The 144,179-nt window shown below is 44.0% G+C and overlaps 1 protein-coding gene across 1 annotated transcript; it reads left to right on the top strand.

Moving 5' to 3' along the window:
* The first annotated feature begins 31,794 nt into the window (after positions 1-31,794).
* WLS (Wnt ligand secretion mediator) lies at positions 31,795-130,152 on the top strand. Its single transcript, XM_030205751.1, has 12 exons — positions 31,795-32,187; positions 54,150-54,422; positions 89,453-89,577; positions 89,898-90,059; positions 90,364-90,500; positions 93,663-93,831; positions 95,962-96,059; positions 99,017-99,080; positions 112,085-112,228; positions 114,052-114,135; positions 116,845-116,998; positions 129,946-130,152. Exons 1-12 carry the CDS (start codon positions 32,082-32,084, stop codon positions 130,053-130,055), a joined length of 1,626 nt encoding a protein of 541 aa, XP_030061611.1. The 5' UTR covers positions 31,795-32,081; the 3' UTR covers positions 130,056-130,152.
* The last annotated feature ends 14,027 nt before the right edge of the window (positions 130,153-144,179 follow it).

The raw sequence follows: 144,179 nt of genomic DNA, 5'->3' as shown, positions 1-144,179 counted from the left end.
AACAATTTCAGCAAAGAAAACAAATATTCCACCTGTTTGTTGACTTTGTTTTTTGTCATCTAAAGTACCAGTGCTATTAACCTTGAATCATCTAGATAGAGTCCTTGTTGGCAAGGTGCCCTGCTCCTGTCATTGAACTAATGCAGTGGGACTCTTCTGAAATTAGATTAAAATTGCCTCTTTGATGCAATAATACTTACACAGATTGCAATACTGAACGTGTTCAGATTACTACTTTGCAAAATGACCAAGATCTCTCTAAACTGCTTTAATTTGAGCTGTACTGTCTTCACACAGCATTCAGTGGGAGATGAAGTGACTGGAATTTTTACTTTATGTTCTCAAGTTTGGGCTCTGTAGTAATGGTGCACATCAGGTTAGGTCTTCCATGCCCTGGGTCAACCAGAGCTGAAAATGCTTAAGAGGCAGCACTCAGAGGCCCTGGGCAGGGCCTCCGAAAGACTGGGCCAGGCCCGGGGCAAGGCTGCCCCGCCTCTGCCCCCCCCCCCCCCCGCCGCTGCCACCCCCGTCTCACCTGCCTGTCTTCATGGCTCCGGGCCCCCTTCATTCAAAGCGGCAGTCGCAGATCGCGCCTCTTCTGGCCTTCCCTCCCTGTGTCCCGCCCTCGTCTGATGTAACTTCCGGTTTCCGAAAGGGTGGAACACAGCTGGAGGGAAGGCCAGAAGAGGCGCGATCTGTGACTGCCGCTTTGAACGAAGGGGGCCCGGAGCCATGGAGGCAAGCAGGTGAGACCAGGGACTGCAGCGCCGGCGGCCTGACCCCGGCGCCGGGCCCCCCTTGGAGGCCCGGGCCCGGGGAATTTTGCCCCCCTGGCCCTGGGGAAAGGAAGGACAATCTTAACCCTCAAGCAACGGTGACACCTTGTGGCTGGACTTACAACTCATGATTGCAGGGTTCTAGAAGGAACTGTGGTGCAGTCTCCCATTTTGGGGGTGCTCTTTTTACTCATACTGCCCCAATTTGGCACATGGTCGGTTTTTCAGGGTACGTCCCCCTTGAGTTTTATTCTCTTATGTGATTTTATTTTCCTCATAAGTCCTTTTTCTTTATTCCTTAGATATCCATTTGCCCTAGTTGTTGACCCTTCCTGCTCAGCATCAGCCTTCATATGTCAAAGTTCCCTGAAGCAGGTGCTATTCCAAAACATGTCTGGCAGTTGATCCATTTATTTTATCTTTATTTATTTATTAGGATTTATGAACATGCCAGGGCTGCCGAGAGACAGAGCTGGGCCTGGGGCAGGGCCACCACAGCCACTGTCCCCCCCCCTCCCCACTCGAGCTGCCATCTTGTAATGTATCAACCTGCGGGATAGGGATTTAATACCTTTATCAAACATAATGAATTGCAGCCTGCTCGACTCCCAGCACCACTCCTGAGCGCCGGGAAGCCTTGCCAACGCAGCAGCAGCAGCACCAGGTCCCCCTTGGAGGCCCGGCCTGGGGAATATTGCTCCTCCCCTGACCCTTCTCAGTAGCCCTGATGCATGCTAAGTTCAAATTCTATAACGGCAATTGTGCATGCAATTACCATTATAGAATGCTAGCATACGTCCAGAGTTGTGCACCTAACTTTAGGAGCAAACACCTTTGCCAGCTCAATGGCTGGTCTAAATGCCAACTCCTAACTGCAGGCAATTAGGCACATAAGAGCTAGTATTCTATGACCCACACATGCTCCTCCCAGGTCCACGCGCTATAGAATTTGCAGGCATAATTTGTAGAATCCCAACTATAAGTAGTTTTGTGCATAACTGCTAATTAGTGCCAATTAATACCAATTACAACCATAATTGATAGTGCTGATTAGCAGCTAATTATTACAGTAGGTTACACATGCAACTGACAGTATTCTATAACTTGTGTGCAGAAACTTTGCATGTTAAGCATAAAATTAGATGCGCAGTTTTATAGAATTAGTGAATAGTACATAGTAAATTATGACAGATAAAGACCTGCATAGTCCATTCAGTCTGCCCAACATGATAAACTCATTGCATATGATATGATGCGATATAACTTAAGCATACTTGATCTTAATCTGTCCTAGCCATTTTCAGGACACAAACTGTAGAAGTCTGTCCCGACAATTCTTACTCCTCAACCATGGGTGTTGCCATCAAAGCGCACTCCAGCCCATCCAGATCTGTCTAGCATAATCTGGCCTTACTTTCCTACCACTGGAATTGCTGTCTAAGCACTGACAAGTTTTGTTTTGATTCCATCCTTTTTGCATTTAAGGATTCTTTGTGTTTACCCCACACATTCTTGAATTCCATTACCATTTTCATCTCTACCACCTTCCCCGGGAAGGCATTTCAGCCCCCACCATCCTGTCCATGAAAAAGTACTTGCTGACATTACTCATAAGTCAACCTCCCTGAAACCTCAATTTGTGTCCTCTAGTTCTACCGCTTCCCTGTCTCTGGAAAATATTTGTTTGTACATAAATACCTTTCAAATATTTATATGTCTGTATCATATCACCCCATCCATCTTTTCCTCTAGGGTATACACATTCAGGTCATCAAGTCATACATCTTGTTGCGCAGACCCCAAACCATTTTTGTCACTTTTCTCTGAACTGCTTCAAGTCTTTTCATGTTCTTAGACATGGCCTCCAAAACTGAACACAAAGGGACTTCCAGTTTGCAGCCATGGCGGTCACATATCTGAGTGAACTCCAAGGCTTTCCCCCCACACTGATGGTTCTTTTCTCTCCCTGAGGAGTTTCTTTGTTATGGAGCAGACTCGGTTGGTGTTAGAACAGATTTACAAGTATTCTGGTGGGATGCCGAAGCAGTTAAAACCATGCATGGGGCCATTGATTAAAGATATGTACGATGCACAACCTTCCAAGCAAACTCAAGATGGTGCGAAAGGAGATAGTGCAAACCCAGTAGTGAATGAATCCCCGATGCTCACACAAATAACATCTACAAATTCGAGAATGGAAGAGGGCCCAATGTATATGTGGCTTTTGAAAGAATTATATGAAGCTAAAACAGAAATAGCAGACTTGGTCATATCACAGTTGAAGGATAAGCTAGAGGCCTTCTTAGCCCACCTAGATATGGTGGAAGCCAAGATGCTGAAAATGGAGGAGGATTGGGAAAGGTGAAGAACAAGACAGAGTGCGTATTCTGAAGAGGTTGGAGGACTTGCAGGACAAACTTGAAGTTCCAACCTGTGCATAATTGGCCTGCCAGAGGGATATGAGGGAAATAACCCTAAGGCCTATGCTCAAAAATGTATGCAGACCTGCTTTCCATCAATGGTGGCAACCCCGCCTTATGAAGTTGAAATGGACGCACAGGGAACTTCGGCCCAAGACCAATCCTACAATGCCACCGAGGACTCTGGTGGTTAAGTTACTCAGGTACCAGGAGACTGAACTGGTTTTAAAGCAGGCTTGGCAGGACAAAATCTGTAAATTTAAAAATGCTGAACTACACATATTTCTGGGCATGAGCTTGCTCACGGTAAGGAAGAGAAAGGAGCTGTGGCCTTATATATTAAAAAACTATTCAGGAAAAAGGGATCCAAGTGGGCATGTGGTTTCCTACATGATTGCTGGTGACACGCGGCAATAAAAGACTTTTTCTTAACAACCCGGAGGCCAAAGTCTTTCTCAAGTCTCTCACTGCCAACGCCCATTCAACATCAGTATCGAGTAGTGTAGAATCCAGAGGCTGAGATCTGGCAAGCAAGTCGGTACTCAAGAAAAAGGGTCCAGTCGGCATGCAATGGCATAGGGCCACAGAGAAGCAGATGACAAAGGATGTAAAATTGGCCTTCCAAGAAATATTCTCCCACAATAGGCAAGGAGAACTTCAGAGGCTTGGTTCTGACTCCACTAGTGACAGTGATTCGTCAGAAGAGGAGGAAACTGGTCCTGTAAACATACCATTGGCATTGGGCAGTGTGGATTCCAAAGACACCTAATTCCTGCTGTTAATGAGAACTGGGACCATCACCTATTGGTCTGTTAAAGCTAGGGGGATGCTCCAGAAGGGATTAATTATGGGAGGAGGAAATTAATTAATGGAAAATGCTCTGTGTTTATATATGTAGATGAGATTGCAGGTAAATTTCCGTTATCTTAAGAGATGTGTAGGATATATGATGTATGGGGGGGAGGCAGGGAGAATGCTGGACTAGAGAATGACACGGGGACAAAATTTGTCCCCATCCATCCCCGTCCCCGCTCCATCCCTGCAAACTCTGTCTCTGTTCCTGCCATGCCCCCGTGAGCGCTGTCCCCATTCCCACAAGCTCTGTCTGATCCCATCTGCACAAGCCTCAAACAGTTGTGATTTTAAATTTAAATCATTTATTAAAATTTAAAAAGAAACAATATTCTATACAACTGTCATTTTATAAATCACAAATAATACAGAGCAAGGATCAACAAAACCCCTGTCTTCCTTTCCTCTCACAAATATCCCCTCCACTATTGGGAAAACTGAACAAGACCAATTACTACAGAATTCTACATAGAAAATTCATGCTGGCTCCTGCCTTCTGATGTAACTTCCTGTTTTGCAGTACAGGAAGTTACATGATCAGAAGGCGGGAGCTGGCAGAGGAGGGAAGGCCCTGGAGCAGACCTGTGGAGGGTCCCTCCTTTTGGCTCCATAAGGTTCTGTAGAGAGATGCGGCGGGGAGGGGGAGGGAGGAAGAAGGAAGAAGGAAGAGAGGAAGAGATGTCGGACCCATGGTAACCGTGGATTTTTTGTTTTTGTTATTTTTACCATGGGAGCAAGGCTTTTTACCACTCCAGCAGGGCGGTAAAAGGTTTTGCTCCCACACCTGCAGTTAAATGCAGTAATTTTTTTTTGTTTTGTTACTGCAGGTCCCCATTCCCATGTCATTCTCTATGCTGGACGTCATGACTCTTTTGCAGGGCACTGTAGGGGGTGGGGTGGGGGGAAGAAGACAAAGATCCTGACAACTGGTAAAATCAATCATTTTATCCTTGATGGAGAATTAATAGAAATAGTAGACAACCAACATTCACATCCCAATTGATAAAAAGCTTGATGCCAGAAAACAGAATATAGTGGTAAAAGAGAAAAATACTAGAACAGCACTGATTGACAATGTTTACAAAACTATGTAAGCCACATTGAGCCTGCAAATAGGTGGGATAATGTGGGATACAAATGCAATAAATAATAATTATAGAGGTTTTGATCCCAAATGATTACTCAGTGAATTGCATGGAGAAAGGGAGGATCCTCAAGTACCAAGAAATGCTGTCTGATACCCAGTGGCGTTCCTAGCCTGGATGGCACCTGGGGCGGATCGCCGATGCGCCCTCCCCCGGGTGCAGGCCGCTGGGGGGGGATGCTGCGGCGCGCGCCTGTCGGCTCCGAAATGTTCGCTAACTTCGCTCGTTCGCTGCAGCTCCCTCTGCCCCGGAACAGGAAGTAACCTGTTCCGGGGCAGATGGAGCTGCAGTGAACGAGCGAAGATAGTGAACTCGGAGCCAGGCGCGCGCCGCGGCACCCCCCAGCAGCGTGCACCCGGGGCGGACCGCCCCCACCGCCCCCCCCTTAGTACGCCACTGCTGATACCATGAAAATGTGGCAGAAAGATAAAGAAATATTTCCCATTGTTTTGGGTTCCACACGTTACATCTTATGAACTCCAGAAAGAAGCTCTCTTTTTGGCACAATGCAAATACTACAGTGAGCATTAGCAGTAAATTTGAGAGACTGAGATCATACTCTACATAGCCTGGCTTAGTAGTGAAGTTCATTCCTGTCATGGTATGCACAAAACTTTATTTTGTGTACACCAAGTTTAGCTACAGCGACGTTGTCCAATGTTTCCTTTTCAGTAATTACCAAGTGGAGACTTTTTCCGATGATCTTGCTGGGAATATATAAGATATGACAAATTCCTAGACCCCTGATGCAGGCCAGTAGGGCCGAAACACGAGTCGTGTCGGGACTCCTTTATTGATCTTGAAGTTTACTGAAATAAAGAAGGTTTTTGGACACCATCTGTGAGAGGTTTTCCTTTCTGGTCCTCCATTGTTTTTCACCATGTGCAAAACTAACCCATTTGGAGAAATTGCCACCCAGATCTACAATGGTCTGCTAAGGATCAATGAGGTAACAGTCCTTGAGTAGCCCAGACAGAACCCCAAGCACAATCCAATCAAAAATCTGTGGCATGACTTAAAGATTACCATCTGTCAACACTCAAGGAACTTAATCAAACTTGAACAGTTTTGTAAATAATAGTCTAATTTTGACACTTCCAGGAGTGCAAACTTCATGGAGACCTTCATGGAAACTTCATGGCTGCCAATAGTGCTTCCACCAAGTTCTGACTTGGGGAGAGGTGAAGACTTATTCAGTTGTGGCATTTTAGGTTTTTGTTTCTTTTTGATAGGGGGTATATGCTTTGTCCCCAGTAAAACATGTTTTCCATGAAGGATGTGGAAAATGGTGTATTGATGAATAAGGGAAAAAAAATTAAGGGGTCCTTTTACTAAGGCGCTAATGGATTTAGCTCACACTAATGATTAGCATGTGCTAAATGATAAGATGCTATTTATTCCTATGGGTGTCTTACCATTTAGCGTGCGTTAACTCTGTTAGCGCACCTTAGTAAAAGGACCCCTAAATGTATGCATGCAAGTCTGATGGGGACTTTTAATACCATGCAATAACACTTCTTAATGCATTAATGCGATTTAGTTAATCTAACCCTTAAATGGTAAGCTCCCTAGGAACTAGGAAATACCTGTGGTACATGAATGGAACTTGCCTTGAGCTATCAATAGAAAGGCATGAGCTAAATCCAGAAAATAATACAAACCAACTTGTAGGTAACACCCCTTTGTTAGACCAACTCTTTTGAGAGCTATTCTCCCCTCATCTGATCACTGATGCTTCCATAAGAAGTCCCAGCCAGGCTGTTCAAACAAAGGTTCTTGAGAACAGTGATTAATGGTCCAAAGTATAATGAGAAATGAGAGAGGAATATGTGTGCCTGTGTGTTTGGAGCTGGTTAGCAAAATACTTTCCAGGACCACTTGGGTAGTGCAGATTTTTTTCAATGGCTTCTGTAGTCTGTTTGATAGCTCAAGTGCTTCAGGCACTTACACAGATCTACTTTCTTTTCTTCCAAGAGTAAGCTTAAGGAGATTTTCCTGGGACTGTGGCCCTTCATTTTCACCTAAAGTCTTTTTATATACTTGGATTTATTTCATTTTAGCATATAAATGATGAGAAATTGGGATATTGCACAGGAAATGGGTGTGGTGCATTATTTTCACTTACCCAGGAGCAGAAAAATTCTGGCTGGCTGGGGAAGAGTTCAGCCCAACTAAAAAAAACTGTTTACTTCTATCCACATTAAACACATGAATTTAAGCTTCCAATTCACAGCAGGCATGGATCATTACTACAGAATTTATCCTGTTTCCAACAATGGCCAACCCAGGTCACAAGCACCTGGCAGAAACCTAAATTGTGACAACATTCCACGATAACAATCTAATACAAAATAGGGAGCCACAAAAGAAAAAAAAAACAACAACAAAAATTGAAATAGAGACCCCCTCCTCTCTGCCCAAGGAAGCCAGACTCTATAAACAGTGCAATACTGGTAAAAAAAGAAACAGAAATGCATTTTCTCCTGTACTTTGCAAAATAAAAATTGAAAAAATGTACTTTTTACAAAACAGGTATTTGTATTTTCAAATGTAAGCGATATTTAATCCGACTTTGCTTGGGATAATACATAGTAACATAGAGGGGAATAATCGAACATTGCCGGCGAAATAGGTCGCCGGCGATCTATTTTGGCGGCAGTGCAACAGCTGGCCGGAACCATATTTTCAAAAAAGATGGCCGGCCATCTTTTTTTTCTATAATACGGTGTGGTCCGGCGAAATGCCTTGGATTTCGCCAAGTTTGAGATCGCCAGTTTTTCCGCGATAATGGATAATGGAAAAAACTGCCGGCAATCTCAAACCCGGCAAAATCCAAGGCATTTGGCCGTGGGAGGAGCCAGCATTTGTAGTGCAATGGTCCCCCTCACATGCCAGGACACCAACCGGGCACCCTAGGGGGCACTTCAAACATCTTTTATAAACAACCAAATTAGCTTCCAGGTGCATAGCACCCTTCCCTTGTGTGCTGAGTCCCCCAAATCCCCCCCAAAACCCACTGCCCACAAGTGTGCACCATTACCCTAGCCCTAAGGGCTGAAGGGGGGCACCTACATGTGGGTACAGTGGGTTTTGGGGGGTTTGGGAGGGCTCAACATTACCCACCACAAATGGAACAGGTAGGGGGGATGGGCCTGGCTCTGCCTTTCTGCAGTCCACTGCAACCAACAACAACTGTTCCAGGGACCTGCATACTGCTGTCAGGGCTGGCAAAAAAGGTTTGTATTTTAATAATTTTAGTGTGGGAGGGGGTTGGCGACCACTGGGGGAGTAAGGGGAGGTCATCCCCCATTCCCTCCGGTGGTCATCTGGTCAGTTGGGGCACCTTTTTGAGGCTTGGTCGTGAAAATAAAAGGACCAAGTAAACCCGGCGAAATACTGCTTATCGCCGGGTTTTATTTTTCCATTATCCGCGAAAGCCGGCCATCTGGTAGCCACTCCCAAGCCTGCCCATGTTCCGCCTTCGCTTTGCCGCCAACACGCCCCTTTGAACTTTCGCTGGTGAGGCGAAGGAAAAGCGGCAAAGCTATCACAAATGTAGCTTTCGATTATACGCTTTTCGCCGCTTTTGCGAAATCGCCGGCCATATCCCGATTTGTGTCGGGAAATAGCCGGCGATTACTTTCGATTATAAGCTGATAGTAACATAGTAGATGACGGCAGAAAAAGACCTGCATGGTCCATCCAGTCTGCCCAACAAGATAAACTCATATGTGCTACTTTTTGTGTATACCTTACCTTGATTTGTACCTGTCCTTTTTAGGGCACAGACCGTGTAAGTCTGCCCAGCACTATCCCCGCCACCCAACCACCAGCCCCGCTTCCCACCACCAGTTCTGGCACAGACCGTATAAGTCTGCCCAGCACTATCCCCGCCTCCCGCCACCGGCTCTGCCACCCAATCTCGGCTAAGCTCCTTAGGATCCATTCCTTCTGAACAGGATTCCTTTATGTTTATCCCACGCGTGCTTGAATTCTGTTACCGTTTTCATTTCCACCACCTCCCGCGGGAAGGCATTCCAAGCATCCACCACTCTCTCCGTGAAAAAATACTTCCTGACATTTTTCTTGAGTCTGCCCCCCTTCAATCTCATTTCATGTCCTCTCGTTCTACCTCCTTCGCATCTCTGGAAAAGGTTCGTTTGCGGATTAATACTTTTCAAATATTTGAATGTCTGTATCATATCACCCGTTTCTCCTTTCTTCCAGAGTATACATGTTCAGGTCATTAAGTCTCTCCTCATACGTCTTGTAATGTGTGATATAAATGTGTAAAAAAAATCCTTTATCTTCCACTTTTTAAGACACTGCCTATCCTGCTGGATAGTGATGGCACAAGGAAGGCAAATTTGGTCCAGTGAAGACTAACTCAAAATAACCTGTTCCTTAGATGGGCCCTAGTATTGCCATTATTAAAAACACGACCATACCATGCCTCTGTGGCTTTGTTCCACTAATGTTAAATGATAAACTGGATTTCTTGAAAGGATTATATAAACGTAGGATGCAAGACTAGGGACACAAATATACATTTATTTATTCACTATCACAATTCCTCATGCATAGCCACAAAACAACTTTTTAGGGTGGATAGTGTTCCTTTTATTATCGACCAGATAGCGATAAGAGTTTTCAGTTTTGGCACGGTCATCACAAGCAAAAAATATAAGAAAACCAATGGACTGCCTTAGGGGCTTATAGCCCATTTATGTTTAAACAAAAGAGATCTGATGAAACAAAATATTTCTTTTTATTTTGACTTATAAAACCACTTGCCCCTGAAACATGTTCAAAACAGAATAATCCATTTGTGTATCTAAAAGAAAGTTCTACAAAATAGATGATGTGATTCCATGTGCCCCAATGAAAGAAGAGTTTAATTCTACTTTCATTTAATTTCAATATATTCTACCACCTTTAAAACACCAGCAGGCTTCCCAAGGCAGATTACAACAACAGTTAAGATGAACCCATCAGGAAACAGGATATCCTCACTGAAATCTGGACATCTGTGTTGTATAGAACAAGAACAGTGGGGGAAAAATGAGCTCAACCTATAGAGTTTATAATTGCGGTTTCTACCGGCTACAATATTTTTTGAAGCTGTTTTAGTGATATTCAATTGTTATTTCTTTTCTCCTCCCGCTTTTAAGGCACTGCCTATCTAACTGAAACAGCTTTAGACTTGCTACAGATAGACCAACAATAAAAAATGACAAGGTGGAGGCAGCAGCTCATAAGTTTGCTTGCTTTGTTTCGAGTGAACGGCAATGACGGCTGCGCGGGGGAGTGGAAACAGATTAACCAAACTGGCTTCCTTGCTTACAACGGACTAGATAGGTTCACTTCCACTCCTATTAAAACCTCCTTGGGCAGCTCTTTCTCCCTTCTCCACCCCCTCCCCAAGTCTTACATCTTTCGCATTTCGCCCACAGCCTCTCTACAGTCCGCGTGGTCATATTCAGTGCCCTGAAGCGTTCAGATAGTCAACCTTCTTACCAGTGTTGGGGCCTCTCCTCAGGAGCGTCCCACCTATTGTAATGCAATGTCTTGTTTTCCGCAGAGGTGGGACGCGCCTGAGAGGCCCCGATGCTGGCAAGAAGGCTGACTATCTGAATCGCCGGTGCTGGACGGAGAACGCTTCAGGGCTGTAAAAACAGCCACGCGGATGGGAGAGGCAGAAGAGACAGGAGAAGCTCGCAAGGGAGGGAAGAGGACAGAGGTAGAGAACGATATTGGCATGTGGCGGCGGCGGCGCATAGGTGCCATGTTTAGCTATGCCACTGGTTTAGATATAGATTCTTGCTGATCTCAAAATTGATACTTATCTGATAGGTTCCTATTGTGTTCAGAACTGTTATGGTTTGGTAGCCAATGAAGGAAAGAAATACATTGTCAAATATAGTAGAAATTTTATGTTAAATTAATAGTTTTAAATAAATTTATTTAACTTTAAAGATAAAACACCTGCCTGGGTGACTGAGTTACTTATTTTAGATTTATTCCCCTCCTATTTTAGAAATAGGAAGGCGAGGCTAGTGACAATATTTGGACCTTTTTACCTCCGTTTTGATGGAGTATATCTCAGTGGCGTAGCTCAGGCCCAACCAGTAGCAGCACACCCATGATGTGTCTGGCAGGGCTCCCCAAGCCCCACCAGCCAAAAACTCACAACTGTCTCTCCTGCATACCTTGTAAATAGCAGATCTTCGCCTGCAGCAAGCAGTGACTATTCACATCGTCCCCACAGCCTTCCCTCTGATGCATTCCCATCTATGCAGAAACAGGAAGTTGCCTCAGAGCCTCTGAGGCAACTTCCTGTTTCTGCATAGGTGGGAAATGGGAATACATCAGAGGCAGGTTTTCCGTGACCCGCCGTGGGAAATTTTTGCCTGCGGCGGGTTGCGGTTTTTTGGGCTTGTTTTGGGGTCTTTCGGCGGTTTTTTTGCGGTTTTTTGGGCCGCGGGGGCGGGGTTTGTGACATTTTGGGCGGGGTTAGTGATGTTTTGGGCGGGGCCGATGATGGGGAGGCGGGGCCAGTGACGGAAGAGGCGGGGCCGGTGATGGCGGGGGTGGGGGGTCAGGGGCGGGGTTTGACTTTGGGCGGGTTTTGGGCTGGTTTTGGGCGGGGAAAAAATTTTCCACCTGGCAACAGTGTTGCCAGGTGGGCGGTTTTACCGCCCAATTGGGCGGTTTTCCGCGACCCGCCGCGGGAAATTTTTGCCCGCGGCGGGTTGCGGTTTTTTGGGCTGGTTTTTGTGCTTCGGGCGGTTTTTTCGGCCGCGGGGGGGCGGGGTTAGTGACGTTTTTGGGTGGGGTTAATGACGTTTTGGGCGGGGTTAGTGACGTGGGAGGCGGGGCCGATGACGTGGGAGGCGGGGGCCGATGACGGGGAGGCGGGGCCGATGACGGGGAGGCGGGGCCGATGACGTGAGAGGCGGGGCCGATGACGGGGAGGCGGGACCGGTGACGTGGGAGGCGGGGCCGGTGACGGCGGGGGCGGGGTTGTTGACGGCGGGGGCGGGGGTGATGACGCGGGGGTGGGGGTGTCAGGGGCGGGGTTTGTGTTTGGGCGGTTTTTGGGCTGTTTTTTGGGCTCCAGTGGGCTGGAAAAAAATTTTCCACCTGGCAACCCTGCCTGGCAACCATGATCAGAGGGAAGGCTGTGGGGCCAGCATGAGCAGTGTGTATTAGTTGCTGCTCACTGCCAGTGAAAATCAGCTATTTAAAAGGTATGCGGGGGGGGGGGGGGGGGGAGGAGGATGTTTGAGAGACCATATGGCATGCAGGCCAGAGAGGGAGAGACCAAATCACTTGTGGGACAGGGCGGAGTTCTGTCCACCCATCTTGGGCCCAGGCCCACCCAAAATTGGGTGTGTGGCTACACCCCTGGTATATCTGAGGTAAACACCTGGGTACAGTAGGATATACTTTTATCCTTGAAGGTGAGGTCACATTAATAAACTTGGAAACAAAGTGGAGTGGAGTGAAGTGAAGTGAAGTGAAGTGAAGCACCAACCTTAACCAACTGAAAGGAAGGGGGAATGAAAACTGAGAACCAAACAGTAAAAGCCCAGGAGTTCTGTGGTGGTGGTGGTGGGGGTGTCTCTCTCTGCACAACAGCTTAAGGTGGAGAGAGAAGCAGGAGAGTAACAGAGAAAAATCCTCTTTCTCCTTTAAAAAAAGAAGAAATAAGTTGTGTTTTCAGCCTTCCAGCAGTAGCTGAGATTGGATGTGGTTGTCTGTTAGCCTCTGGGAGGATACACTCTGTGTAGATGGAGAAGTGGGGAGCAGCAGAGGCGGTTTTGCTGTGTCTCCTTTAAATCGCGAGGTCGCTGCAGCAGGAGGCAGGGTTTGTGCTGTCTGCGTTCCCCGCTCAGTAGTCCCAGAGAGCCGGCGGTCGCCCACCACTGGCACAGTCCTGCCGGCTCCTCCTCGCCATCTCTGCAGCCCGAGAGCCAGCTAGAAACATGGCTGGAGCAATTATCGAGAACATGAGCACCATGAAGCTCTGCATTGTCGGAGGCATTTTGTTCGTCTTCCAGATCGTGGCCTTTCTGGTTGGAGGTTTGATCGGTGAGTGTTTGTGAGCAAACTTTTGCTCTCTTCCTCTCGCCTTCTTCACTCTTTTTGTTCGGCCTCTTCTCCTTCCAGTATCGGTGACTGTCTGGCTTCTATGATCTAATTAGTCCTGCTCTTGTGTTCCAGAAAAGCAGAGCACCGCGGGGCTCTTTGTGCAGATTTTGGTCTAGTGGCTGAAAGAAAAGAAACAAAAGTTTTGGGTTTTTTCCCCCCTCTGGCCTCCTTTCAGTATGTACTTAGGAATAATTTTAAGCATGGCGACTAATTGTGCAAGGAAGCGTTTGATGACTGACTAACATGCTTTTCTTCTCTTATCTGCTTAGAAAAATGTCGTGCAATCTGTGCTTCGGACTTGACGGGGGGGGTGTGTGTGTGTGTGTGTGGGGGGGGGGGGGGGGGGGTTGTTCTGGGGCTAGCAGGGGGATCGGAAGATTGCTGATGGAAAATCTTGCGAGCTGCAGGGAATTGTGCTGTAGAAAGGGAAGCTTCAGCTCTGGGCAGACCCTGGTTGAGAAACTACCAAATTGGTGCAAAAAGTGGGCGGTGGAGGTATCCGAACACGTTCACGATCGATTTCATCCTGGGAAAAAAAGCCGTTTTGGTTTTCACTTCCGACAGGGTATAGGAAAGTTCAGTGCCCTGCATGTACAGTGAGTTCCTCATTCCCCCGCTTCCGAAAAGTTTCCCAGCTTCACTCGGATTGAAGTTCCTTTTGATTAAAAAGTAAAGAGAGAAGAGGATGGGATTTATCAAGCAACGAGATCTGATTAATGAGGTCGTTTTTTTTTTTTTTTTGGTGCATTCGTTGTCGCCTGAGATAACTAATACGCCTGGATAAACTTGTCTTTCTTTGCTTCTAGTTCCCTGCTGGGGTATTATATCGAGCTTTCTCTTCCTGCTGATCTGAACTCCCACGGAACTGTGAGATTTAACTCTTACCTGAGCGGTTGGGACCGCAGTAGATTAAACATCCAGCACAATCCAGGTTACTAGAAACCCCAGAGACTCTCTGCGGTGGGGAAAAAGCCAGATAAAGCCCAACCTTTTTTTCCTCTAGATGAACTTTCGATTTCAACCTTGTATAGTTTCCACTTCCACATTCTTTTGGATTTACTTTCCACCCCAGTGTCTTATTCTTTGCAAGTCAGAAACGGCTATAAGGTGAGGACATGTCTTTGTGGTCGATGCAGAAAGCTTCCCGCTTGATTACTGCGGGGTTAACTGAGTTTGACTGTGGAATAAAGGTACAGAAAGGGCTTCAGTGCTGGTATTAACTCGTACAGAAACCCTTATCGCAATGGCATTTAAATGCATGTTGCAGTGCGTTTGCTATCCTGCAGTATGCAAAATAAAAAAAGCTTTTGCCTGTGTAACTACCCTGAGAAGAATGAAGCCAGGTTTTAGGGCAAAGTAAAAGGGTTGTTTGAGAGGAGTGTGTATCCATTGGCACCCCCTCTTCCCCCACAACCCAACCACCCTGCCTCAGATGCCTTAAGCCTCCTCCTCAACAACTCTACCTGAACTGACCCCTGCCCCCCACAGTTCAAATGATTTTCCTGGTAGTCCAGTGCCCCCCCCCCCTAAAAAAATCATGTTCCTCCAATAAAAAATAAAATCCCTAGTGTCTACTGGCACCTTTTCACCCCCCCCCCCCCAAAGCCCACCTGATGTACTTGACAGGAGATGCAGGAACGATGCCATCTTCAAAAATGGCGGCGCTTTGCCCTGCTCAGTGCATCCTGGCGATGCTACTACTACTACTACTACTATTTAGCATTTCTATAGCGCTACAAGGCATACGCAGCGCTGTACAAACATAGAAGAAAGACAGTCCCTGCTCAAAGAGCTTACAATCTAATAGGCGATGCACCACACTGGGCCTGCCATATAAGGGACAATTCCTTATTTCAGAAAAGATATAGCTGAATTAGAAAAGGTACAGAAAAGGGTGATGAAAATGAGAAAGGGGCTGGGATGACTTTCCTTTGAGAAAAGGCTAAAGAAGCTGGGGCTCTTCAGTTTGGAGAAGAGATGGCTAAGGGGAGATGTGATAAAGGTCTATAATATACTGAATGGAATGGGTAGACTATCGGTTGTTTACTCTTTCCAAAAGTACTAGGGGGCACGCAATGAAGCTACTAAAAAGTAACTTTAAAACAAAGCAGAGAATATATTTCTTTACTCTGCATAGCTAAACTCTGGAATTCATTGCTAGAGAATGTGGTAAAAGCAGTTAGCTTAGCAGGGTTTAAAAAAAGGTATGGACAAGTTCCTAAACATGGGTCTTGGCCAGTGTTCTGAGTCTAGATGACCAGAATGGCTTGGTACCTGCAAAGAGCAGGGTGTATTTTTATGTAACTTTCCTTCATTAATGATAGCCACATGGGGAAGCAACTGCTTGCCCTGAGATTGGTAGCATGGAATGTTGCTGCTAATTGGGTTTCTGCCAGTACTTGTGACCTGGCTTGGCCAATGTTTGAAAAACAGGATACCGGGCTAGATAGACCATTGGTCTGACCCAGTATGGCTACTCTTATGTTCTAACCACTGTTTCATGTATATGGCCTGTTCATATTCATTTTAATTTATACATCACTTCTCTTTAGTGTTGTGAAGTGATTAAAACACTGTTGATAGTACAGCTGCATAAGCCACATGCTAAGGAGCAATATGGCTATTCTAGATCTCCTTCCTTCCCTCCCCCCAGGCAGTTTACACAATCCTTTCTCTTGGGATGTATGACACAAGTGCAGTGTTATCTTTTCATTTCTACTATTTCAGTGAGTAACTTTCTCTTTTCCTTTTTGTTACACTTTTCAATTTTGATTTTGTATTGAATTTGATTTTATGTAAACCGTTTAGATATTTGATATATCGGCTGTTAGAAACCTGTGAAACTTGATAACATCTTACGCCTAGATGTCACCTGAGTAATCCTGTCCAGTTTTTACAGCCCTTTGCACTGTTCCATTGTCTATTATCCGACGTAAACGGGACCCAGCCAGTGTCAGATAAGTGAAAAGTCGAATAATACAGAAAACAATGGTAACCCCTTTTAAAATGCATGGAAAATATACTTTATGCATGAAGAACAGGCATAAGGTATCTGTATTTAAAATACAGTATTGTTTATTAACACTAAACAGCAGTGTGTGAAGCCGGAAAACAGGAAGAGAAACTGTACATTTCTTAATGGCAACACAATGATGTCACAGGGGGCATCTGTCAAATACACCAGATGATTGGATAATTGAGACTGTGCTGTAATCGGTGGAAGGTGTCGGTTGCTGAGGCAATAAATTCCAGCATACTGGACCATGACTAAAAAGACCCTCCCTGTGGCCCATTCTAGTCAGATCCCACTTTCCCTGGGATTACTACTAGCCCTCTCCCCTCTGAGTGGAGTGTGTGTGTGTGGGGGGGGGGGGTCTCAAGGCATAAATCTCGTGTTCATTTTGTAAATAACTGGAGGCTGTACAGTTTAAATTAACTGGGGAGTGCTGTGGGTGATTAATTTAATTCCAGTTCTGATAGCCCGCTTCACCTAAACATTCAAAGCGGGTCACAGGAAGTGGAAATGCAATAATAACAAAAAAAAATAAACATCATAATAAATATATAATGTAATAATAAGTCAATGTTTAAGTCGACAAATGTTTTCGGAACAACCAAATTCTTTAGAGCTCGCTAAAATTCCATATAAGATGGTAAGTTATTTCAGAGTTCAGGACCTTTATGAAATAGTCTTTATTTCTTGTACTCGCTATTATTATTATTATTTATTACATTTGTACCCCGCGCTTTCCCACACATGGCAGGCTCAATGCGGCTTACATAGTAACAATATAAAGAATTACAAAGTCGTAAGAAGAATATACAGTTTGTAGTAAATGCAATATTAATGGGGTTAACAGCTAAGTAAATTGAACATAGGAGGAATTGGGTGCAGAAGGAAATGAGCGTTGGGAGGTAGGCGTAGGATGATGGAGAGGAATGGAAGACAGATGCGTGTAGAGAGCCTTGCCAGTTGCAATTTTTATGAAAATCTCAAACAGATATCTCAGTTAAGTAACTGGGGCATAGAATATTAAAAAGAAAACTAATCCTTGCATGGACAGGGAGCCAGTGTAATTTACAAACCAGTAGCGTGGTATGATCGAATTTCCCTCATTCCAAAATCAGTTTTGCAGCAGCATTTTGTAGTACCTGCAATCTTTGTAATTGTTTAATTGGTAAACCCAATAAGCGATATTACAGTTATCAAGTAGCGAGATAATAGATGATTGGATGATAAGCTGTAAACGGTGAACATCCAAAAAGTATTTTAATCTTTTTGTAACAATTTCAACTTGGAAAAATAACCTTCGTAATGAGGTTGTTTATATGAGGTTCCATTGTCAAACCTGCATCCAACCAGATACCTAATAATTTTATCTCTGTTCTAATAAGCACTTCTACGCCTTGTAAATTACGTTGTCATTGGCACATTCATCATGTTGGACTTTATCCAAAGTATATTTGTTTATCTGGGTTTTAGTTTTAATGAAGCGATTTTGTAATGTTTTGCAGGAGTTGTAGCCACATGAATATCTTTCTGCCTTAGGAACTTCTGAATTAGCTTATCTGACAGAAGCCCCCCCCCCCCCTCCCCATCCTTAATTAATATTTGGACCCTAGACACATGCCTGATTTGTCCAACCTCAGCTCTAGATAAAGATGAGAAGGCACTATAGCCCCCCCTGCCCAGTACCCTTTTCCTGGCCAAACAGTATCCTAGGTAACGGAGATTCTGGCATCTGTGTCCAGCAGCACTGGCACATTTGATTTTGATGCCCAGAGTACAAGGCCCTCCAGCCACCACCCAACCTCCTTTCCCTCCCCAGCACTAGAAGTGCAGGGACCTCAAGCTTACAGAGCCCCTCAAGGGGGGTAGGGATGCACTGATCTGAGGAACCAGCATTCTTTAGTGGAGTAGAGAACACAGAGAGGCATATTTTCAAAGCACTTTGGGAGGCTAAGTTCCATAGGTTTCTATGGAACTTTGGGAGGCTAAGTGCTTTGAAAATGAGCCTGATAGTGTGAGGGGTATCCGGGCCCATGTGTTAGGTCAGCTTCCAGCCCTGCACATATGTGGCCATATCTGGGGGGAAAAATGACTAAACTAGCAAATCCAAAATGTTGAGGATTTGCTGAATTTTTTTTTCCATAAGCAGTCTGATAAAATTACATGTTTGAACCTTTGTAACTTTTTTTTTTTTCATATAAAAGGATTGGGTTTGGGCTGTTGCATTGCAAATTGTTTCCTCTCACAGAATTCATTAAAGCCTCATTTTATGTTTATGGAGACTTTTAGTCACCTTTTCCCAGAGATGGTCACATATGTTTCTAGATGACAAAAGCACAGCGCCATGGGAGACTCTCAACTAGAGAGGTATGTATGCACGGGGATAACCGGAAATCTGCAGTATCGGTGATAAAAGATCCATTTAGGGTGGGAATGGATCAAAACTGGTGGGGTACAGGTTGGAATGGGGAACAGATTATATCCCTGTTCCCACCTCTACTTCCAACATCCACAGTCAACCAAAAAGGAAATGGGAATGATACTTTGCTTTTCTGTGGTTACAATCAAAGCGGTTTGAATATTATGTACAAGTACATTATTTTGTACTTGGGGCATTGGAGGGTAAAGTGATTTGCCCAGAGTAACATGGAGTTGCAGTGGGAATCGAACCTGGTTCCCCAGATTTTCAGGCTGTTGGACTAACCAGAACGGAGACTCCAACAGGAAGTCTACCCTGTAAGTGGCACCAAAATTCAGCCTGTAGATCTGACTCAGTATGGAGGGTGTCCGTCTTCCCCTCGGGGTTCTGTCGTCTTGTTTGCTGGTTCTAGTCGCCACCACAGCATTAGGGAAGAAGCCTCTGAACAGCTCCAAGCTGATTAATTCTTAGCAATAAAGTCAGATTCAACTTTAATGTTGAGAAAAAATAAATGCAGTGTTTCTGGGCAAGGTAAGCTTGACTGGGGCTGAGCAAAGTAGCACAGGATCCTGAGCTGCTGGCAACGCATAAGGAAAAGCCAGAGATCCTCCATAGACCTGACTTTAAGGTGGTATAGACTGGATCCAGTGCTTCTTCCGGCCCTCCCTGCAGAGCTACATCTGGGTTTCCAATCTCTAGCAGTTGCGTAGCCAAGGGTGGGCCCAGGCCCATCCACTTTGGGCTCAGGCACACCCAGTAGCAGCACACCTATGATGTGACTGGCAGAGATCCCCAAGCCCCACCATCCGAAAACTCCCAGCAACTGTCCCTCCTGCATACTTTGTAAATAGCAGATCTTTGCCTGCAGTGAGTAGTGACTCTTTGCATACTGCTCGAACCGGCCCCACAGCCTTCCCTCTGATGTATTTCCGCCTATGCGGAAACAGGAATTTGCATCAGAGGGAAGGCTTTGGGGCCAACATGAGCAGGTGTATTAGTTACTGCTCACTGCTGGTGAAAATCTATTTAAAAGGTATCCCGGGGGGGGGGGGGGGGGGGATGTTTGAGAGATCATATGGCATACAGACGAGAGAGGGAGAGACCAATCACTTTTGGGACAAGGCAGAGTTCTTCTGCCCACCCATCTTGGGCCCAGGCCCACCCAAAATTGGGTGTTTGGCTACGCCCCTGATCTCTAGTTTCGGCTAGGGGGAATAAAAGGAAACAAAAAAAAATCCTAGAGAGCAGAAGTGGGAGGAGCAGAGAGGCATAGCTCTAAAAAGCATAAACTAAAATCAGGAATAAACAAGGTCAGTTGCTTCTTGGGCTGCGTAGCCAATGCAATGCCACTTCAATGATTAACGGGTGGCTTTGAGATTGTTCATCACTAGTCTCTTGGTCATATCTCCAATGTAGAGGTGGTAATGGGAAGGATAAAAACTAAACGCAACTTAAACCCTAGCAAAATTACTGCGGTAATTTTAAATTAAATCGTCTTATAGTTTAAACAACTAAAATTTCTTTAGTCTCATGACTGACTGGGGGACAGAATGAGCATGATTAGGTAAAACATGCACACTTCTACCTCTACAATCCTATTCTCTTATCCGTTTATTGGCAGTAAGGGAAGACTTTGGATTCATTCCCAGATTCTGTAACAATATTTAGCTTTATTATGGACTGACAGGCAAATAATAACAAATTCAGCAGCAGCAGCAGAATGGATATTCCTAAATAGATTGTAACCAAATCCTATATTATCATTAGTAAAATTCCCCTAAAAAGCCAGACTGACATGCTGATTAACCTCCCAAGAACATCTGACTGACTAGCCCAGAAAAACAAACAAGCAAGTAGGGTGATGTTGGGCACCAGTCCAAGGAAAATCGTTGGTCCACCTCTGGTTTTATTCCCTATATCAGCTCTAGCCCAACTGGTCAGCCATTGTAGTTCCAGTGTTCAGGGCTGGTCAGCTAGCTTGATGTCCTGCCAGAGAAAGTAGGACAGACCCAGGCTGTCATGCCTGCGTGTTAGGGACTTACGGACAGAGATTGAAATAAAGTTTTGTTTTTTGTTCTTTTTTTCAAGGGAATAGGGCTATAATTATTCAGGAAGGACGAGGTAGGGGAAAATGGTGGAGGACTGGTATTATATGTTAAGAATATTAAAGTGAGGGAAGATCCACCAAAAGGTGGAGAACTCAAGCACCCCACGATAAAAACAACAATATACAAAAAGTGGGAGTACGACCAAGGAAACCAGACGCTGGAAGACGTACTTAAATAAAAATTTATTAAAGATTTGAAGACACGACACGTCGTGTTTCGGCCGTCAGGCCTGCATCAGGAGTCTGCTGTTTGGCATAGTAAGTAAGAGTGTTATGCCATAAGGTCGTGAGATTGCTGAAAAGCTTTCAGTGTACATCCATCGCCATTGCTCCGCAGTACTCTGTACAGCAGACTCGAGCATAAGAATATTAAAGTGACAGAACTGCAGGACATATGGGGTAAGGAAGAAGCACTGTGGGTTAAACTGGCAAGAGGAAATGGAAAATGTAACTACATTGGTGTAATATACAGGTCACCTTCATAGAAGAAACGGACAGAGAATTGAAGACATCCACAAGATAGCTAGGAAAAGGGAAGTATTACTGATAGGTGATTTTAACGTGCCAGATGTCAATTGGGGCGTCCCTGCTGTGGGGTTGTCTAGAACAGGGGCGTAGCCAGACAACAGATTTTGGATGGGCCTGGGCAAGAAGTGGGTGGGCACCAAGTATTCTCCCTCCCACCACTACCACCACAAAAAAAAATATCTCAGCTGGCGGGAAAACACTTCTTTCTACCTTGGCAGTCTGCAGCAGGCTTACGCTGAAAACTGAGCCTGTGCAGGTGCCAGTATCATGGAGAGTAGTGTTTTCGTTACCATCAGGGGGAAGTCTTCAGCTGGCAGAGCTTGGGATCCCCACCAACTACTGCTAAACATGTGCTACTGACGGGTCTGTAATTCCCAACCTCCTCCTTACTTCAGCTCTTGTGCTGATGACTAGATGCCAAATGATCTCCCACCTGTCAGTCTGACCTCAGTGGTGAGTAAACTAGTAGAAATGCTTCTAAAGCGTAGGATTGTGAGGTTTCTTGAATCATATGGACTGCAGGACCCAAAACAGCATGGTTTCACTAGAGGCAGGTCATGTCAAGCAAATTTCTTTGACTGGGTGACGAAACAGTTGGATGTGGGAGAGGTGCTAGATGTGATGTATTTGGATTTTACCAAAGCCATTGACACAGTTCCGTACAGACAGCTGATAAATAAACTGAGTGCCCTCGGTATGGGACCTAAAGTGACTGACTGGGTTAAAAACTGGTTAAATGGAAGGAGACAGAGGAAAGGGATGTTATCAGTGGTGTACCACAGGGATCGGTCCCTGGGCCTTCTCTTTAACATCTTTGTGAGTGATATTGTAGAAGGACTGTCTGGTAAGGTTTGTCTCTTTGCAGATGATACAAAACTCTGTAATAGGGTGAATATCCCAGAAAGTGTGGATAGCTTGAGGAAGGATCTACCAAAGCTTGAAGAATGGTCCAATAATTGGCAACTAAGATTTAACTCTTAAGAAATGCAGGGTCATGCATTTGGGTTACAAAACTCCAAGAGAACAGTACAGTGCAGGGGGTGAAGTGCTTTGGTGTATGAAAGAAGAGTGGGACTTGGGAGTGATTGTGTCTGATGACCTTAAGGTGGCCAAACAGGTAGAAAAGGCGATGGTCAAAGCCAGAAGGATGCTCAGGTGCTTAAGAAGAGGGATGACCAACAGGAAAAAAGATCTGATAGTGCCTTTGTATAAGTCTCTGTTGAGGCCCCATTTAGAGTACTGTGTGCAGTTCTGGAGACCGCACCTACAGAAATATATAAACAGAATGGAGTTGTTCCAAAGGTCTGCTACAAAATTGTTAAGTGACCTCTGTCGTAAAACATATAGGGACAGGCTTATGAACCTGAATATGTGTACTACTAGAAGAGAGGCGAGAAAGAGGGGGATATGATAAAGATCTTTAAATACCTAAGAACATAAGAGTAGCCATACTGGGTCAGACCAATGGTTCATCTAGCCCAGTATCGTTTTCCAAACAGTGGCCAAGCCAGGTCACAAGTACCTGGCAGAAACCTAATTAGCAGCAACATTCCATGCTACCAAACCTGGGGCAAGCAATCATGTCTGTCTCAATAGCAGCCTATGGACTTTTCCTCCAGGAATTTGTCCAAACCTTTTTTTAACCCGAGATACGCTAACCGCTGTTACCACCTCCTCTGGCAAAGAGTTCCAGAGCTTAACTATTCGTTGAATTTTTGTTGAATGAAAAAATATTTCCTCCTATTTGTTTTAAAAGTATTTCCATGTAATTTCCTCGAGTGTCCCCAGTCTTTGTACTTTTGGAATAAGAAAAAAAATCGATTTACTACTTCTTGTTCTACACCAGCCAGGATTTTGTGGACCCCAATCATATCTCCCCTCATATCTCTTTTCTCTTTTCCAATCTGGAGATCCCTAACCTCTTTAGTCTTTCCTTATATAATGGGAGTTCCATATTTTTTGAGCCTTTTCTAATTCCGCTATATCTTTATTGAGATACGGTGTCCAGAACTGAATGCAATACTCAAGGTGCAGTCACACCTTGGAGCGATACAAAACCATTATAGTATTTTCGGTCTTATTCAACATCTCTTTCCTAATAATTCCTAGTATTCTGTTTGCTTTTTTGGCCACCACCACACACCGAGCAGAAAATTTCTGCGTATTATCTGCAACGACACCTAGATCTTTTTCTTGAGTGCTGACGTCCCAAGGTGGACCCTAACATCAGGTAATTATAATTCGGATTATTCTTTCCAATGTGCATCACTTTGCATTTGTCCACATTAAATTTTATCTGCCATTTGGATGCCCACTCTTCCAATTTCCTAGGGTCTTCCTGCAATATTTCACAGTCCGCACGTGTTTTAACAACCTCGAATAGTTTTGTAAGATCTGCAAATTTAATCATATTGCTTATTATTCTGATTTCCATATCATATATAAATATGTTAAATAGCACCGGTCCTAATACAGATCCCTGTGGCACTCCACTGTTCACCCTCCTCCATTGGGAGAAATGACCATTTAACCCTACCTTCAATTTTCTGTCCAATAACCAATTCCTAATCCACACCAGAACCTTGCCTGTTATCCCATGACTCTTTAATTTTCTTAGGAGTCTCTCATGAGGAACTTTATCAAAAGCTTTCTAAAAATCTAAATACAGTACATCAACTGGCTCACCTTTATCCACGTTTATTCACACCTTCAAAGAAATGAGGTAAATTGGTGAGGCAGGACAGCCCAGACCTTTCAAAACTAGTGCGGGAGGATTGTGCTTGAGCGTGCTTATATTTGCATGCTATTAGCTCTGATCATAGGGGCGGTATAGCCCTGCGCTGTTCCAGCACTATTTTTAGAGCGCTGTTTGGAACTGCGCGGGGCTTCTGATCATCTTGACCAAAGCTTGGGCACAGGCAAACAGAGCAGAAACCTGGGTAGTCTCCATTCCTTTGTGAAGCATTACAGACTGGATGTGCTAGCCAGAACCATCATTTAGGGGGGGGGGGGGGGGGGGGCTTATCTTCCCCTGCCCAGTGAGTCTGCTTGGGTACAGCCCGCTTGTTTAGGATGGTACAGCCTCGATGCTAAAAAAAAAAGTGAAATTTAGTCATACCTGTTAATTTCCTTTCCTTTAGTCAGGCTACATGATTCTGAAATAATTTCTCAGAAAACTGATGTTTACCGGGACTCTTGGGGATCTCTGTCTTTCTCTCTCCAGTGTTTTTTTTTTGTTTGTTTTTTAAATAGAAAAGAATGGGACCGTAATTCCTTATATATCTTTTTATATCTGCAGTGGCTGATAGAGCATGGCAGAGCTGTGAGACAGAAAGCCAGGTCTGGGGCAAATAATGTACCCGCATGCCCGCTGCTGCCCCCTCACCTGGTTCAATATCTCTCTTGTTTTTCACTCCTCCCCACCCTCGCCAGTGTTCCTGTGGGATGCCGGCAGCATGAGCAACTTGCCTCTGTGTGGCCTCAGAAGTGTTTCCTCTGCTGTATTCCGCCTGTGCAGACACAGGAAGTTGTGTTAGAGGAGGTCAGCTGGAGGCAGACTGCTTTCATTTTAGATGCTGCCAATAGCCTTCAGGAACACTGCTGATGGGAGGAGGGAAAGACAAGAAAGACACTGAACCAGGTGGAGGGGGTGGGGGTGGAGAAATGCTGGTTTGCATGTAAAACTGGGGTGGCATAGCCATTTGTGCCACCCTATAGCAATGCTTATGGCTGGGATCCCCTTGGAGGCTGGGCCCAGGGAAATGCCCTCTCCCACTCGGTGGCCCTGGAGCAAGGGTGTGCTTTCTGGGACCTTCTGCAACTTTGAGCCCTCCACCTTTATCTGCTGGAGGGAAGGGATAACACTTGCTTGTCCGGGATAGTGTAGCCCAACTAAAGGAAAGGAAGTTAACAGTTAAGGGTAAATGTCATCTTTATTGCTCAGAATCCCCTCATAGTGGCTGTGTTCTGTTCTGGCAGTATAGGCACACAAGACTGTGTCCTACAACCCAGATCCTCTTGCCTGGAGCAGGCAGGTTTAGACCACTGGCTCACTGCAGGGCTGCCGAGAGATTGGGCCGGGGCAAGGCCGCCCCCCCCCCCCCCCCCCCCGAGGTAGCTGCCTCCGGGCCAGGCCCCCTGCATTGAAAACATAGCACCTCTCACCTCCGTGTGAAAGTGCAGCAGGGCAGCAGATCACCTCCCTTCGGGCCTCCTTCCCTCCTTGTGTCCCGCCCTCGCGGAAGTTACGTTAGACGAGGGCGGGACACAGGGAGGGAAGGAGACTTGAAGGGAGGTGATCTGCTGCCTACAGCGCTTTCACACGGAGGTGAGATGCACTGTGATTTCAATGCAGGGCGCCCGGCCCGGTGGCAGACGGAAGGCGGGTGGGACTGCGGCGCCGGGCCCCCCTTGGAGACCCGGGGAATTTTCTCCCCCCTGCTCCCCCCTCTTGGCGGCTATGGCTCATTGTGCTTGGGTGAGGGACAGGTCAGGGATGGACAACTCTTCCTTTACCCCCTAGGAAAGGAAAGAAAGACACATCCAATGATAGTGACCTGGCGCTAGGGATAACAATTAAATGCCAAACATCACGAAGGAAGGAATTGAGAACCAAACAGTAAAGGTGGAGGTTCTGCCCAGCTGCTTAAGTTGGAGAGGAAAGAAGAAAAATCCTTTTCCTTTAGAAAGAAGTAAGATTGTCTGATAGTAAGTGTTGTATGTGCAATTTTTCTATGAAATGAGGTCAATTTCAGTACATTCAGATCATCCTGAATGCCAAACTCTTGTTTTGATATGTTATTGTTAAAAAAAAAAAGAAAAAAACTTAAAAAATTTGCTATTATTGATGATCCATAAACTTCATTTCTCATTTTCTTGGTTTTGCATCAAGCCCGCATGTAGCAATTTTGCTTTAAGATAAGCATAACAGACCTGCCAAGTCTCCCACTTTGGCGGGTCATCTCCCGCACTCCTGCCAAAATCAGGGAGTCTCCCGCTGAGCGGCTCCAATCAGCAGCACGATTCTCACTGTGCGGGTTCATAACACATGTGCCAGCAATGTGGTGCATGGTTTCTGTGGATAACACTCTCATCCTTCCTGTCTCATCAGCTCGTAACCTTGGGGTCATCTTTGACTCCTCCCTCTCCTTCTCTTCACATATTCAGCAGACTGCTAAAACCTGTCGTTTCTTTCTCTATAATATCACCAAAATTCGCCCTTTCCTTTCTGAGCACACTACCAGAACCCTCATCCACACTCTTATCACCTCTCGCTTAGACTATTGCAACCAGCTTCTCACAGGTCTCCCACTTAGCCATCTCTCTCCTCTTCAGTCTGTTCAAAATTCTGCTGCACGACTAATATTCCGCCAGTGTCGTTATGCTCATATTAGCCCTTTCCTCAAGTCACTTCACTGGCTTCCTATCCGTTTCCGCATACAGTTCAAACTCCTGTTATTGACCTATAAGTGCATTCACTCTGCAGCTCCTCAGTACCTCTCCACTCTCATCTCTCCCTATATTCCTTCCCGGGAACTCCGTTCACTGGGTAAATCTCTCTTATCCGCACCCTTCTCCTCCACTGCTAACCCCAGACTCCGTTCCTGTTATCTTGCTGCACCATATGCCTGGAATAGACTTCCTGAGCCGGTACGTCAAGCTCCATCTCTGGTCGTCTTCAAATCTAAATTAAAAGACCACCTTTTTGATGCTGCTTTTAACTCCTAACCCTTATTCACTTGTTCAGAACCCTTATTTTATCATCCTCACTTTAATATTCCCTTATCTCTTGTTTGTCCTGTTTGTCCTAATTAGATTGTAAGCTCTGTGGAGCAGGGACTGTCTCTTCATGTTCAAGTGTACAGCGCTGTGTATGTCTTGTAGCGCTATAGAAATAAGTAGTAGTAGAATGCTGCCTCGTGCACTGCACACTGAGCATCAGACAAAGGAAGAGAGAGGAGGTATTCAGCTAGCTGAGAACTGCCTTACACACACCTAATGCTAAGTCTGACTCCAAAGGGGAACTACCGGTACCTCTCCCCCTCTCTCTGTACTGCTGAGTCATGAATGGGAGCTACCCCTCTACCTCTCCTCCCCCCCCCCCCCCTTGTCTCTCCGTCTGGCTCCAAATCACAGCTCTCTGTTCCTCCCCCCCCCCCCCCCCTCCCAAGCACAGAAACATGGTGGTTGTTTTTGAACAAGCAGCTGCAGTGCTAACACTTGTTTGAGACCTCACTGCTGCTCCAATTGAACTCTGGCTCGGAACTAACTTGTGGCAGCTCAGGGCAAGAAGGAAAGCCCGGAGGAGGCCCCAACACAGGCACTCACTGTGCTTGGCTAAGCTCAGGAGCTCACTGCAGACTAGCAGCACCAGCATACTATTTTCTGCAGCCACCCCACCTCCCCACCCCTGCAACACATTGGGATTCAGTGAAACCAGGAGCTGGAATCCAGCCCAGAGAGGACAGGACTGAGGAGGGCATGGAAGGTACAGCACACAGAGCCTGGACCCTTTTGTCAGAGACTGCTGATTAGTGCTGCACCTGACCCTTCCCCCTTTCCCCCCCCCCCCCCAACACAGCAACTCACACAGAACAGCAGGGGTAGGATGGAGCAAGCTAACTGGAGCCTGGCTCCTGCTGAGAGAGCAGGAGAGGCCCCCTCTCCCCCTGTGATACCTGATACAAGCACAAGGCACAGACAGTGTCAGGCCAGCCCTTGACAGAGAGTGCACTGTGACTGCATTTGCAAGGTAAGAAGAATTTAATTGGGACACTTTTTTGTTACTGGGTGGGGGGGAGGGATGGGAATGGATGAGGGGATGAATGGGAGTGAGGGGGCCTGGGGAGGGATGGGAATGGATGAGGGGATGAATGGGAGTGAGGGGGGGATGAGGGGTTGAATGCAGACCTGCCAACTCCTGTTGAGATGGAATCGTTTTTTTTTTACTGCTGCTGCTGCTCCGGCTCCCTATGCAACAGCGGAAAAACAACAAAAAAATAAGCAAGTGCGGAGCCGCAGCACTGCTTTCAGGCATGCACTGTCAGTTCTGCTGGTCCTTGGCCCCCGCCGGAACTCAAAGTTGACGTCAGCAGGGGCTGAGGACCAGCAGAGCCGACAGAGCATGTCTGAAGGCTGCTGTGGCCCCGTGTTTGCTTTTTTTTTGTTGTTGCGTTGTTGCAGAGGCTGTATCATGGAGGGAGACAGGATGAAAAGTTGAACCAGTGGTTAGTCTCTGTTTCTCGTTCAACAAAGTAAGCAAACGGTAACCTCTGAGCTGCTGCATCCACGTTGTCATTCTTATATTGTTGGTATCATTTTTTTTTTTAATCTCACTTATATTTTCACACATCGCTGGCTTGTGCAGTATACAAACGTACACAGAGGAAGTGTAATAAGGGAATAACTTTTCATAGGTAGAGTAGTCAACACTTAACCCTCCATTGCCCCAGGTACAAATAAGTACATGTATAGTCTATGTAAACCGCTTTCAGTGTAGTTGCAAAAACCACAGAAAGGCAGTATATCAAGTCCCATTCCCTTTCCCCCATACAAGAGACATAGATAGTGTAGTATATGGGATATCCCAGGATACTGAAGGAGCTCAGAGAGGTCCTGGCGGGACCTCTTAAAGATTTATTTAATAGATCTTTAGATCCGGGAGAGGTTCCGCGAGATTGGAGACAAGCGGATGTGGTCCCTCTTCACAAAAGTGGAGACAGGGAAGAAGTGGGAAACTACAGACCGGTAAGTCTCACGTCGGTGGTAGGAAAAATAATGGAGTTGCTGCTGAAAGAAAGGATAGTTAACGTTCTAGAAGCTGATGGGTTACAGGACCCAAGGCAACCTGGCTTTTACCAAAAGAAAATCCTGCCAAACAAATCTTATTGACTTTGACTTTGGGTGCCCAAAGAACTGGATGAGGGACGTGTGCTAGATGTAATCTACTTGGACTTCAGCAAAGCCTTTGATACGGTCCCCCACAGAAGACTCATGAACAAGCTGAAAGGGTTGAACGTAGGACCGAAAGTGGTGAACTGGATAAAAACTGGTTGACCGACAGGTGGCAGAGGTTGGTGGTAAATGGAATCCGCTTGGAGGAAAGGAAGGTGAGCAGTGGAGTTCCTCAGGAGTCGGTGCTGGGGCCTATTCTGTGTAATATATTTGTGGGAGATATTGCTGAAGGGTTGGTAGGAAAGGTGTGCCTTTTTGCGGATGACACGAAAATAGCCAATAGAGTGGATACCCTGGAGGGAGTAGAAACGATGAAAAGGGATCTCTGAATGTTAGAAGAATGGTCGAGGGTCTGGCAGTTAAAATTTAATTGTATATTACAAAGTACTCCACCACAGAATTCAAACAAACAAATTGAATTCTGTGGTGGAGTACTTTGTAATATACAATTAACACTGATTGTGCTCTTATAATAAGCTACATCCCCCTGTTTGACAAGGAGTTAAAATTTAATGCCAAGAAGTGTAGAGTGATGCACTTGGAATGCAGAAACCCAAAAGAGAGATACCGGATAGGAGGGAAGAGATTAGTAAGCTCGACTCAGGAGAGAGACCTTGGGGTGTTGGTGTCTGAGGATCTGAAGGTGAAGAAACAATGCGACAAGGCGACGGCCTTGGCCAGAAGTATGCTAGGCTGCGTAGAGAGGGGCATAACCAGCAGAAGAAAGGAGGAGTTGATGCCCCTCTACAAGTCTTTGGTGAGACCCCACTTGGCGTATTGTGTTCAGTTTTGGAGGCCGTATCTTGCTAAAGATGTAACAAGACTGGAAGCAGTGCAAACAAAAGCTACAAAAATGGTATGGGATTTGTGTTGCAAACCGTACGAGGAGAGACTTGCTGACCTGAACATGTACAGTATACCTTGGAGGAAAGGAGAAACAGGGGTGACATTATACAGATGTTCAAATATTTGAAAGGTACTAATCCGCAAATTAACCTTTTTTGGAGACGGGAAGGCGGTAGAACTCGAGGACATTGAATTGATGTTGAAGGGGGGCAGACTCAGGACTAATGTCAGGAAGTATTTTTTCACTGAGAGGGTGGTGGATATGAAAACGGTAATGGAATTCAAACATGAGTGGGATAAACACAAAGCAGTGGTGTAGCCAAGGGTCGGCTTGGGTGGGCCCAGGCCGACCCACTTTGGGCTTAGGCCCACCCAGTAGCAGCACACCTATGATGTGGCTGGCAGAGATCCCCAAGCCCCACCAGTCGAAAACTCCCAACAACTGTCTCTCCTGCATACCTTGTAAATAACAGATCTTTGTCTGTAGCAAGCAGCGACTCATACATACTGCTCGCACCAGCCCCACAGTCTTCCCTCTGATGCTTTCCCACCTATGCAGAAACAGGAAGTTGCATCAGAGGGAAAGCTGTGGGGCCAACATGAGCAGTGTGTATTAGTTGCTGCTCGCTGCCAGTGAAAATCTGCTATTTAAGTGGGTATGCGATGGAGGGGGGATGTTTGAGAGACCATATGGCATGCAGGCGAGAGTGGGAGAGACCAAATCACTTGTGGGACAAGGCAGAGTTCTTCTGCCCACCCATCTTGGGCCCAGGCCCACCCACAGTTGGGTGTCTGGCTACGCCCCTGACACAAAGGAATCCGGTTTAGAAGGAATGGTTCCATCGAATCTTAGCGGAGATTGGTTGGCGACGCTGGTAATTGGGGAAACAAAACGGGAGCTGGACAGATTTGTACGGTCTATGCCCTGATCGTGACTGAATAGATAGGGATGGGCTGGAGTGTAAATTTTAAGGGGCTTCGATGTTAGCTTCAGAACTTAGTACAAGAACAGTACTGGGCAGACTTCAACGGTCTGTGCCCTGAGAAAGGCAAGGACAAATCAAACTGGGGTATGCATATAAAGTAAGTTTTATCTTGTTGGATGGACTGTACAGGTCTTTATCTGCGGTCATTTACTATGTTACTTTGAGGCTCATTTTCAAAGCACTTAGCCTCCCAAAGTTCCATAGAAACCTATGGAACTTAGCCTCCCAAAGTGCTTTGAAAATATGCCTCTTTGTATCATTTGGAGGGGCTGGTTATAGGGACACCCTAGCACTGCTATATTTTTGTCAGATTTTTTTTTTCTCTCAAGATGAACAGCCTTTAAAACAGACATCAGAGAATCAGGTGTTCAACAGTCAGAGTTTCTATTTATTTACTTATTTATATAATTTATACCCCACATTAAACATGAATCGGGTTGAAACCTGGGAGCCTAGATCTAAAGAAATTCAAGATGATATAAAGTATAGTGGGTGGGGCCAAGCCACAGTAGGCGGAGCCAGGGCATAGTGGGCGGGACTGGGGCGTGTTCTAAAATCTCCCTCTCAAAAATCGGGACCCCTGGCAGCTTTGGGATAAGCTATTAAGCTCTCTGCCCTTTCCGCGTTTCGGCAGTAGCTGAGATTGGATGTGGTTGTCTCTTAGCTTCTGGGAGGATACACTCTGTGTAGATGGAGAAGTGGGGAGCAGCAGAGGCGGTTTTGCTGTGTCTCCTTTAAATCGCGAGGTCGCTGCAGCAGGAGGCAGGGTTTGTGCTGTCTGCGTTCCCCGCTCAGTAGTCCCAGAGAGCCGGCGGTCGCCCACCACTGGCACAGTCCTGCCGGCTCCTCCTCGCCATCTCTGCAGCCCGAGAGCCAGCTAGAAACATGGCTGGAGCAATTATCGAGAACATGAGCACCATGAAGCTCTGCATTGTCGGAGGCATTTTGTTCGTCTTCCAGATCGTGGCCTTTCTGGTTGGAGGTTTGATCGGTGAGTGTTTGTGAGCAAACTTTTGATCTCTTCCTCTCGCCTTCTTCACTCTTTTTGTTCGGCCTCTTCTCCTTCCAGTATCGGTGACTGTCTGGCTTCTATGATCTAATTAGTCCTGCTCTTGTGTTCCAGAAAAGCAGAGCACCGCGGGGCTCTTTGTGCAGATTTTGGTGTAGTGGCTAAAGGAAAAGTGTGTTTTGATTGCTTCCCTCCCTCCCCTTTCCAAGGTCTGAACCTGGCAGCTGATTTTTGCAAGGAAACTTTTGTTTCTAAACTCCCCCCCCCCCCCCCCCCCCCCGACTTAAGTGAAATGAGAAACCTAGTTTGATTTTTGAGAAAACATTCCCTCTAATCTGTGCTTCGGACAAGTAGCTTTACTTAAATTTGCCCCCCCCCCCCCCCCCCCTTAACTTAAACTACTTTGTCTAGGCTTGGGGCGGTTAAGGAATGTGTACTTGAGGTCCCCCTGGCTGTGCCAGAGAAAAGTTTCCAAACTTGCCTGAACGACTCTGATCTCTGTGAACCTTTTTTAAGAGGGGAGGAAGATGTTGACTCCGGTATTTCAGGTATTTTAAAACGGAGGCAGCTCTTTCTACGTTTGTTTTCTTTGCTAATGATACTGGATTAGCAGAGAACTAATTTTTAAAATGAACTTTCTCTAGCTATTAGTTGAAATACATTTAAACATTCCACTCCAGTGAAAATGTATGCATTCTCCTAAAGGTGGCTATAGTGAAGAGCAAATGTCTATTATTTATTTGTGTGAATTATCCTAAACCATTGCCCGTGCTTATTAATTTTTTTTAAACTTGATTTGTCATAGGTCAGCTGAAGTTGGAAACTACCATAGTGTGAGGAAAAGAGTTAAGCATATAAATCCTTGCTACTGTTTTTATGGCGCACAGGAGACTTCTTTGCCATGTCCAGACATACACCTTTTGTTTTCAGAGCCCTGACAGAGATTTGAAAAGCTTCCATCTTTCAGAACTGTTAATACAAGTTTAGGACTGAATGTGGTATATAAGAATAAACATAGGAAGGATATCCTTTCTTCTTGGGCCCATGACTAGGTCTCTTTCTTTCCTAGGGAAACTTCTCATTCTGATCTAAAAGCAGTGTTTGGTCATGTCAAGTTGGCTGGTCTTGTGGCTTTGTTTTAAAAATATTTTTTAATTATGCAAACTTGTTACAGCTGGCAACTGCTTGGGTGAGGCCCCTGACAGCGATTAGATATGTTATACACTTTCATACTCTTAAGTATCCATGTGAGTATTTGGCATTAGATTTAAAATAGGTCTATAAATAAATACATTCGAGAGTATATTGATTTGCACTTTCAAATCAAAAATTATGTTTTTGTAATAGTAGTAGTAGTACTGATTGACTTGTCAGTATGTTGTAAGTGTTCTCCAAGCTGGGAAAATAAATTAATAGTAGATGACGGCAGAAAAAGACCTGCGCAGTCCATCCAGTCTGCCCAACAAGATAAACTCACATGTGCTACTTTTTGTGTATACCTTACCTTGATTTGTACCTGTCCTTTTCCGGGCACAGACTGTATAAGTCTGCCCAGCACTATCCCCGCCTCCAAACCACCAGTCCTGCCTCCCACCATCGGCTCTGGCACAGACCGTATAAATCTGCCCAGCACCATCTCCATCTCCCGCTACCGGCTTTGCCATCCAATCTCGTCTAAGCTCCTTAGGATCCATTCCTTCTGTGCAGAATTCCTTTATGTTTATCCCACGCATGTTTGAATTCCATTACCGTTTTCGTTTCCACCACCTCCCGCGGGAGGGCATTCCAAGCATCCACCACTCTCTCCGTGAAAAAATACTTCCTGACATTTTTCTTGAGTCTGCCCCCCTTAAATCTCATTTCATGTCCTCTTGTTCTACTGCCTTCGCATCTCCGGAAAAGGTTCGTTTGCAGATTAATACCTTTCAAATATTTGAACGTCTGTATCATATGACTCCTGTTTCTCCTTTCCTCCAGAGTGTACATGTTCAGGTCCGCAAGTCTCTCCTCATACGTCTTGTAACGCAAATCCCATACCATCCTCGTAGTTTTCTTTGCACCGCTTCAATTCTGTTTACATCCTTAAGCTATGGCCTCCAGAATTGAACACAGTACTCTAGGTGGGGCCTCACCAACGACTTATACAGGGGCATCAACACCCCCTTTCTTCTGCTTGTCACACCTCTCTCTATACAGCCTAACAACCTTCTAGCTAGGGCCACCGCCTTGTCACACTGTTTCGTCGCCTTCAAATCCTCAGATACTATCACCCCAAGATCCCTCTCCCCATCTGTACCTATCGGACTCTCCCCGCCTAACACATACATCTCCCATGGATTTCTACTCCCTAAGTGCATCACTTTGCATTTCTTCGCATTGAATTTTAATTGCCAAACCTTAGACCATTCTTCTAGCTTCCGTAGGTCCTTTTTCATGTTTTCCACTCCCTCCGGGGTGTCCACTCTTTTACAGATCTTAGTATCATCCGCAAATAGGCAAACTTTACCTTCTAACTCTTCGGCAATATCACTCACAAATATATTGAACAGAATCGGCCCCAGCACCGATCCTTGAGGCACTCCACTACTCACCTTTCGCTCCTTCGAGCGAATTCCATTCACCACCACCCTCTGGCGTCTGTCCGTCAACCAGTTCCTAATCCAGTTCACCACTTCGGGTCCTATCTTCAGCCCATCCAGTTTATTTAAGAGCCTCCTGTGGGGAACCGTGTCAAAAGCTTTGCTGAAATCTAAGTAGATTACGTCCATAGCTCGTCCCTGATTCAATTCTCCTGTCTCCCAATCAAAGAATTCAATGAGGTTCGTTTGGCATGTTAAACCAGTGCAAATATTTCCTGAATTAGTTGTGCAGTACCCTAAACCAGAGGTTCTCACCTTTGGGTAAAGGTGTATGTGAGACCTCTGCAGGGGAGGTATGCTCCTCCCTCCCACCTCTGCCGCTTCTCCAGACCAGCAGTGGCAAAACAACTTGAAGCAGTCTTGGGGCTGCAGTCTCCATGCAAGTGATGTTGGCTCCTTTGATCCCCTGCCCTATGTCAACTTCCTGTTTGAACATTGTTGGATCATTTTTCTGAACCATAAGTGAATGCCTCCAAGACATAAATTTGTTCCTAACCATCTCATCCCTAAAACTTTCATCATACTCGAGCCAAACTCAAGCTTTGTAATCTTTGAGCCCCTGACACTGTCCGTGTAAGCGAGCAAAGAGCTGTACTAGTACGGATCATTGTGTCTGCATTTGCCAAATGTAAGTTCTGATCCATTTAGTAATTAGAACATAATAGCCATACTGGGTCAGACCGATGGTCCATCTAGCCCAGTATCCTGCTTCCAACAGTGGTCAATTCAGGTCATGCGTATGGCAGAAACCCAATTAGTAGCACCATTCCATGCTACCATTCCCGGGTCAAGCAGTGGCTTCCCCATGTCCGTCTCAACAGCAGACTATTTGGTGCGACATCACTTTGAGTATTGCATTCAATTCTGGTCGCTGTATCTCAAAGGTATAGCGGAATTAGAAAAGATTCAAAGAAGAGCGACCGTAATGATAAAGGGGATGGAATTCCTGTCACATGAGGAAAAGCTAAAGAGGTTAGGGCTCATCAGCTTGGAAAAGAGACGGCTGAGAGGGATATGATTGAGGTCTATAAAATCCTGAGTGGTGTAGAATGGGTTGAAGTGAATAGATTTTTCACTTTTTCAAAAAGTACAAAGACCAGGGGACACTCAATGAAATTACATCCAGTTCTTTTACAGCAAATAGGAGGAAATATTTGTTCACTCAAAGAATAGTTAAGCTGTGGAACTCATTGCTGGAGGATGTGGTAACATATCTGGGTTTAAAAAAAGGTTTGGACAAGTTCCTGGAGGAAAAGTTATTGAGATGGACATTGGGGGGGGGGGGGGTCCACTGCTTCCCTCGGGATTGGTAGCATGGAATGTTGCTATTGCTTGGGATTCCGGAATCTTGTTACTCTTTGATGTTCTGGAATGTTGCTGCTAATTGGGTTTCTGCCAGGTGTCTCATGTTCAGCGCTGCGTACGCCTGGTAGCGCTTTACAATTGTTAGTAGTAGTAGGTACTTGTGACCTGGGTTGGCCACTGTTGGAAGCAGGATACTGGGCTAAATGGACCATTGGTCTGATCCAGTATGGTTATTCGTATGTTCTTGTTTAAACGTTTTTTAAAAACCCAGATAAGCTAACCGCTATTACTCCAGACTCTTAGGGGTTCTCTGCCCCACTCCCCCACACCACTCTTCTTCTTTTTGCTCTTCCCTTTCCTCCTCAGTCCATGACCACCTAACTGTGGCGTATCTAGACAGCCAACTTTTGGGTGGACCTGAGCCCAAAGTAGTGCCTGATGGATATCCCCAAACCCTGCCAGCTGAAGAACTCCCTTTTACCAAGCTCGTGGGGGGGGGGGGGGGGGGGGAGATTTTGTTGAGCTGCAGAGAGAAAAAGGCAGTGGCTGTCCAAGGAGTAGCAAGCAAAGGCACAGGAACAAAGGCTGTGGATGAGGAGGAGGGAGCTTAATGGGAAAAGGGAATAGGACTTATATACTGCCTTTCTGTGGTTTTTCCAACTACATTCAAAACGGTTTACATATTATATACAGGTACTTATTTGTACCTGGGACAATGGAGGGTGAAGTGATTTGCCCAGAGTCACAAGGAGCTGCAGTGGTAATCAAACCCAGTCCCCCAGGATCAGAGTCCGCTGCACTAACCACTAGGCTAGAGTAGAGGATGAGTCTGGCTAGGCCGTGGGGCCAAGTGAGAACACTGGGATAGTGGTCTTCGGACCATGTGCCAAAATTTACAGTAGGCTCTGGAGCACATGGAGCCTTCAAGAGTCAGGGCATCTCTAGAAAATCAACTCTCAGCAGTCACATCAAAGTGTTTTGAGGTGAGTGCTTCAGAACCCTATGGAAACTGGGAAGAATTTTCTTAGACAATCAATTTGGCTGCTAGTACAAACACTGATAATGTTCCAACTAGATTACTGCACTGCAGCATACGTAAGGTGCAAAGAAAACGCTCTAAAATCGCTTCAGACTGTTCAAAACACAGCGGCAAGACTGATGATCAAAAAGTCGAAATATGAAAGAGTAACCCCATTACTCACAAAGCTACACTGGCTGCCAATCAAGGCTAGACTATTTTTCAAAGCTAGCACATTTATTTTCAAAATACTGTTTGGCATGTCTCCTGATTACATGCTAGACTTGATTGAACTCAAGTCTATCATCAAGAAATGCAAGCCCAGGTACCAGAAGCTACTTACTGCTTCACCTACCCAATTACAGAAACTTAATCTACAAATTCATCTATAGGGCCGGATTTAGCTGTCTGGGTTCCAAATGGGAATGCCAGAGCCGGTGGTTGGGAGGCGGGGATAGTGCTGGGCAGACTTGTACGGTCTCTGCCCTGAAGAGCACAGGTACAAATCAAAGTAGGGTATACACAAAAAGTAGCACATATGAGTTGTCTTGTTGGGCAGACTGGATGGACCATGCAGGTCTTTTTCTGCCGTCATCTACTATGTTATTATGTTATAAGAAGCATCACAAACTACTTCCAATTCAGAGAAGAACTAAAAACGTACCTGTTCAAGAAATGGTATGACTAATCACACAAATTACTACTCTGCAAATGTAATGCTTATTTACTATCTTTCTAATTTCAATTTGTAAACCACATTGAACCAAAACTTGTTTTTGGATAACTGGGATACAAGAACAAATAAATAAAATAAATTATTGTGTTGATGCCCCCACTCTTGAAGGCTCCTTGTGCTTGTGTATTGAAAAATCAGCCACTTTTTTTTTTTGTTTGTTTAAGGAAGTGATTCACCAATACTGTGTGTAAACGTTTTTGTGCAGGTTACTAAAAGTTTTTTTTTAATTTTTTTTTTAAATGTTTGAATGGAAAGTTGAGTTTCTGGTGACTAATTCTGTAACCACTTCGGCTTTAATATCCTAACGTGGTAAGAAGAAATATTTACTGTCTTAGTGTTATGCCTCTGAGTGGGTATAGAAACAGCACTTTTATAGAGCAGATAAAGACTTGCCAGCTCATCTTGTCACCCTAGTACCACCCACCTGTCTGAACTGCCATGTTCCCCTTCTAATGAGTTTGCTACTTCCAGTGGCAGAGATGGTTTCAAACTTCCACTACCATTTCTGTGGATTACACAGTAAAAATGGCTGCAGATACTGGGTACATAACTGCAACCCGAAAGGTTGAATTACCACCAGGGGGTCGCTATTCAAATGGCTTCGGGACTAACCGCTTATTTTCAGTGGCATTTAACCAGATGGTGCTGATGGGGCGGAGTCAGCACTTAAGCAGCCAAGGTAAACGCATAAATAGGACTGCATAAAAGTTAAGCCTATCTTTATATGGTTCCCCATAGCTAAGTGCTAAATATCATACTTAACCGGCTATGTTTTCGCTGACTCCGTATACCTGGAAATTCAATGTTGGAGCCCGGACATGGTCCAGCATTGAATTTCCAGGGAGAACGTTGGTAGCGGTTAGCAAAACGCTGATTGCCACCGGCTGAATATCGGACCCCAGGTTTTTTATTCTTGTGATTTGATATTTGCGGTCTCGCACAGCGCTACCCAGCATAATACACAAAAGTGTCTGATACATAAAACAGATTTGCATAACCCACATCACATCTCCCTCCAAACAGCACCCATCCCAGCCCCTACCACCAATCTCGTTTTCATCCCATCACTCGCACAGCAGTAGCGTTTAGAAGTATTCACAGGTTTGAACATGCTTGCTACAGATCTCAGCCGAGGATTAGTAAGATAGTAGAAAAAGCTGTGTATGTACAGCTGAATGAGTATTTGTGTGTGTGAAAATGCTATGTTTGATCCACATTAGTATGACTTCTGCAGGGCCCATAGTAATGAATTATTGATTGCTGCCATGGTGGGTGAATTGTGGGGTGATCTAGATGAGCATTTGGAGTACTTGGTAATCTACCTTGATATATTTGCAGTGTTCAATAGCGATTGAAGGAATATGGCCTTGTAATTGCAGTGGTATCAAGCATTTCTGCCTGATAGAACATATCAGGTACAAATTGGGGATACAGCATCAAAAACTCATTTGCAAAAAACTGGGGTTCTTCAAGGCTCAGCACTTTTCTGCTGTATTTGAAACCTTTATGTTAACTGCAGACAATATTCGGAATTATCATCCATGGTGACTGTAATATTACAGACACAAAAGATGTTTGACAGAATTCTGTGATGGATGACTGTTAACCGTTTGCGGTTAAATGCGGGGAAAAATAGAGATTTTGTTTCTCTTCTGTAACTTCTACAGTTTCCCTCAACCATTCTGTTGGCTGGTGTTCCCATCACAATATCTGATATGGTGAAAAATGTAGGTGTCTTCTGGATACTCGCTGGCATCTAAACCTCAAATTCAGGGGGTGGTTAGGAATTGCTACTATCGATTTTACGATTGTTTAGCAAAGCTTAAACCTTTGCTACCTAGGATTGACTTTTGGAAGATCGTACAGGCCATGATCTTTAGTGTTCTGCACTACTGCAATATTGTATTTCTAGACCTGTCAAAGTATTGCTTTCAGGTGTTGCAGATGGTCTAGAACTTGACGGCTTGTTTGGTGACTGGCCTTGCACAGTTTGATCATATATCACCTACGTTGTGACAACTGTGTTGGCTGCCTTAGCAAATTCAATTTAAATTGTTGTTGCTTGTCCATCAGGGCTTATATCATGACCCCCCCCCCCCCTACTTTTTGCTTGCAGCTCTTCAGCATTATGTACCATCGGGGGCGTTGCATTCTGCTAATGCGGGGTTACTTGTTATACCAGATTTAAGGTGTCTGCGATTGCAGCCAAGAACTGGTGCTTTTTTTTTCTGTGGCTGGACCTCAAGCGTGGAATAAATTGCCTTGTTCTTTGAAAATTCAACAGAACATTGCCTCATTTTAAGCAAATGCTGAAATGTTATCTGCTGAACCTTCATGCTGATCGATGATGCTTTCAGGTGTTTTCTTGCTCCTGTACTTATGCTGATTTGTTCTTGTTGTACTGACTTGTGATTTGTATTGTTGTCTTTTTGCTGTTATGTATGCTTATTTATATCCTGCCTTGGGTATAAGGTGGGATATAAATAAACTTAAACATAACAAACCTCACTTGTAAACCAGTGTGTGCTGGGTTATAAGTTTGATCTCTCAAGTGTTGGTCTCACTTGCATTGCACCAACCTGGAGCTGATAGGCAGCATATCAAGGTGGGATTGGAATTCCTTCTCTGCATACATACTGCAGCTGGAGATGCCCTGGGATTGGTAGCATGGAATCTTGCTGCCACTTGGAAATCTTCCAGTTACTTGTGACCTGGATTGGCCACTGTTGGAAACAGGCTACTGAACTAAGGACCATTGGTCTGACCCAATATGGCTATTCTTATTAGTGCTGTTCTAGTGTTTTTCTTTTTTCACATTATTTGTTTCTGTTAGTATCTGAGGGGATAAAAAAAAGTGCATGCTGTATTCTTTTGTGCATACGAAACACTCTGTATCTGTGAGCTTCTCTACAGTATAGTCGTGGTTAAAGAGTACATGATTACTTAACAGAAGAAAATCTGCCCTATGAGGTTCCTCTTTTTTTTCAGAACAGATCGACCTATCCTGGATTTACATCACTGCATGCAGGAATCTAGTTCGAAAAGTAAGAACTGGAGCTGGCTTAATCGGGCCTGACAGAATGGAGCCGCTTAGCATAAGCAATGGAACAGGGGGTGGGAAGGGAGCCACAGATGTCATGGCACCACCAAAAATTTCACACTGCAGCCATTGTGCCCTCCTTGGCTTTAACAATCTGCAGATGGCTGGAACTTATATGATACAGTATATAACTTATAAACACTTGTTGATTGCCATGCGTCCTGTCTGCTGCCCCTGTGCTTGGAATCAGTGCTCTCTACTGACCTCCATAAGTTCATTCTTGACCCTTTGAATTGCACCACTGCTGCTGTAGTTTAACTCCACTATTGGGACCTCCCATTTCCATTGCAGTGGGGGAGCAGGAAGGGCTGGAGAAGGGATGGTGGTGGGGAGGCCTGCAGGCAGTGGGATGGAGAAGGTAAAGGAGAACATGATGGTGGGGCCAGGGTCTGGGGTGGAATTTGAAATAGGGTTGGGGGTGGAGCCTGGGCCCTCCAAACAAAAAGGCCTCCTGGTGCCCCTGCCTCTTGATAATCTTAGGTCCTGTTTTAATTCTATTTTTATGATCCTCATTTGGGGAGCTGACTTCTGTGTGGGCTTTTTAAAAAAAAAATGTTTGTGACATATTTATGACTAAAGGCCTTTTCCCTTTGCCATAAAAAGTGACTTAAGTTAGTAATCAGCAGCATCCTGTGGGTTTAGAGAAGTTTCTTGGGCACCTTTCCAGATGAAGGAAAATCTGTCATGGTTTTCAGAAGAAAACAGAAGGTTCTGTAATATGAAGGATAATGTACATTTTTAGCCTTGTATGTATCGCGCAGGAGAGTTGAGCAGTGGAGAAAGCTTAATTCTCCCATGTTTGTACTATATGTGAGGCTAAGACTTGGGCCCATAATCGTTATGTATGCTCTTACAATAGACTGAATTGTCTGTGCTTTAAAGCACTTTATACTGTGCAATTGACTGTCTCAAGCATACTCTAATTTGAAAACTAGTAATAATTTCAAGTCCGTGTCTTTGCATGGAAGTTGTTGCGGTCTGAATATTGGTCCAAATATGTTCCGATGAGTCGCGATGAATTTTGATGACACTTTGAGTCAACTTGTTTGACTGGATTTTGTATCCATAATGTTAAAATGTATTTCATCGGAATTAGCATCAAAAACTGTACAGGATTTGAATTTTTTAGCCATTCTTATAAATGTGTTTGGATTTTATTAGACCCCAAAAATGGCATTTTGGTAAATGTCGCGTGCTCATGGACTGACAACCTTTCAGAAAAGGGGGTCTAGATCTGCAACTATTGCAGTTAAGAGACCTCAGATTTTGGGAAACTTGGTTTAACACCTGACTCGCGCAACAGATAAAATTTGAACAAAATTGGAGACATGATGGTGGGAAGGTTTAGACCACTTGGCATGGAATGACCCCTCTACCCTTTTGGTACTTCTCTTTTCCCAGAACAAAGGGTGTCTTCAGCATCTCATAAGTTTCTCAAGTCATACAGGCTGGGTAACTGTTTATTCCTTTAGGCTCATGGCTGTGCCCATATTCTACACTTACCACCTATCCCCTTACCTCTACTCTCCAAGGAGTGAAACATGGAGTGTTTGCAATCCTGCACCTTCCCGGTCTTGTCCTCTACCTGTCTCAAGCATCCCTTAATTCTGCCACAATGTTTTTGTTTCTACCTTCTCCTCTAAGTTATTCCAGGTATCAACCATCCTGCTCGGTTAAAAAAGGTCAGAGGAAATGTGAACGACTTGTCTTCCTCTTGAACTTTATATCATGAACCCCAGTCCTTGAAATTACTTTTCAGTGGAAGCTTTTCACCATCTTATAATTTTTGTCTCCTACTTGAATATGGGCTAAACAGGGGCTTCAATTGTACTTTCAGGTTAACTACGTTAACAGTACCTGTTGTAGCCAGTGGTAATTTTCTACCAGGTCAACAACTAGGACCCCTTCTTGAACTTGTTTCCTTTTCCTTATTACAGCTACAAGAACATGGAGGTCACCCTGTCCCAAACCTGGTAACTTCTGTTTCAGAGACTCCACTGTCTACTATGCAAATCAAGCTTGGGTCTTCACAGGTCTGTTCTGAACCTCAGAATCGGTCTCCCTTCCAGAACAGATCTAACCAGGCAGCATAACATCAATGTGTAAAATGGTATCATTTGACCCCCATCTGGGTTTGTCCAATTGTAACATGCAAAAAGTAGTCCTTGGAAGACTTCAGATTAATGTGGCTACTTTATTGTGTAGATATTTAAAAAAAAAAAAAAATTATATAAAAGTTTATGGAAAGAAATGTAAATGTTAGTGTTGAGTACAAGGTGTGAATGATAAGCAGATAGTATGGTTTTGTGTTCTTGCGCCTGTACAAGTTCAAACATTATAAGAAGTCTGTTTTGTCTGGAGTATATAATTACACACACACACACATCCTAGGAACAGATGGTTCGGACTTATGAGTCAGTTTAACTGCCTGGTTTTTGTCCATTTTCCTTCCTGTTGTTGTGGTTTGGCCTGTTTTGTGCATTAAATCTTATTCCATGAATCTTAACTTCTGGCTCTCGGCTATTCTTAACCTGAAGAGCAAATCTGAAGAAACTGGGTCCAGTGTTCTCTGCAGAAATTTGTTGCTGGCCAGATGGCATCAAGAAATAGCCAGGTGTGAGTGGGCTTGTGAGTTATTAATCCATTAACAACTGCACTAGAAGAAAGTGGATTGTTCAGTCTGATTAAAAAAAAAAAATTTCCTTCAAATCGGGACCAGTTGCAATATTACTGATGTCTTCTGACTGGGTTTGTAGGTATTGATCGAGGGAATCTGCCTGAAACACTTCTGTATAGCAAAGAATACTTTGGGGATCATTTTCAAAAGAGAAAAATGTATAGAAAGTGATATAATGCAGCATTTGGATGTTTTTCTCACAAAAACGTCCAAATCAGTATTTTCAAAACCTTTTTTCAGATATTTTTCTATGCAATTCGTTAGCAGTGCATCCAAATCACAAAGGGGTGTGTGTTGGGGTACTTGAAAGGCAGGATTAGGGCATGCCTAACACTTGGGAAGTTTTACAGCCATAATGGACAAAACAAAAAACTGTCCAGGACTAAAACTAAGACGTTTTGGTCTAGACCTGTTTTTAAAAGGAGTAAGGCACAAAAAGGTGCCCTAAATGACCAGATGCCCACTGGAGGGAATTGGTGGTAACCCCCAATACCCTCCAGTGGTCACTGAACCCCTCCCACCACCAAAGAAATGTGAATAAAAATATGAATTTTCCACCCTGTATTACGGCCACAGATGTTAAAGTCAGGTCTATTAGAGCAGCATGCAGGTCCCTGGTTGGTGCAGTGCACTATGGATTGGGGGACTCTATTTCCCTCTACCTGTCACACTTGTGGTGGAAACTGTGCCCCCTTTACCCATAAGGGCTATTGTAGTGGGGGACAATGTGCCTTGGGTAGGTTTTGGAGGGCTCAGGGGTCAAGGTAAGGGAGCAAAGGTGAGATGTACCTTGGGAGCATTTTTATGAAGTGCACAAAGTGCCCCCTAGAGTGCCCCATTGCTCTCCTGGGATATTTGGGGAATCAAAACCAGTCTGCTAAAAATGCTGGCTCCCCCTACATCCCAATGGTATGAATCTCTACATTTTGCATTTATTTGGGTTAAAAATAAAAAAAAATTCACAAAAATGGACCACAAAACTCCCAAAGCACAAAACCTTGTTCAAAACAGTATTTTTGGAAAACAAATAGGCGCTTTTTCTTTTTTGAAAATGACCTTCTTTCCTGTTTTGGATTTTGGATTTTTTTCTGCAAAATGTCCAAAGTCAGACTTAGTTGTCATATCGAAAATTACTCTCTGTCTCTGATTCACCACTTTATTTTTATCATCGTCGTGCTGTCCAATTACAGAGAAGGCTTTCTCAACGTTGGAATCGTCGTCTGTGTTCTAACAATTTTTTTGTCTGGTGGCAAAGTCTGAATATCTTCGAAAACTGATACAAGAAACTTCAAATGTATGGGGTACCCTTCAATCTTAAGGCCATACAAGCAGACTTCCTTTCTAAAGACTCAATCCAGTGGACAATCACCCAAATGTAAAATTTTCCGTGGGATGACCAGCAGCCTGTTGAGGTAACTCGCCTTTAGCTACTACTGAAAAAGGTGCAATTTTACCTGTCTCAACCCATCTGTCTCCCTCCAACCAGTCTCCTCTGCAGTCTCTCTTAAGCTGCTGCTGTTCCTCCTAGGTCATGTGGACTGATGCAGGTCCTAGCACTCCTGCCTCTGGTAGCTTTTATTTATTTGTTACGTTTGTATCCCACATTTTCCCACCTATTTGCAGGCTCAGTGTGGCTTACAATAGTACCGTAGGGGCGTTCGCCAATTCCGGTATAAACAGTGATGTTATGGTAGAATAGGGGTCATGTGGAACAAACAAACATATTAGGGAATCAGAGGAAAAGTTACGTTATGTCCATTACGTTCTTTGGTTTCATCTTGTTGCTGGGTTCAGGTATTGTAAGTAGGGTCGGTAGGGTATGCCTGTTTGAACAGGTAAGTTTTTAGTGATTTCTGGAAGTTTAGGTGGTTATACGTTGTTTTTACGGCTTTTGGTAGTGTGTTCCAAAGTTGTGTGCTTATGTAGGAAAGGCTGGATGCATAGGTTGATTTGTATGTTGCTTTTGACTCCCAAGGTTTATAGCCACATAAGGCTGTTCAGGTTTTTGTCTGTTTTGTTTTTCCCCTGCATTCTGCAAACCCCCTGTAATGGTCTCCTGGATTACACAGAGACCATCCACCCAGTCTCTATATGCAAAAAATATTTAATTAAAATTTTTAAAAACTTGTATATATCTATATCCTATATATATATCTATATATATATATAAATATCACCCTCAAGGGTTGTGTTTTTCCCCTCAAACTAGAAAAATACCTTTACTGCAATTTAAAAAAACAAGCAGTAACAATAAAAATCTAGAGAGGTGCTTTCTTATAATCTTTTTGCCAGTTTGAGAGCAGAAAGCCAAAAAAAATATCAACTTCTCCACCTACCAGCTTTTTGAATTGAAGTATCAGGAAACAGACTACAAGTGTTCTCAGTGGAGCTCCTCCTCCATTATTCTTTTTTTCCCACTCTTAACAAGCAGGGTAAGATTAACCCTTTGCTGGGTTCTAGGCCAACAAGCATATTTGAGGCTTCCAAAGTCATATATTTGAAAATCCCCTCATAGCCCCCCCCCCCCACACACACACAGCATAAATTGCCTTCATCTTCCTCCCCTTTCCTCACCCCGCATGATCCCATTAGTAGACTAGAGTCACTGAGCAGCGCTTCTTACCTGCTGCTGCTCTTCCTCTGCCATTGGAACGACACATGGTCCGTGAGTCTCACAAGACCACAGAGCCCTGCGTAGTTCCAGGGAAGGTCAGCCAAGGAGAAGGCAGCAGGAAAGAAGTTGTGCTTGCCAACTGGGGGGGTAATGCATAGTGATTGGGGAAGATAGGTAGACTTTTACACCCATTCATGCTGTTACTTTTTCTTCTTTTTCCTAGGGGGCAATTGACTTACCAGAGAAAAATCTACCAGAGCATGCCTAAAAGGGCATATCTGACCAGCATCCCCCTCCCCCTCCCATGGCACACCTAGGGATGTTTACTAGGCACTGCTCAGAAGAGTTCATCCTGGAATCACTTCAGCTAGTGGAAGGAGAGAAACCCACTCACTGAATGGGAAAGAAAAAGACATTATTTTTCTCCTCCCTAAGGCCTGGGAGAGTACAGACCCCTGCTGCCTCACTCTTCCTCTGGATGGTGTGAACTTTCCAGGATTTGAGTCCCCCCCCCCCCTTTTTTTTTTAATAGCTTATGCCTCCCGTGGGTGATGGGCTGCACTTCCTTTTATTACCTCACACCATAAACCTCCCTACCCTGGGAATTCCACTGTTTCTACAGGGATAGATCCCTAGGGCTCTGCTATGGTATTTGTATATTATGCATTTACTGTTTATCTTGTGGATGATATATATTGTAAGGGCTCCACCACCAGGAGACTCTTGGAAAAGTCTCCTGCACCGGGAGACTCTTGAGTCCTTCGGCCCTTTAGCTGAGCTGTATGCTGCAATCCACAAGGGCAGATTATACCCTGTTTCCCCGAAAATAAGACATCCCCTGAAAATAAGACCTAGTAGAGGTTTTGCTGAATTGCTAAATATAAGGCCTCCCCCGAAAGTAAGACCTAGCAAAGTTTTTGTTTGGCCCCGATGGGCAGGGCCATGCCAACACGGTAAGCGGGGTAAGCACCGCAGGGGGGGCGCCACCCGCCATGCTTACCCTCGCCGCTTACCTGGACAAAAACAGCGCCTATTTTTGCTGCGAACCCATTCCCTTCTCTGGCCTGTCTTCCTCCTTCATCTTTTACAGCTTTCAAGTTCAGCGGAAGAGCAGGCCCGCCCACCCAACATCCCTCGGTGTTGGTGCTCCTGCCATGACAGTTCCGTTCCGGCATCCCTCCAACTACTGTGTGATCACTGCGATGTATCGCTCTCCCTCCTTGCCGCCCGCCCTGCATGCCTTTAAACTTCCAGACCTCCAGCAGCGTGCATCAGCGACATGAGCGCTGCCTTTGGCCAGCCCTGGAAGCCTCCTCTGTACAACGTCCCGCCTACGCAGGAAGCTGTACAGAGAAAGCTTCCGGGGCAGGCTAAAGGCAGCTCTTACATACCGTAGCTGATGCTGCGTGCCAGTGGAGCTGGAAAGCTTGGAGGCCTGCGGGATAGGGGTGAAGAGAGCTGAACAACCCCCCCCCCCCCCCCCCCGCATTGTCCAGAGCCAAGTCAGTGCACAGAGACCCTCCCTACCAAAAGAAAAGACGGAAAATGAGCACAATCCTTCCTCACCGCTTCCCACGAAAGGGGTATATAAAACCCGGGAGAGAAGAAACCAGAGACCCCTGAGAAACTCGACAATAGGATTCACAGTTTGTCTGGTTATGCTGGTTTGTGATGACAACTACTGTACAGTATATAATGTTCATTTTTTTTGTTCAACAATAAATGTGAATTCTTCATGAAAAAATGACATCCCCTGAAAATAAGACCTAGCGCATCTTTGGGAGCAAAAATTAATATAAGACACTGTCTTATTTTTGGGGAAACAGGGTACTTTATTGTATACCCTTTGTGTCAACTGCTCCTCCAAAAGTAGTTCCCACCACAGCATTTCTCAAGAAGCATAGTATTCAAAACAAACAAACAAAAACCCAAAAGGTTCCAAAATCTCAGCAGTTCATATAGAGCAGTTATGCAAAGCAATTCTTCAAACAAAGTAGCTCAAAACGGGCTCAAACTCCCAGCAATTCATGTATAGCAGGTATGCAAAGTAATTCTCCAAACACGGTAGCTCCAGAAAGAGTTCAAACCCTCCCCAGTAGTTCATGTCAGCAGTTAGTCAAAACAATTCCCCAAACACAGCAGTTCAGAAAGGGTTCAAACTCCCAGAAGTTCATGTATAGCAGTTATGCCCAAAACCACCACTCCTCCTCCTCTCTCCCTTTCAAAAGAAATCAACCTAGGGAGAGTGGCAAGGGGCCTTCCCCAACCAGGCCAGCATTATACCCTGATCACTACCCGCATGACCCTTCCATGGTAAACCTGCTCTCTCAGCTCCTCTCGTGGGATAGCCACCTTTTCCCTTCTTCTACCAGGCTCGCCTCCCGAGCAGCCCTCTCCTGTTTCACCTCCTTTCCTTCCAGTTTAGTCAGAGCAGCAATCTCCATCGGCTCCTCTTGCTCTAGTTCCTCCCCACACCCATTGCTCACCCGCTCTCCGTTTGCTTGATTGGGCAGGTTCAGAACTCCTTCCCTCATCCTGGCTCTCTGGGACAGGTTTTTCCAACTCCCTTCTCTTGCCCTTTTCCTGACCTCCTCTGGGGGCTGTTGGGGATTGAAGTCCCTGTTTCTACCATGGGACCTACTCGGGGGCTGCTGGGACTTGTAGTCTTTTCCTTTTCTCCAATCCCCCAGGGGAAAAGACTCCTTCCTTTCTCTACCCAGTCTCCCTCTCGAGCCTTGTTCCTCCATGTGCCTTCATTCTCCCTCTCACCCTCATATTCCTCACTCTATCTATTCTAATTGGTATCCATTTATTGTAGTAATGTATATTGATTTTTTTTCCCCTTCCCACCCCCACCCCCCAGTCATACACATAGCTATGTATTTTATCAACTATTCTTCTCTCTCTCCCCCCCCCCCCCCCCCTCCAAGGTATGTACTTACTGGAGATAAATCTCTACTTGTACATGTAATGATTGACTGTCAACAAACTAGTGGAAATTTGTTTCTCATGTAAAACACAAATCTTGAAATGGAATGGTTAAAGGGCAGCTCTGTCTTCACATTGCTTGTTCCAGCCCAGCTGTTGCTTGGTGTAATGAAGTGGAAGCCCATTGTGCAATGAGGGCTGTGCAGAGAAAGGAATAATTGAGCAGAAAAGCAGGAGGCTCTTGGTGTATGGGAAGAAGGTGACACCACATGAGGTTGGATTCAGATTCTCGTCAACATGGCACAGTGTGGTAGAAGTTTTTTTTCTAGACAGTTTGTTTATAGTACAGTATCCACGGTCAGTGGTTTTAGTTTTTAAATGCTGTGGGTATATTTTCCCTTAATAAGAATTACACATGCCACTAACTGGAGATATACTTCTGCTGCATTTCATTGCTAACTGTACCAGTGGGTAGAGGGCCACCTGCTAGAGTGACACCAGCAGCATTTTCAGGACACTTGCTCCTCTCACCTTTCAGCAGCAGTCCTATTTCTGAGATGCAGAGAGAAGCAGATTTTTTTTCTGTGCATGCCTCTAAAGCACACGCTACCTCCTTTCTACTGAATTGTTCTGGCCATGGCTGTGGAGTAGACTTATACGGTCTGTACCAGAGCCGGTGATGGGAGGCGGGACTGTTGGTTGGGAGGCGGGAAATACTGCTGGGCAGACTTATATGGTCTGTGCCCTGAAAAGGACAGGTACAAATTCAAGGTAAGGTATACACATATGAGTTTGTCTTGGGCAGACTGGATGGACCATGCAGGTCTTTTTCTGCCGTCATCTACTATGTTACCATGTTATGAGTCAAGAGTCAATTGGAAGCAGTTTTGGGTGGAGTCAGTGTTTAGTAAAAATGTACCGACTCTTAGCTTCAAAATAAAAACTTACAACATTACAATATATGGTAAATTTATCATTTTATACTTTCTTTGTCAAAGCACTGGTAAATATGTTATATTTGCCAGTACTTTAGATTCAGAACAAAAAATATAAAGCCTAATATCAGTAAGAGTCAGTCTGACAGTAGAGAAATTGAGAGGTCAGAGTCGAAGGTCCCTGTTCTGGCTACCTTGCTACGTGTAATGGCTTTGGCTATTTTTTAAGGCCCAATAAACAGAACTCCCAATCTTGTGCAACAAGTGGAGGTTTTCAGCCATGGATCTCATGGAGTCAGGGTTCAATAGGAATGTGTCACGAAACTTAGCATGATTTAAGAACATTTGAGTAGAGGTTTTGGACATGCTCAGGTGGTGTCACGTCTGTGGTCGTGACCCGTCTGAGGCTGACCTTATTTCTGGCGGTCAGCTTCTAAGCTGGCTTCTGTCTGGTCTTTCTGAGTTAGTTCTGTCTCTGTGTGCTGGCTGCTTCCAGCATAGCTCTGATTTCTCCACTGTACTGCACCTGGTTTGTGTTCCTCTTGCCCTCTGGTGGCCAGACCTGGTGGCTGCATTGGATTGTCTGTGTGCTGATTCCCGTTCCAGACTTCAGCCCAGTCCAGTCCAGATCTTCCGGCCTGCCAGACTTGCTTGTCTTGTTTGAGCCTGCACAGCACCCGTAGCTGCCTGGTGATTGTTGCAGTGGATCTCAGCTGCTGCTGGGCTTATTAGCCATTTGGGAACTCTCTGCTTTGCCTTTGCACCGCCTAAGGCCCTGGTATGTTGGGGTGCTGCTGCACTTCTGCCTAGTCCATATTATAGTCTGTATTCTTGCCTGATTCTAGTTTAGTCTTTGTGTAGCTTCGTGTACTGTATTGCTTGTTTCCCAGTGTTGTTTCTTGTTGTATGTCTTTGTCTAGTTCTTGGTTGCCTGTGTGTCTTGTTCAGTGGCTGCCTGGCTTCTTTCAGTTCTGTCTTTTGTCTACCAGTGTTTGTTCCCTGTTTCAGTGGCTGCTTGCAGCTTTCAGTTCTGGCCCTTGTCTGTCTGAGAGTCCTAGTCTAGTATTCTGCCTAGCTTCCCTGTGTGTTCTAGTCCCTGTGTGTATCCTGCTGGTATCCAGTTCCGGCCCTGTCCGGTAAGTCCTGCCGGCCACCTGCACTCAGGGGCTCAACTCCTGAGGGACGGTGGTCAAGTGCAGGTGAAGTCTAGCTGGCCCTGTCAGAGTTCTGCCTTATCCCTGTGTGGGGTGGTTTTGCCTGCCACTGCTGCTCCTTGGCAGTGGCCCAAGGGCTCACGATCCTAGTTCCTGCTTTTGGAAAGCCTGACAGGTGGAAACTGAACTCACAATCTTGGTGGTGGTAGACTCCTTTTCAAAGAGGATCCACTTTATTGTAGTAGTAGACTACTTTATTGTAGCAGTAGATTTTTTCCTCTTTGCATGGGGAAACTGTAGCCATATTAATAAAAGAGATGGTCTGACTCATGGGTTTACCATCACAGTTGTCTGAGGTACCCAACTTACAACACAGTTTTGATGAAGATTAACCAGGCAATTGAACATTCAGGTCTATCATGAGCATGTCTTTCACATGCAAATGGTTATACTGAACAAGTAGAGCATAGGCAGGGTGTTTTTATAACTCATCAGAACAGTTGCCCCTGACTGTAGAATTTGCATATCATGCAGACCACATTTTGACAAGTACTTTGCCATTGGTGTGTTTTACCCACAGCTGTACTCATGAGAAATATGACAGTTGAAAGGTCCCAGTTGTAGCAGAGTGGACCAAGAAGCTGAAGAAAATTTGTGCCCAGATACAACGAGCTTTGGAAAACGTGACCTCTGTCACCTTCAAATAATACAAAACATTGCTGTTAAATTGATCTCTGTTAGTCAGAAATATGATCACGTTACTCCTCTCCTTTGGCAGGAGCATTGGCTCCCAGTGAGCATACAAATCTCATATAAGATTCTGACTCTGATTCATAAAACACGAGCTAAAAACACTAGCATACCTTAGTAAAAGACCCCCTTAGATCCTTCCATCTGTTTTTTGCCGACTCCTTCAGGTTCACAGACGTATGTATTTGATTCTTCAAATTTGTTCTCTCTCAAAACCCCTACATGTATTTGTAAATTTTAGATTTTCCAGATATTCAGTCTAAGAATTGAAGCCTTTCCACTAATGGTGAATGGTCAACGGAAGTTCATTATCGAATATGTTCTCAGCTCAAGATTCAGCTGGAAGTTGTTTAATCCAGAAAATCATGACTGGGGAGAGTGACAATGTTGGCATAAGGACAGCATAGAAAAAAAATGGTAAAAGAGTGGAGCAGAGTATATAGCACAGACCTAGAAATGGTTACACTTCAGATAAAGACCTGAACAGTCCAGACTGGCTGGACCGTTCAGGTCTCTATCTGCCCTCATTTACTTTTTCCATAGCTTTTTGCTAGGTATGATACGCTGATGTGAGAAGGCAAAAAAAGTTTGCACTACTCAACTACTGGAAACTTAAGTATTATTAAAAATTACTGGGATCATGACCCTGACATAACTGGAAAATGAAGACATGATCACCTGGGGAATTCCTGTTCCAGCTACTTAAAAAAAATAAAATAAAAACCTTACTGTAAGAGAGCCAAATAGTAGTGCAGGTGTAAAATACAAGAACCACATTACTCATAGATATGTCAGTACCAAGTGACACTTGTAGAGAGAGAGCCTCAACTGTTAAGAAATGCAGAGACTGAAAAATTGGCAAAGGTAGAGATTTTATTCCAACATCATGATGAAGAGAACTTCCAGGTGCACTTTGGTATGTATACTGTTGGAAGTCAAAGGATACTGAACACAGTTCGGAGTAATTGGAACATAGATTAACTTCAATTTCATTAATAAATGTTGTTTGTTCGCTTAAAGGCCATGCCAGGCCCAAGTACCTCAGTAGATCAGATCCAGTACAGAATTCTGTCGATCCAATCTAGGCCAGAATGTCAAATTAGTTTTATAAACGTACTTGGGCTCAGACCGTAGAGAACCAACCAAGGATTCTCAGCATGGTGCTCGCCACTGTTGGACATAGGTCACATTGGAAATGAGGAGTGCAGCCCTGTTTTCTGTGACCCCACCCAGTGATGTGACCTCATCCCGACCAATAATTTAGGAGCCACTAGTTGAAGCTGCTGCTTCTTTGCTTCCCTCCCCCCACCCCCAACATAAGGTCAGAAGAGCTGGGGAGTAGTATTGGTAATATGGACATGGACAACCATTGCACCTGTAGCTCCCCTGCAAAAATTGTTGCAGGGTTGGACATTGGTCATGGTGGCAGTGCCAACGTGAATTTTCACTGATCTCATGATGAATGATTTGTGTGGCAGCACACCTTTTTGCATATGAACGGATGGAAACCGATGTGTGTATACTGTTGTTGCTTGTCCTCCAGTCCTTATTCAGTAACTTCCCCTGATTTGTGATATTTTAGCCACTTAGATTTTCTCTAAATGATTCACAGTATATCACATACATAGTAACATAGTAGATGATGGCAGGTCTAAAGACTGCACAGTGCTGTTCTCCAGCTCTGCGGTCAAGCCAACCTCTTCTTTACCCTTGGACTCCTCATGGAAGAAAGATCTGGGCACTGGCTCACCAAACCTTTCCCCCCAAATCGATGAAGGTGATGCCTCCTGTCTTGTGAGTGGCAAAGAAGACTATTCCCCATTACATCACATCAGATTAGGCATTAGTTTAGGAAGGGACTTCAGAATGTTTCTCAGTTATATAGAGGGCATATTGCTGAGGCTTCTACTACACAGTTTAACTCTTAATTTTGGAAAGTTTGTGTCAACATTTTAAAGCAGTGGTCTTTGTTTTTCTTCTTTTCATGTGTATATCATGTATTTATAAAGAAATGTCATGTTCTATGACTAATGATTTAATGTTTCCTGGCTCTTCTAATTTAACTGTTTTTTTGTTTTTCTTTTAAAGCTCCAGATCCTACCTCAGTTCTTCATTCCACAGCAACAAAATGTATTGATGTGCAGAAGAATCATCATAAAACCAAATGGTTTATGCCCTGGGGACCAAACCAATGCGAGAAGATTAGCTCCTTTGATGAGGCTTTGAAAAGACAAATAGAAGCCAATGACATCGTGTTTGCTGTCCACATTCCCTTTATTTCCAAGGAGATGAGCCCCTGGTTCCAATTCATGCTCTCAATCATGCAACTTGACATTGCCTTCAAGAGTAATAACTTCATACGTAAGTCTTGTATTTATTGCTCTGATTTCTTTCTAGCAACATTGCCTTGTATTCTCTTTTGTTTATGCATGCTTCCAGATTGACTTTCTGTGCTTTAGATCATCCAAGAGAGTTTTCAGGATTAACATAAAACTAGGGTTACCATTTTGTGTCCTCTGAAAAAGAGGACACATGTCACGCCCCCTTTGGGTCCTCGTTCCGCCCCTATTCCCCTCCCCCCGTCACATACCCCCCCCCCCCACCCCCCACTTACTATCTAGCCCTGGTGGTCTAGTAGCGTCTTCTCTTCAGGGCCTTGCCTTGCCCTTGCCTGCTGCATCCTCCTCGGTCTGGCTGGGGATTCAAAATGGCCACCGAGAGTTGAAGTGGCCTCGTGAGAGTTCAACTCTCGGCGGCCATTTTGAATCCCCAGCCAGACCGAGAAGGATGATAGACAGGGGAGGCAGTGCTCCGGGCAGGAAGGAGGGGGCTCTTTCCTGCCCCGAAGATGTCACTAGACCACCAGGGAACATGGTAAGGAAGGGGAGGGGATGGGAGACCAGACCCACGGCGCCGATTGCCCGCCCACCGCACGCAAGAGCCCGCCCGCGCCCACGTTTGTCCAGAAATCCGGACAAACGTGGGCGCGGGCAAAATCCGCCGGACGCCCCGGACATGCCCTCAAAAAGAGGACATGTCCGGGGAAATCCGGACGAATGGTAACCCTACATAAAACATTATTTTAGCCTCTTGTTTTCATTTTGATGTAAACATTTAACATATGCAACACAGCAGCCCTGCTGTAAGTAGCTAACTTTCTAGAAGTTCAAACCAAATTCCAGACACATCCTGCAAAATAATTATAGGCATTATTGGTTTGTGGCATGGTAGCGAAGGTCCCAGATTTTATCCCCTCTTTCTGAAGGCCAGTTGGCCCATTTCTTTAAATGGGGAAAACTTCACAAAATTGTGGGAAGCTACAAACGGGGATTCTTTCACAGTTTTCAGCTATTCTGTGTTCATTCTTCTGGATTGGCTCAAAAAGGGGTCATTATCTCGAGTTTGAAACTTGTAATAATTGGCACTAGACCTTCAACCCAATATGTTGTCTGTTTTATTTCATATTTGCCCACTTGGGATCAGAAACAATTTGGTACCTCTAGCTGCAAGTTCTTAAGGCAACTCTTTAGGAAATGTAGGGATAAAGATGGAAATGAGTTTGCAGAAGGGGTATGATTGTTTTTGTGAGAAGGAGAGGGCTAAAACTACACATCCTTAACCTCTGGCTTGTACCATCTTGAACAAGTGAGTGTTATCCCTAGGGCTGTGGAGCTGGAGTTGGAAGTGATTTTGGATAGAGTTGGAGTCTGTAAAAATATACTGACACTGACCAGCTTCATAAAAACTTACACATGTCATTTTATACTTTTATGGTAAATATAAGTTATATTTTCCAGTACTTTAGATCCAGTAGAAATAATTTAAAGCCTAATACCAGTAGGAGTCGGAGATGGACAGTAGAAAAATAGAGGAGCCGAAGTTGAAGGTTTGGTGTACGGACTCCACAGCCCTGGTTATCCCTTCCCAGCCAATAGAAGGTGGTAGAGAAACTGATCTTTTCCAGTGACATCGCCAATAAAAGAAGGGCTGGTGCTCATTGGAAAATTTCATTCTCTGCTGCCAGAGCCTACTTAACCAGAAGGGTGAGATTCTGGAGCCCGTGGCTGAGCCAGGGCTGGTGTGAAAGATACCACACCCTCCAAGACCTGATGGGGGGCTATATAACCTCTTGCTGTAGGAAGAGAAAAACTTTCAGCAGAGAACCTCAAAACAAGTCTGAGCACCCCCCCCCCCCCCCCCCCCAGGAGCATTTCCCTTGCAGCAACTAGTGAGGTAATTAAATTTGCTGTATCTGGATTTTCAAAAGATGTTTGACAAAGTACCTGATAAAAGACTCCAGGGGAAATTGGAGAGTCATGGGATAGGAGGTAGTGTTCTGTTGTGGATTAAAAACTGGTTCAAAGATAGAAAACAGAGTAGGGTTACATGGCCAGTATTCTCAATGGAGAAGGGTGGATAGTGGGGTTCCCCAGGGGTCTATACTGGGACCGCTGCTTTTTGACATATTTATAAATGATCTAGAGATGGGAGTAACTAGTGAGGTAATTAAATTTGCTGATGACAAAGTTATTCAAAGCTGATAAATCGCATGAGGATGACAAATTACAAGAGGACCTTACTAGACTGGGAGACTGGGCATCCAAATAGCAAGTGACGTTTACTGTGAGCAAGTGCCAAGTGATACATGTGGGAAAGAGGAACCTGAACTATAGCTACGTAATGCCAGGTTCCACATTAGGAGTCACCGACCGGGAAAGGGATCTAGGTGTCATCATTGATGATACATTGAAAACCTGTGCTCTCACTGTGCGGCGGTGGCAGCAGCAGCGACGGCTAAGAAAGCAAATAGAATGTTAGGTATTATTAGGAAAGGAATGGAAAACAAAAATGAGCACATTATAATGCCTTTGTATTGCTCCATGATGCGACCACACCTTGAATATTACATGCAGTTCTGGTCACCACATCTCAAAAAAGATATAGTGGAATTAGGAAAGGTACAGAGAAGGTCGACGAAAATGATAAAGGGGCTGGGACGACTTCCCTATGAAGAAAGGCTAAAGCGTCTAGGGCTCTTCAACTTGGAGAAAAGACAGCTGAGGAGAGATATGAGAGAAGTCTATAAAATAATGAGTGGAGTGGAACGAGTAGATGTGAATCACTTGTTTACTCTCTCCAAAATTACTAGGACTAGGGGGCACGCAATGAAGCTACAAAGTAGTAAATTTAAAATGAATTGGAGAAAATATTTCTTCACTCAACGTGTAATTAAACTCTGGAATTTGTTGCCAGAGAATGTGGTAAAAGCAGTTAGCTTAGCCAAACCTTTTTTTAAACTCTATCTTCCTAAAAGAAAAGTCCATAAGCCAAAATTAAAATGGACTTACTACTACTACTAGACGTACACAGCGCTGTACACTTGAACATGAAGAGACAGTCCCTGCTCCACAGAGCTTACAATCTAATTAGGACAGACAAACAGGACAAACATGAGTTAAGGGAATATTAAAGGGTTAGGGTTGTTAGGGTTCTGAACAAGTGAATAAGGGATAGGAGTTAAAAGCAGCATCAAAAAGGTGGGCTTTTAGCCTAGATTTGAAGACAGCCAGAGATGGAGCTTGACGTACCGGCACAGGAAGTCTATTCCAGGCATATGTTGCAGCAAGATAAAAGGAACGGAGTCTGGAGATGGCGGTGGAGAAGGGTGCAGATAAAAGAGATTTACCCAGTGAACGGAGTTCCCGGGGAGGAATGTAAGGAGAGATGAGAGTGGAGAGGTACTGAGGAGCTGCAAAGTGAATGCACTTATAACTCGGGTGACCCCAATGGTCGGGCCGCCATTGGGTCCAGTATTCCGCTGGCTGCAGTCAATGTTTTGCTGACTGCCAGCAGTGTTATGCCCAGAAATTCAGTTCCAGGTCGTGTCTGGTCTCTGAAATTGAATTTCCAGGTTTATGGATGAGGGAAAGGTGAGTAGTGGAGTGCCTCAGGGATCGGTACTGGGGCGATTTTGTTCAATATATTTGTGAGTGACATTGCCGAAGGGTTAGAAGGTAAAGTTTGCCTTTTTGTGGATGATACTAAGATTTGTAGCAGAGTGGACTCCCAGGAGGAGGAGTGGAAAACATGACAAAGGATCTGCGGAAGCTAGAAGAATGGTCTAAGGTTTGGCAATTAAAATTCAATGCGAAGAAATGCAAAGTGATGCACTTAGGGTGTAGAAATCCACAGGAGACGTACGTGTTAGGCGGTGAGAGTCTGATATGTACGGACGGGGAGAGGGATCTTTGGGTGATAGTATCTGAGGATCTGAAGGTGACTAAACAGTGTGACAAGGCGGGGGCCATAGCTAGAAGGTTGCTAGGCTATATAGAGAGAGGTGTGACAAGCAGATGAAGAGGTTTTAATACCCCTGTATAAGTCGTTGGTGAGGCACCACCTGGAGTATTGTGTTCAGTTTTGGAGGCCGTATCTTGTTAAGGATGTAAAAAGAATTGAAGCGGTGCAAAGAAAAGTTATGAGAATGGTATGGTATTTGCGTTACAAGACGTATGAGGAGAGACTTGCTGACCTGAACAAGTATACCCTGGAGGAAAGGAGAAACAGGGGTGATATGATACAGATGTTCAGATATTTGAAAGGTATTAATCGGCAAACAAACCTTTTCCGTAGATGGGAAGGTGGTAGAACTAGAGGACATTAAATTAGATTGAAGGGGGGCAGACTCAAGAAAAATGTCAAGAAGTATTTTTTCACGGAGAAAGTGGTGGATACTTGGAATGCCCTCCCGCGGGAGGTGGAGATGAAAACGGTAACATAGTAGATGACGGCAGAAAAAGACCTGCACGGTCCGGTCCATCTAGTCTGACCAACAAGATAAACTCATATGTGCTACTTCTTGTATATACCTTACCTTGGTGTGTATCTGCCATTTTCAGGACACAGACAGTAGAAGTCTTGCCCAGAACTAGCCCCGCCTCCCAATCTCGGCTAAGCTTCTGAGGATCTATTCCTTCTGCACATGATTCCTTTGTTTATTCCACGGTAACGGAATTCAAAAATGCGTGGGATAAACATAAAGGAATCCTGTTCAGAAGGAATGGATCCTCAGAAGCTTAGCCAAGATTGGGTGGCAGAGCTGGTGGTGGGAGGTGGGGTTAGTGCTGGGCAGACTTGTATGGTCTGTGCCCTGAAAATGGCAGAAACAAATGATGGTCAGGTATACACAAAGTAGCACATATGAGTTTATCTTGTTGGGCAGACTGGATGGACCGTGCAGGTCTTTTTCTGCAGTCATCTACTATGTTACTACTATCCAGCTTATTTTCGAAGGAGATTGCCGGCCAGCTTCCGACACAAGTTGGGAGATGGCCGGCGATCTCCTAAAGCCGGCCAAATCGGTATAATCGAAAGCCGAACAGTTCAGGGAGAGCAGCAAGGAAGGCGAGAAGCAGTTGCAGGCTGAAAACCCTTGGGCAGGGAGGTCCCTAAAGTACTGAAGTCTTGGAAGTATTTGCAGGCTGAAAATCCTTGGACCCCTGAGGAAGGCCTGTCGGCCGAAACACAGACCGTGTAGGGTCCCATTAAACTTTTCTGGTGCTCTTACTCCCTTGTTCTTTGGATTTTTTTTTTTTGGTCTGTTTTGGTTTATCTTCCGCCATTTTTTGTGTTTTGCAGTTCACTTCAGGCAGGTGGACCCAGGCCCCCTCCCCCCCCCCATGTGTTACACTTGTGGTGGTAAATGGGAGCCCTCCAAAACCCCCCCAAAACCACTGTACCCACATGTAGGTGCCCCACTTCAACCATAAGGGCTATGGTAATGGTGTACAATTGTGGTGAGTGGGATTTGGGGGGTTCAGCACCCAAGGTAAGGAGGTATGCACCTGTGAGCTATTTTTGAAGTTCACTGCAGTGCCCCCTTGGGTGCTCGGTTGGTGTCCTGGCATGTGAGGTGGACCAGTGCACTACAAATGCTGGCTCCTCCCACGACCAAATGCCTTGGATTTGGCCGGGTTTGAGATCGCCGGCCTCAGTTTCCATTATCGGCGAAAACCCGGCCATCTCTGACATTTGGCTGGCCTCAACCGTATTATTGAAACGAAAAATGGCCGGCCATCTTTTGCGATAATACGGTTTGGGACTGCTCTTTGCGGCGCCATCTATTTGGCCGGTGCCGTTTGATTATGCCCCTCCACGTAAGTCAATAAGAGGAGTTTGAACTGTATGTAGAAAATGATAGGAAGCCAGTGAAGTGACTTGAGAGGGCTAATATGAGCATAACGACACTGGCGGAATATTAGTCGTGCAGCAGAATTTTGAACAGATTGAAGAGGAGAGAGATGGCTAAGTGGGAGACCTGTGAGAAGCAAGTTGCAGTAGTCTAAGCGAGAGGTGATAAGAGTGAGGATGAGGGTTCTGGTAGTGTGCTCAGAAAGGAAAGGGCAAATTTTGGTGATATTCTAGAGAAAGAAACGACAGGTTTTAGCAGTCTGCTGAATATGTGCAGAGAAGGAGAGGGAGGAGTCGAAGATGACCCCAAGGTTATGAGCTGATGAGACAGGAAGGATGAGAGTGTTATTCACAGAAATAGAGAATGGGGGAGGAGGAGAAGAGGTTGGTTTAGGGGGAAAGATAAGCTCAGTCTTGGTCATGTTTAGTATCAGATGGCGCTGAGACATCCAGGCAGCAATGTGAGACAGGCAGGCTGTTATTTTGGCCTGGATTTTGGCTGAGATTTCTGGTGTCGAGAGAGAGATCTGGGAGTCATCAGTGTAAAGATGATAGTGAAAACCAGTAGGATAAGCAGCATAAAATGTATTGTACTGTTTTGGGATCTTGCGAGGTACTTGTAACCTGGATTGGCCACTGTTGGAAACAGGATGCTGGGCTTGATGGACCTTCGCTCTGTCCCAGTATGGCAATACTTATGAGCTGGCTCATTCTGTGCTAGATGCCTTCATGGTCTTGCCATGAGGCTGGGAGGTAAAGCGACAGGCTTTGACACTTATGCCGTCAAACGGTGGAAAATAGGAGTGGTGATCAACAATATGACATGGTACAGAAAGTCTAGGATGATCCAACAACAAAGATGAACACGATGTAACACCAGTATGGCACAATGAGGATATGCTGCATTGGGTCTCTGTTTGTTTCAATAAGCTATATTGGTGTTACATCGTGTTTATCCTTTTCAAGCTTATACTATGGCACCTCCTGAAGCTGGGGGCAGTGGAGCCTGTCCTGCTGAGGAACAGGGGACTGGGGCATTACTTCATTTGTTTCATGGTCCCGTAGAAAAGAGGATCCCTTTGGCTTATTCTGGAACTCAAAATGAGTAAATGCCTTCCTCAGGATTCAACACTTTTGGATGGAAACACTCCACTTGGTGATCGTCTCCGTTCAGCCGGGCGAGTTTTTGACCTTCCTGGTGAGAAGAAAAGAGGCTGTGCAATTCATTATAGCTGCAGTGGTTGGTGGGGCATGGGTGTGCTTTGTGGGACCACCTGCTGCTTTGGCAGACTCATACTGGAATCTTCTAATGATCAGCCCTCCTTACAATGGTGATGTTGCTAGAAAAGCTCAGCGTACCTACCTCCATGTGCTGGCAGGAAGGGATAACGCCCGCTTGCCTGACTAAAGGAAACAAACTAAACAGGTATGACTAAGTTTCACTTTTTTTAAAGTAGCTAGGAGACTGATGGTCAGTGAGACTAAAATAATTTAAATTGTAGAAATGTTTGTATTTTAGTCTCAGCTAGTGTTCCAACCACATGAAAACAAACAAAAAAAGTGTCTTTCCAACCTCCACCCACTCTTTTGTTTTCCCCTGGACAATCACTTCCTCCTACAAACCAGTCTGTCTGATTGTAAATTTCCGTGGGAAACTTTTTTTTTTGTAGTCTGTGTGCTGCTTCTCCAGGCATCAGGTGAACAAATGTAAGAGAGACTTTCAATGTTAGATGGCCTGCTTTTAAGGATAATTCAGTTATGAGTATATGTGAAAGATATGCAAATGAACAGCTAGAAGGGTGGGTAAAACTTGGTGATTCAAAAAATAAAAATACATATATAAAATTTTAAATTGGGTTTTAAATTATCTGAAAACATTTTATGTTAAAAGAAAAACCTAGCTGAGAGATAATCATGAATAGTAATAGCTTCTGATTTTAGTCTATGAGCATGTCTGATCAGTCCTTGCAGGTAGTGTTAATGAGCAAACAAGTTAAAGCTAGTACCTTTCTAGAAGCAAAGAAGGATGAAGGTTAGATAGATCTGAGAATGAAGGAATCAAGTGGTTATAAATAGAAGGGACAAAGGAGAAGAACAGAAAGCAAATCTGAATGAGAGCAGAATAACTTTTTCCTGCAGTCCAGAGGAATAAGTTCACCATTTTGAATGCATCTTCTTCCATTGATTTGAATTTTTTTTTTTTTTTTTTTTTTTTTTGGGGGGGGGGGGGTTAGATCTGTTGAGAGAATTGTAGAACACAAAATCTATGGTAAAATAGCAAGTCATAAGAGACCCCATGTGTAAATATTTCAATAAGGAGAACATTGCTGAGTACTTAGACTCAAGCCCATAAGGCAGAGGTCCTCAAATCCAGCCCTCGAGGTCCACAACCCAGCCTGGTTTTCAGGATTTCCATAATGAATATATATGAGATCTATTTGCATGCAGTAGAAACAGTGAATGTAAATAGATCTTATGCATATTTATTGTGGAAATCTTGAAAACCAGGCTAGGTTGTGGACCTCAAGGACTGGATTTGAGGACCCTTGCCATAGTCATTGCTGAGATAGGTATCAGTCTCCTTCCATCCCCAGAATGATCCTGTTGCCCCCCCCCCCCCCCCCCCCCCCCCCCCGATAAGGGCAGGTCAAGAAATTGATACCAGCCTGACTGAACAGGAGATACATCATACTGGTTGATTCTGATTAGAGAGTGGCACGGGGACAGAAGTTTCTCCCGTCCCCACTGGAATGTAACCCATCCCATGTACTGAACCCGACTTGTGTTAAAATAACCCAACTTAACAGTAGCCAATGTTGATAACTTCCCCTCTGTGCTTATGGGGATTTCAGTAACATTTCTCTTAAAAACATAATTGCTATTAGAGGCCAACCTTGCTAGCGCCCGTTTCATTTCTTTCAGAAACGGGCCTTTTTTACTAGTCTTATATATATTTTTTTGTGCTATTATAATTGCTGAGCTAGCTTAGAGACACAAGGAATGGATAACTTCCTAACTATTCAACAAATAAAGGTCAACTAGATAAGCTTTCACCAGTTAACAATTTCAGTACACAATGAGGCATATTTTCAAAGCACTTAGAAGCTCATTTTCAAAGCACTTAGACTTACAAAGTTCCATAGGTTACTATGGAACTTGGTAAGTCAAAGTAATTTGAAAATATGCCTCATAGTAACCTATGGAAGTTTGTAAGTCTTAAGTGCTTTGAAAATGAGCCTCAATATTACAGACATGCAGTTCCACTGTAATAAAATTTCCAACTTCTCATTTAAAATACAGTTGAAACAACCAAGTTTTTAAAAGTGCCTGTATTTATCTGCACACTGCTGGGATAACTTTGCTATTAAACTAGTCACATGTACTGATGCCCTCTCCATTGTATACCTCAAAGACCATTTTAACTCTGCTACAGGAAAGCCTTTAAGTGTTTTCTGTTTAGTATTGCACCCTCAGGGCAAATGTGTAGTTTGCATATTCTCTCAACTAGACAAATTGGATTTGGATGAATCTAGGAAGCAGATTTTTTTTTTTTTCTGTGGTGAGTCTTGTTGAGTAGAGCAGGCTACCTCTAGAATTGAGGCTGGTCACCTGCTATACCACGTTTAGGAAAAAGATGAAAGCTTTTGTTTTTGGTCAGACATTTGATCTATGGGTATCCTAATGGTTAGAGCAGCAAGGTGAGGCCTGGTTCAAATTCCACTGCAGCAACTTGGGCAAACACTTTTAACCACACTCTTTTGCCTCAGGTACAAACTTAGATTATTAACCCTCTAGGGGCAGCAAAGTTCCTGTTGTACCTGAATGTAACTTGCCTTGAGCTATAACTCAGCCAAATCCTAGTCAGTAGTAATAGTGAATCATGGTATGATGTTTTGTTTGTTACTGCTGTATTTGTTTTACTGGTTAATTGTAATTTTATGTATGTGTTAGATAATCTGCTCAGAACCATCCATGGGCAGAATATGAGCAGTTTAAAATAACCAGACACCCTCTATTGTGTAACACAAAGTCCATATTCATGTGAAATCATTCAGTGCTAAATGTTATGAAGTAAATGAGCAAACTTTCCTTAAGTGATGTTCTTATGTCCTGTCTGGTGAATACTACTTTTTGTCATATTAGGGTGCTACACAAAGTGTTCTCTTCGATACATCCTACATCTTTCATGATGAAAACTCAAGCTTGATGAGGAGTTAAATTTCTTGGGTCATCTTAACATTAAAAAAAAAATAGCAGCATTGAATCACCTGGAAGGCTCTCAAATGTATTGCTCCATTTTATTTCAATCTGTTAACATTGGCAAATAATGGTAATTACCCATTAAAAGTTGCATAAAAGTCATGTTTTTGCTGCACATCTACCAAAGTCCCTGAAGCAGTTGTGTAAGTAGACAAAGCCTGTATGGAGTCTGGTGTTTGAGAGGATGTCCACTGCTCCTTGCAGCCAGATGGAGCAGCTATGAAGATTTTAACAAGACAGAATATCAAATACAAGAGGGGAACCAAACTCAACTGCTTTCTGAAAGAAAATGTCCAAACATGCACTCCAAAAATCCCACAGAGAACAACCATAAGTCAATTTCAAATGATGTAAAGAAATATATTAATAATACCAAGTGTGCTCATAGTTGAAACTGGACCATCACAGTCCAACAATATATAATCAAAAGACAAAAAGAATTTGAAAAACTTATTTTAGTTGTATCAGTTTGTTAGCTAGGGCTTCCTTACATGGGTCCCAACATGGACCATGTTTCGCATTGGCTGCTTCAAGGAACCCACACAGACAATAAGCATGAACTGTGTGACTCAACTCTGAAAATAAAAACAGCTATAATAAACAGTCTAAAAAGTTGATAAATGAATAAAATAAAATTGCAAGTCATATAACAGACAAAGGCAAATGGAATTTTTATTTATTTTATTTATCACATTTGTATCCCACCTTTTCCCACTGATAGCAGGCTCAAAGTGGCTTACAAAAGTATTGTAGTAAGTTACAATGCAAGAAGCACAATTTTTCAAATTTATCAGAATAAAAAAAATAACAGTTAAACAACGATGGGTATTGAAGTAGGATATAAATAACAATCAGAAGTAAATATGAAAGATGAGATGTAATTAGAGTCTATTGGATCTTATAATAGTAAGGGATAATTCTGATTAGTGGAGGAGTGGCCTAGTGGTTAGGGTGGTGGACTTTGGTCCTGGGGAACTGAGGAACTGAGTTTGATTCCCGGCACAGGCAGCTCCTTGTGACTCTGGGCAAGTCACTTAACCCTCCATTGCCCCATGTAAGCCGCATTGAGCCTGCCATGAGTGGGAAAGCGCGGGGTACAAATGTAACAAAAAAAAAAATTTATGTTGAACCTGGGGAATAAGCCTTCTTGAACAATACTGTTTTCAATGATTTCCTAAAGTTTAGGTAATTTTTGGTAAGGCGTTCCACGGTTGAGTGCCAATGTAAGTGACGTTGAGGCGATTTATACTTTAAGCCATTGCAGTGTAAGTTCAGATAAGATCGCTATGAACTGGTTCTGTTTCTAGGTGGTAAATCAACCAGTTTAAGCATGTATTCTGGTACCTCACCGTAGATTATTCTGTGGATTAATGTACATATTTTAAAGGCTATTCGTTCTTTTATAGGGAGCCAATACAGAATTTCTCTGAGTGGTTTTGCAGTTTCAAATTTAGATTTTCCAAATATCAGTCTTGCCGCAGTATTTTGGGCCGTTTGTAATTTCTTGAGCAGTTGTTCTTTGCATCCCGCATATACAGTGGGGGAAATAAGTATTTGATCCCTTGCTGATTTTGTAAGTTTGCCCACTGACAAAGACATGAGCAGCCCATAATTGAAGGGTAGGTTATTGGTAACAGTGAGAGATAGCACATCACAAATTAAATCCGGAAAATCACATTGTGGAAAGTATATGAATTTATTTGCATTCTGCAGAGGGAAATAAGTATTTGATCCCCCACCAACCAGTAAGAGATCTGGCCCCTACAGACCAGGTAGATGCTCCAAATCAACTCGTTACCTGCATGACAGACAGCTGTCGGCAATGGTCACCTGTATGAAAGACACCTGTCCACAGACTCAGTGAATCAGTCAGACTCTAACCTCTACAAAATGGCCAAGAGCAAGGAGCTGTCTAAGGATGTCAGGGACAAGATCATACACCTGCACAAGGCTGGAATGGGCTACAAAACCATCAGTAAGACGCTGGGCAAGAAGGAGACAACTGTTGGTGTCATAGTAAGAAAATGGAAGAAGTACAAAATGACTGTCAATCGACAAAGATCTGGGGCTCCACGCAAAATCTCACCTTGTGTGGTATCCTTGATCATGAGGAAGGTTAGAAATCAGCCTACAACTACAAGGGGGGAACTTGTCAATGATCTCAAGGCAGCTGGGACCACTGTCACCACGAAAACCATTGGTAACACATTACGACATAACGGATTGCAATCCTGCAGTGCCCGCAAGGTCCCCTGCTCCGGAAGGCACATGTGACGGCCCGTCTGAAGTTTGCCAGTGAACACCTGGATGATGCCGAGAGTGATTGGGAGAAGGTGCTGTGGTCAGATGAGACAAAAATTGAGCTCTTTGGCATGAACTCAACTCGCCGTGTTTGGAGGAAGAGAAATGCTGCCTATGACCCAAAGAACACCATCCCCACTGTCAAGCATGGAGGCGGAAATGTTATGTTTTGGGGGTGTTTCTCTGCTAAGGGCACAGGACTACTTCACCGCATCAATGGGAGAATGGATGGGGCCATGTACCGTACAATTCTGAGTGACAACCTCCTTCCCTCCGCCAGGGCCTTAAAAATGGGTCGTGGCTGGGTCTTCCAGCACGACAATGACCCAAAACATACAGCCAAGGCAACAAAGGAGTGGCTCAGGAAGAAGCACATTAGGGTCATGGAGTGGCCTAGCCAGTCACCAGACCTTAATCCCATTGAAAACTTATGGAGGGAGCTGAAGCTGCGAGTTGCCAAGCGACAGCCCAGAACTCTTAATGATTTAGAGATGATCTGCAAAGAGGAGTGGACCAAAATTCCTCCTGACATGTGTGCAAACCTCATCATCAACTACAGAAGACGTATGACCGCTGTGCTTGCCAACAAGGGTTTTGCCACCAAGTATTAGGTCTTGTTTGCCAGAGGGATCAAATACTTATTTCCCTCTGCAGAATGCAAATAAATTCATATACTTTCCACAATGTGATTTTCCGGATTTAATTTGTGATGTGCTATCTCTCACTGTTACCAATAACCTACCCTTCAATTATGGGCTGCTCATGTCTTTGTCAGTGGGCAAACTTACAAAATCAGCAAGGGATCAAATACTTATTTCCCCCACTGTATATGAAAGTCAAAGGACAGAACACCTCTTGTACAGTCTCTCTCACACTTCTTCAAAAAATGCCGTAAAGCCGGAAGTGGGCACAGTCCTATTTAAAATATAAAAACACATGCCCCCCCCCCCCCCCCCCCCCCCAAAAAAAAAAAAAAAACTGGCAAATTGCAGCGTGGGATAAGGCACATGGGTGTTTACACTTAAAGCCATGTGTGCAATGATGATAAGAGATTGTGGATGAGCAGTTGACCTGTTTATTCTATGATGGTCCAGTTTCAACTATGAGTACACTTGGTGTTAATTTCAATTTATTCCTTCTTATATCCCACATTATCTGAACAAATTTGGTTTAGTGTGGCTTACATTAGGCAGAGGTTACAAATTAGTGTTACATGGAGATAGTTGCTTATCAGGACCTTTATTGGAGGATTATATCAGGGCATGGGTTGGACACATTTATGTATTATATTTTGGAGTATCACATAATAGTGTTACAGTGAAGTGTTATACTGTTTTGTTGAATTGGAGGGATACCTTTTGATTCATTGTAGTGTTGCTTTGGCGATATATATATTATAGTGTTATTTAGAGAGATGCAGTGTATGGATTGATGTTTTTCTGATGATGTATTGCTAATTGGAGCGCTGTCTCATTTAGTCATCGGTTGTTCTGGTAGCTACATCTTAAATAAATATGCTTTGACTTGCTTGTGAAAGGACAGGTAATCTGAGGTCTGGAAGCTGGTTCCATATTTTTGCTGCTTGGTATAAGAATCCAGCAGCATATGATGACAATTTTTGACCAGAGATGACTAAACCTTTGCATACAACTGTACATCTTCTGTTCACTCACCCCTCTTTCTCCTTCAGTCCTCTTATGCTTCACCATATTTCGCCTTCCATTGCCCCTCTCAGTTCTCCATTTTTACCTCCAGAGTGTTATCTCCCCTCCCCCGTCACACACACTCTCCCCCATATTCAGTCTGCTATTATCCTGTTTCTCTTCTTCCCCAGTAGCTGTATTTTTCTCTTGCCACTTCCCATGATCCCACGTGGACATTGGCGCCCCCTTCTCAATCTTTTCATTTCACTTCCCTCCACTTTTAACTCCTTTACTCCAGTTACCCCTGGCACTTCTCATGTGTCCTCAGTCAATGTTTCTGTGATTTCCTCTTGCCTCCAGTTATCTCTTTGCATACTCTTTCCCCCTTTCAATAATCCTATCTGGTTGTCTATTATCCACCTGTCCCTCTTCATCTCTCTCGAACTCCCTCTTCCCTATCTCTGATTTCAGGAAAGTTAGGCCCCTTCTTATGCTGTTCCCAGTATTCACCCACCCTTCACCCCATTTCCTTTCAACCTTTCCCTACTTTCTCTCCCATAAGAATTCCAGGCTTGTTTCAGGATCTCTCTTCCCCCCCCCCCCCCCCCCCCCCCCCCCCCCCCCCCCCTTGTTCTTAGCTGAATCCAAAATCTTTGGATGATTGACTTTGGCTTTTTTTTCTACTCCAGCTCCTCCCTTCCTGTTCTGTCCCATGAGATACTTGTTGAAACAAGGAACAGGAAGAAGGGGATGGTACTGGAGCAGCCACCTGTAGAGAAGAAAGCAAATTGCTCTGCTCTCTTCTTTAGTCCCTTCTCGGCATGTTCCCTGGTTGCTGACTGGAGAGCAGACCTGGAGCAGTAAACAGAACCAACTGTCTGGCAGCCTACAGTTCACTGGGCACTCAAGCCCTAAGGAGAAAACAAGCAGGCAGGCATGTATGCATCATGCAAATGGTACAACAGAGAATTGCAAGGTCTGGTAGGCTGAATGAAACAGTATCATAAGAGTTGTATCTGCTAGTCAAATTCTTCACACACTGGTAGCCAAATCATCTCTGCTGCTCTGGGGATGTGTTCCTTGGTATGTATGGTCACAAAGGCTCCATACGTTTTAAACTTGTGCTAACCCTTGTCATGTCTCTCCATTACCGTGCGTGTCCAATATAGGAACATAAGAATAGCCATACTGGGTCAGACCAATGATCATCTAGCCCAGTATCCTGCTTCCAACAGTGACCAGTCCCGTTCGCAAGTACCTGGCAGAAATCCAAATGACAACATTCCATGCTACCAATCCCAGGGCAAGCAGTAGCTTCCCCATGTCTGTCTCAATAGCAGACAATGGAATTTTCCTCCAGGAACTTCTCCAAACTTTTTTTTTTAACTCAGGTACTCCAACTGCTGTTTCCACATCCTCCAGCAACAAATTCCAGAGCTTAACACTTTGTTGAGTGAAAAAATATCTCCTCCTATTTGCTTTAAAAGTATTTCCTGTAACTTCATTGATATCCCCTAGTTTTTGTACATTTTGAAAGAGTAAAAAATCAATTCACTTCTACTCATTTTACACCACGTATGACTGAGATCTACAAAATCCTATCTCCCTTTAGCCATTTCTGAAAATCATGGAGTAGCCTTGCTTTTTAACAAGAATCTTTGCTTGCAGATTTTAAGAGTTAAGAGACCCTGGGGTGGGGGGGGGGGATTTCGTTTTGTGCATGTTGCTTTAGATATGTTGACTCTGGCCTATATGTATGCCCCAAATGCTAGTCAAGCTGACTTTTTTTTTTATGCTGTTAAAATTTATCTGATCAGTTTCACACAAGGCCATTTAGTTTGAGTGGGAGATTTTAATGTCTGTCTTGGTCCCTCTCTGGATTCTTTAGGGAGTTATTTATTGGGAGAAAGAGTCCATTCTGCAGCATTGAAATCTTTCTTGCATGATGTAAGTTTGTGTGGAAGGAGAATAATAAGACTGTGAAGGATTATACCTATTTTTCCTCCTTGCATTAGCAATACTCTCTCATTGATTGCTTTTTTCTGGATCCCATTTTAGGGGTCGTATTGGGAGGGCCACCTTAGGAAAATGTCCCCTGTTGGGTGAGTTTGCTGGACCTTGTCTCAGACTCTAGTGATCATTTTTGGACCCTAAATATGAGCCTGCTCAAGGACAAGAGTATTGTTCATGAATATAGATGCTTTTTGAAAGACGTTTTGATCGTAATTTGGCTTCTGGACCTCCTTTGCCCATTGTTTGGGATGCTTTTAAAAATGGTAACTAGAGGCTTTTTATTGCAACATTCAGCTGTGAAGAAGCAGCTTCGTGAGACCCTTAAGCATAAATCTTTCTCAGATTGCTTCCCTAGCGTTTCAACACAAACAGAAAAAACTATAGTACAGAGACACTGCGAGGCACTTGGTTCACAAATTCAGGAAAATTGTGAGTATTGGCCATTAAATAGCACTGATGCAATTTGACCTCTCAAGTGCCTTTGATATAGTAGACCATAAGATACTCTTGGAAATCTTAGAATCCCTAGGAATTAATGGCATAGTTTTGGAATGGATAAGAGGTTTCCTCACCCTTAGATCTTAGTGTGAAATGGGGTGGAATACAGTCTAAGGATTGGACAGCACACACTGGGGTGCCACAGGGATCCCGCCTATCACCAATCCTATTCAATGTCCTGACGTCCACCCAGGGTTTCTATATGGAGAGGAATGGAATTAACGACTTCTGTTACGCAGACGACATAACGCTGTATTTTTCCTTTCATAAAGACAAAGATGACATTAACACACTGGTCAATCACGGTCTGACTCTGATTGACAAATGGGCATCGTGTCTGTATCTGAACTGAATTGTGATAAAACAAAGAGTTTAGTAATCACAGCACCTACCATGGATATACCAAACATAAAACTACTCTTCAATGGAATACAGTTGAAAATAACTGAAAAGTCTATGGCTAACGATTGACAGATAACCTAATCTTTGATAAACGATGTCAACAAATGATTAAAAAAAGCCTTCAGTATACTCACAAAAGAGAGAAATAAACTCAGGAGAATACATCATTGCTTCAGTCAAGACAATTTTAGACTATTGGTGCAATCTTGTTCTTGCACAAATTGATGATTGCAATGTTTTTTTATATGTAGGCTGAGCAACATCAATTAGAAAACATACAAGACAGTACAGAATGTTGCTGCTAGATGTATTTTTTTTCTAAATCCAAATGCATCACATTACACTAGCTACTGTTTGAAGTGAGAGGGATTTTTAAACTCCGCACCACGACACACTCATTTCTACAAGGCAAAATGCTGGAATATCTAAACTGGTAGATAATACTATCTGAAAAGAGACTGAGGAGAATGAAAGGAAATCTTCTGGACCTAGTTTTTCCATCAACAAAAGGTGTCCGATTTAAGACAGTACACTCAACAACCTTATCCTATCTGTCGGCAAAATGGTGGAACGATATACCAGTGACAAGATCAGTATTGGAGTACGGAATTTTCCATAAACAGTTGAAGACTCGTATATTTAGAAAATGCATGTTGGGGAATGAGGGATAATGTGTACAGCACCCCAGTTCCCCCCCAGCTACAACCGTTAAGACCCTAAAATATAACAAGTTTTTTTTCTTTTTGAAATGTGTCGAATCATCTAAAATGTAACAGCGTAAGTCGTGCTGAACTCAGTCTGGGAATGCTTGCAACTAATAAGAAATAAAGTAAGTAAGTTTGACTATTGAAATTATTCATTCAATGAGGTTTTTTGACTGATAGATATGCTGGAATGTCCATATCAGTAGTTTGGGGGGGGGGGGGGGTTGGAAGTTGAAGTCCCCTCATTATTAGTATCTGTTTATTGCTACAATGGAGTGCGATTGATTGTTTGAGTGACATCATTGGTGTGTGGAAATAGTTTTGAGTAGGTCATTGTTTTTATAGGTCATCAGTTTTTATAAAATATGTCCTTCTGTGCCTATTCTTTCCTGCTCATACATGTACACAAATAAAACAGCTGTGGTACCCTCTTATAAAATTACCCCTCCTGGCACCCAAGTTTTTAGTTGTGATTGCAGAGTTCTGGCTGAATAGTGCAGTAAAATTAACTTGGGAGCAGAGGCACCTGTGTCCCAAAATGATGGGGAGTGCCAGCCTTGATACAAATACCCCTTCCCTGGACAGGGTGAAGGAGCTTGCTCAATATAGGAGGTGCTCAGCACCCTGGGGCACCCATAGAGCTGGCTCCTATTCTTGCAAGAGGATATGAAGGATAAGGAAATATGGCACGGTTGTTGTGAGTAAAGATACAAGACCCAGAATGCAACCCTGTATCCAGGCTGAGCTGATATATAAATGAAGAAATTTGCAAGCCCCCCAAAAAAAAAACAGAAATGAAAAATGGGTCTGCAAATGAGAGAGCCAAATTCATATAGCATGATAAGAAATGGAGGAAATGTACTTTAATGCTGAGGTTTATGAAGTGATGATCCCGAGAGTAGAGTGTGTGTTTTGGTAGGATTTAACAGAGACAAATGGTTGCAGTGATTCATGTTGAATGTTTAGCATAGGACACACAGGCTTGCCTCCCGCCTAAATGATTTCACATTGAGGGGCTGCCAAAAGCTGCTGATGGGTGTTTTGTTTTTCCCTGAGGTATTTTATCATCGTACTTGGGTTATGTATCTTGAAACTTTAATTGTGGTGGAGTTGGTCAGTCCTCCATTACTGCTGTTAATGTCCCAAGCTGCCTAGTTCACAAAGAAAAGCAAAGGATGATATATGTAGTACTGCATATCCCCATAATAAGCCACATGCACAGACCTGCTCGGAGTACTTCCCATGATAAAATTTGCAGTGGGGATGTGTTTATTTTCTTGACTACTTTGATGAGACATTCTGTGTCTGCAAACAGGGCTGGATCTGGGCTTGCAGTGCCACCTTCACATGAGGTGCAGCAAAGGCATAGTCTCTCTGAATAAGACTGGCCAGGCTCCAGCAATAACACAGCTGTTGAAAGGGTTTAGTCACCAGGGTGATGGATGCCACTGTCTGAGGGAATGCTGGCGTGTTCAGTATGCTGACATTTAGCCGGTTGGCAAAGACCTTGAAAGTGGGGGGCAGCTGTGATAAGCTGGTTTCTGCCTGTAAGAATTCCCTTGTTACCAGCCTTCTGATGGAAGGTTCTATTATGAGACCTTGTGTTCCTCACCCTCGCAGTACAGTCATCTCCTATGCCTACCTATGGACTTCTTATGGTAATGGGTCAAATATCTCCTAGCTCTGCAGAGTCTAATCAATTGTAGGACCCCCTCAGTTGATTCTGCATTATTTTATAGGGAAGAGGGAATTCCTTCCTCAATCTGGTTTGACACTGTTTACTCTTTAGAATCTGTAGAAACCCAGTCTTAAAGTCTCAGCTGTATTTCTGGGGGAGAGAAGATAGAAGGTACATTTTTATTGAACAATTTTTTTAATGCAAAAATGCCTCCAGAGCCAGGCCTAGTTTTCCCATTGAGAACATATTTTCCTGTGAGAATAACTAATATTTGCTCAGGCTGCTCCTTTTTGTGCAAGTTCAGTGCTTCTTAGTGACTGGTTTTGTTACAGAGGCTTGGTTGGCCTTGACCCTTTGCAAAATCTTTTCCCACTACTAGCTCCCTCCATCTTTTTTTTTTTTTTTTTTTAACACACTGTGAAAAGCTGATTTTGTCTCTTTTCAAGGTAACGCTCTTACTGGGCACTACAATTTGGGTGCAGTAATGCCACACGAGCGCTAATTCAACAACAGCTACAAAGGCCACCTGCAAACATGCTTCAGTTTCTGGCAGGCTTAAAATACCCTTTGTGCCCTGGTAGTCCAGTGCAATTGCCCCACTCCCCTACCAGCCTTGCTTTGATCAAGCCTGTGTATTTCCTCTAAGCAGCAATTGCAGAATTTATTTATTTATTGCATTTGTATCCCACATTTTCCCACCTTTTTGCAGGCTCAAAGTGGCTTACAATACATCATGGATAGTGGAAATGAAAGGGGCGTAAACATTTGATGTTACAGAAGGATTTTGGGTTGCATGGTAATGGAATACATGATAGTAATATAACAAAGGCATTATTAACATTTCTGGATATATGCAGGAGTTTCACATGTTTTGATCTTTGTGGTATATCTTGTCGAAGAGATGGGTCTTTAGTAGTTTGCGGAAGTTGGTCAGTTCCTAGGTCGCTTTTAGGTTACGTGGCAATGCGTTCCAGAATTGCGTGCTCATATAGGAAAAGGTTGATGCGTGCATTAATTTGTATTTCAGACCTTTACAGTTGTGGAAATGAAGATTAAGGAATGTACGAGATGATTTTTTGGCAGGTCTATCAGGTCTGACATGTAGGCTGGGGCATCGCCATGGATGATTTTATGTACTAGGGTACATACTTTGAACGTGATGCGTATTTTTGATTTACCCAAATATTTATGTTAAAATATACAATATATTTAATCCCTCTTTAAAGATGGGAGTGAGTGAGTTTTGGTAAGGATAATAGAAATGGGATGGAAAGACCATCCCCTTTTTTAATACTATGCTTTTAACAACAAGTATCTGGAACTTGCTGTCACGTAGCATCATTGGGGACACATAAATCAGGTTTACATAGTAGAGTCCGAGTGATTATGGCCATTAAGAAATGGATAAGAATGTTTTACTTGTGAACTGTTGACAGGGTTAATGGGGAGCTTTGTTTGATTTAGGGCCCATGTGGCAGGGAGGATGTGGAAGTGAGACAACAGGCCTCTCCTCTCTGCTTCCTTTTTACCACTGACAGGGAAGGGAAGACACCAGCTTCCTTTGCTACTTTCTATATATATATTTTTTTTTTTCTGGGAATGAATTTTCAAAGTTGAGGATCAGAAGGGACAGGAAGCGCTTGCAATGGTGCAAACTCTGCAGTTCTTACGTGCGGGGTATGCACTGGAATTGAGGCAAAACTTTGAAGGGTTGTCTCCGGGTAAAAGAGATTTGCTGCTTCTTTCTCTGCAGGCACTTTTTTCCCAGCTGAAACATACAAAGATTTGAACATCCAAAACATAATTACACGTGCTGTTGCCTTGGAGCCTGCCAGCTTTTTCTCTTTTCCCCTGAGTTAGCAAAGAGTAGGTAAAACTGCTCAGCCACACAATTTCACTTATATACCCCCTCATTCTGCAGTGTTGCGCACACAGTTTCATGCTTGGCATGAAAAATTGAGCACATAGATTCTATAACACTGTCAGTTATATGCATATTTATTTATTTATTAGATTTTGCTCACACCTTTTTCAGCAGTAGCTCAAGGTGAGTTACATTCAGGTACACTGAATATTTCTCTGTCCCAGGAGGGCTCACAATCTAAGTTTGTACCTGAGGCAATGGAGGTTTAAGTGACTTGCCCAAGATCACAAGGAGCAGCAGCAGGATTTGAACCGGCCACCTCTGGATTGCAAGACCGGTGCTCTAACCACTAGGCCACTCCTCCACTCCATGTTAATTGTTAAATTAAGGAGCTAATTAATACAACCAATAGGCGATAATTGCAGTTAACTGGCACTAATTTAAAATTACACTCATTACTGCACTTAGTCACTACTCTAGAAACTTAGTGCTTAAATGGTATAGCGTGTGACTGCAAAGGGGGCATTCACATGGGAGGGGCATGGGTGGGTCAGGGTCATGCTTAGCACTTATGCAGTAAGATTCTAGAATCTTGTCAGTTATGCACGCAAGTTGCAGTCATTTCCACCAGCCACTGACACAGTAGATGACGTCAGACAAAGACCCATCCAGTCACCCCAATATGATAAACTCACAGCACAAAGTATGATGTGACACTACATGTGTATGCTTGATCTTGATTTGTCCTTGCCGTTTTCAGGGTACAGACCAGGGGCGTAGCTAGACCTTGATGGGGAGGGGGGCCCAAAGTGGGGGGGGGGGCACATTTTGACTTGTCTCAGTGCTGCCACATGATGGCACCTTGGCTGATGGGGGTCCCCAACCCCCACCAGTTAGAAGTGTTTGTCCCGTGATGGTCTCCTGTTGCCTACCCTGCTCTGTTCTCAGTCGCCATGCACGCTCATGTTAATGAAACTTGAGCATACAGAAAGTGTCACACATGCTCAGTTTCACTAAAATGAGCACGCATGGCGCAACTAAGAAGAACAGGGTAGGCAATGTGGCGAGACCAGACGGGACAAATGTTTCAGCTGGTGGGGGTTGGGGACCCTCAACAGCCAAACCAGGGGCTCCAGAGCCAATTTGGAGGGGCCCAGGCCCCTGTGGCCCCCCTGTAGCTACGCCACTGACACAGACTGTAGAAGTCCGCCTGGTACTGGCCGCCTTCTCCAGCTATTGAAGCTGAATCTGCCCAGCCACGATCAGGGCACAGATCGTAGACGTCTAGTGTTGCCATCTAATCACTGCTAAGCTTGTTTGGTTACATACCTTCTTTACAAGATTTCTTTGTATGTGTTCCAAGCATTTTTGAATTCTTTGGCTTGATACGGCAAATAAGATATCTCACACTACATACGAACTGTTATAAAAAAAAAAAAAAGTGTTTTAAACTTTTTTTTTTTAATACCCTTTAGTGTAGTTATTAAAACAGAAAAAATATCACAATGCAACATTTGCATTCCAAGCAGCTAAATGCTGGATTGCTCTTCCTTTTATTTATCAGATGTGAACAATGTTATCTAAGATTCAAGAAACTGTTGAAAACTTTCTTGTTTAATAGATTTTAAATTTTAACATGGATTTGTTATAGTTTTCACTACAACTGATTAGCATTTTATTTGTTATCCACACAGAACCTAATAAGTGTGCAGCGGAATACAAATAATATTTTATTTATTAAAAAAATCTAAAGGGTTGCATGTATTTTCATATCAAGTGGTGCATAGATCAGGGGCGTAGCCAGACTTTGGCGGGAGGGGGGTCCAGGGCCCGAGGTGAGGGTGCACATTTTAGCTCCCCCCCCCCCCCCCCCCGCCCCGCCATTGCTGCCAACAACTTTGACCCACCGCCAACCCGCCGTCACCTACCTTTGCTGGCGGGGGACCCCCGCCAGCAAAGGTAGACGGCGGGTTGGCGGTGGGAGGGGAGGTTGAGAGGGTCATCGGCAGGGGGTCCAGGGCAAAATCTACGGGGGCCCAGGCCCCCCAGGCCCCACGTAGCTACGCCCCTGGCTTAGATGGCAACTCTGGCTGTATCAACTAAGGCCTGTGCTGGGTTGGCTTGTACGGTGAATGCCGTATATAGCAATCAGGTTTAGGATGGGCTGAAGTGAGTTTTGATGGAAACTCAAGTAACTTGGAGCGTGAGAAGAGTACTGGGCAGACTTTTATGGTCTGTATCCCACAAATGGCAAGATGGATTCGGATAGGATTTGACGGCAACTCCAGTAGTTGGAATATAAGGACAGAGCTGGGCGGACTTCTATGGTCTTATGTCCCAGAAATAGCAAAGAAAGACCATGATCAAAGTAGATATCACGTTCATTGCTGATTTAATCTAGAATTGAGAATGAATGTGACAGTTGGGGGACTGGATGGAGCATTCAGGTCTTTATCTGCCGTCACTCACTATGTTACTATAGTCTATTGTATTGTATGGCATAATTGGCTGTGCCTAAATATTGGTGCGTAAATCGCTGACTTATGCTGTGTTCTATAAAGGCATTTATGCGTGTAATTGCCAATAACAAATTTCATGCTTAATGAGTGGTATTCTAGTGCCTAAATTTTGACTACCTTTTCCGAGTTACCTCTGTAGAAGACAGGTAACTTTTTAAAAGACTACTTCCATATTTATTTATGTATTTTATTTGTTGCATTTGTATCCCACATTTCCCACCTATTTGCAGACTCAATGTGGCTTACATTGTTCCGTAATGGCGATCACCATTTCCGGAATGGTAAATACAGAGTTACAATGCATTAAGGTTCATAGGTGACAGGGAGAGGGATAATCGAACGGGGGAGCCTATCTCTAAGGACGGCCCGGTAAAGGGGCGGGGCAACCCGTATTATCGAAACAAGATGGACGTCCATCTTTCATTTCGATAATACGATCGGGGACGCCCAAATCATGACATTTAGGTCGACCTTAGAGATGGTCGTCCCCTATTTCTTTTGAATAGTGTGCTATCTTGTACAGTTGCCAGTATAAAACAATTTTTAAAAACCAACAGATGGCAAAGAGTAGAGCCATCAATTGAGTGAAAAGAATGCATTCTTCAAATTTGTGCTTAAATCTTCTAATTAGTATTAGGAGTAGCAGACACGCCAGGAAACATTTTGAAGGTCTAAATAATTGTTCATTATGCTATTACAGCCCATTCATGTCCTTCCCCTTGACTATTCAAATATAAGCATATAGTTTCCCTTGCTAAGCCCTGCCTCCAAAATTAGCAAAAGCAAGTGCTTGGGTACTTAGCAGATTTTCAAAGAGAAACTAGTACGGTGGTTTCCTTTTGAAACCTCAGTAGCGGTACACAGGTTCAATGAATTGCCCACTAGAGGGGGGTGCACGAGGACAAAATCTGGTTTCTGTCTCTAGTCAATTCTTTTCTATTCCCTCCCCTCACCATCCTATAGTTTTCTTTCCCATCCCTGTACTCGCATTTAAAAGATCTTGTAAATTCATAAAATGTGTCCTATAACTTGTTAAAGTTTGACACAAAACAATACTACTACTACTACTACTACTATAAATCATTTCTATAATAGTTAGGCATTGCTTTGTTAAATATGTGAGAAAAGCATATTAGCATGGACTCCCCTTTCAACTTATATTTAGCAGAGGTGTTGGTGTTTCAAGATTCTGAATTAAGGTATGCATGGGGGGGGGGGTCCCCATCTCCATCTCCATTCGCTTCCAATCCCATCCCATTCATTTTGGATTCATCGCCTCCTATCCCTGCGGTATTAATGACCGATCTGTTACCACCACTATGGATTCCCCCAGGTTTCCTCTTATCCTCATCCCCATGCACACCTCTACTACCCACACAACTTGTTACAGTGTGGCCGAGTGGAAATCGTCCCCTATATGTTCTGTTCTTTATACTGGAATTGTAGATCCAGTTATTTGTTTTGTGACCTTTATATCCCACATTATCCCAAACAAGTTTGAGTTCAATGTGGCTTACAATAAGCAGTACAGAATGCATAAGAAAGGAATTTGTTGTAAGAATTCAATGTTATAATACAGTATCATAAACATACTGGGATAGCTATGGATGTTTAACATTTAGAAAATCTATTATGAATGAGAAATTGTACATGAAGCAAAGAGAAAGTTAATGGTAAATAGAGTAATAACCAATTCAAGTAATAATTGTTTGAGAAATGGTTGTTCTTTGTGAGGGTTTGTTTCAATAGGAACGATTTTTCGGAATCTAGTATATTCCTATATATTTCTTATTTTGTGTGGTAAGGCGTCCTTCCATGATTACTATGTATTGGAATCTCTGATCGAGCTGTTTTTTTTCCAAACCAATTCTTCATATATCTATTGACAGGACTTGCTCCGTCTGCCTAGTATTTGGCAATAAAGGACCCTTGTATAGCCCCTGAAGCAGCCCAGTTGGGCGAAACACGGCCTGTGTCGGGCTGTCTGTATTTACATAAGTATTGATATATTGTTTAAATAAATTACATTTTACTTTTACACGATCTGCTTTTTTTGTTTTCCAACCAGTGTGGTAAGGCGTTCCACCATTTGGTTCTTAGGTAAGTGAAGTCTGCAGAGTGGGACAGTTCTGTAGATCACTTTTTTGCAATTTGGGAAGTATAGTCTGAGAGAGTTTCTTGCTTTATGACCTTCTGATCTCCATAATAAAGATTTCAATGTGGGAAGGGGATGCACCCACCCTCCCCACAGCTTCATTTAGTGTGGTGGTTTCCAATCCTGTAGGAAGGTTTTTCTTTTGATGGTCTGGCCTGCATGGCTGGAAGCAAGTCACAGCTCTCAGGAGAAGCTTATGTTTTCCTTCAGCTTCTGGGGTTTAAGGATATCCTGGTATCCTGCTGCTTTAATTGCTGCTTTGCATGCTTCAGATACGTTTTGCTAGCAGGTTCCCTATTGTTTCACAGCTGCTTTCAAATGGGTTTTATTTAGATGGTTTCCGCCACTCTTCCCATTATGTGATATTTATACTTTGATTTTTTTTTTGTAAGTGATGTAAGTCTGCAGGATTACCAGAGTAATAAAGCCCCTCAGGAAGAAAGTTTCTGTGTTCTGGAACTGCTGTTTCCCATTTTAATGAAGTGAAAGTGGCCAACTTTGGATTACGCAGAGTTTTCTCTCTGCCAGTGTGGGAGGGGGAAAACTCTCTTACTTTCCTAAAGGAAATAGCCTGACGTTTTATTGCAGCATTGTGCTTCTTGAAAGGAGTTTTGGTTTTGCTCTGATGCATATGCCAGGTTTGTAGCCAAAGGTGGTCCTAGGGAGGTGGTGGCTTGGGTCCCTCTACTATGTCACCTTCCCACAACCAGACTACACAATCACAGCAAGCCAGACAGCTGGAATTTATCAGCAGCAGGTCTACAGCTAAGACAAAAAGGAAGCATGGAACCTTCACTTGCATGCACTGAAATGCTGCAGTGTCCCCACCCACTTCCATATCCCTCCCCCTGGTGTACGCTAGCATTCCCTATCTCAGTGTTTTTCATCCCAGTCCTGAGACCACCTGGCCAGTTGGGGGGGGGGGGGGGGGGGTTAGGATATCCACAATGAATATGCATGAGTTGTTAGCATCTGGAAAACCCAACTGGCCATGTGGTTCCTGAGGACTAGGTTGAAAACCACTGCCTAATATCATTATTCCCCCGCCCCCCAGTGGTCCAGCATGTACCCTTTTCCTGTAGTTTCAGTGCCATCATGAACTACATAGCCAGGACTCAACGGCATGCAGTAGTTAAGACAAAAAGGATGCTCAGGGCCTTCTGCACATGCATGTGCTAAAAGACTGCTCTATCCCAGTAGCGTAGCCACAGGTGGGCCAGGGCCCACCCAACAGTGGCCCATGTTTAGTGGTAGCTGGTGGGGATACTAAGCTCCACCAGCTGAAGGCTTCCCCCTGATGGTAATGAAAATGCTACTCTCCATGATATATAATCTACTAGTAGTAATGGCACTGTTCCACTGTATTTCGGTAACACTACCTTACACACTTATCAGTTGAACATACAGAGTCATGCAGTTAGTGAAAATATCTGTTTAAAGTAGGGAAGTCTCATAGGTCGCTAGGGTTGCCATTGTTGTAATACCCTAATTTTGCGACAGTTGTAATCATCGACGTACCCTACCAACCTCCTTTATTCTTTTATCTTCTTTTTAACTTTTTTTTAAAAGGATTACCCTTAATATACTTTCACTAATACTGCATACTCTAAGGAGCTTAGTTTATAAACGGTTTATCATTTTGACAAATAACGTTGTACTAAAAAGCTCAACTTAGCTTTAGATGTGCTCGGGGGCTTCAGTACTTCAGACTTACAGCAGAGATCGCTTGTCAACTTTCTAGCTCGGCCCTATCAGAGGGCCACTGATCTATATGGGGCTAGCGACTTCCTTGATATGGCACCTGTGCGTGTTCAGTTTTCAGCACATGCCTGCTGCAGACTGCCAAGGTGGAAAGAAGCGTTTTCCCACCAGCTGAAATTTTTTTGGTGGTGGTAGTGGTGGGGGGAAGAACACTTGGTGCCCACCCACTTCTTGCCTAGGCCCACCCAAAATCTGTTATCTGGCTACACCCCTGCTGCATCCTCACCCACTCTGGGGTGAGTAATTAGATTTAATTTGAATTTTTAAGGAAAAAGATGTGTCCAAAGGTGTTGTCCAGACAAAAAAAAAAAAAAAAAGGAGAAAAACAAAAACCTCAGGCAATAAAACAAAAAAGTGAGGCAGATGGCAGGAGGATGTCAAAATATGCAAGGATCTTTATTGTAGCAGTCATATAAAGCGACTTGACATGGCCTGCCTCAGGGGTGAAACAAGCCTGTTAGACTGAGGTGAATGAAAAGGAGACTTGAATCTAAAAGATGCCAAAGCCCTTAGCTATGTAAAATGCCATGTCTTCTCTTCTCAAATGAGAAACAGTGACAACTCTGCACAGCGTTTTACATAGCTAAGGGCTTTGACATCTTTTGGATTCACGTCTCCTTTTCATTCACCTCAGTCTAACAGGCTTGTTTCACCCCTGAGGCAGGCCTAAACACAGCTGTTAGCCCTTCCTTTCTAACTATTTACTTCCAATGTCTGTCCATTTCCACATGGTATTTGCACCTGAATTTTCACATTTGGGTCCAGTGGCAGAGCTTGTGCGTCATAACCGTCCAGCTCCTGATTCCAGCTCTCCTGAAAGAGTTTTTCTTCCTGACTATGGCCTGAAACTTTTTAGATCACTTCAGGATTTTAAGGTAATTTTTCTGTTTTGCTAGAGAATGGGCATAGCTTGTCTTTATTCACAATAAAGGAGTTCTTCTCTTCCTTCTTTAGTAATCTGTTTAATTTTGGATTATAGTCAGGTGGGTGTCTAGAACCAGTTCTCTTTTATGTATTATGCCATCTTTGGCAGACATATATGGGAGAGGAAAGCATATATCAATAGGAGTCTCCAAGGGCAGCTGCCTTTCTCTTGGTTTTTTTGTTTTTTTTTTCTGTATCTCTCAGTGAGACTCGGTTAGTCTTTTCCTTCTGTTCAAGAGCACCAGAGTTCACATCATTCATCATTAAGGAGTTTGTAATCCCAGATACGTGGAATAAATCACAGTTTCTTCTGGCATCACTACTTTGGAAATTTCGGTGCTTCCCTTGATCTGCTGTTTATGTATTCTACAATGGTAGTTTGAAGGTTTCAATTCATAAATTGTCTCGAGAGAATTGTAGTTTATAATTCTGTTCATCTCCGTGATTATTTTCTCCATTAGCTCTTTCCTTCTATTTCCAAGAAGGAAGTCATTAATATATCTGTTTGCAGATCATGGTCTTTCTTTGTTTATGGGACATAGACCATAGAAGTCCGCCCGGCTCTGTCCTTATGTTCCAGCTACTGGAGTTGCTGTCAAAGCCCACTCCAACCTATCCAAATTCCTCTCATCATTTGTGGGACAAAGACCGTAAAAGTGTTTGGCATGTATCCTGATTACATGCTAGACTTGATTGAACTCAAGTCTATCATCAAGAAATGCAAGCCCAGGTACCAGAAGCTACTTACTGCTTCACCTACCCAACTACAGAAACTTAATCTACAAATTCATCTATACGGCCGGATTTAGCTGTCTGGGTTCCAAATGGGAATGCCAGAGCCGGTGGTTGGGAGGCAGGGCTGGTGGTTGGGAGGCAGGGCTGGTGGTTGGGAGGCGGGGATAGTGCTGGGCAGACTTGTACGGTCTCTGCCCTGAAGAGCACAGGTACAAATCAAGGTAGGGTATACACAAAAAGTAGCACATATGAGTTGTCTTGTTGGGCAGACTGGATGGACCGTGCAGGTCTTTTTCTGCTGTCATCTACTATGTTACTCCAAGTTACCTCCTTCCTTGCCTGTTTGTCATCTTTTAGGATCTAGTACCCCGGTTGAGACCACACTTCTTTCAAAATGTGGGGGAACGACTGCTGCCTTCTGGTGGTTCTTCCTCTTCTGAATCCATTAAGTCACAATTTTGTATAAAAGGTTGAGCAGTGGTCCCTGCACAGAGCTATGGTGAATCCCTTAAGTCTTTGGAGGCAGTTAAGGTTCTTTTTCATACCTTTCCTCTAGAAGCGATACTTTCATCGGTAGTACTCTTAATGCCGTCCCTTTAGCTTTCTAAACTGTTCTAGGTGCAAGATTATAGACCTAGGAGGGCGCAGCAGAAGGGGCCCTTGGATCTTTCGTACTTTTGGTCAGCCAAGTTTTCCTGCCATTTTGAACATTTTTTTTTTCCACAGGATGCAAGTTTTCTTGTGGCTTCATGAATGCTTGCAACCTTATCAGGATGCCATGCTTGAGATTTTGGTGGCTCACAAGCAGCAGCATCCATTTTACATGGAAGTCAGCAACCTGCGGTACTGAGATACCACAGATTGGTCACTTGTCATGGTAAATCAAGATGCGGAACTGATTTGGGCTGGTTGTACTTCACAAAGTGATTTCCCTCTCATAGCAAAACAGCTTTGTTCATAATCAAAATGGATTCTTCAGCTTCAAATTGGAGTCAACTCACAGTGACTTTCTGTTGTTGTCCACAGGTTGGGGTAAACGCCACAGTTTGATTTTTAGTTTTGAGCTAAACACAGGAAACACTATATAGAAAAAGGATGGCGTGAACTTTGGCAGCTTCAGAGGTTGGGAAGTATGACCAGTGTCAGACTTCTACAGTCTGGGTTCATAAATGGCAAAAAAACAGATCAGGATCAAGGCTGGACTGGGCTTTGACTGCAACTCCAGTAGTTGGGAAGTAGGACCAATGCCGGTCAGTCTTCAATGGTCTGTGCCCCAAAATTGGCAAGGAGAGGCTTAGATTATGTATACGAGTGCTAAAGAAGTGGAACCTGTGCAGAGTGCCAGATTCAACTCTGGCCATTTTGTTGGGCAGACTGGATGGACCTTGCAGATCTTTATCTGCTGACATTTACTAGATGTTGCTGTATTACTCTGGACCTTCCATACCTTAGATCAAATCCCGTTATAGGCCATCTGAAAAAGATAAGTGTGGTTTTTTTTGTTTTGTTTTGTTTTTTTAAAGCTGTCCTAGCAGGAATGCAAAGAGATCAGCACGCACATTCCTCAATCTCCATTACCATACCTGCAAAGGACTAAAATATAAATCCACATAAGCGACCAGTTTCTCATACATCTGCACGCAGCTATGGAACACACTACCGAAGGCCATAAAAATAACGCAAGACCTAACTATCTTCCGAAGCCTACTGAAAACAGATCTGTTCAAGAAGGCATACCATAAACACCCATCTTAAGCACCAAAAAATAAGACTTTACACGACATAGACATAATTGAAATCTTATCACTTGACTGATCAACCTCCTTACCACAATGAATAAGCATAACCACTTCAATCTCTATGTCGAATATGGTCTCTCCATAGTTGATGACCTAAAGAACGATACAACCCAATTTCGTACTCAGGAACGTTCATGTATTACTATAATTTATTCTTCCAATTTCTTACTCAGGAACTTTCATGTAGTACCATAATTTATTCTTCCTTAACATATATATGCACATGATATATATATCTATACCATGATCTGTTCACGTATGTTATGTTACATGTATGTTACCATGTATGTATGCAACTTAACACATTACCATTTGTAATTCTGTTACCCGGAAATGGCAACCGCCATTACGGTAAATGTAAGCCACATTGAGCCTGCAAATTGGGAAAATGTGGGATACAAATGCTACAAATAAATAAAATAAATAAAATCTCCAAAATGAGGGTTATAGTGCTAAGGGCATTGGGTCTCAAAGAAAGGTGCAGCACAAAGAAAGCACTATTACAAGTAGATTAGAAAATGTAATTAAAGAGGCTATGTAAGATGGTCAACTGGATGAGCAATTGTAAGGATCTTACATTGAAACACGCAACTGTATAGGTAACCAGTGCTTTTCCATTAAAGGACAGATATGATCAGTTCTTTTAGCATGACACAGGATCTGTATTGCTATGTTTTGTACTGATTTGAAGAAATTTAATAAGATACTGAGGAAGTTCAATGTATGTGTATTGTAGTAATCCAGATGCGAAGCAAAGCATATGTGTCTATTGAAAGAAGTTATCCAAGTAATTATGTACACAGTGGAATAATCTTGGTGGCCAGAGACACTTTTATTTTTTTAAACTTAGCCTACTATCTGTGCAATAAAAGTAAGATGTTGATCGATGATTACTCTTAGATATTTAAGTTGATTAACCAGGGGCGTTTCTGGACTCCGGCGGTAGGGGGGGCCCGCTGCTCCCCCTCCCCGCCGTCGCTTACTTTTGCTGGCGGGGGACCCCAATCCCCGCCAGCTGAGATCCGCTTCCTCAGAGTCCTACCTTTAAAAATATTTCTTCAGCTGGCGGGGGACTCCAACCCCCGCCAGCCGACCCGAGATCTTCTTTAACTTTCTTCTATCTTTGTCCTCCGCGTGGCCGGCGACGTGTTGCTTCTGTTGTGCAAAGCTGAAATCCAGTTTCGGAGTCTGACGTCGCAGCACGTTACGACGTCAGTCAGACTCCGAAACTGGATTTCAGCTTTGCACAACAGCAGCAACACGTCGGCCACGCGGAGGACGAAGATAGAAGAAAGTTAAAGAAGATCTCGGGTCGGCTGGCGGGGGTTGGAGTCCCCCGCCAGCTGAAGAAATATTTTTAAAGGTAGGACTCGGAGGAGGAAGTGGATCTAGGCTGGCGGGGGTTGGGGTCCCCCGCCAGCAAAAGTAAGCGACGGAGGGGAGGGTTGACGGCAGTAGGGGGGCCAGGGCGAAATCTGCGGGGGCCCAGACCCCTGTGGCCCCACGCAGATACGCCCCTGTGATTAACCAAAGTAATCTTAAGGATATGTGCTAAATAATGGTAATTTGTTCTGAAATGTTGTCTGATATGACATTTTTGTAAGATGTGATGTGTGAAATGGCTATCGTTATAAGCACACTTTTATCTAGTTAGGTTTAAATTGAGCTAAGCACACTACCTCTGAGACATCTTTTGATATAATTGAAGTTTTCCATAAATGTGTATGTGATTTGGTGTTAAGTGCTTGAAATAATAGTTTATACATCAGGGTGACACTTTACATGACGGCTATTGCAGACCGTTTATTTAGAAATTACATTTTCAGGTGCATGTGAAGGCATTGTTCATACAAGTGGAACTAGTTTGACCCAGACTTGTATTCCTAGACACCCCCACTCCCATGATAATGTTGGACTCCTCTACAAAACTAAAATTTAGTTCTCGATATGTCACTAGTGTATGCCATTTGAAACAGAGCACTGGGCTTGACATTCAGAGATGCCCAGTTCAAATCCAACTAGTGCTGTGCCTCGTGATCGGGGCTGTGGAGTCAGTACACCAAACCTTTGACTTTGACTCAACTCCTCTATTTTTCTACTGTCTGACTTCTTCAGCTCTGACTCATACTGATTAACCTTTAAATTCTTTGTTCTGGATCTACTACTAGTAAATTTAACTTTCAGGTCTGCATTTCTATTAAAAAATTTAATTGCAATTAATCACATGATAAAGGCAGGGGCTTAGCCAGCAGTCCATTAGGAGCACAGAGGTGGATGGGGGGGGGGCTCAGGGTGAACTGAGGGGGGCATGCGTTTCCTCTCCCCACCACCACATTATCATACCTTTGTTGGTACTGCAATTTTTGAGGAGGCCTGAGCCCAAACTGGAGGTCAAGCCCCCCCCCCCCCCATGACTACACCACTGATTAAAGGCCTCATATCTCCTGCTCCCAGGTTCAACTCTCCCTCTATCCCCAGATCCATTATGTCTCTCTCCAATCTCATCCATCACTTCTTTCTTTCTTCCCTCCACCCCCAGGTCTATTGTCTCTTTCTTCTTCCTCCATCCTTCCCTCCCTCAGTTTGGCATCTTTCCATCTGACCCCCCCCCCCCCCCCCAACCCCATGCACAGTCCAATCCAGTGGATTTCCCTGCTCTCTGAATTCCTGTCCTTTGCTTCTCTCTCCACCCCTCACCCCTCTGTTGTGTACCTATCCAAAAGCAAGGAAGTCTTCAGTTCTTCAGCACTAGCAGCAGCTATACTCGCAGGCTACCTGCACTGGGCCTTTTTCCCCTCTGACCCGTCCTGCCCTTCCAAAAACAGTAAGTTGCGTCAGAAGGGGTGGGATGGTTCAGAAGAAAAGGCCCGGTGCAAGCTGCAGGTAGTCACCTGCTCCATCCAAAATTGCTTCTGACTCCAACTCCACAGCCCTGCTTGTGATCTTGGGCAAGTCACTTAACTCTTCATCGCCTCAAATCTATGAATTCCCCACTCCTTTACCCTTCAATTAAAAAAAAATGTAAATGTTACAAAACACTGTCATGGAGGAGTAGCCCTAATGATTAGAGCAGTGGGCTGAGAATCAGAGCAGTTAGGATTCAGATCCCACTGGAGCATATTGTGATTTTGAGCAAGTCACTTAACCTTCCATTTTTATAGATGCAAACTTAGATTATAAGCTCTCCAGAGGACAGGAAAAATACCTACTGTGCATGAATGTAACTTGATTTTGGGCTTCAACTGAAAAGGGCCTGATCTGAATTCAAAATCCCTTCCCCTTCCCTACAATAACTATCTGCCCACTGGTAGTACTCATCCAATGACGAAGCCCCATCCCATTAAAAAAAAAAAAAATCAGAATCCCAGAGACCACCCAAAATCTCCAAGTGCTGAAGACTTATCTGGATAATTGAATAACACTGAACATGAAGACAGTCCAGCTAAATCTAATCCATGCCCCAGGAAAATCACAAGAGTGCAGATTTTGTCCAGGCAGCTGTGGTGGTGGGGTGGGAGGGCGGTAAGGAAGAGAGGAACTAGATTTGTCTGGGTAGCTTCCACAGTTCTGAATATCAGCCTCATACCTTTTGGTACATTTTAAGTTTTTAAATTTCCAGTGAGTCAGAGACTGAGAGAAATGGATGAAAAGTTCCTTTGGCTTGGTTGTGGGTTTCTTTAGAATTTTTTTTTTTAAAGTATTGATTTGAGACAGCCCATTTATCCCTCCCTCTGTAATTTATTACAGCTGTATAGTCCTTCAGGAGCATGATTTGCATAAGATGTTTTCCATGCCTCAACCATTCCTTGTGTAGTTTTTTCTATTTTGTTTACATTATTCCCCAATTTTGATCTGGCCTTTTATACCCCTCCCCCCATCCCTTCCCCAACCATTTACAACTATTGTTAATGCTACACTACACTAAAAGTTCTCTTATTCCTGCAGAAGACAATGCCACGGTCACATTAGATGTAACAATGGCATACCGGAATGATTTGAACGGGAAGTGGATAGAATTGGCGCATTCATTGGAACAGCGGAAGCTGAAGTGCAAGTTGCCAACTCCTAAGGTAGGCTACTGCAGCATCCAGGGCTGCAACTTATGATTCAGTTGCATTTTGAGTCAGAATCCAAATAAGTGGTTATTTTCAGGAAAAGTTTGTAGACACGGTGGTGTAACAGGGACTGTTTTGTTTGTGTAAAGGGCTATGTACATCTGTTACCACTATAGAGATAAGTACTAGTTGATATCTCCAGAACTCTTGCCAGAATCCAAGCTACCAAATTAGAGCTGCTCTGAACAAGGGGGCTAGTTGCTAATACATTGATGACCCACTTCTAAACTGCCCCAATTGTAATTTTGATTGTTCCTCCTCCTTGTCATGGACAGACCCAGGTCACTGAAGGCCAGTACTATGAATGTGATTTGATTCCACTTATGGAGCTTGGGAGTGTGGCTCACAAGTATTATCTGGTCAACATTCGACTGCCGGTAAACGAGCGGAAAAAAATTAACATAGGGATTGGGGAAATAAAGGATCTCAAGCTTACGGTAAGTTTCTGAAAGACACCTATTTGTGTCCCCCTTTCTTCTTGCACAGAATATATATATTGTACATGTGTAGAATATGCAGGACCGTGCTTATTTCAAGATCTCAGATCTGTCTAGATTTTATCTGAGTGAGGAGAACACCATACTAAACAACTATCACATTTCAGTTCATAGAACACTGTCTAAAATGCAGTGGTTGCATGATGAAGGTAGCCTTAGATCATATAATTATTGCAAATATTAAGCCAAATTCTTACAAAGTGGGTGTCCTTAGAATCAGTGCTCTTATTTTTCTTCTACCTAGACAATTTTTCAAAATGGAGGCTTTACCAAAGTATGGTTTGCTATGAAAACTTTCCTTACACCCAGCATCCTTATTATCATGGTTTGGTACTGGAGACGGATCACCATGATGACTCGATCCCCAATCCTACTGGAAAAGTAAGTTGAGAGAATATTAATTGTCACTAAAAAAAACGCATCCTCCTTATGGTTTGGTACTGGAGACGGATCACCATGATGACTCGATACCCAGTCCTACTGGAAAAGTAAGTTGAGAGAATATTAATTGTCACTAAAAAAACGCATCCTCCTTATGGTTTGGTACTGGAGACGGATCACCATGATGACTCGATCCCCAGTCCTACTGGAAAAGTAAGTTGAGAGAATATTAATTGTCACAAAAAAAAAAAACGTAAGGTAATGTTGCTGATTAATGCTTGCTGTGCATTTCTGAGGGGTACAGAATAGAGTAAAGGTCTATTTCCAAGTGTTTCTGAGCATCTTCACTTGGTAATCTCATTGTGTAGCATTTAGGGGCCTTATTACTAAAGGATGCTAAGCACTTAATACACGGAAATAGGCTACTGCGTGACTGTGTTAAGAGATTTATGTGGAAGTTTGCCTTTTAATTCATGTTAAAACCATATGTTACTCAATTTGTTTTGAATTTTTCTGTTGGGAGAGTGGCCATGGAAGGCATTTGGCAGTTAGCGTTCTACACTTAACGCATGCTAACTGCCTAATGCAGAGTTAACACGGTACCAGTTTCCACCTCCTAAATAGGAAACCATGTTGCCTCGGGTTCTGTAATCCATTGGATTCCAAAAACTTTACTATTTTCTCTTTTAAAAGCATTTCCATTAATTTACTTACCACAGAGGTCAGGCTTATCAGCCTGTAGTTCCCAACGTCTTCCTTCCACTTTTTTGGATAGGGACTGCTCGCTCTAGACCTCCGTGACCATTTCCAACTCTAGAGAAGCATTGAAAAGGGTCAGTTTAGCCAGTTCCTCATGAACACAGTATACAGAAAATCATTCAGACACTACCATGCCTCCATTCCTATTTATGTTCGTCTTCTGCGGACCTGCTCCCGGCCCTTCAGGTGTGAACACAGAACATAAATATTTGTTGTGCAATTTCACCTTATCTTTATAAGCCTCTACATATTCTTCCCCTTCATCTTTGAGTCTCACAATGTCACTTTTGCACATCCTTCTGTCACTAATGTATGTAAAAAAAATGTTTTGTTAACCCATTTTTTTCTTTCATTTGCATCTTCGCATTCCTTACTATTTTACCTGCTTCTCATAGCTTTCCAGATATTGTCACGTCTTCCTCTTTCTGCATTCTCTTGTAGTTTTATAAAAGCTAACCTCTTTTTTTCGTTACCTTTTCAGCTACTACTTTTGAGAACCAAAGTGGCCTCCTTTTCCTCTTACTTTTATTTGCTTTCCTTACAAAAAAGATTTGTTGCCCTTACAATAGCTATTTTCAGTTTTGCCTACTGCTTTCCAACTTCTTCCAGATGTTTCCATCCAGACAATTTCTTGAGGTAATCCCCCACCTGAAAAAAATTTTTTTTTTTTTTTTAATCTAGAGCCTTCACTTTTGAATGAATTCTCTCCACATCTATTAAAAGACACCATCTGGTGACACTGGAATGCCAAATGATTACCTACTATAACATCAGAAACACTCTCCCCATTAGTAAGCACTAAGTCCAGTATGACCCCTTACCATGTGGCTTCCATTATCAACTGCTGGAATAGTTTCCCCTGTAGAGAATCCACGATCTCACTACTTCTAAAAGACCCACAATAGGGATACCCCAATCAACATCTGGCATACTAAAGTCACCTATTGGTACAGCCATATTTTGAATGTCTTCAGTTAAATCTCTGTCCATTTCTTCTGTCTGTGAAAGAAGCCTGTATATCACACCAGTATAAATACATTTGCCATTCCCTTTTTCCAGATTGACCCACCGTGCCTCTCCTGTAGGTCTTGCAATTGTGTGGCTTTATATTATCTTTAAAATATAATGCCACTCCCCCTCCCTTAATACCCTGTCTTTCCTGAACAGATTATAGCCTGGTCTAATTATATCCCAGTCATTGTTCTCTGTGAACCATGTCTTTATGATTGCCACTAAATTCAATCCATCACAGCCTCAAGATCTTAATTTCCCATACTTCAGGCATTAGAATATACTGCTTTCCAGACATTGCCCCCTTTTCCCCATTTGTGTAGAGGTATTTAATGCTTCATTTAGCTAAGGGCTTGTACTTACCTGGTGGCTTTGATCACCCTACCCCCAATGATTCTAGTTTAAAGCCCTCTTCAGTAGGTTAGGCCAAATAAGGCCCGCAACAAAGAAAATGATGTCTGATAAAGACTATACGGCCAATCCAGTCTACCATATATTCTACTAATCTCTTCTGTCCATTCCTCTCCATTTGAGATCGTTTGTGCTTATCCCATTCTTTCTTGAATTCAGATACAATCCTTGTCTCCACCACCTTTACTGGGAGGTCATTCCATGCATGCACAACTCCTTTTCATAAAAAAGCGTTTCCGTAAATTACTTCTAAATTTTATCCCCTTTCACCTTCAAAGTAATATGGAAAATGTCATTGATATTTTCTATATAACTTCAAATGAATACACATCCCTAGTAAATGCACACCACAGGAGTACCTCTTTATAACCCGATGCACACTGAAGACTTACAGCTAAGGCACAGGAGTCACTTTAATGAGTAAATTATAAACGAGTCCTACAGAGTAATTTTGATTTAAGTTGGGTCAAGCACATAGGGATAGAATTGAGCTTCCAAGATGGTGATACTCGAATATCTGACTAATAACTAGACCTGGCTATATCTCCATGCATTATTTCTTCAACCAGAGTTCAATTCTTACCTTAGCTTGTGAGCTCCTTTTCCTCGTGATCTACAAGCGAGAACATTTTCGGGGTTTTATTTAGGATAGACAGAGTAGTTATAACTGATTTGGTAGCCCCTTACTTCAAATGGCAATAGCTGAGGCTGGATTGAAAGTAATTTGTAGATTTCAGTTTGTGCTAGAAGTGAATCTGTCTTGTATAGATTCCAGACTGAACCCTCTCTAGACATTACACATAGTCCCCAGCTTCCACTAGATCTTAATGGAAGAGTGTTGTAAGGGTGAGTACCGGTCCAGGGGGGCTGCTATAAGATATTTAGAAAGATATGTATTTTCTAGCCTAGGTTTTTAGGCATGGTAAATTGAATTAGTTTAAGTAGATTTATTTATATGCATTTTTTTGATTTCTTCCTCAGAATCATTTTTGCCCTTGGGATTTCTATGACTTTCATTAATATTCCTGTAGAATGGTTTTCCATTGGATTTAACTGGACGTGGATGTTGCTGTTTGGAGATATCCGTCAGGGAATTTTCTATGCAATGCTTCTGTCATTTTGGATTGTCTTTTGTGGCGAGCACATGATGGTAGGTTTGCCAGGGAAACAAATGTCCATATCGGTAGGCTTAATAGCAGCAAGACATCATTGGAAAACCTTGGCCAGGGTCTGTCTCTATTTTGTTTTAGTCTGGACTGAGTATGTTCATGTCCACACACACAACTGATAACGTGTTTGATTTAAAAAAGAAACACCAACTTTAGATGCTTAAAAGCAAAATCCATGATTGATTCACTGCCATACTTAGCAACGTTTTCAGTTCAAATAGTCAAAGTTTGAAGATTTGATATTTCTATATGTCTCTGTCAAGTGTATAGTTTTGTATAAAGGTTTAGGCACCCCAGGTCAAATTGTTTCTAGGAAACCTTAACTAAACAGAAGCTGACAAAACTTCTACAGGGTGAAAACCCCAAACACGTTTTTCTGCACGTTTTAAATTGTAATGACTATTTATTTGCTGATTTGAAATAGTTTACTTTGACTACCCTGCCAATTGATTCATTACTTTTGGGGTTTAATAACAACTTAAAAGGTTTAGTGACTCATTAAACCTTAATTTTGACAGGTGAAAACAATTCCACAGTTGAACAAATACTCTAACCCTTCTCTCAGCTTGTGATCTATAATTGTCTACTTTCAACAACTATGGGCTCATGTAAGCATTTTAAAAACAGAGATAATTAACTCTTACAATGCAGGGGAAAGCTGTAAAAAAAAATTGAGCCAACAGTTTTAACAGTTAGAAACATTGTAAAGAAATGAAAATTGGAAAGACCAAGAGAAATCACTCGTGAAACTGTCCCAAGATTGGTCAGATCTACAAAACAGAATCCACAGATTATTGCAGTCAGCCTGCTGAAAAGCTTAGCTGACACTGGAGTACAATGCTCCTTATACAACAGTGTCAAAAGGAAACCTTTTCTACAACCTCGTCACAGAAGTCATCATCTGAAGTGAATCCTGATAAGCTGAAAAAATATTTGGAACAAGTTCGTTAGACTAGTGAAATGAAAATTGAACTATTCAGCTCCAAGTACCCAAGGTACATTTGGAGATGGGTGAAGCATCTAAAAACTCCCTCGCCAACCATTAACCATGGGTTTGGATCTGTAATGCTTTGGAGTTGTGTGGCAGCCAGTGGCACAGATGATATTGTGCAGGTGGAAGGAAGAATAGATTCAGCTAAATAATCCGGTAAACTAATGCCCCATGTTCAGTGAAGAATTTTAAATCCAAAATGAAGCTGACTAGTTCAACAGGACAATGATCCGGAAACCTAAAAATCAACTACACAATTAGTTGCAGACCTGACTATTGAAAATCTGTGAGACGATCTCAAACATGCAGTGTATGAAAGGAGACCCAAGAATATTTCTAAGCTAGAAGAGTTCTGCAAGCAAGAATGGAAATGTTTGAAAACTGTTATTTTTTTTCAAAGAAGTTGTACACCCTTTCATTTGTACTTTTAACAAACTTTTACTTCTGCCAAAATTGTCGTTTTACTTACTGTGAGTCTATTAAAATTAATAAATGAAAAATAATTATGCACTGAAATTTGCATAAAGATATCCCCCCTTAATTCTATAAACTTGTGCATGCAATTTACAGAATAAGGTCAATTGCATGTGCAACTTAATAATTGGCTGGCAATTGGCGTTAGCCAATTAGTTGTGCACCCAGCTGCCCTTAAGTCACTATTCCAGAAGTTGCACTTGCAGATTCTATCATGCCCAACTTTTGGAGGGGTATGGATAGGTCAGGGGTGTGACTAGGAGTTAAGCATACATGTTATAGAATATTTGAAGTTAGGTGCCTATCTGTGAACGGGTGCAAGCACATACATCAACCTTTGACATGGCATTAGGCGCAAAACTGATGACTCTGCTATAACAGTAGTGATGGGTAGAACTGCCATTATAGAATTCGTGCTTAGTGTGCATTATCTTGACATCTACATTTTGACGTTTTTTCTTATTCTATCCCGTTTGTGTTTGACCTTTGTACCATATAGAGGCTTTTCACATAGGATTGCATAAAGTTTTTTTTAAATATAACCATTTGTGCCTAGATACTAGCAATGGGACTATAACATTTGATGTGTAAGCCTAGTTTTATCAGGATTAAATGATGCACTTTTCTCAATTCCCTTTTGATATAGGACCAATCTGAAAGAAATCATTTCTCAAGATACTGGAAACAAGTTGGGCCAATTGCATTTGGTTCCTGTTGCCTCTTCATATTTGATATGTGTGAACGGTAAGTGGACGGTGCCGGTACCAGAGGGCTACTGGAGACAACTTGCGCTATCCTATGATTTTAGCTAACCTTTAACCCAATAATTTTAAGACATTGAAGTACACAAGAGGTGGGTTTTGCTCCCTGTACTTTCTGGAAAATTGTAATTAAAGAAGGTACTTTCCTTCTCCATTTTACAGAGTAGCTGGTGTTTGGGCTGCTTATCAGTCGGTGAAATTAGCCTTCCTGTGTCGTAGAATCTGTCCATGAAACAGAGGCTGTTGTCCAGGTGCACTGGTAACCCCACCCAGCTCCAAGTAGCTGGTGAGCATCAGCTTTATTTCACAGATCCGTTGTAAACTTGAGGGAAAACCCAAACCCGGCAAACTTTGGATGAATCCATCCCCGGATTAAAACTTTTTGTTTTTATACCAGCTTCTTTTGTTTTTGTTTTAAGTGCTGCTCCTGTGGTCTAAATTGATGGCCTACCCTGGGAGGGGGAAATGCTTTGCAAAGTAGTCTCTGTCATATGTTTCTCTCCCCAGCACCAGAGCTTGACATGTTTGTGGCCCCTCCCATTAGTCACAGGAGTTCTGAGAAGTAAGCAAGATGTTAATCTTTGGAGATGGTTCCTGGGGCATGCTGAAACTGATTAGATATTGCGTGCCCATGTTCACACCTGACTGCTTAGGCTAAAAACTTCTTGGGGTGGGGAACCTGAGATATGATGCAACATATTCATGCTATATTACTCCTTTTTGACAGCGTAATGCTGGCATATGTACAGTGAGTAGAAGAGTAATTAAAATGGTCACAGAGATTATAAAGGAGGACTCCTCAACCTTTTGAAACACATGGCAAAAGGGGGGGGGAAGCTATAGTTATGACCTGTCCTCTGGTTTGTTTGTTTTTTCTTTTCCTTAAAATTTAACCTTTACATTGGCGTATACTGTATATTGTACAGTAATACATTCTTAGATTTATGGTCAAGTCGCAGGTCTTCCCAGGGAAGATTAGTGGCTAATAGAGGTTCTTATCTTATATACCAGTTAATCCAAGCAAAAGGTCCTAGTCTGTTTACAGAGTAGGATAAATACATAATGTACAATATTACAGCTTTACAACAAATAAAAGAAACAGCAATACATTCCGTTTTAAGCTATTCAGTGTAATACTTCACACTAAAAATTAAAAATATGTACTAGAGAGAAGATTTCTTGAATGTCTTCAACTTTCCTAAAAGAATAAGAACTTTCCAACCTAAGTTCCAAAGGCAGGGCATTCCAAATAGAGACTGAGCCAACAGAAAACTTCCAATACCTACTATGCTTCAACCAGTTAGGGGAAAGAAAAAAAACACGCGTCTGTCTCAAGAATGACGTACATTTTCGGTAGTAGAAAATGAATGTTTCAGTTGTAAAAGATAGAGGAGTGAGATCATATAACACTTTAAATAATACTCTAACATGTAAAGGCAGCCAGTGACAAGATTTCAACAAAGGAGGCACACTCATACCTGGTGTGACGAAAAATCAGCCTTGCAGCTGTGTTTTGGAGTAATTGTAATCTAGATAACAATTTACGAGGTAGACCAAGGTAAATAGATTTGCAATTATCAAGAACTGATAGTCATAGCCTGTACAACCAGAGCAAAATCCTTTTCATGAAAATTGAAACGTATAGATCTAAGCTGCCTTACCTTAAAAAAAATACGCTTTTTTGACTACAAATTGATTTGTGTGTCAAAAGATAACGTAGAGTCAAAAAAGACCCCTAGCACATAAGGCTTATTGGACAACCTTCAAGGTCACACTGTCAAACAAAGTAACCATATTGGGAATATCAGTCAAAAAAGTACTAAACCACAATGTTTGTGTTGTCTTCATTCAACTTACGAAGGTGACCATAAACCCAAATCTTAATCCTAGATATACACTGTTCAATAATCTGAAGAGCACACAGTTGATCAGGCTAAACAGGAGCCAGAACAAAGATGTCATAAGCATGTGAACAAAGAAATGTTGGCAAGATCTGACATAAATAAATTGAATAACAAAGGAGAGTGTGGTGACCGCAGAGGGACTCCACACAAAGGTTTCCAGGGTCTAGAATGAACTCCATTCTTGAAAATGCAATAACTCCAGTTCACTAAAACACCCCTAAACCAGCTGAGCACAGAACCACTGAATCAGAGTTACTAAGTTTCTCAAGAAGCTTTAAACAATCAACTGAATCAAAAGCTCCAGATATATCAAATTGTAGTAATATTAACTGTTTGCCTACACTCTGAGCCTTATGAATCATAGACAGCAGAACAAGGATCAGCGATTCTGTGCTATGGCTGCTCCTGAAGCCAAACTGGGAGGTAAGAATGTTGCTCAATGTATTGAGAGAGCTGCATCCCAACTAATGATTCCATCAGCTTAGAGAGGACTGGTGTACTAGCAATGTGTCTGAAACTAGATGGTACAGAAAAGTTTTCTCTTTTAGTCCTCTCTGAAGGGTTCCATCTTCAACCACTACCATTTTGTGGCTGTGGTTCCATAATTGCAGCCAAATAAAATTGTATAACCCTCTGGAGGGGCAGAATAGTGAAGCACCTAAGGAGAACCCACCCAAGTCACACCCTCAAATGCATGTTTTCATCATAGACCTTTTCATTACTTAGAATTAGGGGCACTTGGCTTATGTCCTGAGCCAACCACAATGAAGGAGACGGGGCTGTGTTGTAACGTACTGTACACCACTAAGAGATACCAATGTTTTTGTTTTCTTTTTATATGCAGTATTTTTAACAATTTCAATATAACATCTCTTGATCAGGAAATTGCAGGCTGTCTCAGTCAAATAGAATGAAAAGAAATAACAATCGTAGCAAGAAATTTTAAAGAGAAAACAATGTTTTGAGTGTCACACTAAATTTTTTTGTAAAATATAATAAATTATTCCGCACTAATTTTGTGATTCTCTGTTTGCAGAGGTGTTCAGCTGAAGAATCCATTTTACAGCATCTGGGCAACAGATGTGGGCACTGAGCTGGCCGTATCCTCTAGAGCCAGTTTTATGAACTTCTAAGCTCTTTGAGCTCTTTGCTTTCTTTCTTGAAACGAATTGAGGGCATGCGGCGTTTTTTCCAGGAAGTACTATGCTCCTGGAGCCTGAAGGTACCACAGCCCTTTTCACTGAAAGTCAGATTTAGTGCTGGCAAGGAACACATTTTAGTTAGTTAGTTTGTGTGATATAAATGCTGCTACAACTATTTTTCAACATATGTTGGTTGTGGCCTAATCAGATGGGTATGGTTTACAAAACATGCAGATTGTGCAGTAGGAGGATTTCAGGTAAGGGTATTTTACAGTAGGAGGGTGCTAGGTTATGAACATGTTACATATTTTATTTATTTAGATTTTGCTCACACCTTTTTCAGTAGTAGCTCAAGGTGAGTTACATTCAGGTACTCTGAATATTTCTCTGTCCCAGGAGGGCTCACAATCTATCAGTTTGTACCTGAGGCAATGGAGGGTAAAGTGACTTGCCCAAGATCACAAGGAGCAGCAGTGGGATTTGAACCGGCCATCTCTGGATTGCAAGACTGGTGCTCTAACCACTAGGCCACTCCTCCACTATATTGAATATAATCCTTTATTGTTGTCCTACGTAGTGAACTTTTCTAAAGAAGAAAAGCTTGTAGGTGTTTGCAAAAACTCAAGTAGTGGGTCACGCCCCTTAGCTCTTTTGGTAGCGAGTTCTATAGTTTCGTGCACTAATGTTCAAATTCTTCTGAATATATCAGTTTATTATATTATTTTCTGGTATTTCGGGTAATGGGGAGTCAAATAGTTCCGTACCTCTTTATTAGCTTTTCTGAGGGGGAGGTTGATCATGTTTGCGGGGGCTGTTTCAAAGATGATCCTATACACCATTGTGCATAGCTTAAACGCAATTTGTGCTTTGATCGGGAGCCAATGCAGTGTTTGTAGTAGTGGCCCAGCATGGTGGAATTGTGATTTTGTGCTGACTGTAGTTTTTTCAGAATTTGGTCCTTGCAGCCAGTGTTGATGCCGTTGCAGTAATCCATGTGAGTCGGGACCATCGACTGTACCAGCATTCTGAACACTTCCCTTGGGAAGTAATTTCTTAATCTTCTTAGTTTCCACAGTATCTGGAACATTCTGGATGACACCATCGCAGCCTGATTTTCGAAGGTAAGGTGCTGATCAGTGATGACACCTCTATGGTCTATAATGGGATATTTGATTCCTTCTATTTCAGTTTTGGACTGGGTCTTTTTACAGTAAGGAGAAGGTGATCACTAGCAACTGCATTTTTTTTTCTTTGTTTAACTTTAGTTTAAAAGCCCAGGACTCTAGAATGTTAATTCTTGTTTTGATTTTGATCATGATTTCACTCATCCTTTCCAAAAGGGGTATGGACGGACATGTCGTCCGCATATATAAATGAATGGAAACCCTGTGTTGCTAATAGCCATATAGATTTCATTTGAAATTCAGCCCATTTTATTGGTTGTCTTTTTTTTATTGGTGGTATTTAATTTGGGTCTTTTTTGCATGGTATTTATATAATCTCATACTATTTTTAAAAATTCTTTCCAACCTACCTAATGTTGGAAACACACATGTGCACGCGCACATACAAAATAATTTTGAGTTATAATCCACACGTTTTCTCCACCATGTAGCTAATACCCCCCTGTTAGCTGTTATAAATTTTACTGTGAAACCTAGTCACTGAACCATATTGGTCTCTTATTGGTTGCTGTGCACACAGCCATCTAATGGTGGAATGAAGTATTGCAATGACTGTTATAATTGTACAATAGCACCCTGTGGTTAAACAGAATATTTTTGGTACCTCTCCATTGAAACTGCCTCACTCCTTACCGCTCCTGCTCCCAGTCCAGACATGTAGAGACGATACACATACGCATGCATGCACACCGCACATGCAAAGGAGTTTGGAAACTGTTCTATGAATCGTGCTACATGGTTTCCCTGTTTAAGGTTTTACATAGATTCTGAAATTTTAGTTATACTGTAATATTAACAGTTCTTTTTTTTGGGGGGGGGTGGGGGAGGCGGGGGGGGGGTTGTTTAATTTCGAGAGGTCTTTCTTAAAATCCAAGCAACAAAGAACAGTAGTACAGAAAATGCCACAGAAAACTGCTAAACAGGCAAAATAAGTCATATGCCAAGAATACAATACCTGGATCAGGCCAACAAAAGAGATTCAGAAAAACCTCTAAACGTTTGTTTCCCCAATAACCCTCCCCCCCCCCCCCCCCCCCCCCCCCCCCCCCCACACACACAAACAAACAAAACCACCCCCCACCCCCAAACACTTGGAGGGACATTTTTTATAGGACGTCTAATTCCAATTTTGGACGTTTTGCACAAAACATCCAAAATCCGAATAGGAAAGAAGATCATTTTTTTTTTTTTTTTTTTTTTTTAAATGTTCCATTTTAGGAAAAAAAAACGAATAGGTACAAAAGGTAGATTCATGCCATTGGGATGTAGGAGGAGCCAGCATTTTTAGTAGACTGGTCCCCCAGACATCCCCGGAGAGCAATGGGGAACCTTGGGGGGCACTTCTGTGGACTTCACATAAATGCTCCCAGGTACACATCTCACCTTTGCTCCCTTATCTTGTCCTGAGCCCTCCAAAACCCACGGTCCCCCACTGTACACCTCTACAATAGCCTTTATGGGTGAAGGAGGCACCTATATACAGTATGGATGCAGTAGCGTTTTGGTGACCTTGGGAGGGGTCACAGTTTCCACCACAAATGTGACAGAGGAAGATAGGGACCTGGGTCCCCCACTGTGTACTTCACCGACCACTACATTACTCCAAGGACCTGCATACTGCTCTAATAGACCTGACTTTAATATCTGCAGCTGTCATAGAGGCTGGTAAGTCATTTTTATTCACATTTTTGGGGGGTGAAAGGGGGATTCTCCGAGGACAAGCAGGCTGCTTGTTCTCACTGATGGGTGACGTCCACGGCAGCCCCTCCAATCGGAAACTTCACTAGCAAAGTCCTTTGCTAGCCCTCGCGCGCCCGCGCGCACCGCGCATGCGCGGCCGTCTTCCCGCCCGAAACCGGCTCGAGCCGGCCAGTCTTCTTTTGTCCGCACTCGGTACGGTCGTGTTTTCGCCGTGTCGAGCCCCGGAAAGTCGACCTCGCGCGTCCAATTTGTTTTGAACGTGTTTTTTTCCTTCGGGAAAGCTTTGTCCTAGTCGGGAAGTGCTCCGGAAACCCCCCGCCGGGTTTCGTGTAAATCCTCCCCGTACTTCCAGCTTTTTTGCCCCGGTAAGTTTTCTTTCGTCGTCGGGGTAGGCCTCTTTTCGGCCTCGGTCGAGATTTTTTCTCCCTCTAAATTTGGTGCTTCAAATTTCGCCATTTCGGCTTTTGATTTCGCCGGCGTGATTTTTCCGCCCATGACATCGAAGCCTTCCAGCGGCTTCAAGAAGTGCACCCAGTGCGCCCGGGTTATCTCGCTCACTGATCGACACTCGTCGTGTCTTCAGTGTCTGGGGGCCGAGCACCGCCCTCAGAACTGCAGTCTGTGTTCCCTGCTTCAAAGGCGGACTCAGGTAGCGAGACTAGCCCAGTGGAACGTGTTGTTCTCGGGCTCTTCGTCGGCATCGGCACCGGGATCTTCGAGTGCATCGACGTCGTCAGCGTCCAGACCTCCTTCCTCGGCCGCCCCTGCATCGAGTGCATCGAGGCATCGGGCCTCTGCATCGGCGCCGAGACATCGGATAGCTGCATCGACGTCGGTGGTACCAGGACCTCGTCTGCTGATGTCGTCGGACGGTGGTGCATCGGGTGGAGTGCAGGTGAGGGCTGTCCATTCCCCTGCTGGTGGCGGTGAGCCCTCGGGTGGGTCTCCGCCTACCCTGAGGGCTCCTGCGGTACAGCCCCCCCGAGATCGACCTTCTTCAGTCTCGGCCCCGAGGAAGCGACGGATGGATTCGACGTCCTCCTCGTCGGTGCCGGGGAGCTCCGGGTGACATGCTTCGGAAGAAATCGAAGAAGCATCGACACCGGTCTCCTCCCCGTGTCGGCACCGAGAGCTCTGGGTCGCCGAGGGATTCGGCACCCAGCAGGCATCGGCACCGAGAGGACCGCTCACCCTCTGTTCAGGAGGTGTCGATGCGCTCCGCTCTGGACAGCCCGGAACAGCCTCCACGCCCGGAACAGGTACTGACGTCGACGCCTGCATCGACCTCTCAGCCTTTCTCTGCAGCCGCTCTAAACGAGAGCCTCCGGGCCGTTCTCCCAGAGATTCTGGGAGAGCTGTTGCGCCCTACCCCTCCGGTACCGGCGGTGCTTGCGCCACCGGTACCGTCGAGCGTGGCGCCGGCTGGCCCATCGCCCAGGTTGAGGTCCCCGACGTCGGTACCGCGTGCGGTACCGACCGCGGCCACCTCCCAGGAAGGCTCCCCGACTACGTCGGCGGAGGGAGCTTCGCCGATGCGGGCGAGGGAGTCTACCTCTCGACGCCCCCATCGTGGACGGGGTTCCACGGAGTCGAGCAGGGCGAGGTTGCAGACACAGGTCCGTGAACTTGTGTCTGACACCGAGGGTGAGGCCTCGTGGGAGGAAGAGGAAGATCCCAGATATTTCTCTGACGAGGAGTCTGAGGGTCTTCCGTCTGATCCCACTCCCTCTCCTGAGAGACAGCTTTCTCCTCCCGAGAGTCTGTCTTTTGCCTCCTTTGTCCGGGAGATGTCTACGGCCATCCCCTTCCCGGTGGTTGTGGAGGACGAGCCCAGGGCTGAAATGTTTGAGCTCCTGGACTATCCTTCTCCACCTAAGGAAGCGTCCACTGTTCCCTTGCACCATGTCCTGAAGAAGACATTGCTTGCGAACTGGACCAAGCCATTAACTAATCCCCACATTCCCAAGAAGATCGAGTCCCAGTACCGGATCCATGGTGACCCAGAGCTGATGCGCACTCAGTTGCCTCATGACTCTGGAGTTGTGGATTTGGCCCTAAAGAAGGCTAAGAGTTCTAGGGAACATGCTTCGGCGCCCCCGGGCAAGGACGCTAGAACCTTAGACTCCTTTGGGAGGAAGGCCTACCATTCCTCTATGCTCGTGTCCAAGATCCAGTCTTACCAGCTCTACACGAGCATACACATGCGGAATAATGTGCGGCAGTTGGCGGGCTTGGTTGATGCTCTTCCCCCTGAGCAAGCCAAGCCTTTTCAGGAGGTGGTCAGGCAGCTGAAGGCGTGCAGAAAATTCCTGGCCAGAGGAGTTTATGACACTTTTGATGTTGCGTCCAGGGCCGCTGCTCAAGGTGTGGTGATGCGCAGGCTCTCATGGCTGCGTGCCGCCGACCTGGAGAATAGAATCCAGCAGCGGATTGCGGACTCGCCTTGCCGTGCGGATAACATTTTTGGCGAAAAAGTCGAGCAGGTGGTAGAGTCTCTCCACCAGCGGGACACCGCATTCGACAAGTTCGCCCGCCGGCAGCCTTCAGCTTCTACCTCTACAGGTAGACGATTTTTCGGGGGAAGGAAGACTGTTCCCTATACTTCTGGCAAGCGTAGGTACAATCCTCCTTCCCGACAGCCTGCGGCCCAGGCTAAGCCCCAGCGCGCTCGCTCTCGTCAGCAGCGTGCGAATCAGCAAGGCCCCGCGGCTCCCCAGCAAAAGCAAGGGGCGAGCTTTTGACTGGCTCCAGCAGAGCATAGCCGACATCCAAGTGTCAGTGCCGGGCGACCTGCCTGTCGGAGGGAGGTTGAAAGCTTTTCACCAAAGGTGGCCTCTCATAACCTCCGATCAGTGGGTTCTCCAAATAGTCCGGCAAGGATACACCCTCAATTTGGCCTCACAACCTCCAAATTGTCCACCGGGAGCTCAGTCCTACAGCTTCCAGCACAAGCAGGTACTTGCAGAGGAACTCTCCGCCCTTCTCAGCGCCAATGCGGTCGAGCCCGTGCCATCCGGGCAAGAAGGGCTGGGGTTCTATTCCAGGTACTTCCTTGTGGAAAAGAAAACAGGGGGATGCGTCCCATCCTAGACCTAAGGGCCCTGAACAAATATCTCGTAAAAGAAAAGTTCAGGATGCTTTCCCTGGGCACCCTTCTCCCCATGATTCAGCAAAACGATTGGCTATGCTCTCTGGACTTGAAGGATGCCTACACACACATCCCGATACTGCCAGCTCACAGACAGTATCTGCGATTTCAGCTGGGCGCACGCCACTTCCAGTACTGTGTGCTACCCTTTGGGCTCGCCTCTGCGCCCAGGGTGTTCACAAAGTGCCTAGCTGTGGTAGCAGCGGCGCTTCGCAGGCTGGGGGTGCACGTGTTCCCATATCTCGACGATTGGCTGGTGAAGAACACATCCGAGGCAGGAGCCCTGCAGTCCATGCAGATGACTATTCGCCTCCTGGAGCTACTGGGGTTTGTGATAAATTACCCAAAGTCCCATCTTCTCCCAGTGCAGAAACTCGAATTCATCGGAGCCCTGCTGGATTCTCGGACGGCTCGCGCCTATCTCCCAGAGGCGAGGGCCAACAACTTGTTGTCCCTCGTCTCGCGGGTGCGAGCGTCCCAGCAGATCACAGCTCGGCAGATGTTGAGATTGCTGGGCCACATGGCTTCCACAGTTCATGTGACTCCCATGGCCCGCCTTCACATGAGATCTGCTCAATGGACCCTAGCCTCCCAGTGGTATCAGGCCGCCGGGGGTCTAGAGGACGTGATCCACCTGTCCACGAGTTTTCTCGAATCCCTGTATTGGTGGACGATTTGCTCCAATTTGACTCTGGGACGTCCCTTCCAAATTCCTCAGCCTCAAAAAGTGCTGACCACGGATGCGTCTCTCCTGGGATGGGGAGCTCATGTCGATGGGCTTCACACCCAAGGAAGGTGGTCCCTCCAAGAAAGCGATCTACAGATCAATCTTCTGGAGTTGCGAGCGATCTGGAACGCTCTGAAGGCTTTCAGAGATCGGCTGTCCCACCAAATTATCCAAATTCAGACAGACAATCAGGTTGCCATGTACTATGTCAACAAGCAGGGGGGCACCGGATCTCGCCCCCTGTGTCAGGAAGCCGTCAGCATGTGGCTCTGGGCTCGCCGTCAAGGCATGGTGCTCCAAGCCACATATCTGGCAGGCGTAAACAACAGTCTGGCCGACAGGTTGAGCAGGATTATGCAACCTCACGAGTGGTCGCTCAATTCCCGTGTGGTGCGACAGATCTTCCAGGCGTGGGGCACCCCCCTGGTGGATCTCTTCGCATCTCAAGTGAACCACAAGGTCCCTCAGTTCTGTTCCAGGCTTCAGGCCCACGGCAGACTGGCGTCGGATGCCTTCCTCCTGGATTGGGGGGAAGGTCTGCTGTATGCTTATCCTCCCATTCCTCTGGTGGGGAAGACTTTGTTGAAACTCAAGCAAGACCGAGGCACCATGATTCTGATTGCTCCCTTTTGGCCGCGTCAGATCTGGTTCCCTCTTCTTCTGGAGTTATCCTCCGAAGAACCGTGGAGATTGGAGTGTTTTCCGACCCTCATCACGCAGGACGAAGGGGCTCTTCTGCATCCCAACCTCCAGTCCCTGGCTCTCACGGCCTGGATGTTGAGGGCGTAGACTTTGCCTCTTTGGGTCTGCCAGAGGGTGTCTCCCGCATCTTGCTTGCTTCCAGGAAAGACTCCACTAAGAGAAGTTACTTCTTTCATTGGAGGAGGTTTGCCGTCTGGTGTGACAGCAAGGCCCTAGATCCTCGCTCTTGTCCTACACAGACCCTGCTTGAATATCTTCTCCACTTGTCTGAGTCTGGTCTGAAGACCAACTCCGTAAGGGTTCACCTTAGTGCAATCAGTGCATACCATTACCAAGTGGAAGGTAAGCCGATCTCAGGACAGCCTTTAGTTGTTCGCTTCATGAGAGGTTTGCTTTTGTCAAAGCCCCCTGTCAAGCCTCCTACAGTGTCATGGGATCTCAATGTCGTTCTCACCCAGCTGATGAAACCTCCTTTCGAGCCACTGAATTCCTGCCATCCGAAGTACTTGACCTGGAAGGTCATTTTCTTGGTGGCAGTTACCTCGGCTCGTAGAGTCAGTGAGCTTCAGGCCCTGGTAGCCCAGGCCCCTTACACCAAATTTCATCACAACAGAGTAGTCCTCCGCACTCACCCTAAGTTTCTGCCAAAGGTCGTGTCGGAGTTCCATCTGAACCAGTCAATTGTCTTGCCAACATTCTTTCCCCGTCCTCATTCCTGCCCTGCTGAACGTCAGCTGCACACATTGGACTGCAAGAGAGCATTGGCCTTCTATCTGGAGCGGACACAGCCCCACAGACAGTCCGCCCAATTGTTTGTTTCTTTTGATCCCAACAAGAGGGGAGTGGCTGTAGGGAAACGCACCATATCCAATTGGCTAGCAGATTGCATTTCCTTCACTTACGCCCAGGCTGGGCTGGCTCTTGAGGGTCATGTCACGGCTCATAATGTTAGAGCCATGGCAGCGTCGGTAGCCCACTTGAAGTCAGCCACCATGGAGGAAATTTGCAAAGCTGCGACGTGGTCATCTGTCCACACATTCACATCTCATTACTGCCTGCAGCAGGATACCCGACGTGACAGTCGGTTCGGGCAGTCAGTTCTTCAGAACCTGTTTGGGCTTTAGGATCCAACTCCACCCCCCGAGGGCCCTGTTTGTTCTGTTCCAGGCTACACTCTCAGTTAGTTGGTAAATTTTTTAGGTCAATCTCAGTTATGTCCTCGCCGTTGCGAGGCCCAATTGACCAATGTTGTTGTTTTGAGTGAGCCTGGGGGCTAGGGATACCCCATCAGTGAGAACAAGCAGCCTGCTTGTCCTCGGAGAAAGCGAATGCTACATACCTGTAGAAGGTATTCTCCGAGGACAGCAGGCTGATTGTTCTCACAAACCCGCCCGCCTCCCCTTTGGAGTTGTGTCTTCCCTTGAAGTGTATTGTCTTGCTACATACTGGACTGGCCGGCTCGAGCCGGTTTCGGGCGGGAAGACGCATGCGCGGTGCGCGCGAGGGCTAGCAAAGGACTTTGCTAGTGAAGTTTCCGATTGGAGGGGCTGCCGTGGACGTCACCCATCAGTGAGAACAATCAGCCTGCTGTCCTCGGAGAATACCTTCTACAGGTATGTAGCATTCGCTTCAGCAACCACTGGGGGGGGAGGTATTGGAGGGGATCACCCCTGATTCCTTCCAGTGGTCATCTGTTCATTTAAGGCACCTTTTTGTGTAGAGGAGTAGCCTAGTGGTTAGTGCAGTGGACTTTGATCCTAGGGAACTGGGTTCAATTCCCACTGCAACTCCTTGTGACCGTGGGCAAGTCACTTAACCCTCCATTGCCCCAGGTACAAAATAAGTACTTGTATATACAGTGGGGGAAATAAGTATTTGATCCCTTGCTGATTTTGTAAGTTTGCCCACTGACAAAGACATGAGCAGCCCATAATTGAAGGGTAGGTTATTGGTAACAGTGAGAGATAGCACATCACAAATTAAATCCGGAAAATTACATTGTGGAAAGTATATGAATTTATTTGCATTCTGCAGAGGGAAATAAGTATTTAATCCCTCTGGCAAACAAGACCTAATACTTGGTGGCAAAACCCTTGTTGGCAAGCACAGCGGTCAGACGTTTTCTGTAGTTGATGATGAGGTTTGCACACATGTCAGGAGGAATTTTGGTCCACTCCTCTTTGCAGATCATCTCTAAATCATTAAGAGTTCTGGGCTGTCGCTTGGCAACTCGCAACTTCAGCTCCCTCCATAAGTTTTCAATGGGATTAAGGTCTGGTGACTGGCTAGGCCACTCCATGACCCTAATGTGCTTCTTCCTGAGCCACTCCTTTGTTGCCTTGGCTGTATGTTTTGGGTCATTGTCGTGCTGGAAGACCCAGCCACGACCCATTTTTAAGGCCCTGGCGGAGGGAAGGAGGTTGTCACTCAGAATTGTACGGTACATGGCCCCATCCATTCTCCCATTGATGCGGTGAAGTAGTCCTGTGCCCTTAGCAGAGAAACACCCCCAAAACATAACATTTCCACCTCCATGCTTGACAGTGGGGACGGTGTTCTTTAGGTCATAGGCAGCATTTCTCTTCCTCCAAACACGGCGAGTTGAGTTCATGCCAAAGAGCTCAATTTTTGTCTCATCTGACCACAGCACCTTCTCCCAATCACTCTCGGCATCATCCAGGTGTTCACTGGCAAACTTCAGACGGGCCGTCACATGTGCCTTCCGGAGCAGGGGGACCTTGCGGGCACTGCAGGATTGCAATCCGTTATGTCGTAATGTGTTACCAATGGTTTTCGTGGTGACAGTGGTCCCAGCTGCCTTGAGATCATTGACAAGTTCCCCCCTTGTAGTTGTAGGCTGATTTCTAACCTTCCTCATGATCAAGGATACCCCACGAGGTGAGATTTTGCGTGGAGCCCCAGATCTTTGTCGATTGACAGTCATTTTGTACTTCTTCCATTTTCTTACTATGGCACCAACAGTTGTCTCCTTCTCGCCCAGCGTCTTACTGATGGTTTTGTAGCCCATTCCAGCCTTGTGCAGGTGTATGATCTTGTCCCTGACATCCTTAGACAGCTCCTTGCTCTTGGCCATTTTGTAGAGGTTAGAGTCTGACTGATTCACGGAGTCTGTGGACAGGTGTCTTTCATACAGGTGACCATTGCCGACAGCTGTCTGTCATGCAGGTAACGAGTTGATTTGGAGCATCTACCTGGTCTGTAGGGGCCAGATCTCTTACTGGTTGGTGGGGGATCAAATACTTATTTCCCTCTGCAGAATGCAAATAAATTCATATACTTTCCACAATGTGATTTTCCGGATTTAATTTGTGATGTGCTATCTCTCACTGTTACCAATAACCTACCCTTCAATTATGGGCTGCTCATGTCTTTGTCAGTGGGCAAACTTACAAAATCAGCAAGGGATCAAATACTTATTTCCCCCACTGTATGTAAACACGCTTTGAATGTAGTTGCAAAATACCACAGAGAGGCAGTATATCAAGTCCCATTTCACTTCCCTTCCCTTTCCTTCCCTTATTCATTCTGAAAACAGGTCTAGCCCAAAACGTCTTAGTTTTAGTCCTGGACATTTTTGTTTTGTTCCATTATGGCTTTAAAACGTCTAGGTGTTTGGCACGTCCTCGTTTATGATTTGAATGCACTTCTGATGGATTTCATAGAAAAATGTCTAAAAATACTGATTTGGGCGTTTTTGTGAGAAAAACGTCAAAATGCTGCTTTAAGCTACTTTTTAGATGTTTCGTCTTTCGAAAATGAGCCCCATAGTAAAAGAAGAGTACCGGGTTCAGCAGCAGCGGTTTGTAATATTATCGTTTTAGGCCCTTTTTACATAGATGGTTTTAGTGGGGCTTTGGTTTCCTGATGCGTTTTTATATTTTATGATTGCTTTGTACAGCTCTGTAATTTTTTTTTTAATTCATTATATAGTATGAGATGTGACTTCAGGCTGTAACTGGAAAGACAGTGTAATTGTGAAGACAAAATATTGAAACTGCTGTGCAGTCTTTACATCTGCAAAGTCCATGGGTATTATAATTTACGCAGCACCTGAATCTTTAAAAGGAAGACAATTTATTAAATGGGGAAAAACATACATACGTCATACACACATGTGTTCACACATACCCTGGGCAATGCTTAGCAAATATCTGCTAAGGAATATGCTCCTCTTTGCTGACAGCTGTGTAGGTTCAAACACCTAATGACATTTAGGAACAGTAATTATTTCCATGCTCCAAAAGTCTTACAGTCTACATGTTGTAAGTATGGGAATGGAGGGTAGCATGGCCTCCTCAAGACCACAGACCCCCTAATTCTAGAAAGCTGTGTGCGCATATTTGTGTGCACAAGTTATAGAAAAAAGCCAGTTGTGCACATAACAATAAGCTGATAATTAGTGTTAAGCTATAATTGGCCTTCATTTGCACTAATTAGCAGTTATGCATGTAACTGCCCTTAGTTGGACACGTTCCATGAAATGGTAGTGTGTCATTCCCAAATGTAGAGATTGAATGTCAGATATTATGGGGGGGGGGAATTAAAGCTGAAAAATCTTATGAATAACTGGACTGGGAATCGTGGTCTGAAAGCTGCAGTGAGAGAGTGGGAAGATAAGCTTGCTTCATAGAATCCCCAGTCCAGTTCAAGACCTGTCTCTGGCCAGCATGCTGCCAGTACTGAGGTGTACTTCATTGGATTTCTCCTAATTGGCAGCTAAAGGCGAAAAACAAAATTTCCTCCCCTCCCCCCCAGCAAAAAAGTGTAATCACTTTCTACTCTGCTTCTCCCCCCCCCCCCCCCCCTCACACGACAAAACGTATGGCCACTCTGTTACCCTCCCTCTCCCCAGCCAAAAGCTGCTGCCATCCCACTACACCCTTAGGCCTTCCCCGGGCCTACCTTAGAAGCCCCGGTGATCTAGTGGTGTCATCGGGGGCAGGAGCCGGACTCCAGTCACTCCTGCTCACACCGGCTGCACAGTCATTCTTGCAGCAGCTATTTTGAGAACGAAGTCCACATGGGCAGGAGCGATTGAGAACCACTAACTGCCCTGATGATGCCAGTAGACCACCAGAGCTTCTAAGGTGGGTCCAGGAAGGGCCTATAGGTGGTAGGGCAGCTCTTTTTGTCTGGGGAGTGGCAGCTTTTGGCAGAGGAGCTGAGGGTTTTGGTTTTAGCCTAAACTGTGCAGCAAATTTCAGCTGCAAATTTTGATTTCAACCAAAACCCCAGTTTCAGTCGCTCTCTGTTGGCAGCTTCAGCCTTGACCTAGAGAGTTAACACCCTCTGTCCAGATGCTGCCTCATTTCAGACCCTTCTCTCTCATCTTACTGCTTTAGAAGAGTACTCAGTTTAAACTGTTATGAATTGGAGTCTTTGAAGCCTTTGAGTTCTTTTGTGTCTTGATTTGAAACTCAGACCACAGGAAGCCTGTGGTATTTTAAGTGACAAGGTTTCCTTGACCATGCCTGCTCAGATGGCATTTATCATTGTGGCAGGAATCTGTGCCTGCCTGTATTTTGGCTTCCTCTGCTTTATGGTGTTCCAAGTGTTCCGAAACATCAGTGGGAAACGATCAAAACTGCCTGCGATGAGCAAGACTCGCAGACTTCATTATGAGGTCAGTGTGAACATGCAGGGAAGGCGATTGGGGTTGAAGAGGGAATGGTATGCATAGTGGCGAGCGTGTTTGCTCAAGTCTGTACTGCCGATGATCATTTTGTTCCTTGAGCCTCACAGCTGGGAGAGTATTTGTGTTTTCCTCTATGAAAGAATCAAAGTTTCAAACCTGGGTGTCTTATTGAACCATGATGAATTCCGGAATATCAAAGTTCACTACAAAACGTGCCCCTTTCATGGGCCTTCAAGTACTATTACTACTTATCACTTCTGTAGCGCTACAAGGCATACGCAGTGCTGTACATCATACACGAAAAGACAGTCCCTGTTCAAAGAGCTCACAATCTATAGGACACACACACAGACAGAACAATTAAGAGGTAAGGGATAAAAGGGTACAGGACAAGTGAGTAGTGGTTAGGAGTCAAAAGCAGCGTCAAAGAGTTGGGCTTTCAGTCTGGATTTGAAAATGGCCAAAGACAGGGGCTAGACGTACAAGCTCGGGAAGTCTATTCCAGGCGAGAGGTGCAGCGAGATAAAAGGAACGGAGTCTGGAATTAGCAGTAGAGGAGAAGGGGACACCGATGGCACTGGGCCCCCCTTGGAGGCCAGGCCCAGGGGAATCTTGCCCCCCCCCCCCCCCCCCCCTCTCAGCAGTCCATTTTCTATATATGTGACCCGCTGAGAGAAAAGGTACCAAAAGTGGGGTTACAAATAACAGAGATAAAGGCTATAAAATTTTGAAGGGGTAAATTTGGGTAACTTCCATTTTTTAAGTTTTGTGTATTATAGGGTCAGTAGAATACGATTATACAATTGTTTTTCACAACTTTGATGTTTCTCATGTTCTACAGCCATTTTTCAAATGCGTTTTTCAGAAAAAAAATTTATCGATAAATGTTTCTCATTCTTTCAAGATGTAATTAGTCCATACCCGAGGCTGAAATTTGGCAGGATTATGCAATTGATATCCCTCTGTCTTGTGGTATAAATAAGTCACATACCCTACTTCTGGTACTTTTTTACTCAGCAGGTCACATACGGGGAATATTGTTGACATTTTCCATATAATTTCAAATGAATGCACATCCCTACCGCACACTGCATGATTGAAGGCATCAAATTAGGCCTTTTAGATCCTACATATTTCATTTTATAACAACAGAATTCATTACTTGATTAGCTTGTTTTATGGTTTGCCAAAAAAAGCACCTGAATTGTCTTCAGTTCACTGCAAAATGCCAGGCACAATTATAGTTGGGAGAAAGGGGGGCTACATGGGGATATCTATCAAATTTAGAGTATGATTTAAAATTCTTTGCCTGACTTACAAATCATTGAGTCGGTCATGTCCCAGATATTTGGCTCGCTTGTTAGATAATTCTCCTGCGAGAGCCCTGCAGCATTTCTGGAAGTCCTTGGGTTGGATGAGGTTAAGCTGTTTTCAAGAACCTTTACCTCTTATGCCTGAGCGCTCTGGAATTCAAACCCAATCATTATTTTCTTTTGGTATTTTGTAAATAGGTAAAGGGATGAGCAGAATCTCTCCTTAATGTGGTTAGATTGAATTTTTTGTTGTTTGCCTTTAGTATTTTATAGTCTTTTATTTTGTTTCTTTTGAAAGTGCCTTAAAAAAACTAAGGTCTTGAGAAAAGAAAAGCTAAAGTATCGGTGCCCAGAGGAGCTACAAGGGGGCAAGGAACACAAGGAAGCAGGATATTAAAAGGCCCTTGTCTTCTCCGAGGCGTGAAAATCTGATGTCATGTTAAGAAACTACTTCAGGGAGGATTTAGTTGATGTTCTTAATTTATCTGCTCTTTACAGGGACTAATCTTTCGCTTCAAGTTTTTCATGCTTATCACCTTGGCCTGTGCAGCCCTGTCTGTCATCTTCTTCATCACTAGTCAGGTGAGTATGGAAATCTGGGTTGGGGGGGGGGGATTTGACGTCTTATTTGCATGCCTTCCCTACAGTAGGACTGGAGACCCTCTGGTCACATACAACCCGTGGTTCAATCTTATCCAGCCTCTGGCAAGATCTGCCTCCTCAAAACAGCTGATGTGGCAGGAGCTCATGCTCTGCTCTTCCATATCCTTCACTCATTTAGCTGCTGTGTTGACAAATGTAGTTGTTACGAGTCACAGTGATCCACACATAATATACTGGAGTGGATTAGCAGGCTGAGAACCAGGGAGAATGATGATGACACGTAAAATTGAGTGAACACAGTCCTGCTGTGGCCATGTTTCGGCAGATGCCTGCATCAGGAGTGTAGTTTCTAGAAACTGTTTCTGTGAGTCTGACGTCCTGCACGTATAACGTGCAGGACATCAGAAACAGAATGAAGCCTTGCGCCGGAAGACGAGGACCTCGGCTGGCAGGGGTTGGGGTCCCCCACCAGCAAAGGTAGGCGACGGCGGGTTGGCGGTGGGAGGGGGGGGTTGAGAGGGGCGGGGGGGTCAAAGTTGGTGGTGGTGGCAGCGCCGCCAGGGGGGGGGGGGGACTAAAATGTGCCCCCTCACTTTGGGCTCTGGAACCCCCTCCTGCCGAAGTCTGGCTACGCCCCTGCCACACGGTATATAGAATACACAGAGTGCCTCTCCACACGACCAAATTTAGTCGCATCCATTTAGGCCATCTTTTACTTGGCATAAATCCCAATTGCCTAAATTAGGCACAGAGCGGGTGTATTCTATAATAATAATAATAATACACATAGATTGTAGAAACGCCCACAAGCTGCCCATAACTATGCCCTCTATTCAACTATGCAAGTTGGAATTTATGTGCACCACGTTACAGAATACACATAGCGAGTTGTGCGTGTACATTTTAATGCCCATTAGTGCCGATAATTACTTGTTAGCATCCGATTGACAGAACTGATTACCTAGTTACCATAGAATACACTTCCAATTTCCGCATGGAAGTTAAGGCGCAATATATAGAATATGGGGTAAGTGTAAAATTGCGCATACAAGTTTATAGAATTAGAGGGCATAATACAAAAATCCCTTCCCTTCTGCTGCTCCTCCTACTACTACTACTACTTAACATTTCTAGAGCGCTACTAGGGTTACGCAGCACTGTACAGTTTAACAAAGAAGGACAGTCCCTGCTCAAGGAGCTTACAATCTAAAGGACGAAATGTCAAGTTGGGGCAGTCTAGATTTCCTGAGTAGAGGTATGGTGGTTAGGTGCCGAAGGCGACATTGAAGAGGTGGGCTTTGAGCAAGGATTTGAAGATGGGCAGGGAGGGGGCCTGGCGTATGGGCTCAGGGAGTTTATTCCAAGCATGGGGTGAGGCGAGGCAGAAAGGGCGGAGCCTGGAGTTGGCGGTGGAGGAGAAGGGTACTGAAAGGAGGGATTTGTCTTGAAAGCGGAGGTTGCGGGTAGGAACATAAGGGGAGACGAGAGGTAGGGAGGGGCTGCAGATCAAGTGCATTTGAAGGTTAGTAGGAGAAGCTTGAACTGTATGCAGTACCTGATCGGAAGCCAGTGAAGTGACTTGAGTAGAGGGGTGATATGAGTATATCGGTCCAGGCGGAAAATAAGACGTGCAGCAGAGTTCTGAATGGACTGAAGAGGGGGATAGTTGGCTAAGTGGGAGGCCAGTAAGGAGTAGGTTGCAGTAGTCAAGGCGAGAGGTGATGAGAGTTCGGGTGGTGTGCTCAGAGAGGAAAGGGCGAATTTTGCTAATGGAACCTCTGCACCTATTCAACAAAATCCACAACAACGAATGAGTGTTTTTATATCCCAACTTCATATAAGTCAAAGCTTTTTGTAGCTTTTGTTGGTGTCTTTCTGCAACCGTTCCACTCTACTTCTCCCTGAAAGTTGTTCATAGCAATGGCACAGTAGCTTTCTTTTACAGAGCTACATATTTTCGCGTTAAATGTTGTTCTGATGTTTGTCGAGTAAACAAAGCCTGATGGATCAGTCCTTTTATATTCTTCTACTTGGGCATTGATGGCAACTCTAGTCGCTGCAAATTAAGGCCAGTACTGGGCAGACTTTTACAGCCTGTGTCCTGAAAATGGCAAAGACTGATCAGGATCAATTATACATCTTTTATTGTATTCCACATTCATAATTGTGGGCTACAGATGGTGCTGTGTAATTCAGTGGGGGAGGGGAGGACATATTAAAGTTGAATTTAGCATGTAAAATATTGTTAATAACATGGCTGGATTGTTGGTTCAATCACGTGTTGATAATGAATATGACTGGGCAGATGGGATGAACTGTGCAGGTCTTGATCTGCCATCATCTAATATGTTACTGTGTTAAAAAAGAATTTAGTAATGCTGTACTAGATTTTTGTGTTCCATTTAAACAATAAACCACAGAAGCTTGCTGCTATGAGTGTGCAGAATAGTTTATCTCCCATAGTTAACCAAAATCTAACCTGGTGAAAATAATCTTGCTTCTTATGCCACAAGAAAAGAGTTGACACCAGTGCTTGTCGCTGTGGCATAAAAGTCTGGATAAAGGAACTGTGTGCAAATCGCACTGAGATCTTTGGATGAAAAAGATGCCCCAGTTTGCTAGCAGTAGTAGAAGTGAGGGTGAAACTTGTTTTCTTGCCACATTCTCAATTATTTGCTGTTTCGGCAGGTGAATGAAGGCCCATGGACATGGGACGAGACAACTGTGCAAGTAAACAGTGCCTTTTTCACAGGCATCTATGGGATGTGGAACCTGTATGTGTTCGCCCTCATGTTCCTGTATGCACCTTCACACAAGAATTATGGAGATGACCAGTCAAATGGTGAGCCATCGGTGTACGGGAGCATTAGGGAGAAGCCAGTTCCTAGCAAACAAGCCGGGTGTAATGCCCTACCCGGGGAGTAGCAGCATGCACACATACAGCTCTGCTGCTGAAGAAGGAGAGGGAAGTAAAATATAATGCAGGGCCTCTGAGCTGCAGGAAGTCTGGTGTCGAAGAACTAGGTGAGAACACTGCACAGCCATGAGCCCTGCAGCAGCTTAATGGCCCCTTGGCTATTTATGGTTTATTAGCTTTAATATACCGCTTTTCGAGAACAACGGCAAAGTGATTTACAAAAAATCAAAAACAATAGAGAGAAGAAGGGGGAACTATAATATGTGATGATAAAGAAAAGAGAATAGAAATGATAGAAAATGAAGTTAAAGGAGACGGTAATACATCAGTCAAACCCAGGACACATAAGAATGTAAGAATAGCCATACTTGGTCAGACCAGTGGTCCATCTAGCCCAGTATCCTGCTTTCAGCAGTGGCCAATCCAGGTCACAAGTACTTTGCAGAAACCAAAATAGTAGCAGGATTCTATGCTACCAATCCCAGGGCAAGCAGTGGCTTCCCCATGTCTATCTCAATAGCAGAATTACGGAGTTTTCCTCTGGGAACTTGTCCAAACCTTTTTTAAACCCAGAAACGCTACCCGCTTTTACTACATCCTCTGGCAGCGAGTCCCAAAGCTTAACTGTTCTTTAAGTGGAAAAAATATTTCCTCCTATTTGTTTTAAAAGTATTTTCATGTAATTTTAATTGAGTCCCCTGGTCTTGAAAAATCAATTCACTTCTACCTGTTGTACAACACTCAGGATTTTGTAGACCTCAATCATACCCCCACCCCACCCCCAGCCATCTCTTTTCCAAGCTGGATTTTTGATGTTATGTCGGTAACAGCAACACAACTTCTCTGCTCTGCCTGGCACATTATGAAGCAATTTAAAACCCATGCAAAAAGAGCATTGGAGAGTATAGTAAATTTGTTGTATTCTAATGGCATTAACAGTGCTCAAACTGCACCGACCATATCTATGAAAAGGCAGCGCTATAGATATTATATTTGACCTTAGAATACAAATGTGGCACCTACTGGAAAAATAGAATAAACAGGATTACTATAGATCCTCCACCCCCATTCTTAATAGCGTTTTGTCACAGAAATGAATGGACTTAGGAGCTCATCCCACAACATAACACACTCCCCCCCCCCCCCCCCCCAGCACAATGACAGTGGGGAGCACCACACCCTCCACCTAGCACGCACACACACACACACAAATCATAGGGGCTTGGTGGTCCCAGTGCACTGCCCTTATGAAGCATAGGGTCTCACCAGCCCCCAGTGCAATTGACTGTAAACCAAAGGACACAGGTTCAAGTCCCACTTCATTCCCCCCCCCCCTTTTTTTTTTTTTTTTAAACCTTTAATTTAAGAATCCTCCAGAAACAGAGATTCACCTACTTTGCCTAAATATTAATGACACCTGCAAGCCTGGAGGGCTCATCATTTAAAATGTTGCAGTGGAATATGAACCTGGCTGCCCTGGATTAAAAAGTCCACTGTACTGGCCATTAGGCTGGCCCTGTGCTCTGCAGGGATGTCTGTGTGGCTGTTTTTGTACAGACAGATGTCTTTGTCCATGGATTTTTAGCATTCATAATTGGGACGTTTTATTTTGGATAATGGCTGTTCATTTTGGCTGTTCTCGCGTATTTTTGAACAGGAAACCCCGACATATTTCCTGCTGAAAGATGGCTATGAAATGGATGGGTTTTTGAAAGTTATGAATGGGACGTCCCAATTCTGATTTGGACTTTAGAAAATGCCCCTCTAAGTTAGATTGGCATTTTATACAGCAGTGAATCGATTTCTGACTCTCCCCAAAGCAAAGCAATAAAATAAACCATGGCCTTACAGGTTCAGAGACTCCTGTATTTTTTTCGGTTCATACAGCATAATGGATCCACAAAGGATGCTAGGCTGTAGATCCTACACTACAAAGCAACAATCAACCTCTGATCTACCCTAAATAAAATGTTTTAAGATGCTCATAAAAGTCCTCCCACTAGCCTTGATCATAGGAGCCAACTTTTCAAAATTGGGGGGGGGGGGGGGTTGCTAAGCCTAATGGAAATAACCCCTCCCTGGACACATACAAGGAATTTTCTCAATATTGGGGGTGCTTAAGCATCCACAGCACCCACAGAGTCGGCTCCTATGGCCTTGATCACTTAGGAATTTTTCACTAGTCAAAAAGTATCTCCTTCAGGAGAGTCAGCTGGTCAGAAGCTAAATCTGGGTTAGGCTGTGCAAGATGACTTGTAAGCTGGTAAGGCTCACAACAGGGAAAATTTATGGTGCTGTAGCTGAATTAAGTCAGTCCTCTGGACTTTGAGCCGGTACAAGTTAAGATACATCAGCATACAAGGTGATAGATGAGTATGCAGGCAAACTGCATGCCAGAAGCAAGTCTTTAGGGTGAAAGCATTTCAGAATGGAAGCCTTTTGGGGTAGGAGCTTCTCAGGGCAGAGGATTTCAGGTCCAGCCCCTCTTGTTATGGGGTAGAAGCTTTTAGTTTTGTCTTATTAGGCTTTTTGAGACATTTTTCAAGGCTTACCAGTTCTGTATGCACTTGTAAATGTCCAGCTTCTGGTGATGATCACCATAGTATACTAGTTTTCTGGTGCTGTATGGGCAAATCAAGGATTGCCTTTTATTGACCAAACAAGTACATGGCACAGACAGGCAATGAGAGATGAAGATTGTCAAGGAAACCTGTTTACTAGTTCAGATTCCATGTTGGTCAGAATAAAGTTTCTTCTTCAGGATCGCCAGAGCTGATAAACTATAGACACCTGCATTTCCACTGGGTCAGCACTTGATGAACAAAGCACAGTCTTCTTTTGCACAGCAGTTGTTTGTCTCTCTGTAGTAAACCAAGACCAGAAATCTTTTGGTTCAGAGAACCCTGTGGGGGTTTTTTTTCGGTTCGTACAACATAATGGATCCACAAAGGATTCCTAGGCTGTAGGTTCTACACTACCAAGCAATAATCAACCTCTGATCTACCTTAAATAAAATGTTTAAGATAAAGAGTGCTCATAAAAGTCCTCCCACTAGACTGGATCATAAGCTTTCTAGGAAACTTAAATAGTCATTCCTATAGCACTAAAATGAGGTCAAAAAGCAAGAAGTTACTGTCTAACTACTTACATGGTTAGCGAGACATCTGGAAATACTTGTTTCTGTGCCTGTAAAATATTGGATGCTTAAACTTTGAAAAAAAAATATTCAAAATTGCATCCCTGTCAGATGTGACCGAAAAAAGTGATGGCAAAACCTGAAGGATACTAGGGTGCCTGAGAAGAGGAATGGCCAGCAGGAAAAAGAAGGTGATTGTACTTCCATATAAGTCTGTGATTGAGAGCTCATGTGGAGTCCTGTGTACAATTATGGAGTCCACACCTTTTAAATGCAGTTGGTCAAGAGGGCGGCTACTAAAATGGTCAGTGGTCTTCATCATAAGGCATATGGGAACAGACTGGTAGAGGAGAAAAATGATAGACAAATATCTTTGTGACATTACATACACAGTAAACAGATTTCTTTGAACCTCTGGATCAGGGGTCACAGGATGAAGATAATTACAGGAGCAAACTGTGGACATATTTTTTAACAGAAAGGGTGGCGAATGCATGGAACAGCTTCCCAACAGAGGTGGTGGAAACAAGAATCTCAATTGAAGAAAGCATGAGACAAGCACGGAGGATCTCAAAGGGAGGGGAAGGGATTGTGGAGCTTAGTAAGTATGAATGGCAGACTTGATAAGTCATATAGTCTTCCTTTGTTGTCATTTTCTGTGTTTCTTGGCAGTCTTGGTCTATAAAATTGACATGTTCGCCTCTTAATCTTTCTCATCAAACCTGGAACATAAAAGGTCCATGAAACAGTTGATAGGCAGTCATAAATATTTCAGTATCTCCAAAAGATTTGTTTAAAAACATTTTCTGTGCTGAAATCATTCTGTTCACAGGAAAGTTTTTAAGAGATAGGTATCTTGTAACATCTTCAAAATTTTTATTTATTCTTTACAAGAATATTACCTGCAGTCAGCAGTATATTAGTATTATGCTCTGTGTTGCTTATACTCACTGGACAAACCCCAAAGATGGTATCTTGTCTTAAGTTCTAGCAACAAAGTCAGCTGAGAAACTTATGAAGCTGACTTTGATGATCCAGTAAAGTCCCCACAATCCAAAAGATCATTCTATATAGTTCAAAATTGAAGAACTCCCTAATGGAACTTGATAGTAACCTAGTTTCACCTCATACTCTACGAGAACTGAATACAACTCAGATGGTCCTAATGCCTGGAGTCCTTATTGTTAAGAAAGGACCCCTCCAAGCCCATCACCCATATCAACTGAGAAAGCATAACTTGGGGCATTACACATCAAACCACTTCACTTCTGATGAATTTCCCCATCTTAACTTCCCTGACCCAGGAACGGCATCCAATTTAATTGGACACCTGCATTAAAAAGAATTTTATACATCTCCTATCTCAATGACGCTGGTTATGCGTTCCTCAAAAAAGGATCCATCACCATTTCCAGGTCATCAGTCCTGGGCTCAATGGAATTAGCAGGCCTAGTTGCAGACTTTATAGACAGAACACTTCAGTTTCAGATCTTCGTTCATAGAGAAACAGAGAAAAATGTAGGCAGATAAAGGCCATATGGCCTATGCAATCTGGCCGTGCCATCTACTCTCCCTGTCACTCCCTTCAGTTCAGATACTGTTTTGGTCTCCACCAATTCCACCAGGAGGCTTTCTGTGTCTAGTAGAGTCAGTTACGTAGGCAAGGGTGGGCTCGGGTGGGCCCAGGCCCACCCACTTTGGGCTCGGGCCCACCTAATAGCATTACACCTATGATGTGGCTGGCAGGGATCCCCAAGCACCACAAGTAGAAAACTCCCAACAACTGTCCCTCCTGCATACCTTGTAAATAGCAGATCTTCACTTGCAGTGACTGATACATACTGCTCGCACTGGCGCTACAGCCTACCCTCTGATGTATTCCTGCTTATGCAGAAACAGGAAGTTGCATCAGAGGGAAGGCTGTGGGGCCCACATGAGCAGTGTGTATTAGTTGCTGCTCGCTGCCAGTGAAAATCTGCTATTTGAAAGATATGCAGGGGAGGAGGGGGGATGTTTGAGAGACCATATGGCATGCAGGCGAGAGAGAGACCAAATCATTTGTGGGACAAGGCGGAGTTCTACCCACCATTCTTGTGCCCAGGTCCACTCAAAATTGGGTGTCTGGCTACGCCCCTGAGTAGAGTAAGAGGAGAAAATGTTAATTTTACAGACCAAAGTTGCATAAAGAAACACAGAAAATGACAACAGATGAGGACTATGGGGCTCATTTTCAAAGTACTAGACTTACAAAGTTCCCTTAGGTTACTATGAGGCATATTTTCAAAGCACTTGGCCTTCCAAAGTTCCATAGGTTTCTATGGAACTTTGGAAGGCTAAGTGCTTTGAAAATATGCCTATATGTAACTTTGTAAGTCTACTTTCTTTCAAAGTATGCCTCCATATGACCTATCAAGTGAAGTGAAATAGGCTATTAGAGCCAAAAGAACATCCTTCAACTGAGAAGAATGGAAAAAGGACCCAAAAAAAGAAAATAAGCAACATAAACACTGGCAAGTTAGATGCAAAGCATTGATAAAGAAGGCTAAAAGAGACTATGAAGAGAAACTTGCCGTAGAGGCAAAAACTCACAGCAACAACTTCTTCAGGTACATCAGAAAAAAGAGCCTGTGAGGGAATCCTCGGGACCAGTAGATCATGAAGGAGCAAAAGGGACTCTTGGGGAGGACTGAATTAATTCTTTGCTTAAGTCTTTATGGAAGAAGATGTAAGAGATCTACTGTATTTTTTAGGGTCAATTTATCCCTCCCAATGTGGTGGTCCACCCACCAATACCTAGGAAGAAATAAATCACCCAAGGCTGCATCTCTTTAGGAATTTAGATACCTTATCTCTTAACAAGTATTTGTACAATTAGCAGATCAGTGATATTTCACTGGGAGTATGGAACATTGCTATACAAAAGTACCGCTATATCTGAGACTCCAAATTTTATATATATATATATATATATATATATATACACACATATACAATCAAATACTTTTATTTATTATTCTCCAAGTATATGTACAATCAGTTGGGAGTACAGTACCACAACTTACACATAGGTGTTCTCTGGGTCTGAGTCTCTAATGTTTTATTTTAGGGTCTTCTTCGCCCTCACCCCAAATTCTCAGCTAAAGCCAATTTGCAGATATAAAAAGACTCAAGACTACTTATGAGAAAGCAATAGGATTACTTGCCAATTGATTGGTTTCTCATGGGAGAGCAGCCCTGCTTGCACAAAGGTACTGGTTGTGACTGTCTCGCTCCATTGAAGTAGGAAGTAACACTCATTTTTATATGTCCATTCAGGATACAGATAATATGACAGTAATTACACCTTATGACATTAGCATAGATTCAATAGTTAACACTGGTTGGCTATGGTAATGAGTTGGTTAGTATTTACTGGAAAAGCTAATAATAGACTAGCTGTTCCTGGAAGACTAGCTGGCATATTTTCAAAGCACTTAGCCTTCCAAAGTTCCATAGAAACCTATGGAACTTTGGAAGGCTAAGTGCTTTGAAAATATGCCTCTAAGAGGCATATTTTCAAAGCACTTAGCCTCCCAAAGTTCCATAGAAACCTATGGAACTTAGCCTCCCAAAGTGCTTTGAAAATATGCCTCTAAGTCATCTTCCTGAGAAGTTATCTTTTTCTGTTTTTCACTGAAACATCTGTGACCACCATGTTACTAAACGATGTTACTCTGTTTTTCCACTTACACCCGTTCCTTATTCTGCTGCATGAGTGTCACAACAGCTCATGAGTTCTGCAGTCACACTGAAATTCAGGTTAGAGTCATGGGCCTGTAAGGTTTTCTCTCATTTTAGATCCTGAACCAAAGTCAGGCCTTGAACCAAAGCTCATAGCTGTAATGATAAATAGACACTACCTGTACCAGAAATGGTTTTCAAGGGTGATGATGCGGAGGAACTGAAAGAAATCTCAGTGAACCTAGAAGAAATACTGAGCCAAATCAACAAATTAAAGAGTAGTACATCATCTGGACTGGATGGAATGCATACAAGGGTACTGAAAGAACTCAAATATGAAATTGCTGATCTGGATGGATGATTTTAATGACAGGTTACAGATCATTATCTGTTGTTAGTGATCTGTAACCTGTCATTAAAATCATCCATAGTACCTGAAGATTGGAGGGTGGCCAATGTAGCACAGGGTTTTAAAAAGAGTTCTGGGGTGATATGGGAAATTACAGACTGGTAAGCCCTGAAGTCAGTGCTGGGCAAAATAGTGGAAACTATTATAAAGAATAAAATTACTAAACACATAGATAAACATGGTTTAATGGGACCGAGTCAACATGGATTCAGCCAAGGGAAGTCTTGCCTCGCCAATTTGCTTCATTTCTTTGAAAGTGTGAACAAACATGTCGATAAAGGTGAACCAGTGATGTGTATCTAGATGTTCAGAAAGCTTTTGACAATGTTCCTTATGAGAGACTCCTGAGAATATAAGAGTCATAGGATAGGAGGCAATGTTCTGTTGTGGATTTAGAATTGGTTATTGGACAGAAAACAGAGGGTAGGGTTAAGTGGCCATTCCTCTCAATGGAGGAGAGTGAATAGTGGAGTGCCCAAGGGATTGGTACAGGGACTACTACTTATCACGTCTATAGCGCTGCAAGGCATACGCAGCACTGTACAACATACATGAAAAGACAGTCCCTGCTCAAAGAGCTCACAATCTAAATAGGACAGGCAAACAGACAGAACAACTAAGAGAAGGGAATTATTACAAGGCAAGTGAGTAGTGGTTAGGGGTCAAAAGCAATGTCAAAGAGGGCTTTTAGCCTGGATTTTAAAACGGTCAAAGACGGGGCCAGACCTACAGGACTGGTGCTATTAACATATTTATAAATGATCTGGAAATTGGAACAACAAATGAGGTGATTAAATTTGCATATGACACAAAACACTTTAAGGTTGTTAAAATGTTGGATTGTGAAAAATTGCAGAAAAACCTTAGAAAATTGGAAGACTGGGCATCCAAATGGCAGATGAAATTTATATTTAAATCTGTTTATTAATTTTACAAAGTGAACATTTTGCAATACATAATCTGCAGCAAAATCTTCAATGCAAATCAAAACAATACAGTGCAAAGGCAAAGGGCCTTGTCTCTGATAGCCCCGTACCTATATCCCCTCCTTCTATAAAAGCCCACTATATGAGCACTCCATGCTGCTGATCTTTACTGCTACGCTCAAGCGACTGGTGAAATAACTGGATGCGATTCTTAAGAAGAACTGTCATACAGAATTAGGCGCCTGCTAGCAGCTATAGCGCACCAGGCTATAATGCAGAGACTTAGAGCAGATCAAGTTTACAGCGCTTTCTCAGAGCAGTGGGAACATTATCTATCACCCAGCTTACACCGCAGTTCTGCACTCCATGGGTTACAAACTTTGAGCTTAATATACCCCAAATCCCCTGTAGTTGTTAGCTGGAATTAACGAGCAGACTTCTCCCACGTGGGCTCAGCAATTGTAAGTAAGGAGACCAAATCTGAAGGAATTGCCTTCTACGTTTAACTGATGTTTTGGACTCTCGGGCTTCCCAGGAGGTGGACCTGGTTCCTCCAGTGCCAGTAGGCGGGTGCTTCCGGAAAAGTCCAGTACTGCATAATACATTTGCGAGCCACCAAACTCAGTTTCCTGCATAGAAGAGTCGCCGGCGCCTTGGTGGGGACAAAAGCCCTAGGCTGATCTAGCAAAAATTGCCTCTCAGTTCCCTGGACTTTAACACCTAGTTGTATCAAAAATCCACGAACACATTGCCAAAATGCCCGCACCTTAGGACATTGCCAAAGGGCATGGTAAAACGTGCCTGGTCCCCCAGCACATTTAGAACAGTTAGCGCTCTCTGACCTCTGCATATGGGCCAGCTGTGCTTTGGTCATGTATCCCCTTAGTATGACTCTGTACCCACATTCTCTGTCTTTCATCCGTGACTAGCTGTCTGATCCCCTTCAGTGAGGCCGCTACATCCCAGGACGCCAGTGAAGTCCCAAGGTCCTGCTCCCATTTAACTTTAATTTTCTCATATTGTTTTACCGGTCTCTTACAGGCCAGGGCCCCATATAGATCAGATATTGTATGTCTTTCCGACGCCAGGTCCATGAAGAACCCCTGTATCTTGTCTCCTAAGCGGCCTCTCAAGGCATCCTGAGGCATTGTCTGCATATAGTGCTTAATTTGTAGGTAAGCAAAATGGTTCCCCCAGTCAGACCCTATCTTCTCTTTTAAGACAGCAAATGGTAATAAATCCCCCTTCTCCTGTAGCAGATGCTCCAGGTTCTTCATGCCTCGCTGCCCCCAGCCTACAAATATCGGGTTGCCTATTCCTGCTTCAAATGCTGCATTTCCCACAATCGGAATTTGATCCGAAATATTCGGATGTCCCCCTAATTGTCCAACCCACCACTGCCATGCCATGCGGGGAGGGGGTGGAGCAGGCAGATGAAATTTAATGTAGACAAATACAAAAGCGATGCACATTGAGAAGAATAATCTGAATCATAGTTAATTGATGCTAGGGTCCACTTGGGGGGTCAGCACCAGTATTGTCCTAGACAATATGCTGAAATCTTCTGCCCAGTGTACGGTGGTGGCCACAGGATGCAAGGAATTATTAGGAAAGGTATGGTAAATAAGACCGAGAATCCTATAATGCCTTTGTATCACTGTATGGTGCAACAAGTATTGCATTCAGTTCTGGTTGGCATGCACCTAAAAAAAAAGCTACAAACCATCCAAAACACAGCATCTCGACTTATCTATGGAGTGTCAAAGTTCACCTGTTCCAGGCCACTTCGTGAGAAGTTGCACTGGCTTCCCGTACAGGAGCGTGTATCTTTTAAAATCTGTACCCTAGTCCATAAGATTCTCTATGGAGCAGCCCCAACGTATATGGATGCTCTTGTCAACCTGCCACCAAGAAATTCACTCAAAACTGCCCGTTCTTACGTAAACCTTCATTACCCTTTGTGTTCTAGACTCAAATATAAAACCACATATGCTTCCACCTTTTCCTATGTCAGTACTCACTTGTGGAATGCACTACCTAAAACAGTGAAAACGGTTCAGGATCATCTGACTTTCAGGAAGTTTCTCAAGACCTGCTTGTTTGGGCAAGCGTACCCTAAAGATCCTGTCCTACCTCACGGACCCCAGGACACTGACCCCTCTAGTGCTCTTACAGACTAATCCATTACTTATCTTTACCTCCCTGCCCCACTTATCCCTTTCCATTTATATTGTACTCGCCTGTTTGTTATGTAACTGTTGTAAGCCACATTGAGCCTGCCAGCGGTGGGAAATTGTGGGGTATAAGTGCTGTAAAATAAATAAATATAGCAGAATTAGAAAAGGGTCAAAGAAGAGTGACCAAAATGATAAAGGGGATAGAGCTCCTCTCATATGAGGAAAGGCTAAAGAGGTTAGGGCTATTCAGTTTGGAAAAGAGATGGCTGAGGGGGAGATATGATTGAACTGGAACTCATTGCTGGAGGATGTGGTAACAGCAGTTCGCATATCTGTGTTTAAAAAAGGTTTGCACAAATTCCTGAAGGAAAAGTCTGTATGCTATCAAGACAGATATGGGGAAGCCATGCTTGTCCTGGGATTGGTAGCATGGAATGTTGCTGCTGTTTTGGTTTCTGCCAGGTACTTGTGATATGGATTGGCCACTGTTGGAAACAGGATAGTGGGCTAGGTGGACCATTGATCTGACCCAGTATGGCTATTCTTATGTGGGCTAGGTGGACCATTGATCTGACCCAGTATGGCTATTCTTATGACCAAATCTTGCAGGTTCCTTCAGGCATTTCTAAAGAGATGACCTGAGGTTTGCCTGGTCTGGGGATAGAATATAGTTAAAGTATGAAGCCCTACCACATCTCGTAGAGAGAGGGAATGAAAGGAGTTGATGAGGGTAAGGGATGATAGGCCAGTGTAGGACTGCGAGAGAGAAGTTTTAGCTTTTCAACTCCTGTGTTCCTTTTCCTGTGGTCTGCTAGCCTAGGACCCTCATTGCCTCCTACCTGCAAGGCTTTGTGTCCTGGTTGGCTATATCTCTTGCCCTGCCATAGTTATGACCCTTGAAGAGACCTTGCCTGTGTAAACAGGAGACAACTACGTCCTGCTCCCCTACCGCAGTGCTGTCTTTCTCTTCTGCAGTGTATAGTATCCTCTTCTCAAATCCCATGGTGCCACCAGTTTTGCCAAACTGACAATTATCACTATGCAGTACCCATATTCTTGAGCTCATTGAAGACCTTGGCTGGCACTGTAGGAATGTGGCAACCAGGCAGTTCATCTGTACTCAAAAAGAGTTACAGGGAGCCAGAGTAGCAAACCCAGCAGTGGTGGCCACAGTGGGTTTGGAGGCATGAGGTCTGGGAGAAAGAGACCACCAAGGGGAGAAGTTGGGAAGTCCCAGGAGCAGAGAGACAGGGCATGGAGAACAGCTGGTGGAAGGAGGGAAATGAGTGCAGGGCACAGGTGCAAATTTCCTATCTAGTTTGCAGGTTTAAGGGGGAGGGAGGTCATATTGGTAGTGAGGAGAGGGTGACCAATTCAGTGGCAGCACCTAAAATATTTGGCACTGAATTGGCCCATACTCCTTCATTTGCTTAACATTTTTTTGATGATATTCCAAAACAGTGGCGTAGCCAAGGGTGGGCCCAGGCCCACCCAGTAGCAGCACACCTATGATGTGGCTGGCAGGGATCCCCAAGCCCCACCAGCCAAAAACTCCCAACTGTCCCTCCTGCATACCTTGTAAATAACAGATCTTCACCTGCAGAAAGCAGCAACTGATATGTACTGTTCACACCGACCCCACAGCCTTCCCTCTGATGTATTCCCGCCTATGCGGAAGCAGGAAGTTACATCAGAGGGAAGGCTGCTGGACCAACATGAGCTGTGTGTATTAGTTGCTGCTCGTTGCCGGTGAAAATCTGCTACTTAAAAGGTATGCGGGGGAGGGGGGGATGTTTGAGAGCCCATATGGCATGCAGGCGAGAGAGGAAGAGACAAAATCACTTGTGGGACAGGGTGGAGTTCTGCCCACCCATCTTAGGCTCAGGCCTACCCAAAATTGGGTGTCTGGCTACACCCCTGTTCCAAAACCTCACCCAAAATTCCTTCTGCATTGTGTAGGATGGATTAGTGCTATGAAGAGAAGGAAATATGCTGTGCTTCCATCAGAATCCTAATTAGGCTGCTCATTTTACTACCTGCCAACACATCACTCCCCATCTAATGCCATTACCATGATTGTTTTAAACATTTGCATCTTGACATTAGAGGGCTGTCATTCCAGTAGCATGGACAGTATTCAGTGCAGCTGAGCTTACCACAAAGATCAACCAATGTGAATATACATAACTCCTCCACACCTAGTTAGAAATGTCTTATAATATCTGCTTGTTATACTACTATCATGACTTATCATTAGCATGTTGCCAAATATTTTCTGTAACACTAAATGCCTATTTTCTATTATATTACCACTACCCATGATGTATTGTAAGCCACATTGAGCCTGCAAATAGGTGGGAAAATGTGGGATACAAATGCAATAAATAAATATAAATGCGTTATTGACAAGATGCAGAAAGCACGGGGAAAAAATGGAGGGTTGGAAGGGGGGAACTGCCAGGATAAGAAGGAAAGACCAAATCAATGGCGTTCTTGGGTTGCAGGTGACCTGAGAGTTAACAGTGCTGAAGAACTGCAGCTTACCACCACTATCACCCACGCGGATGGTCCAACAGAAGTGTTCAGGCTGGCCGGCAAGGAAGCCCAGGAGTAACGACTGGAACGTCCCACTCAGAGGACAGTGGCAGCTGGACCACTACTAGTTTACATATGCCTTCCATGTAAAAAAATAAAATAGCTTATTTTACAAATACTCTGTATATAGAGCTGTATTTTTCTGTTTCTCAAAGAGCAGTGGCATGGAATAGAATGTTTGCAAGTTCTTCTTCCCACGGTAACTTGCTTGTTTTTTTTTTTATTGGGGGAGGGGGAATAAAATGCTGGATCTTTTTTATAAATTCATTGAAAAGAAGTGGCGTCTTCTCCATGTTTTGTCTTTTATGATAAATCCTTAATATTAGCAGGTGCACACATTCCAGTTCCTGACTAGCTAAGCCCAGCAATATGTTAGGATGTGAAAGAGGTTTTTCTTCGATGTTCTACCATAAACCCGTTTCCCTTCTGATGTAAGCTCACAGGAGAAAGCTCAGATGTCCTTTGCATCCCTCAGAGGAGGGGTTGTGTACCGGTATTGTTGTGCCAGAGATCATCTCATCCATTCTATCACTTTTGACAGCACATGGTGAGCTTAGTATTCGTCTTCTGTTGTATTGTGTGCTCTTTTCACAACACAGGAGAAGCAGATGCAATGATGGATCTCACTGATGTGCCTCAAACGAGCAGAGAAGGCATTTGCTGTGTTAGTGAACGCCAGTGTCTTTTACATTCAGGGGACTGTGATGCTCAGTAGCTGTTTGTGCAACTGGCCAGAAATGTTACTGTCTCGTGATTCCTTATTTAAAGTAGCAACACTGCTTTGGAGTAGGTAGCAGAGAGCCAAGCTTACTAAAGAGTCTGAATGGTGTTCAGTCACCAAACCAAAAGGGTGAAATCTACAAAGATGCCTAACAGTTATTCTCCCCACTCTTGTTTATGAGAGGCCTAATGTTACTTTCTATGATTGCATCCTAGTTCTGGTGCTGCTTTAGCCAGTTAATATTTATGTTCCTTGTCTACATATGTTCTGATGAGTAGAATAAGGCTTCATTTTGAGTTGACCCTAGTATACTGCATTTTGCAATGGTGCATGACATGAGGGTGCATTGCAACTTTAATACCAAATCCTTGTATGTCCAGAACACTAATGATGCTCTATCTTGTGGTGTAGATATCTTTTGTTATTTGATAAAATTTCATAAACTGAACCAGACACATTTTGACTATTGACATCTCATTCTGTATTTTGTACTTTTGGTTCTGTGCAACTTGAAAAGTTATGTTTTAGATTTGCTGTTCAAATCTATTAAAAGATGATCCTTTTGTAACAATAACATGTCTCTATATATTAGCTTTTTTTTTCTCTCCATCACAGAAGATTTTTGATTTTACAAGAGGGGGTAAAGTTTTTGGACTGCGATATTGTATGGTGCACAGTCAGCCTCCGTGGAATGCAGTAGCATTCTAGGGTAGACACTCCTACTATTAAGAGGAGGCAGTTGGACTCATGTTTTGTACAAAGCCAACAGTGCAATGCCAGCACATTTTCCGAGGTACCTCTTTGACACTATGAAAGGCGTATTCAGTGTAGACCCATCACTTCTCAGTTCTTTGCATGATGGCTTACGTCTTGTACACCAATGTTGGTACCAGTGATAGCTGCCACAGCCTAGCTTCTGAGCAGAGACACTCGTTCAGACCCCTTCATCGTTTTCTATGTCAAATGTAGAGCCTGAGCCTGGAAGAGTCTACAGGAATTATCTGATCATTCTCCACTGCTTCAATAAAATAAAGAGCCCCAAGGCAGCAGCTGAATCTGTTCATGGTATGCTAAAGGACCAACAATTCTGTAGGTGGTGGTAGAATCCACTTTTGGTTCAGCTTGTTGCCAAAAGATCAGGGCTGCTGGGGGGGGGGGGGGGCAAAATTCCCTGGGTCTGGACCTCCAAGGGGGCCCCAGCACCAGGGTTTCTCATCGCGTCCCAACAGGAGCAGAAGAAACAAAACTACAGCACCAGGCCCCACTTGGAGGCTGAGGAGGACACAGAGGAGCAGATACTGCAGGTCTTCCTCCAGTGCTGCTCTTCTGCCCATTGCTTGCTGAGTGGCTGCTTTTCCTCTCAGGCATGCGTGCTCTGTTTTGAAACCGAGCATTCCCTGAGAGAAAAAGCAGCTGCAGGGGCAGGCAATCAGCAGAGTGAAGAGTCAGCGCAGGAGGAAGACGTCTTCTGAAGTATTTGAATTGCGGCAGCCGATGACTTGGGGCAGCGGCCCGGGCCTGCTGCTCTGCCCCAAGCTCAGTTCAGTCTCTTGAAGGCCCTGCAAAAGATTGGACGTAGTGTATGGACTCCAGCCACCTCCAGGGCTTAATAAGTTAAAGCTCACATGCTCTTCAGTAATGGTTTAAGCAGCCATGACTGACGCAAAGGAATGCAGAGATTTATCTTAATTTTCTTCTTGGAAAGGATGACATTTGTTAGATCATTTGGGGAAGAAAGTCTTCCAAGGAGCTTGCTTATCAACTTTACAGGGTGTGGAACATGCATACAGTAACTCAGAAGGCAGCTAGCATGGTTGCAAGCTTCTATGCTGTGTGAGGAAGTCCACACCAAGGCTGCAGATGTTCATTATAAGGAAGACTTACTCGTTGAAGAGAAGGTGAGACAATTGTTAAAGATTATTGTTCTACTCTTCAGATGAGCCCTCTTAGATGCACTTCTCTTAACCAATGTTGACCTAGCTGTTAAATTTTTTAAAATCAGAAACATCTCAGCAATCTCAATATATGATTGCCCCAAAGTCAAGTCAGAGAGAGAGCTCGCCTATGCAAATGACTCTAGCTCATTCTAAGCAGTAGTTTTCTCTTTAACTATACTGCCCCAGTTTTGGGGGTGAGGGTTCAGTTCGTTATATCAGCTTGGCAAAAGATTAGAACAGCCACATGGGTCCTCTCTAGTCCAGAATGGATACCATTTCCAATTCATCAGCTGACTGCACCTTCACCATGGTCTCAATGTTTCTCCATCTTCCCAGCCTTTTACAGAAGGAAGTCCACCCACTCCTGTGCAAGGCCATAGAATGTGTTCCACACTAGGGAAATAGTCGTTTAAAATGACATGTATTATGAAGTAAAACCCATAATTCCTTGTGTATTGGGAGTGGGCAGGAGGAAGGGAGAGCATTGAATTTTATTTGGCCCACTAGACCACGGGAAGTATACACAGAATACATAATTAATCAGAGTTTTGGTGTTTTTTAAATACTATATTTCACAAATGTTTTCAGAATACCCATTCTAGCAGTTTGTTTCCATTATTTTTAGTTAATGTTTTACTTATTTATCACAGATCTATGGAGCTCTTTGTATTTCTAGTTCCGACATTTCTTAATGTTGTGGCCCCCAGGGATAGTATTGAACATTTATGTGACCCTCTGTGTATAAAGGTTGCCCTCCCCTGCTTCAAAAGGACAAAGTTACTTTTCTGTGGAAAATGTGTGCATTTTGTTTTTCCAGACATGGCTCATTCCACAATATTGAGCTGTAAGATGTTTCTACAATTGAAATTTGAGTTGCTCTCCCTTGGTGGTACTTTCTCTTAAGTTTCAGTGCAATTGTTGGGTTACTTGTAATAATGACCACTATACCTTTTTTGATCCTGCTCATTTAGAGAGGTTTACTGCAGATGCAGTGTCCCCTAGGCTGCCCCACTGCTCTGCTCAGATGTCTGTGTGGCCAGTCTAGTAGGACTGCTGGCCCCCAGACATCCCAATGGCTTGTTTTTTGTGTGTTTTTTCTCTTGGATGTTTTTTTGTTTGAAAATGGCCCTAGAAGAAAAATGCACTGGTCACAAAGATGTCTAAAATAGGGTGATTTTCAAACCCAAAAGATAGACATTTTTCTGGTTTGAAAATGACCACATTCTTTACTAAACGCCCCAAATCAGATTTGGATGTCATATCAGAAATACCCCTCTTATTCTTTTAGGGACCTGTTTACTAAGGCATGCTAGCGTTTTTAGCACACACTAAAAATTAGCATGCGCTAATGCTAGAGATACCCATATATTCCTGAGTGCACGCCTACAGCGCAGCTTAGTAAACAGGGCTCTAGATATTCCTTAGTTGTTTATGTAAAAATATCTTCAAATCCCCAATTAATGTAGACTTGGAGCATACTCTTTCCAATTTTTTTATTGAGTGGTTGCATTTTCTATGCTTTTATGTATAACAATTGTATATCAAGATTCTTCAATTAAATAAAAAGACTAAGGCGATGACACCGCTGAATGCATGAATGGCCACTCATCCTCAGACTTTACACTATGTTCTGAGCTGTGGGACAGCAGTTCTGCACCAGCACCGTCCGCTGACGCTAGCCGCTTGTGTGCCTTATCAGTCCTGTTGTCTATGGACAAACGCCTGTAAAAATAAGCAAAATTTTTTATGACACAAAGGATTTACTGGACTTTGCCCAGTCAAGAGTGGTGGAAAGCTTTTCTTAGAATATGCCATTAGATATGTGCTCTTTCTGTGACCTCGATACCCATGTAAATGCTTCATCGGCTATGCTGGAAATGCTTGTTTTCTTCACGCTGCAGCAGTTTAGATTTTTTTTTTTTTGCTTGATAAATCTACTTCTCTAGAGTGTCTTGCTATAGAGGATGGGAGTAGCTAGGGTTAGTGATATTTTGAAGCCCCAGAAGCATATTAAAAAAAAAACATTTATTTTATTTTTTAGTTTTTAATTGGTCTCCCCCCCCCCCCCCCCCTTACTCCTGATGAGGGTCTTAAGTGAATGAGTAAGGAATTGCAATATATATTGGATTCAGGTAGGAACGAAAGGACATAACAAACTTATACATCAAAAAGACAGACAACTGATAAAAATTATCACTACCTCAAATCCAACTGAACACCACCAACAAATACAAATAGGATACATCAACGCCAGATCAGCAGTCAATAAAACTACGATACTAACAGACTAGATTACAACTGACCATCTCGACTTCCTACTTATTAGCGAAACTTGGATCCATGATCCCAAAGATCCAATAATTTTAGAGCTCTAAAATTATTGGATGTTTGGGATCATGCAGGATTGAGTGTTTATTTAGGTATTCAGTAAGTTGTTTTGTCGCTATGCCTTCCATGAGTTTGGTTATAAGTGGTATAGATGCTACTGGGCGATAGTTGGTTAGGTCCATTGTGCTTTTCTTAGCATCTTTCGGTAGCAGAGTAAGTAGGATGTTTCCTTTATCCGTGGGAAAGAGCCCATTTTGGAGTCTGCGGAGAAAAAGGGTCCTGCGCTAGCGCCAGGGCCCTTTTTACCGCAGCGGGTAAAAAAAAAAGCCCCCAGCACACATGGCCATGTGGTGAGAGAACACTTACCACATGGCCATGCAGCAAGGAGCCCTTACTGCCACCCATTGAGGTGATGATAAGGGCTCCTGCACTAACCTGGAAATGGTGCTTGCTTGGGGCAGGACTACTGGCGGCAACCATGTTGGGCCGCTGGTAGTCCCAGAAGAGCGAGTGGTGTGCCCAAGGCCTTACCGCCGCTCTGTAGAAGGGCCCCCTTGTGCCTCATGGATCTCGGGAGGTATATCAAAGCACTTTGTTTTTTTCAGTGTTGCTCACCCTACAACTAACTTCAGATATGACAAGACAAATGTCGTTGTTATAGGCATTTTAAATTGAGTGATTTTTAATATACGAAGTTCCTCAAGAACACTGCCCACGGGTCAGGAACTAAGCAAAACTGAGAGCCACTGGTCAGGGCCGCTGAGAGGGGGGCAGAGGTGACACAATTCCCCGGGCCTGGGCCTCCAAGGGGCTGCCTGGTGCCGCAGTCCCCGGTCTCAACCACCCTCCCTCAGCTCTGTCAACAGCCCCCCTCCATCTGCCACCGGGCCCCCTGCATTCAAATCACAGCACCTCACCTCCGTGTGAAAGCGCAGCGGCAGATTGCCTACCTTCGGGCCTTCCCTCCGTGTCCTGCCCTCATCTGATCCACAAGGGCAGGACACAGGGAGGGAAGGCCCGAAGGGAGGCGATCTGCCGCTGCGCTTTCACACGGAGGTGAGGCGCTGTGATTTGGATGGAGGGGGCTGTCGATGGGGGTGGGCGGGTGGAGACTGGGGCCCAGGGGCAGCCTTGCCCCAGGCCCAGCCCAGTCTCTCAGTGGCCCTGCCACTGCTTAACACTGTCTTTGTCAAAACCTAGTATTTGACTCTGGCGAGAGGTAACGTGGTGGCATGTCCAGACACTTAACCCTCCATTGCTTCATGTACAAACTTAAGACTATAAGCCCTCTGGGGACAGGTAGGAAAGTACTATTGTTCCTGAATTTAACTCGCTGTGAGCTGAATCCAACATCCCTCCCCTTCCTTCCCTTTCCACTTTTAAAAAGAGGCTGGTAATATCGGGAGAAGCTGGCCAGCCCCTTTTGCCACACAAGGGCCTGTGCTCTGCAGTGAGTGCAGATGCGCCCTTGTTTTCTCTGTGATGGGAGATGGGGGAGGCCAGGCACAGGGTGGTTGAGATGATTAACTCTGAAACCACAACCTGCCCACAAAAGACAAGTAATTCTTCATGCCTTGGTTTTGTGCCCTTTCAACCGCCTACTTCATTATCTGCAGAAACTGTAGGGTAAGACTTTTGGGACCCCACGATGAATATGCTGCATGACGTTAATTTATATGCAGTAGGTATCCAAAGTATGCAAAAAAAAGACATACATCAACATGACTTGACTTGCTGTGGAGTCTGCAGGATGGGTTTGGGAAGCCCTGCTTTAGGACAGTGTTACTGGATTCTCGGATGTGTTAGCGGATGGGATTTGGGGGTTTACCCTACTTGGTGCTTGAGGTGGCATTGAAATACTGTAGCAAAACAATCAAATTGATCTATAAATTGTGTTTGTATTTGATTGGATTTTATTATTTATTTGTATCCCACATTTTCCCACCTGTTTGCAGGCTCAATGTGGCTTACATGGTACCGCAACGGCGTTCGCCAGTTGCGGTATGAACAAATACAGGTGTAAAGAAAGTTTGGTAGACACATTGGGGAAGTTAGGGAGGGGGAGTGAGGGTTAAGGTATGGCCATTACAGTCTTTGGTTTTGCAGTGTCACAGGAGCTTATGTTTTTATGTTGGGTCGGTGGGGTATGTCTTTTTGAACAGGTTTGTTTTCATTTCTTTCCGGAATCTTAGGTGGTCGTTCATTGTTTTTATTATCTTTGGCAGAGCGTTCCATACTTGTGCGCTTAAGTAAGAAAAGCTGGATGCATAAGTTGATTTGTATTTGAGTCCTTTAGTACTTGGGCAGTGGAGAAAATTATAGTGTTGTAAATTGCCCTGGAACTTTAGGAGAAACATAACTGAAAATAAAAATGTAATGTTCAAAGGTAAATAGTGGTAGCCAACTTCCTTATTTGGAATTCAAGAGTGAGTGTTGATTTGATAGTTTTACTGTTAATATTGCTTCATCCCATCAGAAAACTGGGCCCATTCTTCGTTGTCTGTGAGCCTGTGCTCTTTTATAATCCTGTAATTAAAGAGTGGCAGTGAGGGTGCTCCAGAGGTGTGGCGAACTTCCAAACCCATTGCCGAGGTTACCGATCTCCTGCTGAGTCCTGATCTGAATAAAAATAAACATCTCCTTTATTCTCTGCTCCCAAATCTACTTCCATTGATTTGTGCTGCATAGTAGTGAACATGAGAATATGCGAAGAATTCCTCCCCTGCCAAATCCCAACTCCAAACAGGCATTGTGCTGTGGAAAGGGATTTGCTCTCTCAGCTGATCTCTCCCCTGCAGGAGGCAGAGGGCCAGTTTCCATAAACCGAGGCGACACAGCTGTCAGATCGGTCTACATAAGGAATATCTCAGGATCCTATTCACTTCATCGATTTCAACCCTTGCTTTCCAAGTACAGAAGTTCAGGCATTGCTAGTAAAGTAAGTTGAATTTTGAACGTCAGTGTGATCTTTCAAGGGTTTGTGTGTGCCATCTTCTGGTTGAATGAGGTAATGCAGTCCTCAGAGTTGACACTTGAATGGTTTGCCACTGACGTGCCATTTATGTTTTTTATGACTCAGTAAAGTGCACAGCACTGGATTATCTAAAAAATATATTTAACCATTAGAGCTATTTGAAATAGAAACACATAAGAAATAAATTAAGTGAAAGCAACCTGTAGTACAGCAGCTGTCTAATTAAAAACATAAAGCCAACCATTATAATTTAGTCTTTTTTTTCTTAATGGCCTTGCACGCTGAGGAATCTGCAATATGTATATATGGCCATAAATAAGAGAAAAATTTGAGACCTCTGTCTGATCCTTTATTTTATTAGGACAAAGCCGTAGCGGAGAAATTAAATGAATTCTTTGCTTCGGTCTTCACCGAGGAGGATTTGGGGGGGACACCGGTGCCGGAAAGAATATTTGAAGCGGGGGAGTCGGAGAAACTAAACAAATTCTCTGTAACCTTGGAGGATGTAATGGGTCAGTTCAGCAAGCTGAAGAGTAGTAAATCACCGGGACCTGATGGTATTCATCCCAGAGTATTAATAGAACTAAAAAATGAACTTGCGGAGCTACTGTTAGAAATATGCAATCTGTCCCTAAAATCGAGTGTAGTACCGGAAGACTGGAGGGTAGCCAATGTTACTCCGATTTTTAAAAAGGGTTCCAAAGGAGATCCGGGAAATTATAGACCGGTGAGTCTGACGTCGGTGCCGGGCAAGATGGTGGAGGCTATTATTAAAAATAAAATTGCAGAGCATATACAAAAACATGGACTGATGAGACAAAGTCAGCACGGATTTAGTGAAGGGAAGTCTTGCCTCACCAATCTAATGCATTTTTTTGAGGGGGTAAGCAAACATGTGGACAATGGGGAGCCGGTTGACATTGTATATCTGGATTTTCAGAAGGTGTTTGACAAAGTGCCGCACGAAAGACTCCTGAAGAAATTGCAGAGTCATGGAATCGGAGGTAGGGTATTATTATGGATTAAGAACTGGTTGAAAGATAGGAAGCAGAGAGTAGGATTGCGTGGCCAGTATTCTCAGTGGAGGAGGGTAGTTAGTGGGGTCCCGCAGGGGTCTGTGCTGGGTCCGTTGCTTTTTAATGTATTTATAAATGACCTAGAGATGGGAATAACTAGTGAGGTAATTAAATTCGCCGATGACACAAAATTATTCAGGGTCGTCAAGTCGCAGGAGGAATGTGAACGATTACAGGAGGACCTTGCGAGACTGGGAGAATGGGCGTGCAAGTGGCAGATGAAGTTCAATGTTGACAAGTGCAAAGTGATGCATGTGGGTAAGAGGAACCCGAATTATAGCTACGTCTTGCAAGGTTCCGCGTTAGGAGTTACGGATCAAGAAAGGGATCTGGGTGTCGTCGTCTATGATACGCTGAAACCTTCTGCTCAGTGTGCTGCTGCGGCTAGGAAAGCGAATAGAATGTTGGGTGTTATTAGGAAGGGTATGGAGTCCAGGTGTGCGGATGTTATAATGCCGTTGTATCGCTCCATGGTGCGACCGCACCTGGAGTATTGTGTTCAGTACTGGTCTCCGTATCTCAAAAAAGATATAGTAGAATTGGAAAAGGTACAGCGAAGGGCGACGAAAATGATAGTGGGGATGGGACGACTTTCCTATGAAGAGAGGCTGAGAAGGCTAGGGCTTTTCAGCTTGGAGAAGAGACGGCTGAGGGGAGATATGATAGAAGTGCATAAAATAATGAGTGGAATGGATCGGGTGGATGTGAAGCGACTGTTCACGCTATCCAAAAATACTAGGACTAGAGGGCATGAGTTGAAGCTACAGTGTGGTAAATTTAAAACGAATCGGAGAAAATTTTTCTTCACCCAACGTGTAATTAGACTCTGGAATTCGTTGCCGGAGAACGTGGTACGGGCGGTTAGCTTGACGGAGTTTAAAAAGGGGTTAGATAGATTCCTAAAGGACAAGTCCATAGACCGCTATTAAATGGACTTGGAAAAATTCCGCATTTTTAGGTATAACTTGTCTGGAATGTTTTTACGTTTGGGGAGCGTGCCAGGTGCCCTTGACCTGGATTGGCCACTGTCGGTGACAGGATGCTGGGCTAGATGGACCTTTGGTCTTTCCCAGTATGGCACTACTTATGTACTTATGTATTTATGCAATTTGCAAACATCCATTTTGAGAACAAATTGAAGCAAGACAATGAAGTAACCCTGATCAGGAAAACACAACAAAGGGTAAAGGGTCCTGAATCTGATATACCACCTTTCTGCGGTACAGCCAAGGCAGTTTACATAAATTATATGCAGATACTTTCTCTGTCCCCAGTGGGCTCACAATCTTAAGTTTTGTACCTGGGGCAATGGAGGGTTAAATGGCTTGTCCTGTGTAGAAAGAGTCTGAAGTGGAAATTGAACCCAGTTCCCCAGGTTCTCTTCCCTCATTGATTGGTTGGTGGAAGAATGAAAATGTTCTTGGGCTGTGGCAGAGGAAGATGAAGAAAAACTTATCAAAGTGTCTCCTACAATAACCTCCAAAGCAGGGCCGCTGAGAGCCTGAGCAGGGCCCAGGGCAGGGCTGCCCCCCCAATCGCTACCACTGTCACCGCAGTCCCCAGTCTCCACCCACCCAGCCCCAACGACAGCCCCCCCCCCCCCCGTCTGCCACCGGGTCCCCTGCATTCAAATCGGCAGCGCCTCACCTGTGTGTGAAAGTGGCAGATTGCCTTTCTTCGTGCCCTCCCTCACTGTGTCCCGCCCTCGTGGAAAAAGGAAGTTACATCAGACAAGGGCAGGACACAGTGAGGGAGGGCCTGAAGGGAGGCAATCTGCCACTTTCACACAGAGGTGAGGCGCTGCCGATTTGAATGCAGGGGACCCGGTGGCGGATGGAGGGGGGCTGTCAACGGAGCCAAGGGTGAGGGGGGTGAGACGGGGGACTGCAGCACCGGTGGCCTGGGAGCAGGAGAAGGAAAGACCCTGGTGTTGGGCCCCCCTTGGAGGCCTGGACCCAGGAAATTTTGTCCCCCCCCCCCCTTCTCGGCGGCCCTGCTCCAAAGCCAGTTCTCCCGCCAAACCTGCTGCAGCCATGGATGACTGACCCATAGCAAAGGGGGCCAGCAGAAGCCCTCTGTCATCCAGACCTAAAAATGTATCTATCTCCCGTTTGAGGGATGCTACTTTCCCTCCATCAGCAATAGAAGCTCCAGAGCTAGAACTGGGGGTCAGGTGCTGTGCTGTGGATTGGAAAGCTCTGCTGGGTAAACCTTTATGGAACTCTTCTCACTAAAAAACTAAAATAAAACCAGGAAAATACTGCAGCTCCAAAGAAAGTGGTTTCAAGGCAGGTGCCATTTTGGACCCACGTCTCCTTCAGGAAGGACTAGCTCTCTTTGACGCACCTCAGAGTCTCAGTTTGCTTGTGGGAAGAGGTACCGAGTGTGCTCTCAAATATATATCCCCTTACTAGGAAGATTTTATATATGCAAAACATAGCAGCCAGCGCTGTGGATGCTTCAGCACCCCCAGTATTGCACAAATTCCTTGACTATGTCCAGGAAGAGATAATTTCCATTGGGTTCAGTACCCCCAACAATTATGATGCCAAGAGCTACTGATTTTAGGTTTCTGATAAAACACTCCTGATCCAAATCGGATAAACACCAGAAAAACACCACTCCTCCTAGTAATCTGTCACCTCTCCACTGGATTATTCCATATCCTCCAATCAGTTTTTGTGCCCTTTCTGTGCTGGCGACTCGAGTGACACAGATGTACTTATTTGATTCCCCTGGAAATACTACCCTTGGCACAAGAACACTGATTTTATTTTTGTATCCTCAAAGAGCCCCTAATTAGTTAGAGAATAAACACTAAGGGGTCCTTTTACTAAGGTGCCCTAAGTGTGCACTAAACGCCATGCAGCCCATTGCAGCTACATGGCATTTAACACACACTAAATCATTAGCATGCACTAAATCTATTTGCGCACCTTAGTAAAAGGACCCCCAGAATTATTGACTCTGAGAGTGGTATGCTATTAAAGGTGAAGACAAGGGAATCTCAAAAGAAGTGGACAGACCCCATACTGGTTTCTCTGAAGAAGGATCAAAGACTCTTTCAGTTCATGTCAGTGCAGAAGACTGAGTACAGGACAGGTCAACCTCGACAAGAGGGGACCCTCACCTAAGTCCTCATAAAATTCATTTAGATCCCTAAAACTTGCCTACCCAAAGTAAATGACTTTGTATTGGGCTTCATTAAGGACAGGATTATTCCTCTTAGAAGTTTGTTCCTAGGTGTGGGATAGTTTGGAGAGCAATATTGCACATTTTGCCATTTTGATGGCTAACTGGCAAACTCTACACCAGTGCCCAGAAAACAGTCCTGGGGAGCTTCTACTGTGAAAACTGAAGAATAAATGAAGCCAATATTCAGCGGTCGGTGGTTTTAAAACTTTCTTTAAATTAGTCCCTTATCTTCTAACTCCACTTATTCTCATACCTGTCTATATGTTCCATCTTTGCTTATACCCTACGCTGTCTATTAAAATGTTCTATTATGTATTGTGTTGACATTGTAAGTAGTATACTGTGCCATACTTTGTATTGTCGTTTGAATATTTTTACTGCTGTAATTGTCTATTGCTTATGTTTGATTTATTCTTACTGTACACCACCTCAAGTAAATTCTTTCAAAAAGGCAGTAAATATATCCTAATAAATAAATAAATAAATATGGCTGTCACAGGATAGAACACATTCTGCTGTCATAGAGGTGGGTACGGCATTTGAGGCTGGCATAGAGGCTGGAAAAATAGTTTGTAAAGTGGGTTTTTTTTTGGTGGGAGGGGGTTAGTGACCACTGGGGGAGTCCGGGGAGGTCATCCCCGATTCCCTCCAGTGGTCATTTGGTCAGTTGGGGCACTTTTTTGGGACCTGTTCATGAAAAAAAAGGGTCCAAAAAAAAGTGACCCAACATCGCGGTAAAATCGCCTTTTTTTCGATTATCAGCTAAAGACGCCCATCTCTCCTTAGCCGATAACCACGCCCCAGTTCCGCCTTCACCACGCCTCCAACACGCCCCCATCAACTTTACCCGTTTCCATGATGGATTGCAGTTGGAAACGCCCAAAATCGGCTTTTGATTATACCGATTTGGGTGCCCACGGGAGAAAGATGCCCATCTCCTGATTTGGGTTGCAATATAGGCGTTTTTCTCTTTCGATTATAAGCTGGATAGGCACCTAGATATCTTTACAACATTACCCTTAATACCAGAATATGGGCCAAAAAATTCATGATCAGTGCTTAATGGATAACAGGCTATATCACATGATTTAACTGACTATCCACGAATATTCAGCACATTGTCAGCTAAGCTTGGAAGCCAAATTGGAGCATCAAAATAGCAGATTCTATCTTTGGCTGGTTTAAATTTAACTATCCAGCACTGAATATCGACTTGGCCAGTTAAGTTTATACCAGCCAAAAATAAACTGGATATTAAATGTCGGTGACCAGAAATGGCCTGGCATTGAATATCCAGACTGTGTCGGTATTAGAGCACAGCAGCTGCTCACGTGGCTTAGTAAATAGGGGGGAAAGTCTTCAACAAAATCTTAAACTTAGTAAAATTCTCCTCACAGCAAATATAATTTGGAGGTTGATTCCAAAGAAAAGGGGCAAAAAAAAAAAAGCTCTTGTTCTCGTAGAATTTAATCAGGTACAGTTAACTCATTTATAGCCCACTCATACAAAAAAATAGTTCCTAGCGGGTTACAGCCAAAATACGAGATTAATGAAACAAATCTAGGATGTAGCAATAAATAATCATATGATAGTATATATACAGTGGGGGAAATAAGTATTTGATCCCTTGCTGATTTTGTAAGTTTGCCCACTGACAAAGACATGAGCAGCCCATAATTGAAGGGTAGGTTATTGGTAACAGTGAGAGATAGCACATCACAAATTAAATCCGGAAAATCACATTGTGGAAAGTATATGAATTTATTTGCATTCTGCAGAGGGAAATAAGTATTTAATCCCTCTGGCAAACAAGACCTAATACTTGGTGGCAAAACCCTTGTTGGCAAGCACAGCGGTCAGACGTCTTCTGTAGTTGATGATGAGGTTTGCACACATGTCAGGAGGAATTTTG

Source organism: Microcaecilia unicolor, chromosome 6 (genome assembly GCF_901765095.1).
Source record: "Microcaecilia unicolor chromosome 6, aMicUni1.1, whole genome shotgun sequence".
NCBI classification, from domain to species: domain Eukaryota; kingdom Metazoa; phylum Chordata; class Amphibia; order Gymnophiona; family Siphonopidae; genus Microcaecilia; species Microcaecilia unicolor.
Note: the sequence above shows the minus strand (reverse complement) of the source record. Positions and strands in the feature narration are given on the sequence as shown.

Excerpts from the sequence above, each read along its gene's own strand:
- WLS (XM_030205751.1), top strand. The coding sequence starts at position 32,082 with ATGGCTGGAGCAATTATCGAGAACATGAGCACCATGAAGCTCTGCATT. Across the intron at positions 54,423-89,452 it reads CAAGAGTAATAACTTCATAC|AAGACAATGCCACGGTCACA; the intron begins GTAAGTCTTGTA and ends TTATTCCTGCAG. Across the intron at positions 89,578-89,897 it reads GCAAGTTGCCAACTCCTAAG|ACCCAGGTCACTGAAGGCCA; the intron begins GTAGGCTACTGC and ends TGTCATGGACAG.